The sequence below is a fragment of the Anopheles moucheti genome, chromosome 3 (genome assembly GCF_943734755.1).
Source record: "Anopheles moucheti chromosome 3, idAnoMoucSN_F20_07, whole genome shotgun sequence".
In the NCBI taxonomy this organism is placed as follows: domain Eukaryota; kingdom Metazoa; phylum Arthropoda; class Insecta; order Diptera; family Culicidae; genus Anopheles; species Anopheles moucheti.
Genome location: NC_069141.1, coordinates 85,147,081 through 85,291,259, shown reverse-complemented (window position 1 = coordinate 85,291,259; position 144,179 = coordinate 85,147,081). Strand labels below are relative to the sequence as shown.

At 44.4% G+C, this 144,179-nt stretch overlaps 7 protein-coding genes and 1 non-coding gene across 8 annotated transcripts; 4 read left to right on the top strand and 4 right to left on the bottom strand.

Annotated features, from left to right (window-relative positions):
• Positions 1-41,055: 41,055 nt before the first annotated feature.
• Positions 41,056-42,889, bottom strand: LOC128303419 (ubiquitin-related modifier 1 homolog). The gene is made up of 4 exons (XM_053040362.1): positions 42,446-42,889; positions 42,195-42,262; positions 41,957-42,087; positions 41,056-41,855 (listed from the first exon to the last, which is right to left on the bottom strand). The coding sequence occupies exons 1-4, from the start codon at positions 42,505-42,507 to the stop codon at positions 41,787-41,789; spliced, it is 330 nt and encodes a 109-aa protein (XP_052896322.1). The 5' UTR covers positions 42,508-42,889; the 3' UTR covers positions 41,056-41,786.
• Positions 42,890-43,379: 490 nt separating this feature from the next.
• On the top strand, positions 43,380-44,391 carry LOC128301509 (polyisoprenoid diphosphate/phosphate phosphohydrolase PLPP6). The gene is made up of 2 exons (XM_053038036.1): positions 43,380-43,636; positions 43,708-44,391. Exons 1-2 carry the CDS (start codon positions 43,625-43,627, stop codon positions 44,356-44,358), a joined length of 663 nt encoding a protein of 220 aa, XP_052893996.1. The 5' UTR covers positions 43,380-43,624; the 3' UTR covers positions 44,359-44,391.
• Positions 44,204-46,039, bottom strand: LOC128301508 (acylglycerol kinase, mitochondrial). The gene is made up of 3 exons (XM_053038035.1): positions 45,834-46,039; positions 45,640-45,775; positions 44,204-45,561 (listed from the first exon to the last, which is right to left on the bottom strand). The coding sequence occupies exons 1-3, from the start codon at positions 45,941-45,943 to the stop codon at positions 44,467-44,469; spliced, it is 1,341 nt and encodes a 446-aa protein (XP_052893995.1). The 5' UTR covers positions 45,944-46,039; the 3' UTR covers positions 44,204-44,466.
• A 1,323-nt stretch (positions 46,040-47,362) lies between these two features.
• On the top strand, positions 47,363-57,222 carry LOC128300849 (protein daughter of sevenless). Its single transcript, XM_053037068.1, has 8 exons — positions 47,363-48,277; positions 52,921-53,227; positions 53,295-54,543; positions 54,632-54,701; positions 54,770-55,027; positions 55,097-55,327; positions 55,407-55,517; positions 55,594-57,222. Exons 1-8 carry the CDS (start codon positions 48,200-48,202, stop codon positions 55,993-55,995), a joined length of 2,706 nt encoding a protein of 901 aa, XP_052893028.1. The 5' UTR covers positions 47,363-48,199; the 3' UTR covers positions 55,996-57,222.
• On the top strand, positions 52,127-52,219 carry Trnay-gua (transfer RNA tyrosine (anticodon GUA)). Its single transcript has 2 exons — positions 52,127-52,163; positions 52,184-52,219. It is a non-coding gene; the product is annotated as a tRNA-Tyr (tRNA).
• A 132-nt stretch (positions 57,223-57,354) lies between the features above and the next one.
• Positions 57,355-66,137, bottom strand: LOC128300850 (alpha-tubulin N-acetyltransferase). The gene is made up of 7 exons (XM_053037069.1): positions 65,919-66,137; positions 63,972-64,121; positions 63,649-63,893; positions 63,018-63,132; positions 62,588-62,744; positions 60,272-60,315; positions 57,355-59,137 (listed from the first exon to the last, which is right to left on the bottom strand). The coding sequence occupies exons 1-7, from the start codon at positions 66,023-66,025 to the stop codon at positions 58,387-58,389; spliced, it is 1,569 nt and encodes a 522-aa protein (XP_052893029.1). The 5' UTR covers positions 66,026-66,137; the 3' UTR covers positions 57,355-58,386.
• A 9,963-nt stretch (positions 66,138-76,100) lies between these two features.
• Positions 76,101-77,308, top strand: LOC128304396 (microtubule-associated protein RP/EB family member 1-like). Its single transcript, XM_053041582.1, has 3 exons — positions 76,101-76,831; positions 76,895-77,036; positions 77,107-77,308. The coding sequence occupies exons 1-3, from the start codon at positions 76,261-76,263 to the stop codon at positions 77,177-77,179; spliced, it is 786 nt and encodes a 261-aa protein (XP_052897542.1). The 5' UTR covers positions 76,101-76,260; the 3' UTR covers positions 77,180-77,308.
• A 364-nt stretch (positions 77,309-77,672) lies between these two features.
• On the bottom strand, positions 77,673-129,134 carry LOC128301325 (midnolin homolog). Its single transcript, XM_053037740.1, has 3 exons — positions 129,046-129,134; positions 79,801-82,196; positions 77,673-79,727 (listed from the first exon to the last, which is right to left on the bottom strand). Exons 2-3 carry the CDS (start codon positions 81,648-81,650, stop codon positions 79,361-79,363), a joined length of 2,217 nt encoding a protein of 738 aa, XP_052893700.1. The 5' UTR covers positions 81,651-82,196; positions 129,046-129,134; the 3' UTR covers positions 77,673-79,360.
• Between the last annotated feature and the right edge of the window lie 15,045 nt (positions 129,135-144,179).

Here is a 144,179-nt window from a genome sequence, read left to right as displayed (position 1 = left end):
CCCTCTGAAAGCAGCAGGAACGGAGCGAAACGTGCAAGGGTGGTTTCGGCTAGGGAACAACAGAGATTGACAAGTGAACAAATAATACAGTAGAGCAAATAGTGTCACCCTTACCTACCGGAACAAAAGCAATTTCTTCGACACTCGCGGAATCAACAACACATGTATATTCACACAAACATGAGATACACGATCACACATACACTACACGCACACTCTCAATACGTATACACAATCGCACACGCATACACACCGGATGTGATGTGATTGACAAATTAATCACACTCATCCCAGCGACTACTTTGTTTACTATGCAACCGTATGTGACAGTCGCTGTGCAAACTGTCAATTTTCGTTTGACGGCGTGTCAAACGAGCGTAACAGAAACGGCAACAAAACAGTTTCCCGTTTCCCTGTTCCAGGCAAACCCGAATTCAAAATGGAGCTCTGCCAGCACTTTCCCCACCTTGCAGCAGATGTTTTGCACCAGTGTGGGTAGTGCAAAATGCAACAGAGATCAAACGCCGCCATTAGTGAACAGTGCAGTTGTGTACCGTTCCATGGCATAATCTCAATTGCCATCAATGGCGAATTGTACCCAACTTAAATGGATTGTTCCGTAATTGAAGCTATCCGTTCTATTGATTTTTGTCTTTAATCACACCAATGCGGCAATGGTTCGTTTATTTTTCTCGTCTTTGTTTAAGCACACTTCTCATCGAAAAAAGGTTCAGCTAAAAATCAAAACAAGGATGCGTAAACATTGTTCAATTTCGAATCGAGGGTTCCATGCTGCTTTTTATCCTTCTCTTCAGATGTAAATCAAAACCGAACAATTAATTCTTTGCGGTTTTTCCCGGCCGCTTCACATCCCTTTTCCACCTTAAATGTCCTGTTGTTAAATGTTGTATCACTTTCAATTACTGCCACGCGTTTTTGTGACCCGCTGACCACGCTTCACTCGGTTTGCGTTGCGCTATCCTGTCTGTTTACAATGTTCCCCCAATGCATGGGTTAGATATGTGTGCTAACACCAATGAATTGTCCTTTCCGAAGCCTCTGATTTTATGATTGCATAAAGCCTGGTGCGTTTGTACGTGTGCGTACACGTAGAATAAAGTTTGTTTAGCAATAACAAAGTCATTTACATTTTAATTTCAATGTTTACGAAAACCTCCCATGCTTCAACGAACCGGATACCTAAATATGGATGCGGAGCAAGATTTGAGGCATCCTGCTTTTTGCCAATGTGAGTGGAACATTTTTCCGTTTGCATAACCCTTTTTATATCCCCCTCCAGCAGAAACGCACACCCTTAACATCCTTATTCGCTTCCAACTAACCGAACGTTCATCACGACTCTGGGCAGAGTGGTTCCGGGGTTATACGCGATGATAAATGTCACGGCACGTGAGTTAATGCATTTAAAACAATTGTGCCAATTGAGGGTGTTGGGCTTTATGCCCTGCACCCCGACCAGCAGAGATAAACCATCTCCTAAACAAACGATTGCACATGTGTGCTAATTAAATTATCCTAACTTTGTCGTATAGATGTAGGTACGATAGCAGGGAACGTTATACTATCTGTTAAAGGCGAACCATTGTGTTCGGAGTTACAAATGTGGCCGCATTTTCGCTCAGTAAAGGTTTTAGTTTGTGGACAGATTATAGATAACCGTATTGAGGTGTCAAATCGTGATGTATTCATTGGTTTGTGGATTTGTTCATTATGTACTTTGAATGGACGCTAAAGATCAAACAAGGTTTGTAGAGGTCTCTGATGTTAAGAAAAACGTTCAAGTGTTCCTGAAATATAGAGGAATCTTTCGAACCTTAAATCATTTGCTTAGAACGTGGAAGATACCTCAGAAGGAACACAAAGCAGAAGAAAATAGGAAGAATTCTGCTACCAAAATACGAATAGAATATATTGCCTACCCTCAGGCGTATATCCTTGTCTCTATTGTCTGACCTTTATAAAATATTTTCTAAATGCCTTCTTTCCCTCAAAACCCTTATTTTGCCCCTTAAATATTTTTAACCATAATATATATACGTTTGGTTTATAAGCACAAGAAAAAAAAACACCGTCGAGTGACGAGTGACAAGAAGATTTGTTTGTCGACTTGCTGGCTAGTTATCCCCTTTCGGGGTATCATGGACAAGCAAAACTTGCCAGTCTTACATTCAACCTTCCACCCGGTTGCTGATGAACGAGACACCACGGATAGTGTGGAGCTATCATTACCATCATCATCTATGACGAGCTAACCAACGGTAAAGTCGCTTCGTTTTGAAGAAATGTAGCAGACTTCTACTACCGCTTCCTGCTGAACCGGCAAAAGCGGCTACAAATTGAATGAATGAATTTGAATATGATAAAAATCAGTATGCAAATTGAGGTTTCTTCCATTTTGTGTGGTGCAGTAGTGTTCCCATCCGGAGATAGTGACACCAACGTCCCATTTTTTTTACCTTTGCAGATCGGTTAAGTTTATGGCATCTCGTCTCCTCGCTCCGAAGAACGATCGTCGCCAGTCGCTGGGAAGGTAAATTGATGGGCCAACGAAAATCCTACAAGATGGATAACGATATTTATCACACTCACTTTGCTCTGCCTGTCCACGTCAATGGCATGGTTAGTTTGTGGGTTGTCTTGAAAACTACCAAAACACCTACCTGAAATTGGATGCCTTTCTTCTTCAACCGGAGTGTTTGTAGAAGTGTCTTCCTTTCATAGTTTCAGCGCTACACACAGTAAGAAGCCAAGGAAGAGTGTCACAATGATTTAATTTTTTTTGCTTAACCACAACACTATACCTAACTCAGCTGAACTCAGCTTCCTTGTATTGTACATTCAATAGGATAATGTCTAGATGTCCGAAAGTTTGCACATAAACACTCACAACTATAGGCCGAAGCCTACAGCACCTAACACACAACAAACTCCAAAAATAAACAAACAAAACAAAAATCCTTCACAAAGCTGCAGCCTTCGTTAAGCAGGCCATCGAATAAAATTCCTAACCACCGCATGTGGCCATCGAAAAATTGGACAACCGAACAATCGCAGGAATGTGTTTGGATGGAAAACCTACCCGCTCCGATCCTACGCTCGGCTGGGCTATTTTCTAACGAACGGCCAGGTCATGGTCCGTTTTTTATGCAAGGTGATTTGGGTGGTCTTTCAAGCAAAAAAAAACACACGAACCTCCACCCCAAAAGCACACCCCACAAAGGAGGCTTTCGATATGGACGGAATACGCTTTTTGGGTGGAAAATTATCATTAGAATAATCATCCTTATCCTTATCACATATTGTTGTGATATTCATGAGCGCTTCACGGGACGCCCTGAGACCGTGCTGACCGAAAGCTCAACCACCACCGTACATGGTATCTTTTCTACCCAGCAAACACCATGGCAACCATAGTAACCTTCGCCGTGCTTTGAGAAAATGGTTGAACTTTTTCACCACCTACATACACCGCTGTACAAAGGAGCATTCGCCAGGGGTGAGTTTGTGTATGTGTCTGTGTGTGCGTTTTGGTGAGATGGGAAACGAGACGGCAAACTTAAAGATAACTATAAAGTTATAAAGTTTCGAAATTGATATGTGAAATTTACATACACAATCTATGCACACACACACACATCGAAATAACCAAACACAACAGACAAAGATGATCCTTTCCTGTCAGCCGACTCTGGTTGGGAATCGTCAGGATGAAAGTAATACCGTCTCTGTTCGGCCATGCATGTAAATAAGTGTTATTTGAAGACTCACCGTCCCATCTGAACACCATACTCCTGTTGCCTGTTCCTGCTAGCGCACTCATCACGCTGCTTGTTGATTAGTAAACCACTCTCCAGGAACTGGTTCCCTGGCAACTTCAATTGCAGGAAGGCATAGCGCCCTCGTACGTTCTCCCTGCCAAAGTCCTGTCAAAATGACATTACGATGAGATTATTCCACGCCTTCTGTTCCGAGCCAAGTTGTTCGGTCGTACAGATAAGAACGGGAAAAAACTATAGTTTCCGCCCGTGATACGTTGTACAGGTGTTAACCGTTGACTTCTAAAGCGGTTGGTTACGGTTGTCATACCACTGACACTGCCGGTGAAAATAAGCGCGAGCTTCATTAAGCGAGTTTTACGCCAACTCTGTAAGCCTCCATCCGCACTGTGATGCTAATCTTGGGTTTGTCTATTTTACCTACGAAGGCGCACCGATTAGCGTTGCTACCTTATTCGCTGGTGGGCTAATTTCTTCCCATTAAGCAAGTATGTCATATTAAATTTTACCGTTTGGGAACTCATAAAGCACACTTAGAAATCGGTTCGTTTTCTACACGCTTGCATCATTTGTAAAATTGGAACAGTGAAGGATATCTTGGACCGTCATGAAACTATGTACAATTTTTGAGCACAGGCTAAAAAACATCCTATTTGAAGCTTTTTTGTCCTCTTTTATCCCATCGTTACTGACAGAGTTGTCACAGATGGAAGAGCCGAACACACAGGAACGTACCAACAGTCCATGAAGAGCGAGAGAGCGAGAGAGCAGGTCTTGTGACAGTGAAATGGCCACATTCACCCGTAAGCAACACTGGGCCAAACCCCAACGGATCCTAAATTCGTTATCGAATCCGTTCCGGGGAGGACTTTCTGTGTTATTTTTCATGGACGGGAAAATTTTTACTACTAAGGCACCTGGATGTTTGGAAAATGGTTGACGTTCGTTTTTTGGGCCCCTCCGTGCAGGGTGCTATCATTACTCGATGCAAGCGCGGAGGGTGATGGGATAGGTGATGGGAGTGACAGCTTGCCTGATTTTTTTCTCCCATGAAACTCTTCTGATAGGCTGGCCTGTGGTACGCTCTGGTTCTGGTTCTGTAGAATGGTTTGATACTGCAAACGGAATGTCGATGGGGACAGGATCACGAGCCGTTAGATAGCGGAAGAAGAATCAAAGCTCGCACACGGCTAGTGCACCTGGAACCCTTCCATCGGCCATGCATGATGGCTTATGAATTGAACGAATGTAGAAAAGGGCTGCAGAGCGAAAAAAGCAGAAACCCACCAACCCCCAAAGCAGGTTGAAGTAAGGCAAAAGTTTAACCAGGCACAAAAACAGGATCTCCGTCAGAGCCCATTTGGTACTGATGGTATCTGTGGGATGCATTTTACACCTTTTATACGTATGGCCTTTAGCGACAACGAGGGAAGCCAATTTTCACCACCAAAATGTAACTAAAGGTGTGAAAGTAATATGCTTTGACACGAAAAAAAAATAGTTGCGCTTTTTTATTAAAGAATCGATTAAAATAAATTCTGTGAAAACTTTCTTCCTTCGCAAGTCTAGGCATTCGAATGTAAACAGTTCAAAAATTGTGTACAATTTTGATAGCTTGCAATAAGCTTATCGTTTCTTCGTTTAAATATAAGTTATGTAGTGCTAGTGTAGTCTCTTTATCGGTACGTTAGTTTATTTAGAACTGTTATTTTTTAAAATTTTCTTTCATGTAAAATTTTTAAAGAGTTTTTCACGTAAACATTGCCTAGAAACTCTTCTCCCGCTATGCTGATCGATTGATACGGCTATCTGTTGTGCTGCACTATCACCTACATCAGCGCCAGTGCCTTTGACAGGGCTAAGTGGTACGGAAAACTAGCACCATCCACTCGTAGCAACGAACTTTGTACTTTTGCCCGAATCCGGTTTCATCCCCGAGCACAGCATGTAAGCTGTCGGATCCTTCCCGTAAACTTCTATCCGGGACACTATTCTCGCTCTACCCCAGAACTCTGGCAGTAGCATTTACATAAGCGCTTGTGAAATGGCAGTGGCCGTTTACTTTAACCTAACTAGAATTGAAGAGAAGAGTACACATCGAGGATGTGCGAACACAACAACAGCAAAAAACATCTCCTACAACATATCCCAACGCATGCACCGAGGTACCGAAATTCTTTAACCGGATAAGCATCGGAGCTTGCCGAGTGGAAAGTTAGCTACTCAATTCTGAGTCGTGTGTTAACCGTGGGATACGGTTGAACAGCGTCAGGGAAAAGAGAGAGAGCGAGCAGACAAGCGGGATGGTTTACTCGGTAGGTTTGCTAAATAAAAATCCTATAAAACGACACGAGCTTACTGACAGTCCCGTGCCGAGTATCCGATGTTCTGGTGCAGCGGGAGGAAAAATAAATATTAAATAGCTTCAAGCTGTTACGTTTTTAATACGACTCAACGTATGACGCTTGTTTTTGGTTGACGAAGATCTTCACCCTTGTCGTGCTGTGATCTACCCGGGATCGATCCAATCGCAAGATCGGTCCAGTGGTGAAATGGGATAGAGCCGCCGGATGGGAAATTGGAATTTCTACCAAAAACCTCACCATATCGTGGGACATTCCTAAATCAGGATTAAAAGCTGACAGGAATGGCTGCAAGGACAGGCAACTATTCAGCATTTAGCACAACAAGGGAAAACACCTACGAAAGGGACAGCCAGCACACGTTAAACGTAAACTTCAAATCAAAGTAAAAACAACAGCCAATGCATGCCAAACCTGCTTCACTACAACAGAGAGTTTATGGAAGAAATTGGAAGCCGAGCAAAACTGGGGAATGTGTAGTTTTCCTCTTCGCTGCACCTTTACTGTGGGCTATCTTTTGTTACAAGTAACAACAAACTTCAAATGAAATACGAAAAAATTACAACGAAACAGAAACGTATCTTTGTAATTGGAGCCAAAGCCATTGCGCTTCGTTGGATCTTCCCGTGGATATTGTGCTTCTAGTCTTTGTGTTACTTTGTGTCAGCAATTTTCCTTCTATACATCTAACCGAATGCATTCCATTTCAACTTTCTTTTGAACCAAAAGCCAGGCTCACGGTGCGGGATGCTTCACTAACGGAAGGTAAGTCCAAAGCAACCATAGCCACTTTAAATACTCGGACAGCGAACTGGATAGAGGTTTGTTTTGGGTAATTGATATGCGGGGTCAATTCTGTAAGCCGAGCTTTTCGCAGGGATAGCAACGTTCCAATTATCTTGCAAAGTCGTGATTTTCAGATGTTCTTTGCGTCGCACTCCAGATAAAAAATAGACCGTTGTTGTAATTCGGTTCTTTGCATGTTATATTAAAATTTAACAATTGCGTAACTTTTCACAATTCGACGACACTCTGCTGCGGTAGTTGGCATAGTCAAATCAATTTTGCTTGAAGTCTAATATAATCTATTATTTTATAATCAACAATATTAAAGGGACGTAGGATAAGCAAATAAACACAAAAAAAATAACTTGATTTGAAAGGTCATTTGTACAACGCCCAAGTATACAATTTATTCGTTGCAATCTATTCATGACGATAATGCTCATGAAATATGTACCTACATAAAATATATTCCCTATTTCTCTATCCGAGTTTAATAGATCAACAAAAGTAGTATGGCATCCGAAGTATGGCCTCCAGTTCTATTAATTCTACTGTGCCCCAAGTGTCCTTCAGAGATCGAGCAGCAATCAATACACTCGCCATAAAACCGATAGGTAAACCATGTTACTATGCGTCATGTGTTTGTGGCTCTGTGTAGGTGTGTTAGATTAAACGCAAACGAGAGAATTTAAATTGAATTTTTCACTCGACAGGCGGCGTTGGGCAGTATCGGGCTTTCGCCATTTGGCAAACATACCACGGATGGGCAGCTGTCTACGGTGCTTGTGAACGATCGTTTTCCATTTTCACTGTACAAATGCACATTGTACAGATTTTTTTTCACTCCCACACACATCTGTGCGCTAGTTTTTTCCCACGATTGTGTCCTCGTACTAGGCTAATGGTGAATCTGGCGAGATGAGAAACTGTACAGCAAGCAAACGTTACACAAGCCTGTTAAAGCCTGCCAAGAGCTTAGTTTGTTGGGTGTTTGTTCCACTTTAAAGGGGATGCATCTTTTACGAAAATAAATGTCCACACACGAACCATTGCTATCTGTTTGATTTCCTACTTAAAAGCCGGAGTTTTAAACGGAATAGATCTGTCTGTGTTTAAATTATTCATAGAATCGAATCTGCGCATAACAAATTCAAGAAATAGGAGCAAATAATTTCCGATACCCGCAAAGCAAACCGATTGCTTATGAAAATGAAGACAAACATACCGCAAACGAAAAAAAAACAACAACCCACCCCGTAAAAGGATTGCCTTTTCTCTAGCCAATGGGTTGGTACCATTTCAAAACGTGCCTTTGCTGCTGAAGATGTATGATCGGTAGTTTATCACCAAACCAAATCAGAACGTGTATCCGCCTAGCAAAACAACTTATACAAGCCCCAACACTACGGTCCGCCGGTAAACAATGTTTGTCTTTGCCAAAAGTGTCTCGTTTTCTTCTTTTTGCATCTCGTTCCCAGCAATACCCTCGCCCCTATCCCTGTCTCGTCAGGTCCTTCCCGTTGAAAACCAAAACAAAACACCACGTTCCGAAGAAAAACTTTCATCGATTCCTCGCTCGGAAATCCATGCTTCCTGCACTTCAGTAACACACGGCCGGCTTCCCCTTGCCGGGTGGAGCAATGTACCGCAAGCATCATTCCGAGCGTCGTTGCGACATGCCACATGCCGATTTTCCCAAAACCTTTCACTCAAAAAAGTCCCCCCGTTTTGCATCATTAAGCAAACCACCGAGCAGCAGGCGACGGTTCTGCTGGTCTGACAGCAAACCATCGGTACCGTCAGAAATGCTGTCATGGTTCGCTCCCTTCATCACCCATCATTCGGTGCAGGGTTTAAGCGTGTGTCTGGGAAAAAAAGGTTTTTTATTTCCTCCCCTCGACAGCATCATATTAAGGAATGCAGATGTTGCTGCTACGTTGCCACTGGTCGCAGCAGCCAGGGTTGTGATACACTTCATCCATTAGAAGGAATCTTCTATCCACTTTATCAGTGAACCATGCAGTTGCAGGAAAAGGGGTTTTCCCGTTCCTTTCTCCTTAATCTTCTTCACTGTTGTTGATCCCTTGAATGAGAAGTTTGGTTATTAATGTCGGTAGCTATTAGTTGTTATGTGGCTTGCTGTAACGTATAATGCAGGTTACTATTTTCGAACGTTATGTCGTTTCTGTTACAATGGCGTCTATATTTATCTAAAACATATCTTGTCAATCGTGTTTATGAAATTCCGTATGCTCTATTGTTGATGAACAGTAGTAAGCTTTGCCTTTTCAGTGGTGCTGGGAAGGTAAACGGGTAGTGATTCTGTCAAAAATGTCCATCGTCCGTGCTAAATTAGTTCATGTACAGCCAATTGCAACCCTTGCACTGTGGACGCAAACTACTTAGACCGATTAACTTACGTACTAATGTAATTTATTATTGAGAATATTGATGTGGAATATCTGATTCACTGTAATCAAGCACTGGGCGTCTCCATCATTAATGTGGGATCCTCTTACATCCATCATTAATGATGGAGACGCCCAGTACTTGACTACAGTAAAACAAATATTCCAAATCAATATTCTCAATAATGAATGAATATCAATAAATATAAACTACTTGAAAACACTCTAAAAATCTTAAACTGTTTGAAAAAGTAGACCTTCATTTTTTTTAGAATAGCTCCCAAATTTCAGAGTTAATTTAATTTCAAAACCATGTTTCCAAAAAAACTTTGCTCAAAATACTCCAGGTATATGCGCGACACTTTAGTGAGAAACGTGTTTTCTATTTTATACCAGCCTCGTCCTACAGTGCCTTATGCAAAACTGCTTTCTACACAGATCAGTCGTCTAGTGTTGTGTTCTTACGTCTGCTGTACCTTTCGAACATTGTAACCGCCTCCAGTCCGGTAGCGAGCGCTGGGTAAAGGCAGCCAACCATAAACATGACTGTTAGCATGGCTGCTGCTAACGACGAACCACCACCGGTCCAGAATCCATCAGAGTGCATCCATTGGCAAATTTCACTCACCAAATGAAGAGCAATGTGCCACGTCGGTACGGTGCGATGGCATAAAGCCCAATTCCTTGTCCTATTAGCTTGGTGAGTGATTTTAAAGGATAAGCATAAGAGCGCACGCGACAGATCAAGGGAATGCTGATTATGATCGTATCGGGAGGACATTATCATAATTAAACTAATTAAATTTGATGGTCGCTTACACGCTGCAGCAGCGGCGAGCGATGGTGTGACGTGGATGCCATTTAAAGCACGTCGTATATGTACGAGTGTGCTTCCACTGCAAGGTATTTATCGTTGGCGAAGATGTATCACAATTTCTTGCCTGGGTACTGTCTTTGGATGGTGGGAGTTTGTGTGTCCAAAAATGGAATTTCTCTATGAGTGAAGATAAATGTAATTCAAAACGTGCATTTTAATACACTCAATTGTATACACACCAAAAGAGCAAAAGTTTGCCACTAGCAAACGTGCTTTCTTATTATTTTTTATTTCAACTATTTATTCTCATGGTGTCATGGTGTTTCAAAGCACATGGCCAGTGGTTAAGATTGACATTAGCTGCATCAGGAATTATGCACGCTATATTCTTCTACAGTGCTCTGTCACGCTGATGAACGAATGACGCTTTGTCCGCTAGCTGGTCAGTGTGTAGTGCAGAAACCACCCGGGAAGTCCACGCCGGTATTGACAAATCGAATGTAGGCAAATGGCTTCATTAGTACCGACACAGCAACTCATCGCCTCAGGAGAGAAGTCACCATGGCTAGCAAAGGATCACCCATGAAAGAACAACCCTCGATAGCTGATACTCACCTACCAAGAACAGACTGCTTGTCCATACTTCTGTTTGTCTGATGTAGATGATAGATGAGTTAAATGTTAGCAAAAGAAAGAAGAAAAAAATACTTTAGCTCCAATCAAAAGAAACTGTGTGTTTGGATGTTGAACGCTTCGCACCGTGAATGACACACGATGCAAGAGCAACGTGAGTTGGATTCGTCGCGTGTCCTTTACGGTTGACAAGCAGCAATTAATTACTGTTTTTCTACCACATCTTTAAACGTTTCCTCCAGCATTGAGCGCTCGTTAAAAGATGTAATAAACGGTATGATGGAATAGAACATGTATTCTTCTTCCAATCAACGCGCCTTCGTTTATCAACACGTTTAACTCAAGCCATTCAGATATGCGTGTTTGTGAGAAGTAATACTTTAGTATTTTTTGTCACAGAAACTTATTTTTTCCATTTTAATCTACCGTTTGCCGTCCTTCTTCAGAAGCTTTCTTGCTAGCTGTTTGTCAACAACATCATGCACGTGATGCAAAATGGAGAATGGAAAAGGGGGAAAACAACATCACAGGCACGAGTATGAATAGCAATCTCACAGAGCTTTTCAAAGCGGGTGCTTTGAAATGGTGCAACATGTTCACAAGGGCAACAAACCTGCTTACAATAACGCGAAATGCGGGAGTTATTATTTTCTCGCAAAACGGTTCACCACCATCAACAGGCAACAGGTGTGTTTGAGATTGGGAAGCTTTAAAGGGTAAGGTATTGCTGAATAAAATGAAGTTATGCCATCATCGTTGAAGGTGACATTATTTTAAAGCTTATGATCGTGCTGATCGTTGACGCTTCAAAATTTACGTTTTAGCGCACGGTATCAAAAAAGGCACATTATTTACACATTGATTTATTTTTTATTACAACACATTTTTTACACATTTTTTACACATTTTTTAAATAAATAAAAATATCGTCTTTAAAATCAATCTATTCACACTGGCATGAGTCAAACCTATTATAATCTATCCAGCAAAATCCTGACATCAACCGCGTCACGTTTTCGGTGACGTGATCGTAAAGGTGCAAATTGTCCTTTATTCTCACGTGTTCGTAGCCTTTCGCTTGGCAGCATGGGATTACTGCTGCCGCACCTTTCCGATCGGTACGACTAATGAACATGGTAAGGTGTAATGTTTATGCACATTGCCCACAAACACGTCCCCTTGTGCAATCCATTCTCGCCAGTGGGGTTGGTTGTTGCAGATCACCGAAAAAAAGTCACCCCCGAATCGCTAAAGTTCCGCGAGTACAAAATCGAAAAAGCAGTTCAATGTGTGTGCGTCACAGTGAAGGATGAAAAAATCTCCCTCTTCGCGATAGATTGCATCACGAACCGGATACAGGGAGCTCGTGGTTGGCATTGATCGTGTGCGTGTGTGAGTTTGTGTAAATTGTGAATGTGTGAGTGCGACCGCGTGGGGTAAATGGTGGCCGTTTGGTTGGTGTAATGAGAGGGAAAAGTGATTTGAATGAAAGTTAATTGGAAAAGTTTCCAGCTTTTTCACTGCGCTAGTGTTTCTTACGCTTCTTGCACTGCTACGATACGAATCAATAAAAATGATTTTTTTAAAGTATAGCATATCTTTGATGGGAAATTTTATACTAGTTACCAATAGTACGGCTGCAGGAAAAATACGTTTTGTTTTTTGTCTTGGTAGAAGCTGTTTATTTTTATTTTTACATTTCTTTTCCACCGACTTCGGAAACACTGCACCAACACCCTTCAATCGGCATTGCACATGCAACCGCGCACTCACGCTACCTGATCCACTGCACCTGATTAACGATCGAGCAGGAGAGGCAACGAGCGGTTTTTACTGCATGTCCCACTCAAAGTTCGACGTTGTATCCGTTGACAGGGTGGATAGACCGTATAATGGGATCTTGAAAATTGAGTTCAGTTTTCTGCGTGTGTCAACCACAGTATCGGGATGCAGTGGGTAACGGTAGAACGCGGTGCGCGACAACCGCCGGTGGTTTGCAGCGTTAAGATTAGCGTAATGATGCGATGAGAATGGCGAACCATTTTGCTCTTTATGTGCCGGATTCGTGCGAAACCAAAAACGACCCATCGATATCGACGGACAGAAAATGGTCCCATTGGCACGTTTATTCCTCTTAGCCGGAAACTGTGCAAAGCGACCCATTTTACTAGCTAAAGATAGACGTAAAAGTCTCATTCGTTGCATTGAATAACTTTGGGCAATTAGTAAACAGAACTTTTGTAAAAAAAGACGCATAAATGTGAGACCTTACGATGTATAAGAGCACCGATAAGGTCAGGATCATGTGCATCATTTGAACTTTCAAATGCGTAGAACGTATGAATGGTCACCTTTTTTAACAAAACGAACAAATCCTCAATGCCAAACGCGATGCTAAAACCTTCCAGCCTTCCTTATCGTCCCTGTACGCTGCTACCGTGTTCCGGGGTCTGGCAGGAAAACGCTCATTGGCTGAATTTAAATGTTATCTTCCGAAGTTCTACGACGGGCAAGTTCAAACAGCCTCTGCTGTCAGTGGCCAGCAGCGTGTAAAATCTTGAGGCAAACTTTTCCACCCCTTTCCCGGCGCACCTAAAGAAAATCGTCCGATAGGAATGAACCCATCCAGCATCGCACCAAGGCGTCGGTAATTGTTTGAAGGAGCTAATTAAAGTCGAGCGGTAAGTGTTCGTAAGCATAAAGTAGTGTAATTAATTTAAAGTTACCGTACCGTACCGAACGTGCTGCCGTGGAAAGCAACAATGGCCAACAGTTTGAAGAACGCGAAAGTTACAGCGGAACTGTCCCTGAGTGTTCGGGCTTACGAATGACTTCACCCCCTGGACCGATCGACCTCGCCGAGTAAATGGCAGGACACAAATTACCTTTTTCCGCTTGCTGTTTGATCTTGCTCGCGAGGTAATTTGACTACCCACGGCCGGTGCACGGTGGTTCTGATTCGACCTTCACTCGAAACGGTACCGAGTGCACTCGCATTTGTTCACGCCCGCCCGGTGGCGATAAGAAGCGGTCGGTGCGAAAGTTTTCCAAAAATTGCACTTAAATTAACTGCCACGAGAGTGGTAGTGGAGCACGCGATGCAATTGGAGAACTTTAGTAAATACTTTCACAAATCGATTCTCGTGTAGCACATAATCAACCTGTTGACGGGCTATAGTGAGCAATAGAGAGTGTTTTTTAAACACTATCAAACTATAATTAGAGGGAAATTAAACACATGTTTACTAAGCTGTGAAATGGAAATTAGTCTTCCATTTGAGGATGCTCAGTGAGCAACTAATCATTCATCTGTAGAAAATTTGTTAGAAATAATGAGCTCATTGAAACATAAGCATTTGACGATCCTTTACTACGCCTAAATGTATGCTATCTTATAGCGTTGTACTGCGAATATATAGTTTGATCCACAGATTGCATACGGCACATTCATCAAAGCGTGCAAAGGTTTTTCGCTAGAAAATTTTCACTGTCACAGGAATGTATTGGAAAATCGAATGAACCATGGAATGGAAAACCTTTTTCCTCGAAGTTCGTTCTTCGTTGAATATTGTCACAAATCCATTTGCTCAAAATTGGCCACAATTTAACTACTGATATTCTCAGCATGGAAAAATTCCTTCCATTGGAATAGCTAACTTCAAGCAGGCTTCTTATACGCCAATTTGAGGTTAAGGTTTTTCACAGAAAGGAAACAAAGATTCTCTGGAAACCTCCATCATCCAGCCGGATCAATCCGGACGTTCGACGTTGAAAATTCGTCTAATTTTTCCGGCCAGTCGCCTGATATGGGTTGAGCACAGATTTCTACACCAATCACCGCTGATCCTTTCATCGGCCATGCGACAAATCGATGGTTCGGTGTTTTTAGTGTGAGATTTTGCTGAGGAAACCCCTTTTTTATGTCCTCTATTATCCCTTTTTTCTGCTGGGCATTTCCACATCGATTCTAATCATTTCGTGGCTTTGTCGGACTATTTCAACGAAAATCGAATGGTGATTCGGGATAACTTTAAAGGTTCACTACAGACAGTGGTTACTATTTTTAGGAAGTAAAATTGCGTCAACAGCTCCGTGAAACGATTTCTCGATTTGTTACATAATTGGGCATTCTTGTTGGCTTAGTTCCCTAATCGCGATAATGATGAACCGCAGGATATAATAGTGAGACCAGATTGGGGAAAAGAACTACCGCATGCCTAACCCTAATCGAACTGAACCCTAATTGACCCAGAAGGGAAAGTGCTACAAAGCAAGACGCTTCACTGTCCGCATGCCTAACCCTACCGCATGCCTAACCCTAATCGAACTGAACCCTAATTGACCCAGAAGGGAAAGTGCTACAAAGCAAGACGCTTCACTGTGCACACCCACCCACCCACCCACAAGTCGGTCTGTCCTGTGAGTGACCCCATACAAATCACCGAATGATCGAAGCATTTCACCACAACTGGCAGTTAGAGCTCTGGAGAAGATAAATGCACGGCACGAATGACTGACCACAAGATGACAGGACCATTTCCCGATCGATGTAACAGTAATAGAGATGGTGGAACATTCGGTGGAAAATGTGAAAAATGTGATATCCAAATTAATCAATCAATCATTTGGTGCCTTATCGTGTGGGGTGCCGCCCTCATGTGTGGGCCGGGTAGTGAGCCGTTAGGCATCCATTTTATGTCTGTTTTCGGTTGTTCTGCTTCGCGCGAACTCTGAATTCCGCCCGATTCCTATCGATAGTAGCACATTTTTATGCGGGCTTACCGGCTCGCTTTTAGAACATGTTACCGAAAGGTCTTCCGACCCATCCCTACGCAGATGGAAAATGCGGAAAAATCTCGTTCAATGTTCAAAAGTGATTGATACGTTGTAATACTTTTTACTCCACTGTGAATACCATGCACACACTGCTGTCAGGGAAGCGTATGTGGTAAAACCGGGAAAAAATGCCATTGGATAAGCTTTAAGAGCTTACGTCGGTGTGATATCAGCGGCGGAAAACGTTTAAGATATTTTGAGTTTTTATCTGTGGACGAGTAAAAATATACCGCTGCATTTCGTCGTTCGCCATTCTTTAAGCGCCAAAATGGCGCCTCTCTAGCACATAGGCCATGTGGCTGCTCGTGACTGTCAGTAAGTATCTGATTTAAATTCTTCTGAGCCTATTAACAAAAGTTGCCCATAAATCGTGAAAAACCAGTACCGAGCGCATCTCAGCTCCACTGTGGTAGTAAAGTTGGAACCGTGCATGAGGATTTTCCGTTCGAATCTGCAAATGCATACATGAGAAGCAGGACATACACACACATACAGAAACATCCTGGCAGGGGTTTTAGGGAGGAGAATTAGATGAAATCGTGATGCTAAATTTTACTGTCCTCTAGCATCACCAGCAAAGAATGGAAAGGATGAAGGAGAAAAAAGGGATAACAAAGGTGTGAGGGTGACAGGGCAAGGAATCAGAAACTTAATTTGCACAAAAGCGCCAGCAGGGACACACCGTTGGTTCCGCTGCTGTTTCGTCCCAGTCTCACCAACAGAAGCCCGTCGGTGAGATCATAAATTATCTATCCCAGGATTAATTTTTCACACTTTTCATTCAACTTTTGCCCTTTTGCGCCGTGTTCCCCTTTGTGCCGGGTGTGTGATCGGGCGTTCGAATAAATTTCCTCTCGCTTCTTATTTTAACTAGCGAAGCTTTTCCGTGTGTGTATGTGTGTGAAACTGGACGTGTACGTGTGTAGGTTTGTAGTATTTTTCTTTCGCACACTAATTCATAACCACACCCGCGTCTCTTAGCGGCTCTTTCACAAGAAAAAACGAATGCAAAAAATGTCCATCCCCGTGACGACTTCCGCAAAAGGGATAACATACGTTGATTCCATAAAAGGATAATGTAAAACAGGAAGCTGAAGCCACCGCCAGCTAGACTATTTGCCTATTAAAGTAATGTTGCATCCTCGCCGTGCAACCGGAGGGCAGCAATTAAAGTCACAGCAGCAGTATTGTAATATTTTGTCGTTCCCGCCGGCACGTTTGTCTGGCTGTAAGCGTTTTGGAGAACCAATTGTCAGAGCACGGTGGGAAAATGCGATGCCATACAGACACTAAAAGCCAAGCGAATGGAATGGCTAGTACCTTTTGTGCCTACATTATCCTCCCAGCAGGCTGCCGTTACACATGCTCCAAAGAATACGTTCTTGGATAATGCCTTTCCATTTTTTGTTTGGTGAAGATTTTTGGGTCAAAAAAGAAGAAAATAAACGAATTCCTAACCTTTCTGTTCTTTCAGCAGAGTTTTTTGCATTTTAGGTCGACATTTCGGTGCAGAACGGTTCTATCGAGCGCTATCTTCTTCTATTGCATGTACCCATTACCACCTTTTTTTTTTTGGCGGTCCCGTTTCTGCAATCGGCCTTACATGGTCATGGGCGTCCGTGCCCTTTATCGCATTTACACAATTTGAAAACTTTAACCTTCCCCTGCGTCACCTGCCTTGGCTGTCCGTTTCGGGGGAGATCGGGATCCTTTTAACCAACTTTCTCTTTCCTCCTCACGCTCGCATGTTTCGCAGGGACCGAGTCCAACATTTTGTGGTTTCAAGTGTCTGCACACTGTCACAGACCTACTGATGCACGGTGGTCTGCATGGTTACGGTGCCGCCTCGAAGTGTTTTTCCTCCGCTTCAAGCTGTCGAAACGAAACCCATGAAAGTGTGGCTTTTTTTCGGGTTGACGTATTCCCGGGGTTGGAAAAAGAGCATTCACAGAAACGTGTAAGTGTAAAGGGTCATTTCTGGGTATTTAATTAAAGTTTTAAAATGTAATACGAGCAGCTAACCTTGTCGCTTTTTTTTCAAATTTATGTAAATGGTAAATATTTTATTTATGTAAATTGGTCCAATTGAGTTCCTTTCGTTTTCGTTTCGTTTATCTATGAATTGCTTGAAGAACAAGATTGAAAACATAAATAACTATAAATACCAATCAAAGTAAGTCAGTTTTAACTGTTGACGCCTGTCAGTAGACAATTCGCGGAACATGTAACTGATTAATTGGCAAAATATGATCGATGGCACGTCAGGAGAAACTTCTCACAAAGTAAAGAATGGACGCTCTTTTATCGAATGTCGTAATCAAATGAATTCAAATGAAAAACTGATACATATTCAAGCGATTTTTTTCCTTTACACATTTTTACTAACAACACCAAATGGTTCTAACATGAGTCCTGCCATATATCCCTGCCCCGCATACATACTTGAATAAGTATTTCATTGTTTGGGTGTGTTAAAGATAAATTCCATTAGCATGGGAGTTCTTGAGGTCCGTCCAGACCGATTCTCTATGATACGAAAGCATTGCGAGATCTTGGGTAAAATTCAAAAACTCCCCACACACGGTTCACACACAGACACAAGATCCTCAGCATCCTGGGTGAGTTCAGCATTTAATTTCTCCCGCTCATGTTCCTGCTCTGCTTTAAACCTCTCGCCAAACAATCGACCATGAGAGGGTGAAGGATGTGCCTGGGCACATATTTAGTGCCGGGTTTTGTTGGGTACCTTCGCCACCATTGCCACTGCGCTAAATGCGGTCGAATGTAATCTACTAAAATTAATTAGCACGGCATCGCGTGGGAAAGCCACACTTGGGTTCGGTGTGGCTGGCAAGGTGTGGGCCAGGACGCGGCATCCGTTTTAGAGAAATGCAAACTAAGTGCAAAATATGCCATCGCGCTCGGTACGCGCTCTCCTGGCAGACCGGGCAGACATACATAGTACGTTCCTATCTTCATCACACGGTCCGTTCTTTGTCGAGTTTGTTTCGAGTCCTATTTCTTACTGCCCACCCTCCCACTGGGCCTGGAGCGGTAAGGATGGTACTGTGGTTTGCCGTCATGGAATGCAGTGCGAGATGGACGCAGCTGAATCGAAATGCTGCTGGAAGGATGCAGATCGTGTGCCTGTGTGTGTTCCGTTCGGTTAGAACTACACGCCCGAATCCTGGTCACGGCACCACAATCCAATTGAAATGGCAACCCTTCCCGCACCCGCCTAACCACTGACGCCCGACCACTGGCGTAGTCGCAAAGAAAACCCTCGTGAGAAATCAAGACGAACGTACACAGGCGAACCGCAAGCCTCGACCCACCACAAACTCGCAACCCGGCAGTGAAAACTCCAAGTGAGGTCGACTAAAAACGTGGCTAATGTTTTAATTTGACAAACAAATTGAGGTTATGGTGGTGTCAATTAAAGTGGCAATGCGTGCGAGTGCGATGGGCGATCCGAACCCAACGTGGCGGCGCACACTGTTAACAGCGAATAATAAGCTTCACAGCGCTCCATAAACGCGACTAACGTTGGGCGGCGGATAAACATCACATCGATATGATGCAACTAAAATAATGTCATTTCATCGTCTCATTTTCATACGGCGAGCTACCTCGAACCGGTCAACCTTAATCAACCAACCGACATGGGTCGCATATCAAAAACCCACCACTCGGGGTTTTACCTTCACTGAGCACCCTTCAATTGCATTGATGATTATGATCAATTTAGGTGACCATTCTGGAAATGCGACAGTTTCGCCGCGTCCGTGCTGGCAATTCCAGCAAAATCAACCCGATTTGTCGCGCTGCAACTGGCCAGAGCCCGGGGCCAAAGACCTCGCGCCCGGTGCAGCAACAATAGTGTTAATCAAGCGGATGAGTTTAACCCGGTTGCGAAGCAAAACGGACGCAGTGTGGTGAGCACGATCGCTTGATTGCGGACTGGCTGTGATGTGTTGCTTTAATGAACCTGCAAACCATCCGCAAAACGTTCTAAATTTTGCACAGAAAATCATGGCGTAGAAATTAGTTTTGTTTTTTTTTTCTTGCGTAAGTCAATTATTAATCTGGTGAAAGATTTCAACTTTTACATGATAGCTTTTATTACCTCGCATAAAGTCCTTCAACGTTATTGATATTGCAGCATTAAGCGCAATAGCTGCATGTGCATCATTCCCACTCAAAAAGGACCACTTTAAACATTGCACATTGCATATTAAATTAAGTACTCCAAACATTGTACGCGAGCAGAAGCACCTACACAAACCTATGAGCAATGGCCTCCAGTCACCTCGTGTGTGTTGTGGCTTGATTGCGCCAGTTTTTCCCGACCAGCTCACGATTGGTGGAAAATATTATCCTAGATATACACCCGGACGCACCCCTTCATCCGTCGGTACCGGTTCCGGGAAGGTTTATGAAACGCTGCACATCAGCTCCATAATTCATCGCCAATTGTGTGCAAAAGGGTGGCAAGAAGCTTGTTTGTTTATTGGAAGCTGACAACGGACCCACCCCGAACATTAATTGCACATGAGTCATGGGGGTGGCAAGGGGTGGAGTGGGGTGGTTCGTTCACACAAAATGTCTAACCGACACAAGCCCCCCTTCCGCCGTTCCCACGCACAGCCCCCGCTCACACATATATTGAAAAACACATCAAGCCAGATTTTTATGCTCTTTTTTTAAAGGTGTGCGCAAGAACAAACCCCCATAGCCCACCCCAAAACCCTGGCAAAGTGATGCCCTCGATTCCCATTGCCTCATTTCGAATGCTTTGGACATCAATGACGGGTTTCGGCAATGGTAAAACGGATGTGTTACGCTCGTTCGTTTACCGATTGGCGTCGATTCAGCGACCAGACGGAGTACGGCGTGTGCAAAGAGCACTGCTATTGGATCGAATTTTTCCTAGACATTCAGTGCTTCAGTGCCCACAGAAAAGAAGAACGCCAAGAACAAAATCCAACCAACCAAACAAAACCATCACGCAGCACCCTTCAGCCCGGTGTCTCCGGGTCGTGGAACTGGTGCCACTGATGGGTCCAGGTCACGTCGAAATTTCGGTAAAACAATGCTGGAAGGTGGCTGGCCTTTTTTCGACAGTGGTAGTGTGATATTTCACGTGAATATTGAATAATTTCACAAATTTAAGGTACATAACACTCATCCAACTGTTATTACTATTAATGTGTTCGTTAATAAAAATATGAAAAAATATGCATTAGATTGAAAGTTGTAAAACAATCAAAAACTAATAACCACAGCAAAATGGAATGGCCAAAAAACTATGAAAAACATGTCCGAAAACAAAAACTGAAATAATACAGTAAGTAAAACAATACGAAAAACCCCCATACTCAAGTACAATAATAACAAAAGACATGCCATTAAAAAAATTAAAGTAAAAAAAAGAATAAATAATACAACTTTGCGTACATAAATAGAAAACAATTAACACACATGAATAAAAATAAATAAATTAGAACTTATTGCCAGCAAAAATATAAATAGTGAAAAATAAATAGCACAAAACGTCCAGCAAATAATACCACACACGTACAACTTCAGACAGTCAGTAGAGCGCTCTATTGACGTGATAAATAATCGCTACAGTGAAAAACACATATAGGGACACACGTGTTTGACATGTCCATTGTAGTCACAGTCAGTTTGCTATTATCATTTTCCATTTTCCATATTATTTTACCCTCTTGCGCTTTGGCATGCGCTTTGTTCGGTGTACGGTGGTGCTGCTGCTAATGGCATTATTCCTATTGTTCTTCAATCAAATCACTTAATAAATTTTATATTTTATTCCACTCGATTTAACCCCCGCTTTACGTGGTAGGTTCGGGAAAAGGGGTTTGGATCAACCCGGTCTACCGTCACCAGAACAAAGTGCATCCAGGCCAGCAGAGTGAATGACCTCATGGGGAAGGGAACAATGAATTGTTTTTGTACTACCGTTTCGAACGGGGGAAAAGGAGAAGGATGGCTTTTGCGTGGGTATCCAGTTGCTCTGTCTACCATTTGGCAGCCAAAAAAGCATTTCCAATGCCACGATTGTGGTACTTCTTTCTTAGGTGATGTGTTCTTTCTTTTCGATCGACCCTAACCACCCCCAAACGCAATCGAATGTTTGGAGACTTTGGGTTTTTTTTTGTTTTCTTTCGTTTGGCCATGGACAGTATCGTATGCAGCTCGGTACAGCATGGCTTTCTTGTACCGCAAAACATGGCAAACACGCTTCTTCTACGCGTGCAACATTTCCATCATCCGGGAGATACTGCTGGTGGAAGCTTTTCCCTCCAGAACGAGCACTGGTGTGATAGTGGAGTGTAGTTTGGAATAAAATGAAATAAAATCATCCAATCATCCCTTCTGCTGCATCAAACCATGCGGCCCCGTCTGCCGATGCACACTGATAAGGGGAGTCGTACGACATGCAAACAACAGGGCAGGACAGACAACCGGTTTGTTATTGTTAGATTTCAGCAATTTATTTTCCAATTCGATGATAGCCACCACCCGTTCGGCTCGTTGCTTTCAGCTCGTCGGTGTCAGCGTACAGCAATGGGCTCCCAAAATTAACCTTCTATCGTTTTGATAACCTTCCCCCGATGTGAAAAGGCGTGATAGAGACACCACGAAAGCACATCAAGAAATGGTTCAAAATATATTTTCCATTCGAGCTAATGCTTGCACCATGGCATAAGGATTGTTTTTTCATCATGACACACGTTTCAATTTTCCTCTACCATTTTTTTTTTGTTTGGCGTTCCCGTCCTTTAAACCTCCGTTCCAACGAAGCAACGAAGGTGCTGTCATATTATTCATTGAGTGTCAATTTTTCCAAACCTAACAACACTACGCTAGTGCAATGAGTAGGGTTTTTTCTATTCCGCATGATGTTTGAAATATTTGTCTGATACTAACATGAGCCCCATCGCAGCACAACCGATGATGAGTAGTATTGTTTCGGAAAGCTGATTTCTTGTTTTTGTTTGCCACACATTTTCCTTTCCGCAATGCGATAGAATTTAGCTGGGAGGTTTTTGGGAGCCTTTTTTTGTTTTTATTTTAGTGCTACTGATTTCGTATTATTAACAATGATACTTAGGAGCAGTAAATTGTGTAAATATGAAGAATGTGTGTTGAAATTTGAGGAGGTGGAACCGTTATTTAAGGTTAATAAAAGTTTTGGAATTAAATACCAACATTTGCATACATTTATTCGTTCAAAATTCAGCGTGTAATCGGTTGGAGATTTTAGGAGCGATAATTAAAGATAACTTGAAATGCTATCCGTCTGAACCGTCTGAAAAATATAATTAAAATAAAGTTTTAAGGGTGTAATACACGTCAATGTGAAAAAAGGTTTAATAAACCATTCTCGACACGAAAAAATGTGACTAAAGAAAACATGATAACAGCTTGTGATGTGATGATACGGTAAGTGATGACTTCACCGCCACCACCACCATCTAAAACCCATACTGACTGTCGATCAAACGTGTTTGGAGGCCTCTGAAGCACTGCAATGTGCCACATTTGCCACTGTTGAAGGAAATCGGCCCAAACATTCCCTTCAAACCCGGTGTACCCTAGCCGCATGTACGCAGGAACATTTAACAGGGTGTTTGGCAAGCATAAAAAAACGCACCATCAAACGGTACACCTGAGGACAGTGCGGGGTCGATCAGTGCGGCCCAACCACAGTACCAACTTTTCGCCCGATAGCCCAAAACAATCAAAACAATAAATCGAAACTTTTGACTTTTGCGCTGCAACCGAAGACGCATATAAATAAACCGCTCAGGCAAAAACTTTGCCCGCTGCGGCGTTGTTTTTTTTCTTCTTCCCCGATCATCTGTGCTCCACAGGGACGAATGCGGCCATTTTTACTCCGCACGGTTATTGTGTTGTGCATACGTACCGCTGGCCGTACTTTGGCGGAAGTTGACCCTTAACTTGCCGGGGTGTGTGAGTGTGTTTGCGAAACGGTGAAACATTCCGGGCACGTAGCGGCATAACAATCGAAAAATCTCGCCAACGTCGTCATTTCGAACGAACAGTAAACGGCCCGACGTTTTTCCGTGGATATGCAACCCGCAGTATTCCGAGCTTGGATTAATAATATGCTGGGGAGAGGAGAGGGAGCAAGGGAGGGAGAAAAAGAAGGATACTGGGTGAGAAACAGTTCACACAAGTCAGCAGTATTTAAGAGGCGTGTGCCGGCGGCCTCCTGGCTTGAAAGAAGCGGTCTCACGTTCGATGCAATCGTCGAAAGATCAACTGAAGGCATAGGACCCTTACTGTTAATCGCACTAGGAAATATTACCTTAATATTACCTTAATATTACAGATATGCAAAGATTTAGTTCAAAATCAATGAAGCATAATATTTTGTACGATTCTTACCACCACATCGATTTTGCCCTAATCTATGCAATCCCTGAACAAACTGAAATAAATAGAAAAATAAAATCAATATCAAACAAGATCACACAAAAAACTGAAAAACAGGATCAAATTGTTTACTTTACATCTTTTATCGCACTAGCATAATGTTTAAACCAGCGTTTCAAAGTAATCTCCCCCATCAATTTAAAAAAAAAAACTCATCGAAAACAGCAATAACCTTCCGTTTCAATCATCGACAATTTACCACTTACACAGCCCAATTACAAACCTTCCCTCCCGAGGGCAAATCAACCCTGTTCACTACCCCGCTTGTGGTTCCGAAAGTTTTGTTGAAAACACTGCAGCAACAAACAGCCAGTGGGTTGTGGATGTCGATCGAACATTACTTAACAACAAACAAGTTCAAAAATTCCTCACCTCATCATGCCTGCTCCAGCGCTGGTGAGAAATGTGTTCACTCAGACTCCTCTCACACAACCCTTCGCCCATCACGTCTTCCTTTCGCAGCATCGTCGCCTACTGCACCTGAACGTATCTCACCGTCTTCGGGGTGGTTTTTATTGTTGCCGGAAATGTTTCGCTCGCCTGGCTTCCAAAGGCTGGAGACGGGCAAACGACGACAGCAAACGGCAACCTTGCGGATGAAATAAGCTAACAGTCACGTGACGTGTACGTTGAAAATAACGTGAGGCACCTGGCCTCGTTTCGTACCTGGGCCACTTCGCTTTGCCTGCCTGGTCTCGACACGGTTTCAACCACCGCAGAAACACCGGTACGCCCACGTGTGAACCCGGTGTTGCTAGTGCTGCTCCCTACTCGAGCACAGCCACCGAAGCTTGCACGGTCCGTTTTCGGCAAACCGGTAACCAAGGAAGTGGTGAGATTGCAATCGTATCACGTTTCACGGCTTCATTAATTGGTTATGTTTGCTTTCATAACCTCAAACCGGCGTCACCTCAAGAATAGGGACCGGCCTCTCTTCCCGCAAAGGTGGCAAAGTGAAACGAGCTTTTCGTCCTGTTTTTTTTTTTTATTTTGCTTTCCTCGTAAAACTAAAGTAGACACGGAAGCAAATACACTAACGTTGCCTCACGCGTTCCTGAACCTGCGTGATGGCCCCATCTCCAACCAGACTAGTCGCCGCCATCGTCGACAGCACATCTCCTAAGCGTCGCGTAAGTCAAAGTTTAACTCACAGCTTGTTTATGGCGTATCGCTGTGGTACCTCGACAAGTAAGGGCAAGTTTAAAATAAAGCACCGGTGTCGCACAGAAAAAATAACCGAAACACAGGGGTGCAAAAATGGCCGTACAAAATGGTGAAGAATGCATACAGAAAAAGAACAGGCACACCCGAGACGCGAGTGAAAAGTTGTGCTTTCTTCAGCTGTATCTTACGGATCCGGGCTGTGGACACGTTCGGTTCTTAAGTCACACCAGTAGCGCCAGGTGACGGCTGCTAAGGATAGGATTCTCACCCGGAAGCCGGAAAACAAATCAGCAGGATGATCCAGTGGATAATGGAATGGAAGGATTCGCTGGAATGTGAACTTTAAAGGGTATAAAATTTAAAATTAGAAGCCACAGTGAGTAACAATATAATTCATAATTATTTAAGCTATATAAATAAAATAGAAAAATATAAATAAAATAAATAAATCTAATATATAAATTGCTCAACAATAAATAGCACAATAAAATTATTTTTACTTTCGGAAATAAATTTCAAGTTAAAAAATCAACATCAGCAATCAATCATTCTTCTTGTTGTCCAAACAATCGCATCTAAAAATGATGGTATACAAATGCATAGGTGACACTGTTTAGTATGAGTTTTCAAGAATTTCTCAGCACGTTTTCGGCACCATATTCTTCTTACGACACCTCGTGCAGCAATAACTACGCCGTCGTGGCAACAAAACTCATTCCGACAGGTGAAAATAACAGAATTTTCTCTAGGATTCCTTTCAACGCGTTGCGCCCAATCCTACCAGCCTACACAGCATGGCCACAGCTGCAAATGGCTGCTGCCCTACACCGCTTATGCTTTGAACCGAGTGTGGCAGCTTGAGACTCGTAGGGAACACAGGAGAGCAAACAAACAAACAGAAAAAAACAACCATCCCAAAAGGCACAGTGACAGACCCGAGCAGACGAACTTGTTGATAAATGACATTTTCCAGCATGGCTTCTGCTGTGTGCCGCCGCCTGCTACGTTTCCAATCCATCCATTTCGGCAAAAAGGATGCACTACCGATCACCCCAACGAAACTCATATTTCTCCATTTTGAACAAACTAACGCAACGGAGCTGCAGCGAAAGTTTGACTGTTCCCGAACAGAGATGGTGAATAAAATTCGATTAAATCTGCATACCGGGTGAGATTGTGCTCGCACTTCGGCGATGGCAAACAGAACGGAAAGGGAGGGAGGGAGGGGTTCACGTGAAGACAGGATGTGGAGGGGAGGAATCGTTTTAATCCTGATAAAGCTTAGCACACTTTATGCCGGGTGGTTCGAGTCGAACTGCCAAGGTACTAATTATCTAAATCGCAATCCTCGGGGAAATCTGACTTCATTCCATTTAATTTTGAGCAAATCTTGCTTGGCTGCACTGGCGTGCTGTCTCGCCACCCTTCGAAACCAACCACGTGGTCATGCGAGGGTGAGATTCTGATTTCCCAGCGCCCAGCGGTGGAAATTGGAAACGAAATGAAATGAAATCTGAACCGGGTGGAGGAACTGTGCGGGAACCGTAACACGATGAGGAAGTGTGCTTATCTGTAAATCTGTTTTTGCAGTACTCATCCCTTACCTGTAGCTGGTAGATGGGGCAAACTGCACTACATACGCGCCCGTTGCATGCAATTTTTCATCGGAAAAAATATTAATCTTTCGATTGGATAGCCAATAACTGGTCCCGCACCGGGTTCAATGGAGAATATTCCGGGGTCCGACGGTTGGAAAAGTTACTGACAGCTGATTAAAATTAATACGAAAGGGCTAATCAGCATGATGCGGGCGGCTAGGTGAGAAGGTGACGAAGGTGGGATGTAATAAATCGAGTCCAATGCATCATCCGTAGGGGTTCAGTTCAATTTCAGGGATGCAATTCCATTCAGTTAAGGCTACTCTAGAATCGTTTTAATTATCCCATTGACAGTTTCGTGAACTTGCATGGTCATGATCAACAAATTGTCACATACTTTGGCTTGAGATTTGTGAAAGCTTCCTCAACACACTTTATGCTTTGCCAAAAAATTGAAAAAAAACTTTGAGTAGAATTGATAAAATTAAATTGAATAGTATCGCGTTTGCAAAAAATATTGAACAAAAAAATGCAAAAATGCCTGAAATGCTTCCACCCAACTTTGTCACTGACAGTAGGAATCTCCTTATTAGAGCAAAAAAAAACATTAGTATTTTGCGAGAATTTAGTGATTTTTGCAGCGTTTCGGTATTTTGTAAATACCTCTTTTTATACACATGCATTTTATCCATCCAACACTTCAATCATCATGAAACTCTCATCACTATTTGTCAGGTCCGCGACCACCAACACATTAGCCCGTCGTTAGGCATAGTCGATTTTTTTTAAATCGGACGGTGTTAAATCCACAAACCATCGACCATGCCGCACATCGTTAGCCGGGCAAATTTTCACCTGCAAAAGGGTGGCCATTTGTTTGGAAGCGACTCAAAAAAAAATGTCCCGAAAAATACACGGACGCACGAGACGCACGCCTAATGACCGTTCGGTGCATCGTGGAGCAGATTCCGCGTGCTTGTTTACCTTGTCTAGTTTGTCGAAAATAACTTCTAGTTCAATGACTCTCTGGTATGGGGAAGAGGCAAAAATGGGATGCAAGTGTATAAATAAATCATCTAAATTGTTATTTAATTACCGGCAGTATGTTTGGAGGGTATTTTTCAAGAAAATTGAATCAATGTATCTTCTAGTGGAACTACCATGGTTTTCTAAACCGTGAAGTAGCTAAAAAAATGAAAGATTTTTTTCTTATAAAAGTCCCAATTGCAAACAAAAACGAATTTGTCCCTCCTTAGGAGCAAACAGCGCCGGATCAAACGGTAGGCGGAGTAGGCGGTCGTCTAGGGCCTCGTCGTGTTGGGGGCCCCAAATAACTTGTGCCAATTGTGCGATTTTTGGAAATTTAGCAGCAGAGTTAATTAATAGCACAAAATCTAATTAAAAAGGTAAACAATTGATCGAAAATATCCTTGGTTACATAAAACATTTGTTTCTATTTAATTAGCTATATCGGCCCGGTTACACGGCTACGCAAGAGAAGTATGCAATTTACTCAAACTCCTTCTTCTTTATCGACACGACATCTTTAGGATGCTTAAGCCTACCATTTCTAGTTTTTTTACTTTATTTATCCGTAGGATAGTCAGTGCTGCGTACGGAGGTTTGGTGGTCCAAATGAAATTTTTCCGTGGTTGTAATCTCGGTAACATTTGCATCGATGTTAGACTGAAATTGTTCTAAAATTTCAAATTCTAAATCCATACGGTTGAAGATCATCACCGCGAAATCGTTAATATAAATAAAAAATAAACACGAAAAAAGATACTTGAATAAATCAAGTATGCGTTGATATAAAAACGATGTGTTCAGTGAAGAACCTATCATAATAGTCTTGCTAAAACATTGTCGTGCATGCTGAATGCGGTCTCGTTTTTTTGCATTGAAAACTCAGTTTGTTTGAGACAAATTAGTAAGAGCTTTGTGGTGTTGTAAACCTATAATTTGCTACTGACAATCAAATTGTGCATGAGGAGCACATAGTGTGTTTCATACTGATGTAAATGTGACGAAATGATCCCAAGTGTCTTCACAATGACCGAAGAGATCGGCCCAGCAATTCTTGGATTTCTTGACGCACGGACAACCGACCTAAACTTGGAGCATCAAACTTAATACGCGAAAATCAATCGAACGATCGAAATTCACATTAATATGTGCAGGGCCACGAGAGTTGATAAAATGCTGACAAATTTGTCCAATGGCCAAATCAACTGGTCAACTGTGAAAACCACTATACCGTTGCCGTGCACACAATTGTTTTCAGATTTCCGATACCAGAAGAGCATGGTTTTCCAGAGGTGACATCTGCAGCATGGGACAAATTTGCCCATCACTATTGCTATTGCATACTATCAAACACGTGAGAACGATCGCTAATAAGTAATATCAATAAAACGGAAAGGATCCTTCATCTCGCTCAAACTTTCCGTCGGCTGGTACGAAATTCCATACAAAACCAGCTGTTTTCCGATTTCCGATACCAGGAAAGCATCCACTAAAGAGGTAGAACCTTGTATAGCAATTTTGGTCGAAAACCGCCGAAAGGTATGCAATATTTAAACACTAACTTTCCCGTTGGTCGAGTAAAATTTTGCAGCAATTTTGGTCGAAAACCGCCGAAAAGTATGCAATATTTAAACACTAACCTTCCCGTTGGTGGAGCAAAATTTCTTGGAAAACTACCAGTTTTTGAATGTATAGTACCAGAAGAGCATGCACGGAAGAGGTAGCTCCTGGTACTACGCCGTAAGGTATGCAATGTGTATACACTTACTTTGCAACCAATTTTCCGCCGTAAGGTATGCAATGTGTATACACTAACTTTGCAACCAATTTTCCGCCGTAAGGTATGCAATGTTTATACACTAACTTTTCATACAAACCAGCTGTTTTCAGATTTCCGATACCAGGAGAGCATGTTGCTGAAGAGGTAACATCTTCCATCCCCCTCCCCCCTTCCCCTCAAAAATGGCGGACACAAGATGGCAGCCAAGATGGCGGAGAAGATGGCGGCCAAGATGACGGACAAGATGGCGGACAAGATGGTGGACAAGATGGCGGACAAGATGACGGCCAAGATGGCGGACAAGATGGCGGCAAAGATGGCGGACAAGATGGCGGACAAGATGGCGGACAAGATGGCGGACAAGATGGCGGACAAAATGGCGGACAAGATGGCGGACAAGATGGCGGACACAAGATGGCGGACAAGATGACGGACAAGATGGCGGACAAGATGGCGGACAAGATGGCGGCCAAGATGGCGGACAAGATGGCGGACAAGATGACGGACACAAGATAGCGGCCAAGATGGTGGACAAGGTGGGAGGTGGGTGGTGACCCGTGGGAGGTGGGTGGTGACCCGTGGGAGGTGGGTTGTGATAGTATGCAATAGCAATAGTGATGGGCAAATTTGTCCCAAGCTGCAGATGTCACCTCTTGAAAAAATGCTCTTCTGGTATCGGAAATCTGAAAACAATTGTGTGCTCGGCTATGGTATAGTGGTTTTCACAAATGACCAGCTGATTTGAACATTGGACAAATTTGTCAGCATTTTGTCAACTCTCGTGGCCCTGCACCTAATGGATCAAAGAATGCTATAAAACATAATCAATTGTTGAAATAGTTCAGTAAGTAGAAGCTCACCACAGAAATCAATCGTTAATTTTTGTTCATCGCCTAAAACATCGACGTGAGCGAATGATCATGGAGGTAGTTTTTCAACACAAAAACTTGACCTAGCATTTTAGTTTTCAAATGCTAAAAGCTATGCAAATCTAACCGACTGTGCATAACACAATTATTATTATTATATAAAATTTGCGTTGTTTGTTTAATGGGATACACAATGGTAAACATTCCACTAAATAATAAAAAAAACAAAAAATCAAAAGTCACAACTTAGTAACTCGCTCATTCTGTATTGCAAAATGTATGACAGCCTTACTACCCCTCACAATGCATCAGAGAATGAGCGATCTCCCGCCAGGATATGCAATATATACGCGGCATATTTACGTGGAGTAATTTGATTGGATGAATTTTCCTCTGCATTCGGCTCCATCTGGGGATCATTCTCATTGATGACGTCACCACTATCTGTGTTTGTCCCCGTGCTCGATGGTCTCGGCTGTCTTCCTCGTCGGTGTATCTTAAACATACCTTGAGGCCAACCGATTTCACCCCGTGGAACCAGGATCGGGTACTGTAGTGGACGCATCATCTGGATGGTCTCATACACTGGCCTTAAGGATCCTGTAGCACAATGTTGCAGCACAATCTTCCGTATATATTCCGTGCTACCACCAACTACTGGTGCTTGAGTGTTTTTGTAAAGTTACGTTAAAATCGAAAAAGTATAACTGAGTGTTGCATGGCGAATATCCCGGAAGCACAGCGAGCAAACCAATTCGATGGCAAAGTGCTCCTTGGGTGCTGCTTGAATTTAGTCCCCTCAATGTCCCCCTTCTCTCCTGCATCGTTTTTAAAATTAGAGGCCCCAACTATAATTCCGCCCTGGGCCTCCTCCACTGGGAGCAAAAGTAATCAAGGTAAATTACAGCTTAAAAACAATCCTTTATCCTTTTTGTTTTGATTGGAGCAACCGTTAGCCTCATTATGTCGTAAATCTATTCATTCCCAACAAACCCATCAACGTGTTCGTGGTGTTATGGTCCGGAATCGAAACGACCCCAACGAAATATATGGAGTTTCACCTTCCACTTTTTCTCCCAAAATCATCACAAACCAAAAAAAACTGAGATAGAGTACATTATACAGCAAAAAAATATGCATCCCCAAAAAAATCAACAACCTGCATCATTCGTCCATTGACACGAGATTCTGACGCATTTCAGAAACCAAACCGTGCGCCAAATCAAACATTCGATCTGCAGCATAAGGTTTTTTGTTTTGTTTCTGCCACCTCGGTTTTCCAATACCACTTCACTTCTCATGTTCATCCCAAGCGACCACTTTTCCATCGCACTGGTTTTGTATCGGTTTGCCAGCCGCGTCAAGTGGCGCGTTTCTGGGCCGTATTATCATTATTAGTTTTGCGCCTTGTCCCGATCGTACACTTGCCGGGCGTTGCCTCGTGCACATCCATGCCGGTCTGCGCGTACGTATGGCAAGCACGTGTACAGTGTGCTCCAGGCACAAGGATGATTTTTGCCTCACTCGTGTCTGCGGCCCTCTCCCTTCTTCCTTCCTCTCCTCAACATTCCACATACACGTGGTACGAGGCTGTCTCGGTATCAAAACCCCTGAGCACCATCGGATCCGGGCAGACACAGAATGGATGTTTAATTTCCATCCACCCAACCACCCATCCGAGACAATCGGGTCCAATTTTCCAACCAAAGGCCGTTGCCATTCTAAATGGGCTGGAAAAACGGTAAACAGCAGCAGAAAAAAAATAGAAAGAATCATATAAACCTTTTAGAAATGAGTTCAATTAAATTGTTTATTAAATAGGATCCAATTGAATCAAGTGACAGACAGGCCAGTGATAAACAGCACGACCGGGCATGATGGAACCATAAAGCGGACCTGTGGACGTTGTGTGTGTTTACGCCGAGTATAACATGCTGTGCAGTTGAATGTTTGCAACTGTTCTTTAAGGTTTTGGTAGGCAAAATGAAATTTAAAACAAAAACACCTTACCAAGAAGATTCTTTCAGCCTAATTTACATAAAATAATGGTATTAATTCCATTTCCGCTTCCTATTACGTAGCTCTAACGCCTTCTTAACGAAGCAGATTACAGCATTTGACCGGTCAACCGTTACAACAACTATGCTCCTCATACATACATACATACATACACACACACACACACACGCGTGCATACACAATGTACTCGAAAATGTTTCCGAAATTGAACTTCGGCTTTTGAGAAGGAGATGATCTGTTCAAAACGGAACCGTTTCGGGGACCGGGGTCTTGTCTAAAAATAAAACTTACTGACAAGGGTCACCCCATATCGTACGGGGGGGAATGTAGTTAGACGATTTCGAATGTTGGGAACGATTTTCGGTACTATGAAATGTATTTAATTTGTTGCCTTTTCGTTTACCGCGCCAGGTGGCTTACGAAAAGGTGCGGAAAAGCTACACTGCCTCCTTTTTGCCAGCAGGGTAAATAGCATCACAGGTTTATCAGTGCAGATGAAGTAGAACAGCTTGTCGGAGCAGTGTTTTGCATGCGTACAGGAAGGAATGCTTTAAATTTGTTGATACAAACACTTGAACATCTTCGTGAGCTATGGAATTGTTGGGTATACACCATTGTTAGAATAGCTGAGGCTTTATGGAATCGTTATTATCTTACAATACTACTTTCTATAAATGTTGTTACCGAGTTAAAGAAATAGAAACATAATTACTTGAAGAATTCTACATCACTTTCTCCATTTTACATTACTATTTTGAGGTTATATGTTCTAATACCAACGTCTATCCAGATGGTTCACCAGTCAGTTCAGGTTCAGGTTTACTGAAACTGGATTTTGAAATCTCACACTCATGATCGAACAAGTGATACCTTGGCCAAAGAAAACACTCTTCTTAAGATTTTTTAAAAAGTTTCCAAAGGCCAAAGGTATCTTGTGTGTGAGACTTACTGACACTTCTTCAACAGCCGTTCAGGCAAATGACAATCTCGCAATCCTCTTTCTGCAAATACTCAGCAAAAGAATCTACAACGGCTTCAATCCATACATACACTTCATTAATTTCCGTTAAACTTTATTTCAATTTCTGTGACAAACGAATAAAAAACTGCTATCACTGGTTCTTTGATTGAACTCATACTTCCTTCAACTTTGTCATTCCTTCTTCTTTGCTAAACCACTTAACCGAACGGAAAAGCCCAATGTGAAATTTTTGTTGGACGCGTTGAACACAACAACCGTTCGAAAAAAAACGGGCTACAATTCAAAGTGCCTTAAATGTTGTGTTACCATGACAACCGTTTCGGGTTTTGGAATTTGAAATTTTAGCAATTGCAGCTACCGGACGCTCCGAAGAAAGGGAAACGGCAGCATCTCGAATGAAGTGGAGGGAATTAATTAATTTCCCAACATTGTCGCATGACCAGTTCCGATACTTGTCCACGACGCCAGTACAGCAACAGACAAACCAACCATCACAGGCAATTGCATTCACAACCCGAAAATGAAGTTCGTCTTTTTCGTTACACAAAACGGCGCGATGTTTCGCAGCCCTTGGCTCCTGTTTTCTCTCATTGATGGTGTAATGCAAAGGAACCGGTCCCATTGCTATTTGCAAGGCTGTGTGTGTGTGTCTGGATGTATTTGTGTGTGTGTGGTCCAAACCATTTAGCGAAAAGTGGAACAATTTTCGGACGGCGTTGTAAAATTTAAACTAAAAACTTTTAATTACCACCAGCAACAATCGGTCCGGACGGGAAACTACCACTACTGCGGGACAATGACAGCGACAGCGACAAGGACGACGGTTTAATAGAGACACGAAGTTTGTCGTTTACAGTTTTACGGTGCCGACCGGGGCTTGACGTGGCTGGCCAGGACAGAGATCTCGCACGGCCGACATAGAAACGTGGCTATACCGTACAACAGAAATCTCCGACTCCGTCGAGCATCAATCATTGTACTTTGGGTGTCGATTTTCTTCAATTTTCTGTGGCCAGTTCGGGCGATAGAAAATTCCAATAGGTACTGTTTGCCTCATTCCTAGTAAACTTTCTCCTTGGCGGATAAAGTGAATGTCTCATTATACGTTTACTAAGCCTGTTCGGCAACTAAAACCAAAAGAAAATTATTTTAATTTTTCCACCATTTTGTACGAATTAAAACTTGCAGGTGGCAAAATTTGCTCTTTTATTTTTAGCTTAACGCGATGCGGTAAGTTCATCTAAGTCAGCTAACCCCTAACGGAGCTAATGAAGTAATGAAACAGTTTGCTTACAGTTCAACACACGAGTTACAGATGGTTACGACACTTTCCCGCTTTCCAATTGTGGTTTTTTCCGTGAAAGGACACTGTGAACCCGAAAATCGACCTGATAATGCAGAAACTTTGACATTCAATTACAACTGTGAGAACTACTTTGGGTAGTGTGGAGAACAATTTTGTTGTGGCTGAAATAACTTGCTGCGCTTACCCGTGAGGCTATTGGAGGTCGACATTTAGTGGTACATTATATTAAAGTAATTTAAGAAATTCTAAGAATGTACCTTATTATTGTTAATTATTCATTACCTTATGTACTCTATTAATATGACAGTGTGCAAGGATTACGATAGAGAGAATCCCTAGCTGTTGAATATTATCTAAATATCGGAAACGAGGGAAATCACACCGCAGAATGGTTATTGATCCCTAATTGTACAGAATTATTAAATGGCAATTATAAATAATATGAAAACAAATGTATTGCTTAAATACACGTACTCTTTCCGAATACCATTGGATAAAAGAACAAACAAGTTAAGTTCAAACATAATTTACCGTCAATTTATTGTTCACGTTGCACCATTGTGAGCTTCCTGCATCAAAGCTTCATTGGTTTGTGTACAATATTGCATTAAAGAAAAAGCGAATCGATTACATGACCGGTGCACGGTGTTCAAAGCTTAGGACACATTTTCTGAGCATATTGAAATGAATTTCTATTACCATTTTTTGTGTTGAATAAAACATTACACAGTTTCAAATGGACGAGATTCATAAATTGAAACTACGTACTTACTTACGTAACAGCATTATTAAACGAACGATTAATAAGTATGACAACAAATATACAAATGACCAGGCACCTCCATCGTTCGGGGCCCTGGAATAAACTGAAAAATATATTAATCATATGAGATCAGTTCAACGAATCATAAAACGAATAAAATGTTTCACAGTTACATATACAAGAGATTCATAAATTGAAACTATGTACTTACTTACGTAACCTCATTATTTAGCGAACGATTAATAAGTATGTCAATAAATATACAAATGACCAGGCACCTCCCACGTTCGGGGCCCTGCAATCAACTGAAAAATTTATTAATCATATGAAATCAGTTCAACGAATTATTATTGATTTATTTTGTCCTTAACGTAAAGTAGTAATATTCAGCAAAAAATTGTTGTAAGAAGCGTTGTTTATTCACATTTTGAAACTGACCATGCCACACTTTTTCTTCTTTGTGTCACTACTAGCTCTCAGAAGCCTTGGGTTGCCATTCTACTTTTTCTTTAACTACTTAACAAGTTATATTTGACAGAGCTTTACAAAAATGAGTCACTATTAGTTTAAAATTGTTTATATGTTTACAAATATTACTAATAGTTTATACTATAATTGATATAGCCATGGAGTGATGAAGATCGATATCAGAATATGCACATAATATTGCCCCTTCACTCACAACCAACAACAAACAAAAATAAGCTATTTGTTAGTAAAACACCTCTTCCAAGTAAGCTTCGAAAAACAAACCCGGCCACAGCGACTGTCGTCTGTTAGTCTGGCTGATCTGATCCGACGGATTTACCATCATCAACTCTCGCTGCTCCTCTCGGCTCATCATTTTCTCACCATGCTCCGCGAGCAACTGTGTGACATCGGACAAACACATGTGTGCTGTCCTTTTACGATCGCCAAACACGATCACAACGGAACGTACGATGGAAAGCGAGATCATTGACCAACTGGTCGATGGTGACGTCCAACCATGCCTGGGCCGGCGCTTGCACGGCAATGCTCCCTTTAGAACACTTTGACCGAAGCGAATGCCGCCTTTTCACCTGATCACATCAAACACTTTCCGTGCACTTCCTCCGGCTAGACAAACCGACCGTATATCATGCCGCGAGACAGTTGCGACTTGCTTTCTCTCCCAGGACAATCACTGGCCAAGACGCACGTCAACGCTCCCGCACGGTCTTGGTCGATCGTGCTCGGTCTTCCGTAATTGTGACTTTGTACACTGTGTTCCACCCTACCGACCAAACGTCACCATTTAAAAATATCACCATCTGGTTGCTTTTCGAGTTGGTTTTGTTCTTTCTTCTGGGAACTTTCCACCCTCATCTCCACCCAGCTGGTTTGTCAATCTGAAACCGATCGTTCGTTACGAGTTGCTGTTAAACCGTTGCGGTCAGTTTCACTGTCAAAACACACGATGCGTGAAAAACAGTATCAAGTTCGCCCGCCGGACCCAGTTTTGAACGTTACGATCGCGATCTTAATGGAACAAACCATGAAACCGATGCGGGAAATTTAAAACGTTGTGGAAATCGTAAAAAGAAACAACCAATGCCAACGAAAGGAAGCAAAGTGTGCCACAGGTGAAGCAGAATCAAAGAAAAGCAAATAATTTTAAACGACTGATGATCGAAGAGTATTTTAGCGGAGTAGCAGTAGGAGTTTGAGCGACCGTCTGCTGTTTGAGCGATCGGAGATGATGCGCTTAAAGAAAAAAAATCGTGGTGGGAAACCACGAACATGTTCGACACTTTACGAAGTGAAATTCATTATATTTCAGAAACAACATGGAAATCGTTCCTTTTCCGATCATTAAGGAAATGGAAGACACAGTCGTGTTTTTAAGACGATTGTTAGCCACCCACAAACTTGTCACCGCATGGGTACCATAAATCACCTACTATAAATTGAGGAAATCCTGCTTGCTTTTCGCTTCAGTGACGTAAAGGGAAGGTTTTACGCGACGCAAAATGATACAACCATGTAAGTCTATGACGTTGTAAAATGATATGTTTTGCTCATTCAATTTAGTGATTTTTCATTCCTCGGCACTAGTTATTTGCTGTCTTAAGAAAATAAGAAATAACTTTCACCATAATTATATGCTAATGAACTAATATTGAAATTTGACATGGAGGCGCCCGGTACTTTGATGGTAGTGGTGTCCGACCAGGTGAAAACCTATCAAAAAAAGCATTGAGTAAAAGGTAACGAAAAGGCCATGGAAACTTCAGTTCAAATATCTTCAATTCTACAGTATAAATATCTGTTCAAGACCATGAGGTTATAGTGAAAAAAATATGACATGGTTTTATTGAAGTTTTTTTAAAATCATTTAACCATGTTCGAATATACCAATAAAAACTGTATTATTGTTAACAAAACCAAACATTTGCAGTACAACACACACAAAACGCGGTGCAACTCATCCGCATCGTCCCATTTGCAATGGAGCATGAATGACGGTCGCCGTCCTTCGGTCCCTCATCATTTCCACCGAAAAGGAAACAAACAATCGCTTCACCCCGGCGTTTGGCAGCTCAAGGGCATTAGCGCCGGCACTAATAGATGGTAATTTTCACACGCCCGCGATCCACGTTTGTTGATTTTCCACCCCCACCGACCACGCACTAACCTCAGGGTGCAAGAGGGTGAGAAAAACTAGAAAGTACCACTAGTCCCCATTCGTGGAATGAGTTCGCTGCGGTCAATCTGCATGCATGCGAACCTTGAGCAAGTTCGGGGGCGATGGTTTCATCATGTGCTTCCCGCACACGGTTGCCCTACTTACGGTTGGTGTGGACACGGTAGCTACACTCATCCGTCAGCTCCGATCATGGTCAGTGTACGACATTCACTCCCGTCCGCTACGACCGAGTCCAACCTGATGACCTGTCAATAGGGCCGCCGGCATTGCAACTTCCGGGAAGACACGCGTACAATTTGCCGGGGCTTGTATGCACGTCAGAACAAATACAAAAAGGAAGGAATTGTTGGCGTGTGCCACCACTGCACGCCATGGTTGAAGAATGTGTAGCAAGAAACTGTACCTTACGACACAAACATTTCAAACATCTTGACAATCCTCACTAAATAGCAAAGCTCAGTACGACTGTAATCAACGCTGGGAAGCGCCTTAACGCTTACAATTTGTTGCATTCCCGTACAGCACGATATTTAACGATCCGGAACGAAGATAAATGTTGTTTACCGTGCAAATTATGTCACCTGATGATATATTTATCAACATGCTCGGTTGATCGTACAGGAAAAGCTGGAAAATAAACTCAAAAAGCCCTTCCTTTATCTGTAGTTGACGAAAAGCAAGCATCTCTCACATCGCTCTCGCAATTGCATTGCGAAAAATCAACCACTCAATCGCCACTCGAATGGTTGGATGCACGGGAAAACCCACTCCCCGCAAGAAGCGGCGGTTTCTTTGGCATCCTGCTCTACCCCCACCATACACACACCCCAACTCAATGCCACACCGGCGCACTATGTACTATTTTTAGTGCCGAGTCTTTACGAATTTATCGTACTGCAATAAATCGCGCAACCGTCACCGTGTCCCTCAACGCCCAATCCATTGCCCCTTGGTCCGGCGGTGGTCACCAATGCGTTTTTCGGGTAGCTTGTGCAGCTTCCTAGCTAGTGAAATCGAGCGTAAGTCCGCCCCGTAAGGTTTGGAAGCGGAGCGTGAGGAAACTTTGGCCAACGGGGTAGAAAGGTGATTTGAAGTTTCTAAAAATATACCACCATGTACAGTGCGCGATGCTGGTGGAACCGAACCCACCACAACGCGGCCGCTCCTCACTTTCCAACACATGTGCCTACCGCTTGGCGAACGGTACATGTTTATCTTAAGCCGCATCTTAACGCATCGCGCGTTGTAAAACTGTTCCAACCGGATTGTAATTTCATTGAACTTGAAAAAAGGTAACACGGTGAAAGGGCATCCCACCGTTTGTTCGCTGCCGAGACGGTGTTGCGTACCGTGCTTGTTTGGGGTGCGGAATCTATCACCGGGGTGACGGAAGGGTCAATCCGATCGATGCGTAATGGTTGATCCTTGTTTGGCACCAGATCAAAGCTGATCTTGCGAACACGTCTGGCGGTGAAAAGTTCACGATCGAATCAGTTGTCGGCGATCGGTTGGCGGAAGTAGTCACACCGATAAAGGAAATCTCGCTCGCTCTATTCCTGACATTTTAATGTTCCGGAAAGTGTGAAATGTTCATGCTCTTCCTGAAATCGATCAAAGGTTTCATTTGTATACCGAATCAAAATTAAGATGTTCCCACATCATTTTACTCACCTATTTCTGTTGCACATTGCACCTTTTCTCTTAACGCCCAACGCCCAACGCTCAACTGCACCCAAAATGTGGGTAATCATCCGGGGCCAAAATAGATCATTCGTACACACCATAAACGACTTTGCTTCACATCTAATTAGACCGGGACAGCTGGCAGGAAAGATTCATGATCACGTTCCTGTTTTCTCCCATTTTTTAATTTTTGCGAATAATAAATTTAACGCCCGTCAAACCATCTAACCCGGCACGATCGTTTTGAGCATTTGCCCACTATAAACTATTTTCTACTACCCACACCGTCTGCCAGTCGCACGATCGTACGATCCCCGGCCCATGCGGGGGTTAACTAACCAAAACAAAAACATCAACATTCGTGTATCTTTTGTTTGGCAAATAAATCGTGCCCCAAAATTAACCATTCCCCCACGCAAGACCTTCCCTCAACTGAAGAGAAATCCCCCCGAATCTTCACCGCGTGTTGACAGGAGGGCGTCTCGAAACGACGTCTTGTTCCACAATACAACCCAGCTCCAAAAATTGTACTATACGATCGCTGTGTCTTTCGGGGAGGGTGGTTATTTTTAAAATTCCGTTCCGTTGCTCCGGATGATTTTGTCGATCCGGCACCTAATTTTTCCAATCGTTTACACACAGACGCGCGCGCGTTGAGTGTTAAGAGTGGCACGTAATAATAATGTTACACTTCCTCGAGAGACACTAAACCGACGGTGAATAGCTGTGACGTACGTACCTCCTAATTGCCGGTCCTCGTTTTTTGAGATCGCATCCGTTTCCTTTTCTTTTTGCAAACAGTCAACTCTTCAAGGACTTTCATGTTGTTCCACTCGTTTCGAACATTGACGGCAGCGGTATAACATTTCAACAATGTAACGCTAAACAACGTTCCTATCTTCCACATTATAAACGAGCTACACGGAAAATAATCTATGGAAAACAGATGCAACCGAACCGATTCTTCGAAACGACGTCGAAATATCTGCAAACCCACGCAGCTCCTCCCGTTCTTAGTAGACGAATTATACGGCCGCGTGAAGGAAATCACACAAACAAGGATGAAGTAATCAACTTATATTGGTATATATTTCTCCATTAACTCTTCCCGTATATGCCTAACGCTCTTCCTCTTTCGTCTTCAGTACGATCATCATAAACAAAATTAAAAACGATTTATAAAAACTCCCCGGCTTGATGTGAATTCGAGAAACCAACACACTAAGCACCGTGCAGAAGAAAGTACAGTGATCTGCTTAGCTTTAACCGACAAAAAAAATCAACGGGTTAATTTTGTATTCTGTTATTTGCCCCTTTTTTTCTTATGCTTACATCATTTCATCAATTAGCTCTAGCATACCCTCGTACACAAGCGCACATGCAGTTTCGCCGTTGGTTGAACAAATAAATCCAAACCACCCTTTCGATTCGCAAATCAAACATGGCACCACTCACGAAGCTTCTCGGTGCTTGATTTTGCTAGAAAAAAAACGAGCGTCTTTCTATTATCAGCACCGCCGTTTTACGCTACATCGTTTTCTATGGGGTGAATTAATTGTTTGTCCTTTGTTTTTCGTGTACGGGGTACCGTTTGCGCATGAATCGTAAGTGGGGAAAGGGGAAAAGAGCTGAAGGAAAGAGCCAGTTCACTCTTAACACTAGAACCATTCTTAACAGTATCGCTCTAATCTGTGCCTATAGCGAGCAATAGTAGTAGCAATTAGCAGCAGCAATATCTGCAGTATTAGTAGTAGAAGTAGAAGTAGTTTATCACAGGTATCTTTTCCGACCATGGTGTTTATCCGCCATGGAGGGTGGAAATGAAGAGAATATGATCGCCAGGCTGAAGGATGTAGTCGGTTTCACCCTGTGTGTGAGGAAAAGGAAGGAAATCAACACCGGAATAAGACACAGACAAATTTCAAAGACAATACAATCATGGTGAAATGGTCAATTCCCATTGCTTACCATCAGGTCCCAGTCGGTATCGTTGATCATGACCAAGATGCCGGGCCGAACGCTTTTATCCTGGAGGAACAGATTCGCATCACCGGTCAGCAGATTATCTCGCAACCATCGGAGCATCTCCTCGAGCAATACTGTCAGCACAGGATTAGAAACATTATGCGTTAACACAGAACACCTTCAAACAACCTCTTACGAAAGGTAGCAGAACACGCGCACACACTTTCCGGGACACACTTACCTATTTTTGATCCATCTAACGGTACGGTGTGTTCCTTCACACCACCGAAAAGTGTTTCCGCTCCACCACTGTTTTGCGGGAGGAAACAGAAAAAAAACACATAAAAATGAAACAAACTCGGTCATAGCGCGGAAACGAAGCGAAAAGAAAATGAATGGCCGTAGGAATAGGTTTGCTTTCGAAATGCTGCTGCTGGGTTGATGCTGGATGACGGCAGCAGAAGAAACATTTCATCTGTGACGCACGCTCACCTGAACTCGATGGTAACGGTAGAGCCACCCGAAATCACCTCATCATCAATGGAATCGTCCATTCTGCTTCTGGCACCAATGATGAACCGTTTATCTGGCAAAAGATTAAATCTAATCGCACTTATCGAGCCTTCAGTAAAGTGTTTCTATTCTGCAAATCGTCACTGCACTTTCTGTTATGTTCCTGTACGGAAACCGTTCGATACTGTGCCGGTAAACGATTAAGCAGCGTCGCAACCGCAGATACTATCGTTCCGGATGCGTATGAAAAACTGACTGTTTTCCCTGCGAGCAGCTGTTGCTTATACAGTTTGTGGTTGATCTTCGTCTGCGGGAGTAAATGTTCACACCACCTTAAACCCGTGTTCGTGCAATGCTCGCGTTATTTTGTCGATCTTGCGCGGTACGGAGATGCTTCTCCTCACGCAAACGATCTTGCGTGATCGGTCGGTAGCCTGGGATGAGTAAGTGGAAAAAGTATCAGTAAGTTTTTTGCTCAATGAATGATGAATTTGCCGCTACAGACGCTCACACTGAATGAAAAAAACGGCGCAAGGATGAGAAACAGGCTGAAAATAAACGTTTTCGTATAGTTTTCTGCTACGCACCCTCGTGGAAAACACGTAAATACGATGACGTTTTGTAACCGGTCACGTTTGTAAACATCAACAAGTTCAGCTTCATTCGCATGTTGCTTTGTAAATTACATTAGATTTTATATGTAAAGATTGGTTAAGTTAAGATTTTTGTTTTGTTGCCTAAATAAATTAATCATTTCTCACAAAACTACAATTTTTCTAAGTCGATAATAATTATAAATAATCATTTTCCATAGTCGTTTCTGAAGGGAGAGCGCCCTGTCACAACAAACACCGTGCACTGTCAGCTGTGTTTATTTTACTTTCCATTGCCCAGAACCAATCCAAAAGAGAATACGAAAACGGAAATTTTGTGCTGCTGATAAATGATTATAGTAACAGCAGATAAACGCAACTAATCAGCTACTGCAGTTAGTCATCACAAATCTTCAACGACAGTCTGCTCAGCATCGCTGCGCATCGGTATTGCAATCGTGCCAGTTGGTCCAAAACTACGTCATCGCATCACATCGTCATCATTGTCAGCCAGAACGATATTTATTTTTAAAGAATTTCAACTACACACCAAAGAACTGCCAAGATGGGTGAAAGTGTAAGTGAAGAAATTTGATTCGATGTGTTTTTGTCTCTACGATTCTTTTTTATTGGTTTCTTTTTTTGCAGGTCGATTCTAAAACGCGCCTCGAGGAAGGTAGAAATATACATCCGGCGTTGAAAAAGCTTCTCGAATGGGACGTCGTTGTAACGAAACAGTTTGTCAGCTTTATGCTGAACTTTGTGCCACTACGCTCACTTCGCACGCACTGCAAGGTTCTGGAGTATTCGTGCCATGGGATCGCTTGGCTGGCCGGATGGTTGGCATTCTGCTGGATGATCGATAAGCCGGAATGGTATCAGATGCAGGTGAACCTGTTCATCGGGTTGCTGACGGACATTATAATGGTGGCGGTGATAAAGGCAGCAACACGCCGCCGTCGGCCAGCTATAAACGATGACCCGCTTTGCTTTGGTCCGGATAAATTTAGCTTCCCATCGGGCCATGTTTCTCGCGGTGTGTTCATCACGACATTTCTAATCGTACTCGATCCGGTAATGATTGTGCTGTGGCCTCCGCTGCTAGCATGGACTGTGGCGCTGTGTATTTCTCGGCTGATTCTCTATCGTCATCACATTTTGGACGTGATCGGTGGCATTCTCCTGGGGCTGTTCAACGCGTTACTGATTTCGATTCTTTGGTTTGACCAGGAGGGTAGCGTTTGGTTGATCAACTGGATCACAGACGAACGTGTGGCGGGTGCAGAATATGCTGTGTGAAATGTTACTATCAATGTAAAATCTATTTATGAATAAACGACAAGCCACTTTGTCATTAAACACTTAAGCATCACCATCTCTCCATTTGTGATTCGCTGTTTATTGCTTCTAGAAGGTAAATATTTCGACTGCTTTCGGTACGAGAGTTATCCGCACGGGACGCACTTCGTAAGCCTCGTTGTCGATAGAGTAGTAAAGCTCCGGGTCGCTCTCTTCCACCTTGAGGCGTTCTGGCAAAAGTTCCACCGTACGCACGCTGATGTTTTCCTGGCTGGGACAGTCGAAGAACTTCCGATTGTTCACACGGCCCCAACTACCGCCAATGAAGCTAAAGCTGGAATCCACCTGCTCTCCAACGAGCACGTCCAGTTTCGTAGATGTTTCATTCTTCTCACTGTCCTTTTCTTCCACTGCTACGTTGCCCGTTTTAATTACAAGTTCCGATGGGTCCACCTCTAGTTCGTGCCGAATGGAGCATCTTTCGTTAATGATTTTGCTGTAATCCGTCTTGGGAGCAGTTTTAGCACGTGGCACAAATACCGACCACCATCTGCGTGGTTGTTGATCCTGTTTTTTTGCGGCCGTCCATTGATCATCCATGTCTTTGTAGCAATTACTGCATCCACTGCACGGTTCCGTGTAAGCAATCTTCGCCTTGCAATTCCACGTGTGTGCCCCATCGAATGCATTGAAAAGGAACGCGGTGTAGTCGCGCAACGAAGCCGTGTACCAATATTTATCCCTAAGGGCGAGAATGTCCCGGAAAGCACCCCATTGTAGTGCACCGACTGCATAAACTGGCTTCTCCGGAGGGCTTTCATCGGCCGCACTTGGTAATACCTCGATACGCATAACGTCTGTCTTTTCCTTCTTTCCGGCAATGACCGCATACGCCGCATTAGCCATGGTACGAACATTTTCCAGATCGGAATTTTTGGCACCCTCCGCCGAGAACAGTTTCACGGCGAGAGTATTAGTACGACCGAGCGGTAGTACGCCTATCGGACATTGAGCACCATCCTGGCGACGTTTCATTCCGGAAACCGCTTCCGAAAGGGTTCCATCACCGCCTCCGACGATCAAAGCATCGGGAAGGTTGGCTAGCTCCTCAACATAGCGACGGGCGTGTCCTTCGGAGTCGGTTTTAACAACGTCCACCTCGAAGCCAGCGAGATGCAGAATCGGTTCGCAGTAGTTGCGAAACTAAAAAGGAAAGGTTAATTATTTCTACCTACATTGTCTATGTCTGCTTGCTATGTCTGATTCATTTGTTATACTGACATCTTCTTCTGACGATTTACGATTCGCGGCCGGATTGAGAATCACCAACACTTTCGGTGATCTCTGATTTAGCCCTATCTTCACATCGCCATACCGTGTTGCTTCCGTGCAATAATAACGCATAAGTTGTTTGATTCTGAAATACAACACGCCATGTAAATAGGAGCTTGATGCAATACTTTACCCGAACTTACTCATATTTCTCGTTCGAATACGACACACCGTATGCCAGGGCACTAGCAAAGACTGTCGATTTCTTCCAGTTGTTTCTCACGGCTTTGGCAAACCGTATCACAAAAGCCATTTCGGGACTGCTTCTTTGCAAATCAGCGATAGAAAACGGTTTCTTTTTACCGGTAAAACATGTTATTTAACAAAGTGGCGCACCATCGTGGTTCAAAATGCGTTCATAGACGATCGTAGGGAGAAAAGTGACATTTTGGTTGTGTAAGATGTAAACAAAAACTTTCGATCCCTTCGGAAACGGGCCGACAATCAACCTCATCTTGTTCGCATTCGATTTCAACGTTTTTCTCCTATTCAAGTCAATCTGAAAATTAACAAATTGTATAATTCAAATACACCTTAAAATTATGTATTTTTAAAATTCGTTTCAACTATATTAGTTGTTTTACAACGGCTCCATTCAAATCGGTGATTTGGAAAGTACTGGGCCGCATGCTGTAAACCCACAATCCTGCAGCACCGAACCTGGTTGTTGTCAAACAGCAGGCAGCAAAGTGCATAAATATTCTGAAAAGTTCATCAAATGTTTGTTGTAAATTGTTCGGCGTATTTTAATTAGAAAACGTACTTTTGTAATCCGTTTTTCGTTGCTCATTAAGCAGTGTGGAAAGTGGTTTTAACTGTGTGTCGCGCAACAGCATCGCGCACAGGAAAAAACACGGACATCTTGGCTGCAGAGCATACACTGGGGTGGCATTACATCGGCCATCATCATCGTCATTGTTGGTTCTTCCACCGTACACGCTCGCTCGGAAGCTAATTCCGCTGCATCCGGGGAGGAGGAATCGATCGTTCTCGTCTCTGTGCCGTTGATTGCTGATCGAAATTGTTTGCTCAAACGTATGCACTGTGGCTGTGTGGAGTTATTGCGGTGCACTTACATCGATTTCAAGATGTCGACCGATCGTAAAGCAGTGTTGTAGAAATTAAAGTCCTGTTTAGTTCTGGAATGTTTTACGTACGAAAACAGTGCTGTAGAAAATGAAATCGAGCAAAGGTGTAGTTGGTGCTGTAAAATCACGGGCACATACTGCAACCAGTCGATCGAATCGAGCGGTGTAACAAGCGCCTTCATCTAAAGTGATCATATCCGTTCGTGTGTTTTTGGTTGAAATTTATTCCTTTCCCGTCCCGAAAAAGTGTTCGCTATCAAGTGTGTTGTGCTGTTCTGCGTGTAAGATAATTCCACATTTATCACGTTATCGAGTGTGTTTCACATTTCGGTTCGACACTCCTCAGGCCAGCTTCTACACTTCTGCCCGGCTCGCCCGCCTGTGGCCGTCACCGCTTATCAAGCGAAGCAAGCAAGTGTTTCCATCCGTTTCCATCGCCAAACCCCCGGAGGGATTTATTGCATCGATCGCAGCATAGACAGCGAAGAAACGCGAGGTATAAAAAAAATCATAAAAAGAAAATCACGCAGCATTCTGTTTGTGCCTTTGTGACGTGCATTGTGTCGCTGGGGCGTAAAGAGCGATTGATAAAAGAATTCATTGTAAGCGAACGCGATTCACCCGCACCGGGACCGACGGGTTTATTGCGAGGAAGTTTTGTCTGTGTATGCATATTTAGCGTATGAATCAACAACATCAGCTGCGAAGCAGTGGCAGCAGCGCTGGAATCGACAACCCATCGGTGTACTTTGTGTGAGCACTAGAAGGGACGCATTACTTGTGAAGCCAGTTGGAAAGAGGAGATTAATCGGCAGAACAAGATCATCGCAAACAAATCGACCTGCCTCGTCTTGCGGTGACGATGTTGGGCGTGGACGGTAGCACCCCGCACTAGAAGGGCAACTCCCTGCTGAATCCAACCACAAAAACACTCACACAAGTGCCTACACGAGAGTAAAAATCAACATCGACAGGGAACGGGACGGGCAATATAATTACAATAATGGTCGCAGCAATCCGATCGATCGTTGATGGTGGCCGATTAGTACGAAACCTATTCCCAACCTATTAACGCAGTACCCCCATAACGGAGGAGACCACTTTCTATCGAAGGTGCAAATTTGGGACAATCCAATTCGATCGCCCTTTCCCAATCACCGACAAGGCCTAACGGAAGAGAAGATTGTAAAAAAAACAGCTAAGCAATAACACGTCGACAAAGAAACGAATCAAGTTTCGTAGACCAAATGCAACCAGCAAGCAATAGAATTGACACCCGGACATCTCTCTGTTGAGCTGACGTATAAGAAGTATACCCGAGCACCGAGAAGAACCGTGTGCCCCAAAGCAGAGTATCGGCGGCACAGCAGCAAAACACAATTGTGAATTATTATCCTCGCAGCGCAGTGGCCCAACAGCAGATGGCTTCGACGAATAAAGAGGTCTACCATGAAGGCTGGCTCATCAAATCGCCACCGACGAAACGTATCTGGCGTGCGGTGAGTCACCAGCATATATTTATTATTCCCTTTCCCTCCGTTTCCACACACCTGCCCAAACCCATACTCCCTTCGGTCATCTTCTGGTTTTACGGGTTTTTTTTTTATTTGGTCGATTCGCGAGGATTCGCACGCCTCCGGAATATGGCAACTGGCTGCCGACCTTGACCGCACACGGTGCGCCGTGTCTGCGTGGTGTAAGACTCATCATGATCGGGGAAAAGGTGGTTACCACCACACCACAGCGCCGTATTTTTCGCCTTCTAGAGTAGGCGCTGCTAATTTTAACAACGCGTAAAAGCGTGGCAAACGTGATGGAGAACAAATGATCGGGCGCCCGCGATTATGTGTATGGGAAATGATCTTCGCGTGTTGCGGAGCTAGAACATTAATTTTGTGTTAAAATTGAAGTAGAACCGAATGGAACAATATGGGCCCCACATTTCATGGCCTACAAACAATGATGGTGTCTGAATGAATTGGAGGGATAGTTGTGACTTTAATTACTTCCATAATCCCCAGCGTGTATTCGACAGGAAAGAGGATCCACACCGGACATGTTAATGGGACGTCCATTATTGAAGATACCTTTGCAAAATATTTATAACTTCAAATAATTAGTATATTGAATGAAGTCTTTGTCACAGTGTTTAGCAGCTTTGGAATTCTATGTATTGATTAAAGGATAGAATGTTCCCACTTACAGCAGGATTGGGAGTTTAATTACATGCCCACACACTGGAGAATATCTTGGAACTTTGGCCAATAGTAGGATCAACTTAAAATAATAGATTACTACTGGAATTCAGCACGACAAACGACGGGGAAACCAGACCCGCATATTAGTACGAAAAATGTTGTCCCTCTTCGCTTTCTGTTGTGGGCGATCATCTTCATTTTCCCATCATCTTCAAACCTTCATTCTATCCCGTCTAATTAGATACCCATCATAATATCCGTGCGTTTAAGCGATAGAGAGAATAAAAAAGACGATGAGGAAACACACCGGGCATTGAAGATTGTGTCGAAATACGAGAAACGATCACGTTGTTGTGTGATGTTGTTCTCCCGTTGCTTCTTGTGCCGGTATCGTTGCCCTATGATCTTGAGTCTTGGGCCGCGTTCGGCGATGATCCTCTCCCTTGGCGGTGATCCGATTCGATACTCTTCCGCACTGGCGTTCGGTTCTGGTGGTCGATGGAGCCCACCCAGGTAGAAGTTGTGCGTTTGCGTGCGTACGAAACGGGAAAGAAAGTCTAGGGCTTGGAATAAGGTCTCTCAACATGTGCTCTTTTTTTCTCACACGAGACGTTAGTGTGTTTTTTTGCTTTGTCTCAAAATTATTATCATCAGATGTGATAAATTCCATGCATGTGCAAGGGAATGGGACATCGATACGAATAGGCACCCGCTAAAGTTAACCCCATTCGATGGACCTTGAAAGTTTGAACGAATAGGCTAACCGGAACCAGAAACTCCATTGAAATAGAACCCTCTGGATGCCGGATCAGATGTAACAATATACGACACGAAGAATAGATCCCGATGCAAAGTACACGGGGGTTCGTTTCCCAATGGTATTAGCCATTTCACTAGCAAGCCGTTTGAAGCTGAATCACTTCCAATTTATCGGCTTACACACAACTCCCCTTTGCACAAGTGGAGCAAATCTGTTTGCTTTTGTTCCTACGGTTTCTACGGTCGGTCGGGGACACGTTTTAGCACGACGACAAGTGACGACTCATCAGCATCTCAAATGCACCACACAGAACGTCGCCAATAAACGACAACGCCATGATGAGCAGTTCGCCTTTTATATGCCATAATCCGTATCAGCATCATCGCTGTCGCCGGTCTATTCGGTTCATTGATGAGATGAGGTTTCCCATTTGCTCTCTCCACCGTTGATGATGCTATCGCGACGATTGCCAACAATTGCATGCTCTTCCCAACCGCCCTCGAAACTCAGGCCTGAAGGTCTCCCCACTTCCTCACCGTTTCCACCACCCTTTCGCCTGATAACATACCCATTTCCAGTGAAAAATGAAGCGCATAATACCGAACGGCCGCCAGACGCTGGCCACAAAGGTTGGATGCGCAATGCAGGTCAGACGTTCAACGCAATTTGTGACCTCCGATGGAAGATGAACTCCCCGGCGGCAAGCAGTGGTAGGTGGGAACCCGAACCCGAATAAAAAAAACACGATCTTGTATAAACAAACGGCCCTCAGCGTTTGTTCGCATTAAACATTCTATTGAGCGCCGGAGCTATTTACCGCGCTACAGGCTGCTAAATAGTAAATCGTACCCAAGTTTCCGTGACCTTTGATCTTGCATCACATCACTTTTGCGCACTGTTCGGCAGTGTTTGTGCATTTATTTATTTTTTTAAACATTAAAATAGAGCTTACAACAGCTTGCGATGGGAAAATTGGAGCACACTTTATACTGCTGTTGGCAACACGATCAATATTGTATAATTATGATTTATGATACCGGGTACAATGAAAACTGGGTTGAATTCAAATGACATTAAATTTAAACAAAATTTCGCACTCAGCACTTATCCGCAGCTTGCTAAAGGTTTAGTTGCTTTAAGTGCTTTAAGTATGATCTTCATATGGGAAGAACATTTTATGTGCGTCGATCTCACAAAGAAGCTGTCACTATCGCCTTTATACGTGGCATTTAATTCTGAAGCTGCGGAAACCCTATGATAATTAGCGTTTCTTTTGAGTTCTACGATCGAATAGAGTAGAGCCCTGCATTAGTCTCCCTTTGTTGCTACACGAAATCATCGTTGACATGTATTATGTGTCATCCAAAACTCAAGTCATCGTTGTCCATTTTCCCAGCTCGCTTATAATGATGAAGCATGGTGGGATCTGTTCATTCTGGAATGGGACACATCAACCCTTTGGAACAGCGAGAAGTGTCCAACCAATCGACCAGCCGTGTGTTGTGTATGCGTGGCCAAGACACCCAATTTTGTAGCGGATCAGCTTAATTAGTTCCTTTCAGCGAGACGCTTCAGTGGACTTTATTTAACCAATTCGAGGCAGGGAGGACTGCTCTGCTGTCTGTGGCATCTGATGAGTATGGGCCGTTATCTCGCATTTCCAATCGTCTGCACAGTTTGATTCACTCAATTGCAGTTGGAATGTGCTGCGATGATGATCGTTGCTGTGCTGAGGAAGATCTCGACGCGTTTCATCTTCTCCATCCCTCTCAGCAGCTTGCAGTGTACGATGGAGATCGACCCCGCGTTCTTCGGGGATGTTTACCCAACCAGCACCCGGGCAATGCGTCGTCCCTTTGTAACGGAGAATATACGTTCTCCGTAGATCGATTTCCTCCTGCAATGGAGAACTGACCTCCCGCGAACTTCATGCTCACGGAAATTGTCCGATCTTACGTACTAAAAATAGCTCCGATTTTGTCTAAACTAAACGGTTCTTGCCCAGTCCCTCCCTTGGCGATGGTTTGCAGTGGAGCGCTTCGGAAGGGACAGACAGACCGCGGAGAGGGAAATAGCTCTCGGTTAGGGCGTTTGGGTGTCCATTCACTTTTTCGAATTTTCGCTTGTCGCGCTAATGAAAGACAGTTTTCGCGGTTCATTCAGGGTAAACGGTTCGTCGTCGGCGCGCGTTCATTACAACGCGCGCGCTCCGGTCAGTGTTGCGAGGTGAGGGAACTACAGCACACTCACACACGTGTGTACGCATGTGTTTCAATGTTGCGTATGGGGTAGGTTTATGCTGATGTAGCAGAAACGGTGGAAGGGGGAGATAAAGCGCCATTGCTGTGTGTGGTGAATCAGTTCGCGTTTCGAGCGGCGGTGATTGTGTGCCTTCGATAGCTCAGTTGGTAGAGCGGTGGACTGTAGAAAGTATGAAAAATATAGTAATCCATAGGTCACTGGTTCAAATCCGGTTCGAAGGAGAGTGAGAGAATATTTTTTATAGCGTGTGTTCTTTTTTTGTTACCTTTGTGAGCCATCTATGACGGTTGCTATGGATTTGATGCTTTCGTCAACAGCATAGCTTTCTATGATCAAAGGTGTGTGAATAGTGACGGGAATTTTATTCTCGCTAGCCGATCACTAAGCAAATCAGTCACCACCACCACCGGAAATTGAAACTATCGCGCCTGGTGTGTGTATTGTTTGTTTAGCCCGTACGCGGCCACGGTCTCCGTCTCCGAATGATTCATTTCGCATTCGACTCACATCTGTCTCCGGCAACAAAGTGAGTTTGTTTATCGATTCGGGTCGATGTAGGCAGCGTGTTGGGTTCTCACTATTTCCAAAACAAGCGCGCGCAACACTCGATTCCGTTGAACCGAACAAAGTCGCAGAAATTATGTCATCCTTTCGCGGTGAAGAAAACAATTCCCACTCCCCGTACGCGCCCGGATATACGATCGTGTATTAATTCATGCTCGATGCTGCTCTGCTCTTCTCTGTCTGTTGCCCTTTCCAATACTTTGACTATATTGTTTTTTGTCCAGTCCCGCACCAACCATAAATGCCATCGCTCGTGCTGCGACCCGTCCTACATATATGCCAATCGAATGCGTACTAGCCGATTCTAGTCATCTCTTTCTTATGCTGTGTTTCCTCGTGTTCTGTTTCATTATGGCAGCGATGGCGAAGGCGTTGGTTCACGCTCAAGCAGGGTGAGCTGCCCGGTCAGTTCTTTCTCGAGTACTACACCGACCGCAAATGCCGTAAGCTGAAAGGCATCATCGATCTCGACCAGTGCGAACAAGTGGACGCTGGGCTGCGGCTCGATCGGCAGAAGGAAAAGTACGCACACATGTTCGACGTGAAGACACCGACCCGTACCTACTATCTGGCCGCGGACACCGAGGAAGACATGCGCGGATGGGTGAACTGTATCTGCCAGGTGTGCAGCCTGCAGGAAACACAAACCGTCGACGATCGGCCATGTAAGTGTAACGTCACGGAATGAAAACGCCTTTCAGTGTCTTTAATCGTTTCGTTTACTGTTTTTAGATTACAATATCGGTGCAATCAATATGACGGATGCGGTTAACATGGCGGACACGGTAGTCGAGACGAGACCACCAGCAAGATCCACCAGTAACGGTGTCGCAATAACAGCAACGGAAACGGACGTGTCGAACGAAACAGAAACCACCATGCTGAATCATTCGGTGGCGGGTGAAGCAACAGCAGACCAGCAGTCGCAACCACAGCCTGCACAGTCGCAGCAAAAGCGCACCCCAGCAGCGTACAACCCATACGGCACGTACCAGAACGAGGAAATGATGGGTTTCCGTTCGATGGATTACACCAACCGGGAGACGATCATCTGCGAGGCGAAGTTGGGTCTACCCGCATCAAACGCGGCAGAAGCATACTCCAATTTGGACGTCATTATCGAACGCTCGCAGTCGCTGCGTGGTAAACCGAGCTCGAAAAGCGGTGAATCGTCCTCTTCTCCGGCTACGAATGGCATTGGCACTGGTAGCCCGATGGTACACCATATGCGCACACAATCGCTTAATATTGAGCAGCATCAACAGCAGCAACGCGGTGGAAAGAAAATCCCGGAGAATCTTAAGCTATCCGATCGATCCCCGTCGACGAGTGCGTTCGATAGTGGGCCGGAACAACCGTCCCCGGCGCTGAGCACCTCGTCCGGTCCGTACATACCGATCAGTGAGTGTTATTCGGGCAGTCCGGTTACACCGCTGAATTCGCTGGATCCGCGGTTCTACGAGACACCGCGCAGTCACACCAACATTGGCTTCAATCTCGTCAACAATGAGCAGCCGTACTCGCCAAAGAGAAACAACGTCGGCGGAGGACCGCTGGCAGCGACCGGTAATGGTGGACCATCGTCACTGGCGGTGACGATGAAAGGAGTTGGACTACCGATTAGTGGCAGCGGTAAATCTAGTCCGTCCGATTCGGAAAGTGTGTTTACGGATGACGAATGGACGGCAGCGGGATCGCCGAGCGATGGAACGCGGAGCGGAAAAGAGGGAGGTGGCCGTGGCGGTGGAGGTTCTAGTGGAAAAGGTGGAACGATCGATCGAAACACCCGTCCGTCGGATAGCTCGATCGAGAACGATGCCGTCGGTTGGACGTATGTGCAGCGCTTTTCCAAAGTGCCCAACACGGAGCAATCGCAGGCTGCAACCGCTTCCGGCAATGGAAGCGGCTTGGTGGCTACTGCGGCCGGTGCACCACCGAGACCACCCAAGCGAACGAGCATGAACTTGGAGGGCATCGAAAAGTGAGTTTTGTTCGAATGAAGATATTGTTGTGAAGAAGATGTTCACTCACACACGCTGGTGGGCCCTTTTCTTTGTTTTCGGTTACAGAACCAAGGATCTTATATCTTCCGACACGGAAAATGTTTCCCCTGCCATCGGACCGAGAGAAGCTAGTGCGGTAATTAATACTATTTTGAAAGCATACACACCAGCACCGATTTTCTTATGTATTATTGGTCTTTTCAGCATATCGAACAATTCTACGATATTCCACGATCTCATCAGCATCCGTATACCGGCAGCAGTATGCATCTGCCCGATGGGGATTTGCTCTCTCCGCTGAGTCAGTGTGATCTGGTCGCTTCCAGCACACCGAACCTGATCAGTGATTTCGGTACCGGCAGTCAGTGCGGCACGCTCGGACGTCCACGGCCCCATTGCTACACGAACGCAGCCCCAACAAAGGTGGAAGGCAATGTGTTTCGGTTTGATTTCAGCGAACAGGTATGTACGATGGAAGTGTACCATAAGCGGATATGGTAATGTAATGTATTCCATATGCTTATTTTGCAGGCTGATTCATCAGCGCCGGCCATAAATCGTCGCCTAAAACCACGCTCTTCGTTCGATATTACCAAATCGGTCGAGTCTGTAACGCAGGGTGTTAAGCAACAGATTTCTCTCGGTGGGAATGGTTCCGCCACACCGGCTTCCGTGCCCAACAATGCCTCCGGTAGTGGTGGACAACAATCGGCCAAAAGTCCTCCAACGGTCGATCGTACACGTAAACCGGCTACTCCAAAGGTAAACAAAAAAAGTGGATTTGTTTGGAGAGAGATTGTATGTACTAATTTCCCCTTTTTTTATTCTCTCCTCCTCGCAGATCGGTACTAATTCGATGCGCCGAAAGGGTGGACCAGTTTCGTTGAATCTTGCATCGAATCAAACGACCGAAAGCACGTATGGTAACACCCAGGATGCAAACATTTCTTTGGTACGTTTTGAAAATCGTGTTTGGTGGTAGTAGTGTTATTAATGTGTGTCCTTGGTTTCTCTTTATTCTCTCGTAGCTATCCGTCATATCACCGCGAGCGGCCGGTAAAAATGAGGATCGCCTGCAGTATCTTGATCTAGACCATTCGAACAGTCCGCAAAAAACGAACCAAAACACCATCTACTCTGGTCCAAGCAGTATCGGTGGTTATGCTGGTGCGGGTGGAAATAGTACCAACCATCACCACAATCATCCCGTGGTGACTGCCAGTTCCTTATCGCATGATAGCGGTGCAGGATCGTCACGGCATCATCATCATCATCGGGATGGTGATACGGGCACCGCAAAACCAACCGTTCAAACTAGCCGCACACCGTACACGACGGTTGATTTCGTTAAAACCGATGCCTTTAATCGGGTACGCGCGGATTCAGAACTAACGCGCGCTCAGTCACGTCTCAAGGATCAAACGTCCTAAATGTGGACGAGTCGCGCTACCAGAAATGCGCTTTCCCCAGAATGTAGTGTGTTCGTGACGGAGTGCGCGAGTGAATGCGCTTATTCATATCCACATTCAATCGTCTTCCGAAATTCATTAAGTGTCTATCGTTTACGTTCACACTTATTCGCATTGTGAACTGCTTTTGCTATTACCTTTCTGCAGAGAGAAAGCGAGAAAGATAAGATCCAACTAACTGTAGAGAAGAAGCAACAGGAAGAACATAAACCGAATGCGAACGAATCATAGCCAAGTGCAATTAATGCAAGCTCTGCCTTAACTTCTTCCTACTTCTTAAGCTTGTAGCGTTATACAACTATAAACTGGCATTTATCTTGAGAACAAAGAACGAAAAAAGGGGGAAATCTCTTAAGATGCTTTTAGCAACGGAAAAGAATGAATGTGAATCGAATATTCACACATGTCGCCTGTGATTACAAAGCAAACGTGAACGGTGGGAAACATGGAACTGGATTTTATTACATGATGGAGGCGAGCAATTGAAATAGATAGAAAACGAAAGTATTTACCAACAGGATACGAGAAAGAGAGAGCAAGACAGGCATTTAGACGATCGAATAGATTATTTCTTATATGAAATGCAGGAATGCTTTTATTGTTATGGGAAAATTGATTTAACTACAAGCAAAAGGAAAGCAATTAGATAAAATGTTGCGCAAAATGTAGGAATAGGACAAAATGCTAGCATAATTACGATCGTAAACGCTAATCGGAACGCACAAAACAACAAAGAAACATTGGATGATTAATAGCAGTAGCAAACAACAAAACTACATAGCAGCGTTTAGCTTAGATACGTTGTTTCCTATCAATAATGGAACAGGAAAAAAACAATTCCCATTAAGCTACTTCTAAAACGATAAGGCACACACCAGACTGTTTCTTTCGCATTTTTTTATACATCTTTTAACGTTTTAACTTTTTGTATCGCTTTTTGGCGATATTCTTCCAATCTTGTGTCTTCACATTTGTCTATCTTTATATTTCCTTATACTCCCGAGTGGTGTTTACGTTTTAAAATGTTTCCCACTTTTACATACTACTGATGTATTCCGTTTTCTCTACTATTATTAACTAAGCTTGTAAGCGTACACGATTTAGGTAGAACTTCTAAACTGTTTACGTTTAAAATGTTTCACGTAAATAAAACAATGCTATGAGCTCACAGCAAAGCAGCAAAAGAAATCGAGATGTCTACTTGAGTCACCTGAAACCTGAAAGTTGTCATCTTTATTTCACATTAAACGCTTATCCAACGCACTTGCTCTAAACATTTCTTTCCTTTTTGGTTTATTTTTTCAAAACGTCCATTCATAGATATAGAATAGAGAGAAATGTATAAGGGGGAATCAAGCGGCAGGGGCTGTGGAATGCGCGATAGTGTTTTCATCTATTCTGTGGCTTATTATTTTCTACATGAATCTGAGCAGTCTAACAACTATCGCGGCTGATCTACTCGGGATGGCTTCAGCCACAACCACGCATAAAGGGGATTTTGGATGAGACGATCTACCACTCACGCGAATACTAATGCATTTCATCCTTTGTTGTAAGTTTTGGAGACGCATATTACACTAAGACTGTTTTATGTTTGTATTGTATATTTAAGATTTGTTGTACGAACGCGAACTGTCCCGCAAATTGTGATCATGTTGTAGTTCCGATTAGTGGTGTGCGTTTGAAATCGGATAATCGGCAGGTAACGTTTTGTTCCTCTACACTCCAAGCACGAGTGATTCATCGTTCTCTTCTGTTTTTTTTTCATTTTAATTCTCTTACGAACTAACAGCGCTGTTCTGGGTTTCTCGTACTTATTAGCATCCCGGGAGGGACGCTGACCGATCAATGTATAATGTAATCCTTCAGAAAGTCCTGCTGCACATTGCTGCAACGAAAGCAAAATGGGCAACAAGTGGTTGAACGCAATGATGAGAAGAAACAAACCCACTAAAAAAATGCACACGCACGCGATCTAACGATACTGAACGCTAACGAGTAGTATGGATGGAAACCAAACTTGCTTACAGGAGTCGCAAACCGACAAACAAAAGTCAACAAACAACAAACTCAACAAATGTTACGCCATGTCAACACGCGCTGCAAAAGCGGGAAGCCCTACAGTAAAACAATCAATCGAGAAGCGGACAATGGTTTCAGCATTAACGTACATGGTCTGTTGTAACAAGCTTCCATCGTGCATCAGCAGCTCTAAATACTTCTTTTCCATCGTTTTAGGCTTTCCCTACATTCTGCTTCAAATTCAAACCTATCTGGTGCCACACTCTTCTGCATATTCTCTTTGGTAACTGCGCCACAGAGGAAGATTGACTTCCCTCGTCTCTGTCCTTCTTACCACAGCTTGTTGTGGTAGAACTTTAAATCAAAGTGACCACCAGCACCACCCTGCTGGCTGCCATTCGAGTAAACCGATTCGTTATCATCGTGCAGACTGCCACGCGTTCCCGATTTCCCGATCGGTCGGTTGATCTTCACCGACCCAAAGCCTTCGTTTTCCTCCTGATCGAACTCCATCTTGCCGCTCGGCATGACGGCCGCACCGACACCGAACGAGATGTTCTTCAAGCCCGTATGCTGCTTGGTGTAGCGGGCCGGCTTCCGCCCACTGCCGATGCCGCCCATCATCCCGTAGTCGCCGCCGCCCGACGGATGTTCCGGTGTGGCCTGCTGGCTGACAGATTGAGGCGATAAGGAATGCTCACGGTGGGAACCGCCACCGTCCGTGTCATCGTGCAGCTCGAGATGGTGCGGATGAAAGTCGTACGGATCCGGGTCTGGGCCGGGCTCGGGAATGTCCTCGTACGGTAACGTTTCCGGCTGCTGATCGGCAAACTTAACTTCCAGTGCGTGCGTGCGTGGTTCATCACCATCCTCACCACCACCGGTACCGCGGCCGGTTCCGACCGGGTGGTGCAGTTCGATGCGTTGCATCTCGTCGGCCAAACGCTGGTCCATCTCACCACCACCCTCCATCTCACCATCGATCGAATCCGTCTCGTACCGGTGCTGATGATCGTCATCCTCGTGACCGTTGCTACCATTAGCGTGCCCATTAGCGGCTGCATTCGTGTTAGTAGCGGTGCTGCAAACAGAAACAATCCCCACGTGGTGGCCAAAAGCAGAGGAGCGGGAAAGAGGAAGAAAAAGCGAACCATTTTCACCCGTGCTACTCCAAACCGATGCTACTACTACACACTACGCGTGTTGCACTACGTCTACGAGAAGGCAAGATGTGTGGAATGCGCGTCAAACAATGTTTGGGCAACAAATTACAACAACGATGGCGGTCTGTCTGGGTCTGCAGTCGATGCGAAACATATGTTTAATGCCGATTTTATTGAACACAACCTTAAAGGAAGAAAAAAACCAACCGAATATGATGAAACAAATGTACACGAACAAAACATCGGCAAACACATAAGAAAAATTAAACAACAACACACACTGGAGCTTAACAACAAGCGCGAACGATGTGCGATTTTATTGTTTCGTTGTCTTATTGGGTTTATGCAGTTGCCAGGATAACAGAAATAATTAATCACAAGCAGTGTAACGTCGGTGTACACGGAAAACAAACAACTTTACCGGAGCTCCGGAGAATTGCACTGAGCGAATAAGTTAATTAACAATGATCTCTTCACAAAAGCTCGCTCGGATGAACGCAAACAGTTGCAGAACAAGGAAATTTGCTTAATATTAAAAGGTGTTCGTTTATATCTTCTTCTTAAGGGGGTATTAATTAAACGAAAATTGAATTATCCTGATCGGTAGCTCGATTATCGCACGATTTAATAGCCTATACAGGTGCTTAATACATAAAGAGAGTAAGTAGAGAGTACCAGGTATCGCAGTGCGTCTTCTAGACGGTAGACGAATTTTAAATACACGAACATATCAGCCAAACCCAATCAAGGGGAGACATAATTTACAACTAGCCAATCATTATCGTTCCGGCTTTAGGTAAAATTGCTGTAACGAAACAAAAAGAAATGAAACACAAATAAATTAAAACAAACAGAAATACATAAATCGAACGAACGAGCAAACAATAAACGGGACGTGTTGGAAATGAAAGACACAAAGCGACAGAATGATAGAAGCGGTGATTTGGACTCCATTTCTAAGACTCAAACGATCAGTTTTCCGTGCTGTGAAAGGCTGTGTCTTGTTTGCCCTCTCGTGGAAGATTCAACCTTTTTCTCGGGACGAGTTTTACCTGTTCGGTTCCGTTGACACTGCTGTTGGGCTATTGTGAATTATCTGGAAGAAAAATGTTGTGAAAATACGAAATTAATACCAACTTATAAAGCATTACTGTAAATCTGCTGTAATTTTCTGTAAAGAAATTATGTTACTGTTGCAAAATATGGAGGCGCATGATGTTTTATTACTTCTTCCTTGTTTGTCAAGGCAAATGTGTCATGCGAATTGCATAAGTTACAGCGTTAAGAAGAAAATGCTTCATTGAATGTTGGTTAGTAACATTGGATGTCTTTGTTCAACAACACTATCACAATAAGCTAGCACATAAACGGTAGCTCTAGTACGGCCACTATAAAATATGCTAATAAAGCTGTTAAAAGCATCTGCTTGTTACATTATTAATTCACAACGATGTTCGACGCTAGGCGGTGGGTTGTAACATGACAATGAAAATTGACACTGAAAACGAGTGCAGGTAGCACAGCAGGATAAATCATTCCATTCATTCGCGTGACCTGATTAAGCGGTGCTTCTTGTGAAAGTGAAACGGTTGTTCCATATTTGTGACATGTTCTGTTTCTATTTTCTGTGTGTCTTCCAACAACAGAACACGGTGCAGCGGTTGTGCTGCTTTATTTAAACTTTGACCGTTGCGTGCAAAGCCATTGGCCAAAAACTAGGTTCTTCTGCATCATTAAGTGCAGTAGCTTCACGTGCAATGTGGTCACGTATCCATATTCAAATTTTAAACCAACCCGAAAAAAGGAGGTCAACTGCCTGAAAATGTCCATCATAAAGTGACCAACGGTTAGATTGCATGATAAGCGATACTACATAGCAGCTAAATTGGAAGTTGCTTTTAATGCTGGGAAAGACGCCAAGCGAATGCAACGTGGCAAGGACATCACAAATCAAAGAAAGTTCATACGTATTCAACCAATCTCGTTTCGCGTGCAACAACCGATCATCCTTATGAAGGGATTTTCGTTTTCGAAGAACTGCGCAATCAATCAGGCAATCTGTGGAAGCCGTACCATATAACGTACGAGTTCATTAGGGTTTCCAACCAGAATGCTGAAAATTACTGCTATTTTACATCCTCTAATTTAACCACCCAACATGGAAGGTGTGTTTGCTTGCTTTGCATGCATCCGATTTGATCCTATCGCAACCTTACGCTACGGTTCACACCTAAGTTTGCGCTGTTGGCCGTTTTTCTTTCTTCTTCTAACGGACTTTAAAGCAAACGTCCTTCGGGGCTGAGCGACTTCTTGCAACCGGGAAGCACTGGACGGAATGGTGATTTATTGCAAAGGAAACTATTCACCATGCATCAGCACAAGGTGTAGGAAGGTAATTGGATGCAAGCTACACTCTGGCAGCGGTTGTGTGGGCGTCTAATTGAAACGAAACGAGGCGGACATCCTACCGGATGGCCAAGTAAGTAATCGATTGTGTATGTGTGTATGTGTTTTTGCTGGTTGGGTTTAGAACATATTGCAAGGTTGCAATTACACAGATAATTTGTAAGTGTTGCTTTCGCCATCCTGCAATGAAGATATCAAACATCTCTCGCATAGAACCACCAGATCATACACTATTGTATTAATATGACAATAGGAAAATCATCCATTTTTACTATATGCTTGGTACTATCAGTCTAAAAACGCCTCATTGAATGGTAATATTATAGCAAAAACATAACATAAATTCCAACAGAGTCAATTTAACCCACGAACCATTTTAAACCAATACCAAAGGTCTTGGAAAGCATTCATAAACTATTTATTTAAATTGTTCTTTATCGCTCCTTCACGACGGTGCCATAAAGAAATTGTTCTGGAAACATTCTTGAATTTGTACCCGTGCTTAGCGTGATTGCAAACGGTTAACCTCCGAACATGCAACAATTTCACCCGAAAACTATGACAGTAACGACAGTAATGGCCATTAAAACAGTGACGTGAGAGGGGGAAGAATTTTCCCTTTGTCGGGCGAAACAAGAATTTTCCCTTTGTCGGGCAAAACAAGAATTTTCCCGGTTTCCTAAGGGAGCTAAATTTTGAAACTAGCAAACATTCCCATTCATTTCGAGCACGCAATCTAAAGCAAACAGTTTTTAAGGGCGATTTTTCTTTTTTGGTGGCTGATCATATCTCACTTCCTGCATTTTTCTGTTAGCGATTAATGTCACTCACACACTGGTGGTGGAAAAATAATTAGCCCAAGCGAATGCAGGGTTAAAATGCATATCTTTACACTTACGCACGCGACACAACTTCACTGGAACTCTCGCTTCGGATGTACGGATGTTCGCGGGATTATTTACCTGTGCCATGCTGCAGGTTGGCCGTTTGGCCGCATATCGGCCGACGGGGGGCTGGGCAATGATCGGCATCGGTGCCACGTTGGTTCGGGTCTGCGAGGTGGATCGACGTCTCTCCTCCGTCGTTGTAAAGGTTGGCCCGAACAGGTTCGTGTTAGGACTGCGTCACCATGTGCATATCCCGTTGCAATGGTTGAGTGCGAGTTGAGGAACGTATGTGTTATTGTATCGATAGGATCGTAAGGGTTCGTTATGGGGTTAAGCGTTTGAACAGGTGTGGCGTGTGAAGAAAGAGAGATGATATTGTAGTGGAGGATTAGTAACGCAGGATTTGTCCGGATGTTAGCTAGCTTCCGCTACCGCACCCATTTTTTTATCGCGTTCTGATTAATTCAACCGCTTCATTATTTTCCTTATTTGGAATTATACGTACCTAGCGGTGATGTGCATGCGACGTCCATCGATATCGGAAGAGTTATGGGACTTGCTCGCAAAGAAGCCTTCGTACACGACAAAGTTATTCATCTGTGGAATTTTCTTCGACAGCCCTGTGTGTGTGATAGAGAGAGAAAGAGATCAAGTTAGAACAAATTAAAGTAAAGACTTTTGATGAAGGAAATTTGACTATTGAATGTACCAAGTTACCATGAAAAATAATTTGACTGAAAAAGACTTCAAATCAGTCAATAAAAACTAAATAAATAAATAAACTGTCTTTAGTTCATGACAACGCTAATTAATTAATTTCTCTCTAAACTAGTAGCTATCTATCTTCATGAAAGAAATTCCATTCTCCTAGCTCAATTTGTCATCCTCCACATCGGCCACAATCTACTACCGCAGCCATGTATTTATTCCATTACGCGGTGCTCTTTTCGCGTGCCATCGGTAGCGCAGTGCAGCGAAGTCGCGTGATTTAAATGCTCCATCGTTCAGGATCCACCCCACTCTTTCGACCCAATCCAATCGGAGCTATAATAAATCGGAAGCGTGCGAGCAAACATTGGACGTCACGCCGCCACGCTCGATAAGCTGGTTGGTTTATCGCGATCCGGGCCTCTTACCGTAATGCTTCTGCAGGAAACCGAGCAGCTTCTCCGACGGCCGATCGATGGCCAGCTCATCCGGCTGTATGTTTTCCTCGCGTAACATATGCTCGAACAGTTCACGGCCGAGACCGCCGCGTTGGCGCGATTCGTGCACGTAAAAGTCCAGCACACAGGGTGCCGTCACGTTCACCGTCTCACCGGTCGGATCGAACACGTACAGTGATTTGCGGCCGACCTTCAGTATGCCCACGACGAGACCACTGCAAAAAAAAAATGGAATGATAAAAAGGACGACTGAGTAAAGAAAGGAAGCAGTTGGAATTGAAACCGAAACTTACTTTTGGTCGTTTGACTCAAACATCAGGTAGATGTGATGGTCCGAGTTGCGCAGCTTCTGAGCGGTCGTGACCGGCACGGATAGTCCCTGTGCCTGGGCCGACATTGAACCGACACTGTTAATGATCTCCGATATCTGTGCCGTAGCATCACTAGAAAGAAAGAAAGGAATAAAAGAGAAAGCATTGAAACACTTAGTCGATAAATATCAATCGAAAAGAAGTACTACAGCATTTGCCTCCATTTCATAATCACACACTATCCGCCCCGGAAAAAAGTAATAATCGAATTTTGATCGCCTTTCGCCGGCAGCAGGCGAGCCGATGTTCGACGAAAAACAAACACCTTCCCGTGCTGGTGGTGCTTCCGGTGGTCATAAATCATTCGCCACATTGCAAACCATCGTTCGTCTGGGCGGTGGTACGTAGGGGCTACATTTTCAATCGAAACAACAGAAAAAGCGATCGCGATCTAATACGTGATGGACTTGCATGGTGCCTGGAGTCGGAAACAGCCGTCGCATGCTAATGCTCATCAGCATGAGAAGCAGTGCGGTGGTCATTTCCGAACGCGCCGGGACGTTGTGCGTACCAGGAACCAGAAGGTGTTGACGCGATGGTACACGCCAAACTGAGTGGGGCGATTTGATTAATGGAGCCGCTAATTTTGGAAGTCGGTAAAAATGGTCACAAACACGTGTTTAAACTGTACGTGGAGCATAATGGGCCGTACCAATAAAGGCGGCATGAGATACGGCCACTCGGAGAGTCGTTTGAAAACTCAAACGATTGTTTTATTTTTATGGAGAAAATAATGCTGAATGTGCAGTAATTATGGCAATAAATATGGAAATAAGTGGAACATTCGTGGGTAATATTTGTATAATGAATTATGTTCATAACAGCAACAAATGTTAAATTACTGTGATTATATGAGCTTTAATGTTTGTGCCAGTTACACATTGTGTTCGATTTTTACTTTACACATCTTTGAAGCAATAGTTTAATAATGGATGTATTGAAGCCTCAAATACTTATTAAATTAGCTCATGATTATAGCAATAACTATCGTTAAATACACAGTCAAGGTCTCACAAATTGGGATCGTTTTCCACACAATTAATACTCAAGACCACAGGAAGACCCGAACAGCAACAATAGATGGGTTTATACTATTGACTCATTGATATGATTTTTCAGCGAAGAGTCTCGTATCTTTAAGGTTTAGAGATTCTTCAGGAATTCGTGAGTCAAAGAGGATTCTTAGAGAGGTGCTGTTAGCGCTCGGAGTAAAACTACAAATTAAGCTTAAATTTAAAGGCAAACTCAATAAGGTTTGCCGAAATGCCTACAAAATTGCAGGAATTAACTTTTGTCGTAAGCATTTTATTATCGATTTCGGATTTCGACACGAAACCAGAAACGAAATTCACAATTCGCAAACAAAAAGAGAAAAGCGCTTTGTGACTCTGACAAAACAGTAAATTTGCCCAGCAATTATTAGTCCAGTTTCATTGTGACAGGAAATATAATCACCTAAACCCCATTCACAAATGGTGATCGCAACAATCGAGCAATAAATCTCAGCCATTTTCGGAAAAAAGGGGTACGGAAAGAAACGTATTTCGCTAATGGCTTATAATTTGTCCATTTGCACTATGTGTGTCACCGCACAAAAAGGAAACAATAGCCGCTAACTATTGACAGTGGAAGGTAATTCATGAGATCAAACAGCAGAATGAAATACGCGAATAAAACATCCAAATGGTCCTCTCAAATTTCCTCCCACAGCTGACATAATTATGGTTGCGATTTTCGGCGCTTTAAAAAAAAGGAAAGCTCTTTGTCTGCAAAATTTGCTATCGTGCAAATAACATCCCTTAAAAAAGAAAAAAATAAATTAACGAAAGCCTAGCATTGGCAATGGAACCTTGATAAACAAATACTTACAGTGCAACACGGCGGGACTGTGCGGTGAAGCCGGTTGGTAACAGCGAATTATTTATCCGTACAATCCGCGACCGGAACAGGGGATGCATGTTGAAGCGAAACTCCATGATGGCGGAATGGCTTGTCGCGGTCCGCTTGTGTACAGTGAGATGTCACTCAAAAACGGATAAAATTAAGCACTTAAATTGCACGATCGTTCGATTTAAAAAGCACTTTTCCAGTGGAAAGCAATATTCTACCCCGCAGTTTGTTTTATCACACACCAGCACTGTATTAGCCAAAGATCGTCGGCTATAACTTCACTGGAATATTGCAACACGGAGGGAAGGTTTGGTAGTAATAAATAAGTAACTAATAATATCACAAACGATTGCACTCGGGTTTAGCTGCACGTTCACTTCCGCCTGCAAACCGTCGTAAAAGCTTTCGTATCAAATGGAATCCTTTTCTCACTTCGCGACAAACTGGAGCTGAAATGAAAAACGAAACAGAAAAGCATATTAGGAAATGAAAACAGCTTTCTATTCTATGCTGGTCTCCCCACAGGTGGAAACAGGAAAGAAAATGGGAAAAAATCGTTAAAGTTATTAAAGCTTAGAAAAATGAGTTTTTCCTTCCACTTTCTCCATCACCCTAACTAACTACTACCCCTATGGAAAGAGCCCCCAACCAACCAGTGGCAGTGGCTGGCTGGGGGTTTTTTTATCGAACGCCTTTACGACCAATACGCAACAAACCAACGGAAAACGGGAGACGTATGAGACGAATTGCTGTATTTTGCTGTCGGTTCGATGGTTTTTCATGCGAGCAGTAGGAAAGAAAATTCACCACACGAATGGTGGTGTGGTTTGTCCACTACAGGGACCACCGCAATCGTGCCGTCCATTGACCCGAAATTTCCTACACCCGCACACATACACTCAGCGCAACAAAATACGGTCCAGTGGTGACATTCATGAATATGTAAGGGCTCGATTCAAGCGATACCCCGATACGACGAAGGGACTACCGCGAGCCTTTTAATGCTCTCTAGAATGTGCAGCCTTTTCTTTGCGGGTGGATCTTCGCGGTGGAAATGTTATTTAATCCCCAAATAATGTTTCCAAGGGGAGGAGAACTTCCTAAACAAGCATAATTTTCCCTAATAATTTGTATTGACTCTTTTCATTAAGCTCCGCTAATGACATGATAGATTATATCATCAGTTGATCATTTCTGCATTGTATACAGTGAATCGAAAGAGAGAGATGGAGAGAAAAATGCTACAAATCTGCTTTAAAATTCGATGAATTTTTCATTACACACATCGCGACCGGCAGGCATCGTGCGTCCACTCACAGCTGGTGGAAATTGAACAGCAAAAAAAAAAAACAATCCAAAAGGGAAAGTTTGTGAAGCGCGGGCAGACAGAACTGCACATGACCGATCGGGGTGCCGGTCATCTGCCGGCGGTAAATGATGCAATGATTTCCACACGAGTAAATATGCAACCGTGTAAACGAACGGCGTAGCGAACTTGAACCCGTTTGCTGAGACATCAGACGGTGAACGGGGCGGGGGTATCGAAAGGAAATTAATTCAACTTTCATCAGCCTTGTGGCTTCTTTCCTATAGATATAAAAGGAAATTAAAGATTAGAAACTTTAAATTTTAACAGTTAACGAACACTAACGTTGCTTCATGCAATGCAAATCAATAAATAGTAGCTTCGAACAAAGCACAATCCAAGTTGAACAAACTTTGATCTCTCCAAGTACACGCGAGTGCAGAGTCAAGTTGAAGGAGTTTACTACCACGTTGGGGTAAGAGCACTTTCAAACACCAGTGCAGCTTGGGGGTAGTTGACCTAAAGACAAAATCCGACCGGTCTCCTACCGGTTCTGAGTGAAGGTATTTTACTGTTTTTCATTAATCGATCCCACACTTTTTGGCACCCTTCACAGGATACAGAAGATTTGGTAGATTTCCCCAAGCATAAACCAAGCCCTCGCGATCGATAGACGGCCTGCCGAGCGATGGGTGTGGAACAGCGTCAAACTGTACGCCGCAGGGCAATGTTCAGCACGTAAGCAACACTCCAAGAACCCTCCAGCGCGACGTCACCACGCCTGGACGAAACGGATCGATGGTGATGGATATGTTAATTAGTATTGCCCGCTAGCTGGAAATAAAATCACGTTCAAATAAGTGCGCATACCGAGGGTTCCAAATGCGAACACAAAAGGGGGTAGGTACTTTGGTAGGGACACTGTAGTTCCACTATTGAGCCATATTTGGATGCCCTACTGACAAGAATCATTCCAATTTCAATACGAACGAATGGTTCGTGCTTTACGCAAACTTCTAAATGCATCGCTGCCGTCAGAGTGGTGCCTCCGTTTTTTGTGTTGGTTTTAATCTAGTTCGCTCCATTCGCAACTCATCCGTTTTCTTTTCTGTTTTCCAATCCATGCCAGTTGAAGGGAGCATTCAAAAACACAAAATGAGGTCATATTTCGCTACCAGAACAAGTTCAACCCAAACGGAAACGAAAGGGTCACTGTTGTATGCCGGAAAACTGGAGAATAAATCCAGAACACGGAACACTCAATTGAGGTTGATGTGTAGTGCATCGCCGAAATCCCTTATCGGAAAAATGATATCATTTTCCACTTCAAATCTATTGTGCGGAGTGTATCTGTTCCACCAAGCACATAACAGCAACCTTCCCAACTGATTGAATCCATTCATCACGCCCGTTCGGGTTTCTGCTCGATCGAACGCTTCAGATCAATCGAGTTCAGACTACTTGTCTTTGCTCAGCGATCCGTAGCGTCTTGAGAGCGTTCGGCATGGTAGCGTAACAACCGCAACTTGTCGTCTTGTGTTGGTAGTGCTGCACCTGACGGCTTCCTTATAAGGCCACAGCGTTCCACGCGGCTGCACAGCTTCCGGATGGATGTAACGGAGCTACCGTACGTACTTGTGGATGCATCACGGTTTATTAGAATGCATCAAGCATGTTGCCTTATGCGGTACCATACCGGTGTCGGGTAACACGGACCGATCGTCGTGGTTAATGTGCACTTGCTGTGAGGTAAATTTGATAGAGTCGAGGAATAGGAAAGGTACCAACCGAAGACTTCACTTCAGCTACTCTGAACTGCTGCACAGACAGGGTGCGATGAAACTTGGCTCAGTCCACTACAGCTCAGTGTTATCTGAAGTGACGTATCGGCGCCTTCCACTTGAATATCATTCAGAGCAGATGTACATACTTAAGATGCTTTCATTTTAATTTGCATACATTTGCTCGTTGAAGTGTTAAAATGAAACGTGAATATCTTGAAGGAAATGTATAACTCAGTCGCACAAAGTGGGAGAGAGTCTTTCATATGAAGTCATAAAGGGGTAATTTGATTGAAGACTTCGTTTGCAAATGACAGTAATACTTTAACACAAATTAGGAAAAAGTTTAAAGTAGATTTTTTGAACTATTTTCACACTTCTTTATTGAGATGAGTAGCTCGGTGTTTACTCGATTATATAAACAGCGTGATATTTGTCATATCAACCGACTCAGGAGCAATATCGTAAGTTTACATTACTGATACTGGATATGATAAGAGCTGTTTTCATATCATATCATTCATGCGATACATGAACAGTAGTAGCTATTCTCACCGACAATACCCTTAGGCCAGTGAAAAAGGAAAGTTTCGATGTAAATTTTTGCTCCGAAAGAAAATTGCGCCACACTCTGCTACAAATTTTCCACCACCCTTCCAATTGGTGGTGTATTAATCGTAAACCTATGCTGATCCTATCACTAAAAAGAAGCTGCAGCTCCATCATCCATCACGTTTGGGTTGTTTCTCACTTTGTATAAAACCCTCCGCCCCCGTAATGTACAATCTTAATTACATCCAACGGGGTCTGTTATAATCTTTACCGTACCGAATACCGGTAGGGATGGTATCTTCGCATGCTCGGTAGCTGATTGTCTGCTGGCACGAACGCCACGGGTATGGGAAGAGATTTCCCTCCGATCTTGGGAAACTTGGTCCGATCTGGTGCTGGGAGAAGAAGAATCGTTCCAGAAAGCGCATATCGGCCACTTTTTCTGCGTCTTCCTCGTAACTTTGGACCGTTGTTTGCCACTCGCAACGGCATTGGGCAGCACGATAATAATACAACACCGCACCGGTTGATGGAATGATAGGCATGGAATTTCAGCAGATAACGGCGTGGTTGGGTTTTGTTTGTTTTGGGTTTCCTTTTCTACGCTGCCATATCTGTCACCTTCCTTCCCACCAGCATTGGGTGGTACGGTGGATGACGTGGAACTTGGCAAAAACGGAGCCAGAAAAAAAAAATGCAGCAATGGGTAAAATATTGGCGAACATTTTGTCCATCGGCACAGTTCCAACCAACTCAATCAGTTGGCTAAAGTAAATGATTTATAGTTACGCGAGCGTATTGCATGACCGGGTGTCGCAGTAGTACGTAGCTCGTTACATGTGCCTTGTGCCAGGGACAAACCGACCAACGGCTGTCTAGGGTGGCCGTGGGTCTAGGGCGATGACTCACGGCAACCATTTGTTTGATCCAACAGTCAGGACTTATTCGTGCATGAGTCACGGGGTCGGGGGTCCATATACTGAGGTTTTTCGTTGCCACTCGTAGGGTGGAAGCAGCTAGCGCTCGAGTTTGTGATTGAAACTCAATACCCGGAGACCTCAAAGAACTCCCACCCGGTCAAAATAACAACAACGTCCCATTCCAACGCTAAACACCCCACACCGGCATATGGCACCAAACGGAACATTGCGCTGGAGACAAACAGCCACACACCGCCGAGGAAGGGGACCACAAATTCAAACACATAAAAATTCCAACTTTGTTTTTTCCCGGCTCGGCTTTCCAAGACGTTCGAGACGGCGGCAACTAATGTAGGGCGTCGGGCAACGGAAAAGAAATGCGTCAATTTTCCTCCAGGCACCACGCATCACGTCTTTCCACGGCTTTTCCGAACCGGGGTGGGTCGTTGTTGCTTGTTGTGGCAACAAGAAAGGCGATACCTCAACCGCGTCACCAACACAACCAACACGAAAACCGAATCACATTAGCCGCGTGTTCACACACAGTCACAGGCACACGAGGTAATTGTGTGGTTTGGCTGCAGTGGCGAGTGGAAGGTTTGTTCTTTAATTAAGCTTCTCCCTGCCATCGTTCACAGCATCACAGCAAAGCAATAGAGCAGCACTGGGCCCACAATCGTTAAAAACCCACAAGCACAAAGCACTTCGCAGCAACAATCGCGATGGTGACACTGCACTGTTGAAGGCGCTTTCTAATACACGGAACAATTTGCGCGAAACACTACTAACCTTTCCGTTTGAAGCTTCCAACACATTTGAGCGAAAAAATAGTGCGCGGATTCCCTACGTTCACTGCGTGCTATGGGATGGTGGGGCAAAAAGAAACTCTTAAATATTCTCTCTTAATTTGCACACCGAACGGCACAGAAATCACAAAATTGTTGACATGCTCGTCGAGGTTCATCGTTGAAATTGTTTTCATAATTTTGATAATAAATTAAAAAGTTAAATAACAACACTATACACTTTACAACTTCAATAATAAAAATGTAAAGAAATGCAATATATTTGCAATAATGTATTTGCCAATAATTCAATTAAATGCTTCACTGAAATCTGTTACTTTTCCCATTTTTAAGTAGAGTTATAATCAAAAAATAATAAATAATCAAAGGTAGACCTTTGATGCCCTTCACTCCCCTAAACATGCTGCTGGTCGCGAGAGTTGCTCGAGAGAGTCGCGAGATTGCCTTTATTCGTGGAGCTCTTGCTCGCTCTTCTAATCATTTTATAATGCCCTCGGCATCTCTCGCTCGCTCACCCTTCGCCCTTGCTTTGTGTGTGCAATCATTTCTACGTGGAGCAATGTGGCGGTCTCCAAAAAATCCGCGTAAATTCTATGCTCCAACCGAGAGCATACACTCTTCTGTGCGCCCTTTTATTTGTCTCTTTCCAGTTTGGTTGCGGTATACTCTCGTTCACAGCTTCCGCTGGCTGATCTTTGGGAGCAGGTAACTGTTATAAGCCCCAGCCCCGTGTCATCTGATGGTTTCAGCTGATTTTTCAAAGACTCACCCCCTCCTCCCAGCAGCTGATCAAATTTGCTGCACTAATACAAACGCGACTGCTGGGTTGTGTGAGAAGTGGGCTGCTGTAGGGGTTGATTCAAAAATGTAATCAAAATCAAACATTTAAACGATCTGTGAATGTTCTACATTTGGGCAGATGAAATACATGAATTATAAACTAATAACATGAATTCCGAAATGTTTGTGATACATTTTCATATAACATTGTCAAATTATAATGAAGAACCACAAAAATCATACAACTCAAGTAAGAAACGTTAAAAGTCACTAGTACAACAATTTAACTTTAAGTGACTGTATAAAATGTTAATACAGAAGAGTTACAAACTACAGAATTAAATAATAAAATTCAAATATAAACAATAAAATAAAGCATTTTTTGAAGATTAACCACTTATTTTATGAGTAACAACACACAACCCAAAAATAAATGAAAGTAAGCAGCAAGATCATACAGCCATTTGGCAAATTTACCAACCACAAAAATAAGTGGGCCGATGCCTCGGAACCAAGCGGAACCTGCCCCATTGAAGCATAAACCGGTATTGTTAAACGTTCGCTGATTGAGCTCGAAGGTTACACTTACGTCATTGTTGTTTCGTTTATGTGGTGCAAAAAAAAGCATGAGCAGCACCCACTGTACCCACATTAACCGTTTGTACGGCTGGTTTACCTTTTTCGCCGGGATGAACAATGTGAAACCTGTACAGCAGTAAACGAGTTTATTCGAACGGATCTTTCACGATCAGGTCACGATTTATGCGTGTCCTGATGAGCAGACCGGAAGGTTAAGATAGTGAATTCGCATCCAAAAGCTACTTGATGTCCACAAAACAGGCCAAGGCCAACCGCAAACTACACGTGGTGAAGCTTCACTTGTCTTCTGTCAGTATCCCTGAATTTTAAAGGGCTTAGAAGAGCAAGGTATATGAGTATAGGAGGTAAACTTATCCAGAGCAAATTTGCAAATGACAAAACAGTTCCGGGGGCATTGTGAGTGAAAGTGAAGGAGAGTGGAAGTAATTTTGATGGTAGTCCAGTGTTTCTTTCACTCTTTCTAAGTGCTAAACTAATGTCTCCATACTTCAAACAATCCACGTACAAACTATGATAGTCCGATAGTCCGAACAAAGTGTGACAGATGTCCACCAAAATGGTTCACGAGCTAAAGTGATAGAGGTTCATTTTCTAAATTTCGTGTAGAAGAGGCAGAATTGCTCCAAATATGGAGTTGATTCGGAAATCAATAGCAGCTCATCTGGAACGGTCGGTTTCTGGTGGGTGGTTTTGGTCTAGACTTATCGATCGCCCATATGGGGTTTAATCTACACTTTAGAGGGAGAGCACAAAGATGGAAGCGGCTAGAAACGCCTACGGTGTTAAAAAGTATTAAAAAAGGCATATCAAGACACCGTGGATATGCAAATAGCAAAAACGTGACAAGATGCATAACGAAAGACAAACATGTTGTCATGAGGTGGGATAGTTTTTGCAACGCAAAACTCACATCAGATTACTTCTAAGAAGGCATTATTGATAAGAATTTTTTGGAATACTGGATGTTTAGGATTCATTAAGGCAGTTCGACTTAAACAAACGCAAATTTATATTTATCAATCAGGAAATATTTTAACTAAAGGCATTTTAAATATGACTGTTTGAAGTCTCTCCTCAAAATTGTTTGGGTTGATGCTTCAAAGATTTGTTGATACTAAGAAACTAATGACTTGCTGATCTCCCACACGACTTATCTCGTTTGAGACGCGATCTTCCAGACAAGGTAAACAGGCAGCGACGAGCTTTTATTGCATGAAAGCAATGAATGTAAATACGTCCGACAGGGCACCTCAGATACCGACCATTGCAAACGCTACGACTTGTTCGTGACGTAGAGTACAAGGGACCATCCATCCCGTCCTTCACGATTCGATCCATCTGATGCTTGCTCTAAATGGGTTACTGGAGAGAACAAACAAAAATGACTAAATAAACACCCCAAGGCATGGTTTGCCTCGGGTGGAGGGACCGGTAGCAGTCGTAGAACGCCGAAGGGACGGACAGTTTCAAGAGCAACCGCATCACCATATTTGGCAAGCCATGAAGGTTCGCGGAAGAAGCCGTCAGTGCACATGGCGTAGATTGCGTTGGCGCGGAACTGGCCCAACATGGCCATTTCCAGGCGTGATTGTTTCGAGAAAAATACAACGAAACGAACCCACCGTCGGGGAGTCGGCAGATATGGCTAGTGCGTGTAATTAGATGCGATGTGGCGTGAAATGGGCAACAAAAAAAACATAGGTGCTCTATCGCACACTACACGGAGTGACATTTTTATTCATTTGTCAAAGTGGAATTTGTTTCCAGCACGCACAGTACTGGTGTTCCGCAGTTCTGTTAACGTTGGGTGGAAAAATCGATACGCACCACAAGGAGACGGCCCCAGTCGCCTGTATTACCGGCTGAAGAAGGCTTCGAGAAGATCCGGCACGTAGTAGGCTTTTGCTGTGTGTTTTTTTTTCCTTTTTGGAAGCTTTTTCCCACCGTACAGCATCCAAGTGTGCTGCGGAAAATCTAACATGGCTGCCGGGCTTTGTTGGAGCCAATAGGAAAAAATGCCAGACCGTCTAGACTGCTGTTCAGATGGTATTTTTTTACGATTATTCTCATCAAGAAAATGATTCTCTTCGACATATCGCGATTTTGGTCGTTTGCTCTTTGTTCGATAAAAATATCCACAGTGCGTGAGGAACATTCGATGACGAAAAGTGCATTCCGGATGACTGTACGGGAATTACTCACATGATGATTCGTGTGTTTCGGCGCCTGGTTTTTGTGGTGCAAATATTTTCCGTTCCAAGTTAATTGATGATTTAATGTGCGCTATGAAATATAACCACTTCACAAAACCTTTCTAGTAGAATTTTAACAACACTACTGGTCACTCGGTGTGTATTCGGCACAGCTTACTATAATGCAAACGTTGTCAGATGATGATGATGATGATGCTGATGACGATAATGAAGATGTCACTGAGCACACACAGAAACACGCGAGAGGATTTGAGCCCACTTTCACACTGTGATGGAATGATTTTTAACGCCTCACGCATCGAACGATTTTCCTGTGCACCACACCGAACCGGGGAGGGTTGGGAGAAAACCGCGTCTACAAGACCACACAGACACGATTTGGGCAGTACCGGGAGTTCAGCTATAAGTGCTGGGTAAAATGCATCACTTGTACACGGTACACGGATGGAGCGAAATAGTTTGCGTCCGCACGATTCACGCTGCTGAGAAAAACTGAAGACAGCATGGGAAGGGCTCAACACATGGCCGTCCCGTGTGTCTCTCCCTGAGAAATCTCAAGAAAGGTGCGAAGGATGGTTGGGTGGATGAATAAAAATGAGTACAATTACAATATTTCTATCCAGTCAAACAAAGTGTTCAAATCATGGAGAGTTCAGTATTTTAAGCAATGCTGTACATTTTATTGGAATAATTTTTGTATAACCTTTTGAAACCTTTGCTTCAAACTGTAAACATAATTTGTCTCTTTCGGAGCCCATTGTGCGAGAGAAAATTTTCGCTCTGCGTAGGGCCGCTCTCGTCTCATTTTGCATCTCTCTTTTTCATTCAAGTGAGCATTTTGTACAACTTGCAGATGAACAGTTGCATACAAGAGCACAAGAGAAAACCGAGCTTTTGCTACTGTCCGCTAGATGTCAAAATATCCGTTAAAATAGCTTAAATTAGATAGCGTTATGGATCTCGAACTTAAGGTAAAATCTATAGTATGTTACGAAAGTAAATAATTATCCCTTTGTCCTACGATCGTGTCGTAACAGATGGATGGTCCCTTGTTTTCTATCAAACCATCTCCTGCTGCTTCAATACTACTACTGTATTACTTCTATAATTGTGAAGGAATGCCATCTTTCTAGTAGTCTTAGTTCGGTGTTTGAGAGAGCAATTCACACATACTTTGATTAAAAATACAAGATTGAACCTGATGGTTGCTAGCAGCATCTCTTTATTGCAGCAGATGAGTCTCAGTAGTCACGTCAACGCCCGTGTTTCATATTGAGCGATTCATATTCCTTGTGGAATTTGTTAAAAACACCAGCACTATTTTCCCTTCGTATCGTGTCTGTATACCTGTGAACCGTTTGAAATGGCCGTCAACGTTCATTTCACTGGCCAAACGACCGAAAATCTCTCGCGCATTGAACTGCTCGCCTGGGTTAACCGTATGCTGTTGGCCGAATTCAAGAAGGTGGAAGAGCTGTGTACCGGTGCCGCTTACTGCCAGCTAATGGACGTCCTGTTCCCGGGTTGCTTGCAGCTGCGGCGCGTCAAGTTCTGCACCAATGTTGAGCACGATTTCCTCAACAATCTGCGCATGTTTCAGAACGCGCTGGTACAGCTGAAGGTGTCCAAAGCCGTACCGATCGAACGGTTGGCGAAGGGCCGGTTTCAGGATAACTTTGAGTTTTTGCAGTGGTTCAAGAAGTTTTTCGACGCCAACTACGATGGGAAGGAGTACGATCCGAAGGGGGCAAGAAACAATGCGCCGATGGGCTACGGTACACCGAGTACACTGAGACCCAGCCAGCGGATGAACACCGGATCTGGCGCGTCGGCCCCATCCGGTCGTCCGATGAAGCGTACCGGTGGCACAAACGGATCCACACCGCGTCTACACTCAGAGGACAAACCAGCAGTCGGAGGTGGAAGCGATGGAGGTAAGCGTGTGTGAGTGTGTAGTTAGATGAGGATTATTAATTAGAGAACCGATCTCTTTGCAGAATTGCGTGCTGGAAAAGGAGAGAATCAGAACGATCGCATAGCCACGTTGAGTGAGCAGATTGATGATCTCAATATCAAAATACAAGATGTTGAAATATCTCGCGAATATTACTACCAAAAGCTGGTGCTGATCGAGAATTTGTGAGTACTGTTTGGGGTTTATTTTTTAAACAAGCCTTCAGGTTAAACCATTCGTTTCCCATTTTTTTAGTATCAACGAACATCCGGAGGATAGTCACGACGCGTTCTGTGAGAAGGTGAAGGAAATAATGTATGCTACCTAGTGAAAACACATGTCAATTCATCTTACGTATGTGTTTGTATGCTTTTTATGTGTGCATTAATGTAAGTTTACATCTTCGGTGTGTGATTTTTAATCTGTTAAATTATTTAAAATGTTGCCTATGAAGTTTGTTTACTGTATTCTTATAAGATGTAGGAAAGGTGAAAAATAAACGTAGATTGTTAGTAACATCAGTTGTATTATTGTTGTTAGTTTTTATTTCCCGTCAGTTAAGGTACTAGCTGCATTGCTTCTAGTTATATAATGAAATTGCTATTTAATTCAGTAAAGATCTACAGCTCGTATAAAATTAGAGTCAATCATTAACATATTTTTAATAACTCAAACTCTCTCTCTTTCTCTTGATAAAACGAAAGGACGACGGGCGAATGTTGGACGACGTTTGGGAGTAAGTTGCTTGTCTAAAGCATTTGTCTTTCGGGATGTCTTTTACATACACAAAAGGAAGATTATCACATTTGTTGATAGAGCATTTTTTGTTTATTAAAAAGAACGAGGGGATTAATTGATAGTGACTTAAATTAAGAACTAAAATGACTGTTCCTTAGCGCGCATACTAACACGGCACGGCTTACAGCAGTAGCGTGCGGGTGCTCTTCTCAACCCCGATCGAGGATCCAATTCTTAGTAGTTAGCAAAACGTAGTAGTGAGGCAGTAAACCGGATGCTAAATCTTAAGCACAAAAAAAAACTAAACCGAACATAAAACAACCACCCTACAAGCGTGGACAGCGATTGTCACCGCGTGATTGTGCATCTGGGCAGGGGGGTATTTTGGTTCCCTTCTGTTGGTGGAGGAGCGTTGAAAAATAAAAATTTCATCTGCTCGCAAACATGGCGGGTATTGGTGGGCTGCAGATGGAGATATCCAGATATCCCATCAGCCCAAGACGCACACTTTTGCTCGATAGCAAGCGAACTTGGATTTTTCAACAGAAAATCTTGCACCGTTCCCACGCACGATACTACGCCGTATAAGACGTAAGAGGAGAAGTTTTTTGGATAATTAATAGAATATAAAAAAAACACGCACACTGCATACACACATGCTTGTCACGGAGCTCTCCAATGACAACTCGTTCGTTCGTTCGTTCGTTCGTTCGATCACACGCGATGTGCGTGATCCTGTACTCGATCCTTTCCGCCACTGTCACACTGGAACGCGCGAGCCACGGCTCGCGGTTGTGTGCATTGGAATTGGTCCGTTTACCGGACACGGGACACATAACTAAACCGTCCCCCGCGAAGCGAATCACTACTGAAAGTATGTAATGGGATTGCGGTTTACTCTACAGCCCTATCACTAACACGTTAAATCTAGTTAAACTTGTAAACTGAAACGTTTCTCAACACCACACAGCCTTTTAGCGACGACGATGGCAAATAAAAAAAAAGAGAGAAAAGGACGTGAAGAAAACTAAAACGACAACAGCCGGAAAACGAGCAAACAAACGCAATCTAACACTAATTCCAGCCTTCCAGTCCGGATGCCTTTCTTCGTCCGGACGAGCCACTCGGCTTACTGGGTCTGGGTCTACTACTGGATCATGATCGCGCACCCGAGGAACCGTTTGCGGTAGAAAGATGCTGGCCATTCTTGTTTCGGTTCTGCTGCTGCCGCTGCATTTATGTGAAGGGACCGTAATATTCATTTGCCATACCGAAGTGCCGTTTTCTACCAACCCTGCACGGTTGTCTAAACATCGAGCAAATGAGCTGAGTCTTCCCGTAAGCCTGGACACAGTTACTGATGCTGCTACTACTGCTGCTACGGCTACTACTCCTACGCGGGAGGCTGTCTCTCTCTCTATATATATATAATCTGCTACTATTACACAACACACACACACACACAACATGGATCACATGGTTAGTGAGAAAGAGATAAAGAGAAGGTGAAGTGGAGTCTTTTAAAAGAAGGGACTTTTGAGTCCCCCGTCCTTCGTCTTCCGTACAGTAAACGACACACTGCATGTGGTACAATACACAATCCACTCTGCTTCATTCTACTATCGCCCTTCCTTTCTCAGTACATCCCCCAGTTTGTGAATCGCCCGTGCTCGCGCCAAAAAACCGTCTCAACAACATATCAAATTCGGCCACCCCATTCTCCCCCATTCGGTTGACTAAATTTCTACTGACGAAATCTGGATGACGGCCTTTACAGATAGAGCGTTCCCTGTTGCCGATCGAACTGGTGCAGGTAAAGCTTCTTCTTGGACTTCTCCGCCGATGACTTGTGCGGGCGCAGATCCCACACCAGGTTCGAGAGGCTGCGCGGTCTACTAAGCCGGCGGGACTTTTTCTCCGGCAGCTTCCCCGAGTCGCCGGACGTTCGGCCACCGCTGCGCGATGAGTCGAGCGTCCCTTCGCGGGCACCCGGACCGGCAGCGGCGCTCGCTGACTTGGAAAGCAGATGGTTTTTGTCCTGCCCCGCACCTTTCGGGGAGGGTGAGATCGGCGTGACTGGATGCGAGTCCTGCTGTGGCGTCGTCGCGGCTAGCTGCAAGCTGCTTAAGCTTTTATACCTACAAACAAACAAGCAAACGAAGAAGTGTATGAGAAATTGGGACCTCCGGAAGGATAGAGTCCGCAACGTACCGGATGTGAAACAGCGGACTCTGCGGCTCAACAGCGATCTCTTTCGGTGTGATGGCGATCGGTGGATGGTGGACTACGCCACCGCCTCCATTGGTGCCTCCATTGCTCAGCGGACTAACGGCGGTAGTGCCCGGCGTGGGGCTCTTCTGATGCAGCCCAATACTGCTCTTGAAGTACAGCTTCGGAAGCGTAGGCCGTTGGCGCTTTTCGGGCAGCTTCTTGCCCGGGATCGTCTCGATCGGGGGCGGGATCGGTTTGTGGTCCACCGTGCCCACCGCACTGTGGTGATTGTTGTTGATGGCATTGAGGGCCGCACTGGCATGCTTGGACGACGATTCGAGGCTGTTCGAAGCGGTATGCTGATGGTGATGCCCACCCTGATGGCTGTGGTGATGATGACCGTGATGGTGGTGATGGTGCGTGCTGCCGACTGGCTGCTGTTGCTGGAGCTGCTGCTGCTGCGTGTGGTTCGAGTACTTGATGATGTTGCAGTAATTGTTGTTGCTAGTGTCGTAGTGGTTGTTGTTGTTATTGTTGTTGTTGTTGTTGAGGGCGTTCGATTGGGCCGTCTTCATGTTTTCCACCGTCTTGAGGCTGTGCTGATGTGTGGCCGGACCGATCATCGCGTTCGAGAGCGGCGTGGTGGCACCCGTCGTCGGTGAAGAGCCACCCGGCGGTGGTTCGATCGCTTCGAACTTGTACAGATTTTTCGGTAGCGGTGCCAACCCGCGCACATAATCATAGATCTGATCGATCTCGTCGTACTCGTCCGCGATCGAACCGTTCTGGCTGCCACCGCCACTACCGGCAGCGATCTCCGGTGAGTAGCGGTTCGAATCACAGCTGTTGCTCTTCTTCAGCACGTACCCGTTTGCCGTCAACCCGGACAGCGTGGAGGCCATCGTTTTGTGTGCGGCCGCCACCGCCTTCGCCGAGTCCTTCTTCTCCTTGTCCGTCAGCTTCAGATCGATGATCTGCAGACGATCGCGCGCATCCACCAGCAACCGTTGCGCCTTATCCAGAAACCGCGAATACTCGATGAAGTGATCGAGCTGCTCCATGTTCTTCGCCCGCTGGATCTTAATCTTTGCGTTGAGCGGTACCGACACCAGGTCCATGTCTTTCTGCAACGGCAGCGCAAATATCCGGTCCACCTCAACGCACCCAAGCAACCGCAGCTCCGGCACGAACGGTTGCTTCAGTCCCTTGGGGGCGGCGCCGTGCACCAACCGCACCGTCACCGGCATACGCTTCTGCAGCAAATTCCGCACCGTGTGGACACCGCTGATGCTGTCCTCCTTAGCGATCGGGGAGAACTTCGCTTTGGCTTCTAATGGCAAACTGACGAGCTCGTCCTTGGACGTCCGGCACTGCAGGTACTTGCCATTGTCTGAGATCGTGGTGAGAATTTCGCCCGCATGCAGCGACTTGCTGTTGTGGTTGCAGCGCACCGTTTCGCGCACCAGCACGCGAAAGTTACGCCGCCGGGACAGCTCCAGCACGCTCTCGATGCAGCGCGTCGAGCGGCCATCCTCACTGAGCAGCTCAAAGTAGCCGGGGTACGTCTCGGGGATGAGCACCTTCGGGCCAACGTTTGTGTTCTTCCGGCCCTCCTTTATCTTGATCGGTTGCGCCAGGATCTGGTACTTGCGGCCCGCGTTCAGAAACAGTGCCGTGCTCTGTAGCGATGGGTTGGACAGCGTCGGTACGCCCAAACTGTAGTACTGGCCCTTCACGATCTTCCCGACCGCCGGCAGTTCGCTCTTGGCAAAGTCCCGCAGGTACACCGGCGGTGTGTCCGGTGCGAACCGGGACGCGGCCAGAATGATCTGCCCATCGGTGGCGGCCATATTGGCGGACGAGTTGCCGACGCTTACCGTCACGGAGCTGGCCGACTGGTGCAGCAGCCGTTCGTCGTGGCTTTCGGCGCCAAAGCTGCAGCTGGCCGAGCTTGCTAGCGGACCGTACGCTGTCGGTCGGTGTGCGGTGCTGCTGCTGTTCGTCCGGTTGCGGCTACCGGCGGTGTCCGTGTTCGGCTGGCCGTGTGTGGTGACCGCGTGTGACGATCGGCTGCGCCGGATGCGAAGAAAGTAGTTCGCTATCTGCTGCCCGATCGAGGTCCGTCCGTCCACGGATGGGTCTATCACATTTTCGACCGATTTCGTTGACGGCGAGGGCCCTCGTCGGTGCCGCCGTTGCAGGATGATGTTGCTGCCGCTGAGCGCCGTTTTCGTCGGTACGGATACACCGTAGCTGCCGGTGGTTCGGGGCGATCGTTCCCCGCTACTATCGCCTACGGTTGCTGTCGTCGTCGTCGTCGTCGTCGTAGCGGCCGTCACTGTAACACTCACTGTGCGTGTAGTTCCTCCTCCAGAGACCACGGCTCAACACATGACCTGTGAATTAAATAGAAGCAAACCGGTACATGAATACAAGTGCACAACACTCCGGCTAAGATGGACGGGGAAAGAAATCCGATAAGAAGGTTGGGTTTTATTTTTTTTTTGTTATTTACCCCTCGGTGTAGCTTCTCCGTTTAACGACATAAAATTCACACATTCACCCTCAAAACACGCTTGTGGCCGAATGTGTGAAAGCTTCAGCACCCACTCCCACGAACCAAAAAAAAAAAGACTTCTTCCCCACCATAAGCAAACATGTGCCACCAGACATTTACCTAATTATCAACAAATAGCGACCCAAAGCGTCTTTCTATCTTGACGCTGATGACTTCCTTTTGCCCACACGCTCTTGTGCGCTTTCGGTGCGGAAGATCATGTGACCTACATTCCGGACCATAAAAAAGGTGAAATTAATCCTCCGGTTCCGACTGCACGTGCGGTGCTTTTGAAGCGACTGGAGGACGGTTGTGTTTTAATACGTTAATTTCTATGCCCCGTACATTTGCCTGCTTCGGCATAGTAACGGATGAAGTGAACGGGTTCGTCGTTTATTAGAATGCAGGAAGCATCATATAATGAGTGAAGCAGCAAGTGATACCGAATACATTACTACCGGGGAAAAGATTTATTGCATATCGTTCGGCAGTGGTATGCAGAAAGAAAATTAAACCGTTTGCATCAAGTAGGTTGCTATTTTCCACTGCGACGACTTTGGACGTTTAAAGGTGCGGGTTTACTACTTAGCCAGCGAGTGCATTTGAATGCACCCCATGGGAGGGGATGAAGAAATTTTATATCGTTTCAATTACACAAACATCCCCGAAGGAATAATTTCGTGCGCAATTTAAGAACAATCTGTTTTTTTTTTGCTTGCTTCAGTACACTCTAACACAACCTCAATTTGCTGACCAGGAGGCAAGAAGGAGCAGTCGAAAAATTACAAACTGCTTTGTGCAAGTTTTAGGCGTGTTTTATGTCCGCTCCAAAGGTTTTTCTCTCTTCTATTTCCCATTCCTTTTTTCTCGAAAAGCCGGAAATTGGAAAGAGCCAGCTTAAGAAGCTGTTCATTAAAACCATAAAGTCAGTCGGTTGAATCCTTCTTCGTGCCACAGTAGCACTAACACCGGGTGCAGTGGAAATGTGCAGGTACGCTCTTGGCATCGGGGAAAATGTCGGGAGAATTGCGAACGAAGAGGCATTATTTGTGCGGTTTTTCATGAATAAAAATTAACGACACTGATAAAGCCCTTCCCGTGGTGGTACGTCAGGATGTCCGGTGCAAAAAAAAAAAACTCAAAATGGACGCCTGGTGGTGGATTTTTCCATTTCTTTAGTGCCTTTTCCAAGAAGGCAGAAAGCGACACAGAATGTCTTACCAAGTTCTTTCGCTCTCGCTTTTTGCTGGATATTCACGCTGCCACAGGTGCTTGGAAGGTGTCATAAAAAAGGGACAGGTTCGCCTGTAGGTGCCGTGTGTTTTATGATGGTCCTTTGCTGGTCGGAACCGGAACCGGAGTGTACCGGCCGGGGAAGTCTTTCTCCGGCGCGGACGGGTAGACACAAGCAAGCGTTGGGCGAGGGAATGCATTAAACTTCACCGGTGAGCTTCGACCATTCCACCCTAGACGTCGATGGATCTGGTTTTACGAGCCCCGGATAGTGTCCGGTCGATGACGGTTGCAGAGGACACAGCGCACAGCCAGCACCCGGCAAATAATGCAAAAGAAGGTGTGATAAAAACGAAGGTAACCCACGGTGAAAATTCCATTGCCCGTTCAGGGCAAAGAAAAATGACTAGAATACTCGCACCGATTCGTCCATCCTGCTCCGGTCGAACCGGTCCCTGGTCCCCGGTGCCGGGTAGCCTTCCCTTCGAATGGTAAGGGTTGAAAGCGGACATCAAAGCGGACACCAGCGTGAAAGAATTCGTGTCTCAAGCGTTTTCTCAAGAGCGAAAGCAAATGGCGACGGTTGTAACGCTTCTGGTGACGGTGATGATAATTATTAATTATCGTCGTACCCGTACGGTGGAGATGCGTATGGTCGCGGGAATGCAAGATCCGACCACCTGACGGAGATATCCCGTTGCCAAGGAGACACGGGAGTGTTCTACGCACCCAGACAAACTTTGTTATCCTTTATCAGTGCGGTGGATCGGATGCGGTGAGTGGAATAGGTTTACCATCTCATCCACAAATGAAGGACCCTCGGTCCAAGTGAGAATACAATCCCGAACCAGTATCCTCCCGGTTGCTTTAGGAAAGGCAAAAAAAAATCACAACGACGACCACAGCTCGGTGGCGTTGAGCTGGGTGCGACCAAAACCCCAGGAACCTGGACGAACCGGATTCTAATTAAAGAAAACGATGGACAGAACCAACAGAAACGACATGCCGTGCGTGCTCCCCGTTTGTTGCGCAAGAAGGGCGCGTACTAGTTCTCCGTTTGTACACACGGTCCACGGTTTGTTGCTCGCACCTGTGAAAAGCTTCTACACAATAACAACAAGCTAGGTGGAAAGAAGCGGCGAAGCAACGTCCCAGAAATGGTCTGTAATTAAAAGTTCTTCAACAAGACCTCAAGCCTCGCTCTCGCGCGTCCGGCCATCGCACCGAAGCGGGAAAGGAAGGTGGTTTCTGTGATAAGGGAGTTTAAGTGACAGCATACAGGGACGTCCAAATTTATGAAAAGCAGCTAAAAAGGGCTTGCTTATAGAAGACTTACATTCTTATCGGTCTGGGTTGTTTAACTTTACATTTTTTTTCAACAAAACAACTTTTGGGTGGAATATTTACACTTCATTTATTTGATTTGTATAATAAATTTTGATGAAAATTAGTTTTAATCCCATGCTTTAGTTTGTTGTTCATATCAAATCTTATGAATACGAAATAATGTTTAAAAACGAAGGTAAATGAATTGCTTAACATCAATTAAAGAGAGTTCTGAGTCGTCCTATATAATAACGCGACGTTCAGGTTACAAAAATGCCGACTTAAACCGAGGGCGAGGTTAAGTCTAGCTTTGATTTATTGGATCTCTTTATATGACCAACGGAACAAACTCACCCTAGAACGGTGAACCGTCAGCAAACTTTACTGTCTGGTTTTGGGATGTTTTGGTGGATGCCTACCGGGCACCGTTCTTTCATCCCCGAGCGTTTTGTCAATGTTTCTGCTTGTCTTCGCCACAGTTTGCCCATTTAGCCAATTCGACGTTTGAACGGTTTAATGTACAACGTTCTCGTTAAGCTTAATGAGTAACGATGAAGGTAGGTGCAAACACGGGAAGAAAAAAGAGAGTCTGAAGGGACACCCAGTCTAGTTAGAATTCATTACCGGGTAGCAGCAAAAAAATTGGCAGGACACCAGCAAAAAGAGATTTGGAAGTAATCAACGGTACCGAGGGGTGTGTTGTGATGTTTCTTATAGCGAACCGATGTAAATGAGGGCTCTCCCGAACCTCGTTTTCATACGAACGAGTTGAGAAACTAATTTGATTCACTTCTTTCTTCATAGGCGAACGATTCGCGTTACAGGATAACGATGGCAGGACAATCCCACTGGAAGTGGTATGTAAGTTTACGGTTATGTCTTACTGTCGCGCCATTCCGATCGCGTTCGTCGTTGTCATTATTTCCATGTATTTAGGCACGTAAAATTAACACCTCATCCCACAAGATCTAGCCGCTAGTAACGGGAGCGCATCCCACCGGACTCCTAGAACCATTCGGTTGTAATGAATGGGACGGAACCGCTTTACCCATCTTGAACCCACAACCGGGAAAAAGAAAATGGGTATGTCAGAAAGGTGAAAATGAAACACCAAATCAAGTTATCTTTTGGTAGCATGAAGCAGAAAGGAAGCCCCCCCTTGGAACGATACAATAAAGCACATAAAATTTTATCACAGCTCCCAATCAAAAACCGTCAGCTCGCACGAAACTTTGTTTGACCTGGGGGGGAGGTTTGTGCCGTTCCTACCGTAAGCCGGACCGAGAGGTTGTTGTAAGCTTATCTGTCAAAAATGGCCATGGAGTTGGGCATGGCTGAACGGGAAAGCGGGAAAACCCCAACCGCTAAACCATCTTCGTGTCACACTAAATGAAGCGTAAAGTAACGGTGGGTGAAAGAAACATTTTGGCGAAGGAATTTTCATAGGAACGTCATAAAGGATAATGATATTGCTATTTATGGGTTAGGTTTGGTGCGAGCATCCGTTTTAGTTAATGGGAAATAACATTGATCAATAAAGTAAAGGCTTATGGATAATAAGCATCTGTCCTTGGAATAAATATTTTATTGCAGTAAAAGCTACAAATTATTCCAATGTTTAATAAGAGGAAACTGGGACGATTTCAAGTGAAATCATTAATTTTTGGTGTGTGGGTACCTTATCCTAAAGATCTTCTTTATAAACTATTGAAATAGATGCGTTCTTTGGTGAAGGTGAACGGAAAAGTTTAGGTGCTGTATTTCAAGGAAGGACCTCGTAAAGTGGAATTAAACCTATAACCTCTCTCCATCCTTGCGTGTAATCGTAACTCATAGCACTCCGATATATATGTGGGAGATCCTTTTAACCTAGACCTTCCTAAAATTGTCAGCTCGGAGCAACAAAGAAATTGAGATAATATTTTGAGATTTTTAAAAATCTTAAATATACAAATTCACTGGTAGGGAAAGACCATATTTTCCACCCAATGAGGATATAATTCTTTGAACGGCCGTGCTGCCTTAATAATAAAAAACACATCAAAAAGCTTTAAAGTGTAAAGTAGCTTGATCATCCCTTCAGCTAAAGATTAAAGAGCAAGGGACAATCCATTTTTTATCGTAAGTAGCCAGAACAACGCTGATAGCCCGAATATGGACCGAAAATAGCGTTCGTTGAAAGCGGAGTTTATTTAATGGACCTTTTTTACTGCCCCATTTAAATCAATTAAAATGGCATCTATTCATGTTTTAATGGTTCTCGACCTCCACGATCCGGGTGATAACAAAGGCGAGTATTAAATTCAGTGCATTAAAGTTGATTACAATCGATACTATGAGCGTATATGGTGTACCATTTTTATTCCCTGCTGCTGCTAGAAACCCTGCACTCAAAAAGTCAGTATTTTTGGGGTAATGGCAATTTTCTTAAAAAAATATTTCCTTCATAGTCCATTATACCTTGCTGCCGTGCAAATTTCGAACGATCGTAGTAGGTTGACCGTACCGCAAACCGTGTCTTTGAAAGTGCAAATAATCCCATTCCATACGAGCTGGGCTTGATGATAGAACTCCCCAATAACTGGCCAATACTGGTTGTCCAAGGGCTTGTGTCTCAATTACCGCTTCCGTCGATGGTTGACACCGGTACACAACTTAAAAGCAACCCGTATGCAGATGAGCTCCACGTATGCTTAAATAATAAAACTCGTGACCTGGCCTGGGCGAAAAAGCACTGAACCGCACCGAAAGAATGTACGGAAAGGAGGCGAAAAAAAGGACCCGACCAATGTTTTGGCTTTCATCAAAGTGAGTTCGATGTTCGATTTTAGCCTTAGAACACACCGTACCCAATACTGTGTAGTGTAGCCCACCGACTCGAGCACGGATGCAGCAATTTTTTGTTGTCTCTGTCAGCATCAGAGAGCATCATTTTCATTTTAAAAACCACTAAGTTCGATCGGTACGGAACCTCTCGAGTGAAAGGTAACTGAACCGAATAATCGTCAACTTCGCTCCCTTTGCCTGCCACGGCTTTCCATGCCATGGGAGATGTACAGCTTGCCATGCCATAATCGTAATCGCATGTCCTTTCTCTGCGCTTGGCTTAGTACGCAGCGTGTAAAGCAACGTGCAACCCACCAACCTGGCTGCTATTCATTCACGGGGTTGATTTTCCGTTTGATGAACACTTGATCGAACTTGACAGAAGAAATGCGTAAAGGTAGATCGGTGCGGGAGTGAACATGCGGTAGAACGGGGATACAGAACCAATAGAAAATGGTCAGCTCGAAACGTAACAAGGCTACCCGGAGTACACAAAAATAAAAAGCCATTGAAAACAAGAGGAAAAAAACGACAGGGACGAACGAGAAAACCCCAGCAGCAACAACAAACAGACAAGCTTACAAAAAAAAGGGAAGCAGCAAAAGAGTATGCGGCTGCATCACGATACTATAGATGGGCATTGCTAATGATGCAACTCGGGCAACTCTGCGAGGCTTTAGCGGGGATGCACTTCGGTGCCGGGGAATGTGTCGACGAACGAATCTGACGGTTCGGTCGGATCGTTCATCGAAACCGAGCGAAGCAAGATGCTTTTTAATGCATGCAAATTACGGCTTCAAGCCCGGAATGGTCGTCGTGGCCGTTTCGTTCTAATCTCAATACCAGGCGGGTTAGGCGCAGGACCGTGCGTGCGCGGTAGGGCAAGGCCGAGGACGCGCAAAAGGTACGTGGCCCATTGTGCTTATGCGCTATGCAAATTGTTTTGTACGTAAGAATATTTGCCTTTCGGGATGCAGGGCGCGCGTGGGACGCTTTTCACGTGGAACGAGTGGGAAGCGTTTCGCGCACCATGTTTCGGGAAATCGTTTCGTATTTTATAGGCTTTTGAGTTTTTGTGAAAACTGCTGTGCGGTGTGCGGAACCGGTTGGTGGTACGGAGGATGGAATGGAGAGGACTGAATTTTGATAAGAACATGCCGGGGGTTTCACCACTACGCGCACTGGAATGGATGATGGGAATTTATGCTGCCTATGCAAATGTACGTTTGTTTTGGAATACTTACGCCAGGGCACCTGTTCTAGCCGGGCGCACGAGCACTACCATTTTACTGATACAGTAAAACAGGAAAGGTCATTACCGATTATAATGTTGACGAACTTGATGATGATGATGACGATGATCATGGGGTTTGATGGGGATGATAATGCGTTTGGCGAGGAGCGAAACGGGAAGTTTGTAGTTGCGTAGGGTTGATAACACTATTAAACGGAGTGCCTTCGCACGGTATGCCTCTATTTAGCCAGCATTCTAGTTCCTGTGCGTAGCGGGAAGCCTTCGCGGTACGTAAGCCATTGACAGGAAGATTCAACGGGGGCCACCGGTGGAATTTGCACACAAATCGTTAGAAACTTTGTGCTGCAGCTCAGCAGTTGACGCGAACACTTGAAGCCGCCGTTTAGAATCACATTTGGCAAGATTGGCAAGCAGCAGACTGAAGCCTATCGGCGTCATGTCGAACATAAACACGTCCTCTAGCACTGTTGGAAGACAGCATCCGGCCGGGCATCTGAAACCCGTACCGTGGAGCATATTTAATATCGCCATAAAGAGTTATGATAGAAAACAGACGATAAAATCTGTTCACTTTTATATGCGGGAATCGTTTAATACCGGCTACACCAGGCAAAGCGCCCGTGATGGTTGTTGTTGTTGATAAACGAATAAATCCACGTGTATGTGCCGATTTTAATATGAAAACAATGCATTTTTTATCACCCGCACTGGCTTAGTGCCGCTGGTCGTGTGCAGCATCCGTTGGGGGATGATCCCGTACCGTATGTTAAGCCAGCATCGGTGGAAAAAACGGGAAAATATCGATATTCGGGTACAGGCAGCGAATACCGTCTCCCGGGCTTGGATCATACAATCGTAAACTTTGTGGACGTTTGTCGATGTTGGGATGTTGTTCAATTTTATGAAACGCTTTTGGCAAATGGAATGCCTTTTGGCCTTTCTGAGGGGAGTGTCTAAACGATCACAAATTATGGCTCTTGTGTCTTGGATCTTGAAGCGCGAAATTGCAGGGTTTGTTAAGATATTGTTTTTACATTGTTTTGTCAATTACAAAAGATAACAAATTATTTGAAATAAATTAGACAATTTTGATAGTTCCATCATCTTTATAATATATTAGCAAGTTATCAAACTTACTTTTAGTTGTTCTTGGTTAAATCTTCGCTAATAGTTTTGTTTTTATTTCCACCGTTTTCATGAATCATGTGTAATATTTATTTTTATTTTTATACAAATTGCACCTACAACTTATAAGAAAACTCCTTTTTCTGAGCATTTTTTTGTACTAAGATGAACGTTTTCTTGATACATACCCTACGCCCAATGGATGTGAACGGTAATCACTAGTTATTGAACACGCTCAAACGGTAGCAAAAATAATGGCAGCAAAAAAAAACCAACATCCTCCTCCCGGTTATTGACGCGTGGTCCTAAGCATGTCGCATAAAAAAGGCGCTTTCCCGGATTTATGAATGCAAATATGGCCACGCTGGCGTTCCTCCGTGAGCGTTAAAGCATTGGGGCGCGTGTTATGTGTTTATCAATTTATGCTCCCCGGGCGAGCATAAAGAGGAAATTGATGGGCTTGGTTCGGCGTCTTGGCATATTAGCGCAAGTCGTGAGTATCGCGTTAGGAGTCAGGGACGAGGGACACGGGAGGACAAATTGGACAAAGGCCATCCGTATGGTATGGGTGGGGAGAGCGATTGAATGGTAATCAATCTAAATGAAAATCTGTACATAATAAGCTGTAAAAGCGGTTACTCCAGTCCGGCAAAAAGTAAAACGTTTTGCAGGGTTTGTTTTTCTTTCTGCGCTGTTCACGACGATCGATCGTCAAGCGTTTGGTCATGTGTAGTTGTAGTAACGCAGCAAATAACCGATGCGGATAATGATGACGTTAGTTGATGATGATTGGACGATTGTGTTTTGATAGCCGATACTGAAGAGGTCACCGTTTCATGTCCTTAATCCGGTGTTGTTGACTTTTCCTTCAAGTCCATAACGTATCCATGTACCGTATCCCCCTGAACAGAACATGTTCTAATGCTTAGCACAGCCAAACAAACATCTCATCCTTTGGGAGAGCTTTTCTCGAGACATGGCTTGATGAATGTTGCATGAATGAATCTTTACCTTCATCTCGCTCGCTAATCCATTCGAAACACACGCCCTAAGGACACTATTTTCCCAGATCCGGGCATTGCGAAGACATCCGGCCAAGGGGTACGAAAGCCGGACGCTAATACCAGCGCCCGGGCACGTACAGGCCACCTTCGTTCGTGTGGCGCAGAGGCAATTAATTTTTAATTATAGTCATTTAGTTCGGATAAAATGATTAGTTCATAATTTATCACTCTGCACAAGCCGAGATTACCGGGCGGGCGTTTCGGTTTGCTGTTGTGCCTGTCTGTGCGGTAGAAACGGGGGGGTCGAGTGAGTGCCCCGGAAGGAGCATTAGAGACCCGCTTTAAAGTTGTACACGATGTTTTTGGTGAATTGCTTTAATCACCGCCAAGGGTCATGACTCGAATGGGTTGTGAAGAGATTCGTAACGTGATTTGCTCTAGATGGGATAACCGGGCGTACCGTTGGAATGAATGGAGAACCATCCATCATAGCGGAGTTTGGGCTATAATGTTTTAAAATGATTTAAGATTCTTTTTTTATTTTTATCGTAGAAAACGAGAAGCATCAGGTTTGGTATATGTTTAGGGAGAAATTGTCTAGCAAACGGGGAACGAGTAAAGCAACGAGAAAGGCAGCCGTTTTGAGACATCAATTAGGGACGGGAGAAAATAAAAGGGAAAGTTGTGAATTGTTGCCACATTTTAAGCTGCCTACCGTTCAAGCTACCTGAAGGAGTAGACACTTGTGAGCCACTTCGCTCTTGCGTCTGATCTTACAGCGAAAGATCATCTTCAAGAGATGTTCCCGTCCCACCTATTCGGATGGAAGCTTTAAGATTGACAGCACAAACTGGTGCTTATGTAAGACTCGTGTATCAAAGAAGCGCAAGCTTCCCGTCAGCAGTACTATCCGTGCGCATTTTCTCACACTGTGCGGCAAAACGTCAGCGTCAAAAGCCGAACAGCGGACGGAGCTTTGTCAACGAGTCGTTCGAAGTGGATTACGGAAAGCGTGGCAGCATAACATTTAGTCAAAAAGCTGGAAGCATAAAACCGTTTACACAAACAAAACCCCAAAGCCGGTTCGAACAAAGGGATGGAGCGCATCCGTGTGAATGCACCCGCGATCATGTTTACTTTTCGAGCTTCGAAGCACAAAGCAGCGCAGCGCGAAGGAAGCGTTAAATTGTCTTTGCCCCTTTATTCGCGTGTCACACACAAACACGGTTTCTCATCGGGTGTGTTTCTTTTCTTCTGCTTCACCTTTTGGGGGGGAATACACCTATAAAATTGAACACATGTTATGAGAACGCGATACATGCTGCTTAGCGAGTTAATGAAGCACCCCGCCCCGAAAGTGGACGGTGGTAAAAAGTTAAATTGATCCGTTTTTATTGTGCATGGAAAGTGATGTTGTACGCGCTTGATATGGAAATATAAACCACCGGGTGCGTGTTTAATTACTGCACTGCAGGACATTGAATGAATGCGGCAGAGTTGTCAAGCGAGTTATAGAGAAAGTGCTTCAAGTATGTATGCACCATCCCTTGATGTTGTTGAAGTTGATTTGTGTATCATTTTGAATAAATGATGATAAATTCATAAGCAAAGCATTACTATTTTTCAAGACAATTCTGGGCAGTGAATTGGGTGCGAGCGCCTTTAGGTATGCAACATTACTTAAAATGATAAAATAAAGAATCGTGTTAGTATACTTTTCGGTTTTGCAATTTTAATAGACAAACCATATAGAATTATCGCAAACCTAGAGAAATAGTGCTCAATATTACTCAAATATAAATAAAACTCTCACACACCAAACACGCGTCCCAGCCGTTCTTCCATAAATACACAAAAATGTATGTTCATACATTTGCGTACATGCATATGACACATATCAAAGAAATGAAAAGCGGGGAAAGCAAGTAAAAACTGTAATTCCAACGCAAACATAGAACACGAATGAAATTAATTATGTAAGTAATTAAAATCTGAAAAAAAGATACACCATGCGTCATGCCACACTAATGGCGCAACATAGCTAGTAACGAGCTAAAAATTGCAAATATTGACACAATTTACACACATCACAATCTTTGCTTTCTTTTGATGTTTGTCCTCCATCTAGTTGTTTGTTTAGCATAATCATTTTGAGCCAGTGAAGGTTGCAACGTGTGCCGTTCGTAAAGGTTACAGATGGTCGCCAACTTAAACAGCAACTATATTTAATGTTTGTCCATTCTTTACCTCACTCGGCAGTCATCTTTTATGGCGAGAAGTACGTTGAGCACCTTTTCATCCACTTCAAATGTAAACGATTTATGTCGTTTGTCGATGCCGAAGTTATTACGATTCACTAACGTCGCGTTAGAAGTTCAGCAGTTAGCCTGACTGTTGGCCGCACCGATGACATTTCAACCTTTACCACAACGCATTTCCAAAATAATGAAGGTCACCAACGGTGCCCGGCAATAATAATTGAGCTCGAATCGTTTCCCTTGCGATCATCAGCGTGGGTGTCACGATTCATTTGGTTGCTACGTCCGACCATCAGACGCTGGCGGCAAATGTCCAAACTGTCATCAGCGTCAATGTCATCGATTTGTGGGAGAGTACATTTCGAATGGTTCGGAATGCTTCTCTACGCGGTGTGTGTCACTTGGGCTTGGGTGATATACATTTTTTTCGGCTCGGTTCGGTTTGGTTTTTCGTACGATCAAACATCGAACCATCCATGATCGGATGAGCTTTGGATGGTGCTGTCGCAATGGTCAAAACTGGTACCAACCACCCCAAAAAAAATGCAAACAGATCCAAGAGCATGAAGGGCAATAGATGGCTAGTGTTCCCATTTCGATGTCTTTTTTTTTTCGTTAGCAGCTTGGTCACTTTAGTATCGCCTAAATTGGCCCTAAATTCGAGCAGTTGTACGTGTATACGCGTACGCACTCAACACAGGTAGCCTTCAAACCCAATTTCCTCACAATTACGATTCGTCGCAGTGAGAAGCAGGGCGATTTTTCGCTTCGCTCATGGAACACGGGCTCCGACCGCTAGCGGCCACTGAAGGCCGCCTCCATTGCATGAACGTTACGCCGGTTCGCGAAAAGATGAACTAGACTGTGGGCCTACAGCCGAATTAATCACCTCAAGGGCGCTGGATGGATGGGTTGAGAAATTGGGAATTCGGAATTGGAGGTTTTCGATTGCGACGACCGATACCCGGTACCGAAATTGATCCGATTGGAAATGGGGTGGAACAATAGGGTCTTTTTTTCGACCAGCTTTTCCGACACTTGCAAGGAAGGAGGCGTTTTCCGTAACAGATCTCGGTCGCACATTAGCACAGCTACGATTGCGCGCGTAGACGATCGACTTCCATGCGAGGTCTGTTGGTGCATGTTAAGGCATTGGCAGCTTGGTTTTTTTAATTCGTTGCGAAGAAACTAACCAGCAGTTTGGGGGACAAAAACGAACCGAGAAAGGTGACAAAAAGAGTGCCTTTAATTAAGCTAAACAAGCCGATTGCACATGATAAAATTGTGTCACTTAGAAGAAAATGGAATGAGAACGTTCCATTGCGCTGAAATTAGGCAACTGAATTGTATGTACTTACCATCCTATATTGAAATGCTGTTAACAAATAGCTCAGATCTTTTGATCGATAAAAACGTGACTCTAAGACGTTACTTATTAGCGTTGTAACTTATTCGGACTTCTATATTTGAGACATTTTGTTTTAAACAGTTTTTTTACTTATTTCATAATTTTAACAACACATAAAATGAAAAAAACCCTTCAAATTATATTCCAAAGCTATTATACAAATTCAAATTATTCCCCGTACGATGTGGAACGCTCGTGAATGCTTGTGCATGGTCACATTGCACCTAGACTTTCCAGTTTAATTTGCACATTCATCATAAACTATAATTAAGTAATTAACGCGGGCGTATGCTTGGGCCCAGTTAAGCTCGGTTGTCATCTTGTTGATGCACCCGAACGGACTGAAGACCAGCAGCTAGGAGAATAACTTAAGCGTGGCGAGATTTCCATTGGCCCCTGTCAAACCGGTGCAGAATTCAAATAAACCACTGGAGACAGGAGAAAGAGACACGTAAAACATGTTTGATGGCACCAATGAATGGCGAGCAGCCATGGTTTACGAGGGCGATCAGAAGTGAGGATTTGATGCTTGATTTTTATGTGAGATTAGAAAACTATTTCAGGGCATGGTTTGCAAAAGTAACGTTGTACGATGCTCGGGAAGAAAAAAAAATCAGAAGCCACTCTCGGAGAAAATAAAATAAAATGCCAAGTGCATTACTCGAATGACTTTTTGACGTGTCATATCATTTCACCCAGGAGTCAACTTTCCCAAAAATGGGAAGTTCATTTTCAAAGCGGCTCGCATGGTTTTGGGGGACGGATGTACAGCCTTACATCCAACCGTTTTACTGGATAGATAGTTTGGCCAAGTTGTTACCCATCGACATGATGGCCTTTTTCGTTTGACGAGACGAACTGAAAGTTGGCAAAGTTTTCGGTGTCTTTTTGGCTGAAATTTGAACATTTTTGGCCTTTCGAATGGCAAGCGGTGCTAAAGCCAAAAGGGACAAACTTGAGCGTTACACTGAGCCCTCTGATATAGGGTTACGAGTGTTATGGAGTGATATTACGGATAAAGTTTCTCACTTACCCATCAGGCACCATCTCCCCCTCTCCCGCTCGGAGCTCCATCGACGCAGAAGTTCAAAAGTCATGCGTGCATCGATAAACATTGGGTTCGATAGGAGGGAGGAGAGCTAATCGCAGCATTATGGTTTACTGGATTTTGGGTTTTTAAGGGTTTCTCCGGGGGATCCATTTGTAGTAGCCCCGTATCGTGTACCAGCGTTATCTTCATCACTTTCATCTGGTTCACGATGGTCTGGTTCGATGAACGTTGCTTTCATGCTGGTGACTTGCGGTTTTCTTTCTCCCTTTTTTTGTTGGTGGGCAAAGGCGAATCGTTTGAAAAACCCTTTCCAAACTCGATTAACCGTTTTCTGTGCCTCCATTCCCGCTCGTGCAGCGTTGGACGACGTGTCCCTACAACTAATGCTCCGTTTAAAAAAGAGGCAAAAATACAGCCCGATACATCGCATGATGATGTTATTAATTGTGTTGAGCTACCCTTCCCGTTGGATGACTTACAGTAAAAAGTAACAAATAAAAAACAAAGCAAAACCAGATTTTCTTTTCATTTCCACCCAGGAAACGGTACGATCCGCTTTTGCGCGATCGGAATGGGCAGGAGGCGATTGAGTAACTTTCCTTCGTGGGCCGCGAGAACCGGTGAAAGAGGAAACCGCTATTTGACGATAGTGTGAAGGTGGTTTCCATCATCCCGAAACCGGGTGCCACGGCGGGTGGTCAACGGAAATCAAGCGTTTGATTAATTTCAAGCGATTCGCGGACTGCATCCAATCCGCTGGTCTAGAAAGAGGCTCCGCTAGCTGGTACGAGAACTTCGGGCGGATATTGAATAGGCGGCAATGTGGCGAAATGGGAAAAGGAAAAACGAGAACGAGATAAGACAAATGGTTGCAAGATTTATGGCGGTCTCACCCGGCTCCGTACTGATCCACTGACTGACTGACTAACTGACTGACTGACTGACTGACAGACGGACGGGCGGATGGACGAACGAACGGATGGACTAGATATAGCCGGGGTGGTCAGGGTGATGGACCACTTTGGCGGAAGTCAATCGATCAAAGTGCATACAAGTTGTTCTAGCGAGGCTTAACGTGTCTGCGCCCAATTCTCCTAATAGCCCACTTTCACGTTTGATGAAACTTGTTGATAAAAGTAATCTTACTGAAGATCGTTCTTGAACAGCGAGCGTTGGACGGTGGTTTGGGGGAATGCAAATATTTGGCAAATGAAGATTTATGCGACAGAGCGAAAGGTCCATTCATTTGGTGATGGATGTGCGAGTTCGAGCTTAGAGCGATAAATTTAGTTCATGTGAGCGGGTTTACAATGCATTGAATAAATTAAGGTGATCTTTTTTCTGGGTTTGGTCCGACCCACCTATATGGACTGTCAAAAATTCTATTTTACGTTTCATGAATAATTTATTTACTGAGAGGTATGGTTAGCAAAAAACCACAATAACCATCATTAATTGCTGTTTCTTTTGTTCGTGAACATGACACTGCAAGCGCTATATGAATAATTGGATATCAACAATCGAGCGATGACAGTTTTGGATGCAAAAAGCCTCCAAAACGGTAGCACGATCGGTGGACGGAAATGAAGATTTTTCTACGGTTCTGTGTCGGCATCGCGAATCGTGGTCACGAAAAAAATGACACAAAAAAAACATGTATGGCAATAAAATAAAAACTTTAAACTCTGAAGTGGTTAAGCTGGAGGAAAACAACTGTTTGATTGCTTGAATAAACGATGTATTGCAGGCCATAAATGGCCTGCGAACCGGAATCGTGCACTACCAAATTGTATCTCGCCGGTAATTGATCGCATGGTTTAGAGTAGCTAATAGCAATTATTTGGTTTGGGAAAGGCTGCAAAAAATGTATATAGTATATCGATGCTCAAATATTCCACTTAGCGTGATGTGGAAGCCGCTGAAATTTACATTGCATAACGTAACACCCGATAAGTGGATTGCGGTAATGAGCAGCAAATAAATAATAATTTCTTACTTGACAGTTACTAGCTTTCAAGAATATTCTTAAGCACTTTTTGTGCCTTGTAGTAGTAAGTTAATAGAGGCACTCGTTCGCCAAAGCGCGTAGGTTTACGCAGGTATGCCAATGTCAGTCTGAGCGTGTTCTAATCTATTTCAACTTGCCAGCTCCCAGCCAAGCAGGGTGCGTTTCAGCACGGTGAATTATTCTTGCTTCCTTCCTCAAACAAGCACCATCGCTCAAGGCAAACCTTTGGGCTGCGTAGGATGTCTACACAACACCCCTTCAGCCCGAAAATGTAAGTCCGCGTGTGTGTAGGAGGCAGTACAGGGATCCTGCCGGGCAAATGTAGATCGGTTACATTTTTGCGTCACTGTAAAACAGTCACTCGGTGCGGTAGTTTACTCGCTCGTTTGCACCTCACGCCAAAGGGAATTTAGAATGTATAGCTGACCACCCATTACCTGCTACCAACACCGTACACGCTCGCACTGCATCGTCAGGAGGTTTTGCCTTTTCCGAGCAGGTTGTAATTAAATTGTAAAATTAGCACGACAAAATAATCGTTTCTGGGTGAGTTTTGTTCTGAACCGTCGGCGCAGAAGGTAAGAATTAATCGCTCGACCAGAAGTAAAGTGAAACGACACTGAATGTGGTGATCGGGTGAAAGGTTTGGTCATGGGACCGAAAGGGAAAGATGCTAGACCTGTGATATCCGGAAACATGGATCTTATTCGAATGGGATTGTTCGTTTCGCTCGGTCCAAACGTGGCCATTCAGTGCAGCTCCAAGCGTTGTGGCATTAGGAAGCAAAATTAGAAGGTACTCTGCTGATTATCGGTTCCTGTTTTTCTGCCCCTAGGGTATGTGCGGTCACCGCACGGTCAACGATATTTCGGACCGCAGATGTAACTGATTTGTTTCGAAATGAATCATAACATGGAAACGGAAAGGGTGCCACAGCTTTTTTTCGTTGCTATATCGATGGCCGTGTAGAAACCGTCCCAATCCCTGCCGTGCGCTCAACACATTGTAGATCGCTGCCAGATTGACAAACCTGGATGAATATTTGCATTTTCTGTGCCACTAGTTTCGAGCTGTGCCATTGATGTCAAGGCGAATCGAGAATGAGGTGTTCAAATAAAAGCGCCACACAAAACGAAACGCTTCAACTCATGCCGATCCGAGGGGTCAAAAAGTGTTCATTCTGCACTGGGAATTAGACGTCGCAGTCAGCCATTATGACGCATGCACAGCTGCTACACATGCATCTGTCTCTGATGTTGGCCCCCAAAGCCTGCAGCAGTCGATCGATTCGATAATAATCGGCAATCGTTGTGGGCGGTCCGTGTAGCTCCACGATTTGCTGCACAGCATAATGTATGACTGTGCGCTCAGGAATGTGTGTCTTAATTGAGCTGTTCAGTGGGTCCATATTTTAGAAATCCTGCATCTGTAAATATCCTATCCATGTAATACAGATCCGGGCTACACGCTAAAGTGTTGCAACAGCGGATGTAGAAATGTTGGTACACCGTCTAGACGCTGGTATGTCGCGCAGCTTGTGTTGTTTTGCCGTCAGGTGATCACGTTCGCATGCGTCACATGAAGGAACCGGTCCTGTGGGGCGAGGGACCTCGCAACGAAAGTGAACTGCTTTCTCGGTGTATTTTCGACGGTTAAACACATTTCTCGCAACGACCTCGTTCGGTCTCGAGGGCACTCGTGCGCCAAACATGCAAGAGCACTTGAAGGCAACATTGACATTGAGTGAGCAGGTTTGTGAAAGAGACAGGGAGCATGAGAGAGTGGCCGAGGGAGGAAGCTAGGTCCTGGAAAAGGGTAAGGTTAAACACAACCTGACGAGCCTGTGAGCGAAAGTGCAAAAAGGAAAGTACCCTTGAGCTATTATCATTATCACGGATCCTTCCTTTAGCGTACTACCTTGCCGTATGCCCGGAAGGTGGGCTTTGCAATCAGGCAAGTTCTCCATGCCTCCTGTGTCCAGGGCTTCGAAAAGGCAAAACGCTTGATTGTCTCATTATCATCCCCGAGGCTCGATCGCTGATCGTCCACGATCACTGTACGTGAACGCGGAAGGGTTCGTGTCTTGTTGAGCGTTGAAGTCTTGCGTTCAGTTTCGTTGATTGAAAACAGAATCGGGTGGCCATGATGGATGAAATTTGGCTCGAACAGATCTTCAATCGTGGTTTTGAGAGAAAATGTGATTTTAAGTACACTTTTGTGTTGACAACACGCAGCATACCTTGAACTTGAACTGACGGACAAAGCGCACCCGTACTCGAAACGCACGCAGCCAAAAACCCCATTCGAAACGGTGACCTAATTCGAGATTTTCTTTTCGGTTTTACTGGCACTAATTTTCAACCCTCGCCCTAGCGCCCCAACGGTTGGGGCCCGATTCTGTGGTGTGTTGCGCGCGATTGTTCTAGTTTCACGCTTCTACGCTAACAAATTAATCATTTCGGTGTGCTTTCTTTCGTATGCGAGATGCCCGCTATCACGTTCGCTTTTTGGGCCAATTTCGCACGGGTTTTCTTCCTATCTAGCGGAGTTTCACCGTCTCATTTACCGCATTAATGGGATGGCCTTGGGATGACCACCCGCCGTAGTGGAACCGGAATCGAGCAAGGGTGACGAGTAGTGGACGAGTGTGTAATTGCATTGTATAGTGTCGAGTGCCCTAGGGGTGTTGGCCTTCTTTTATTTCGGATGGCCCCAAAATAGAGACGAGAAGAAAATGTTTAGGTCGGTACAGTAGGGCAAGACCCGCAATGCTAGTGGTCCAGATTGGGGTGTGATTTGTATCTGTTCAACCACCACCCAACGATCCGCCAAACGTTACCGATCAGTTCGCACCAGAAAATAGAAATGATTGAAATTATTACGGGAATGCTCCCGCGTGCTCTCGCTCTTGCCCACTCTTGCAATACGCAGTGAGATAGAATCGCGCCGGTGAGTGGCTGCGGTATTTAATTAAATTTGAACCGGTTGTTTCAGTAACCGACGGGAGCGGTATCTACGGAATTCGGCATTGCCGGCGTGCTGCACCGTTACAGCAACGAGCATTCGATTTGTACCAATCACTGTTACTGCTTCTGCTGCTGCTGCTATTATAATTGCATTCGGACGGGCTTTTGACGTGTTTTGATCAAGCGCGAGGAAAACATAACAAAACACTTGCAAATAATAGGAGAAATCTTCCGTAACACGCGGCAAGCGCTGGCGCTCCGGTTGCTTCTGGTGCATAAATGGAAAATTATATTATCGTTAACCAATTACAAAGCAATTTTTCCAACCCCCTGAGTGTGGTGGAAGGTGCGAACAAAATACCACCGGATTGTTACAGCTTCGTGTGCATTAAAGGAACGTTGAAAAAAAAACGCCCGCTGCAACACACATGTGGAATGAAAAACAATAGACAAAATCCGGTTAGTGCGTTGGTTTGATCGAGAGACCGTCGAGTTCAATGCCCGTTCTGGGATGGTGGATGGAAACAAAAGCTCGCCTACTGCGTGCTGGGTGCAAAAGGGGCCAAAAAAACGCTCTAGCTTTACTAAACTTTTTGCATGCTTTTAGCACCGACAGCATGACGGGGGGTTGTGTATTTCCCATACGAAGTGACAACGAGCTATAATTTGACTGTGCGTGCCTTCCTTTTATCTGCCTACCTTATACGAACGGTGAAGGGAGAATGCAATTGAGAATTCTCTACTATCAGCACATTGGAATTCGAACGTTACCTAAAGTAGAGAGAAAGAGAACGAGAAACGAGAATATATTATTAATTGATGAGCTTGAATGTTTCGCGATAAATGTTGCTTAAAAATCAATTTATTTAATCAATGTGCGCCGCGGCAGCTTAGCGGCAAACTCTTGAACGATGAAATATTATGATAAATATTAATTTTCCACCAACAAAACGGAAACCTGCTGCTGCCTGCTGGCCGAACTGTTCAGCTGCAGGTGAAATTTTAATCCACGTGGGAAAGCCGAACCAGAACGGAGATAACAGAACGAACGAAGGTCATTAATCTGGATGGGATATCTTGAACTGACAAATCAGTACAACCGCGACCCAAGCACGACTGTTTCCTTTTTCGTGTTGGTACGGTGCGTTAATATTCATGGACGGATTATGATCATCAACTTCGATCTACCTTTTTCCCGTTAGTAACGTTTGAGCTTTGTCTGCCTCACAATGAATGCGGTCGTTATCTATCATTCTGTGGCAGAAAGCTTAACGTGTGGGATGGGGAAATGGGCTGTGTTTTGAATATTAAAACACGCACGATGACAGATGTTATGATGGTGATTAGAAACAATTTCTTGCTGACTTTGGTCCCAGTGATAAAATTACATAGAATTCGAAAATGAGGTAGGGAATATGTTGTTAAAAAGATTTTTAATTAACACATTTTAATTATAATTTTATAAGACAAATGAAATTCGAAAATATGTAGTTAATTATTTTAATAATAATAATTTATATTAGCCTTTGAGGTTACGTCCCTCCGCCAAACGTGATTTCTAGCTTTTCCAATCGGAACCATGTCCATGTATTTTGATTTCTCCCCGAGACGGATTGTGCTTTATTGTGGGAGTGATCCGGGCAAGGCGTATCGAATCTTCATCACTTTATCACGGTCAAGTAAGCTGCCCCGCGCCATCCGTGGTGCCAAAAAGAGCCAAGGTCAGCAAACTTAAATCCAATGACTCAACCGAAACAAACCGAGTTTAGCATTATCTCCGGAAAGGTAGCTGAGGAAGATGAAAGGAATGAAGGACCCTGGCGCGATGCTTCCGGTATCAACAAATCCAGACAATGCTCAATCTTAAGAGTATCCCCCAAAGAAGAAAAGCAACAAAAAAAAAAACACCATTAACGAAGCCACTCGCCAAAAGGCACACAAGCGTAACTTTACACCTTTATTGGGGGGAAAAGATTGCAACCCCTAGCAGAAAAAAAGGAACAAAATCAAATAGAAATAGAATCGTTTTCGGGCCGAACCACTGTCAGGGGTCCCATTCTTCTGCCGGAATGCTAATGGCCGGAAGGATGATTTTAATGTAGTTCCAATTGAGTTATCTTCCCTGGCCGGTTTCCATTCCGTCCATCTATCCAACGTACATTTCACATTTCGCACTCAGCTAAATTTGAATTGCAACGCTCCGGTGACTCTGAAGCACGAGGATCGATGGCGAGACTGTCGGGCGTGTGTGTATGTTTGTTTCGCTTTGGGTCCACATGTCCACAGCCCCTGTGTAAGGGTCAGCGTTTGAGCGTGTAATCAGATGTAGAGGGGTGTTGAACTGGCGAATCTCGGCGAAAAAAGGCGACTCCTTTACGCGGCCTGGTACCTACCCACTTGGCATCAGACGCGGGAAGCAGCAGCGTGTGTGAGGGTATGAGTGTTAAAAAAAACCTCACCGAACGGAAGGCGAAGGTCATTAATCTCATCGCGGGTAGTTAAGGGTTTTATTTATTGCAGTCATTGCGAATAAAGTGTTTAAACGGTTGGGACGTACGGATATGCTGAGCAACCGTTCGTTGTGTTGCTTCCGTTTTTTTTCCGGCGTATCGATACTTTGACTCGCTTTGGCTCCCTGGAATGTGTGGTAAGAGCAAAAACTTACCCTTCCGTTCAGCTGGGAAAGCGACCGAGATCGATTTGTCACTAGCGATCGATACCGGCAAAAGGGTAGTTGTTGACTTTTTGTTGTGTCCAACCGCCTTGGAAACGAATCGGACGGGAAGATGCAAAATTTTTGCAACTGCAACACTCATCTTTCACTCGAATTGAATGCAATCAAATAGCGTTGAACGTTGGGCGGGGTGAACATAGTCACGCAGCAGTTGGATTGGACTTTCCGCCGTTGGCCCTTGGTTGATTTACCGCGCGGTGGTTTTAGTGAAGCTGTTTGTATTTTCATAAATTGTATGACTGTGCAGCATCGGAAATGCAACTGCATCATAACAACTTCCTGGTAAGGCTGCGCCCTCTTGCGCTTCGAGTGTTCAAGAACAAGGACACCGCAAAGCCCTCCCTTTCCAAAAATAAAAAAAAATCAACCCCATACACGCACAAACACACAATCTATCAAAACTACACGCCCCAAGGATCAACCTCACTCACGCCATAGCAACATAGTGTCGGTTGGATCGGACAACGCATGTTGATACTATTTCCGGATTTCTGTATGACTGTTTGCTTTTTAATCTTTCACCAGCTTGTCGGCATACCGTTCGCTAGTGTCGGTGGCAGAAAAACATGGCGTGAAATCAATGGCGGAGCAAAAATGACCACAAAAAACGCCTCCGGGCCGGTAAGTCGCTGTTATTGATCGTTAAAAACTGTTCCCGTTCCTGTTCTTCGTCCTGCGTTCGGTCTTGTGCTTGTGGAAACATGGAGGACATAAACCGATCCACACCGTGCTGCAGCAAGTATTGCAGGCGAGATGTTTGCACTTTTGTTTACCCAGGATGAAAAACGGCCCGCCAGTGATTCTTTTAAATCAAACAAATACCTGGATGCAAATGTCTAGAGTGACACATTTCAATGTATTGGGAAAGCATACAGAAAGGTGATGTATTCCTTTTTTTTTGTCAAAAGTAAAGGTATTTGTAGTGTTAAACCAAGCATCTCGTTTTTTAATAGAAAATTTTGAAATGATAAGAATATATATTATTTAAAAATATAAAAATAACAACATATAAAGCTTCAAATTTAAAATATTGTATAGCTCCATGGGAAATGTTTTAGATATTTCTAGATTCTGATCAAAATAAAGTAGAATGCATCAAATTGAATATGGTTATTTCGTAGCTCCAGTTGCAATTCACTCCCAGGAAAATAATAGGCAGACTTCCAGATCTACCTTGACGCATTATGCCATGTAGATTTTATATTTATTCAATAAATTATTAATTTGTCCCTTGAAGTATTATCTCTTTTTTATATGATCTTGACGTGGCAATTGAACCCACACAGCAACGAAGAGATAAACGTACCCATTTCATCATTCCCTTATTTTTACAAGTTTGCTCTGCGTGCCGACAATTAAATGCAAGCAAATTGGTCACCGATCTGCGCTCTGCCTTATAAAATTTAATTTCATATCCCGGCCGGTTTAATTTGATTCTCTTTATTCGTCGCTGCTGACACTTTACGAGTCTCCAACGAGCCGGCAATGAGCAAATAGGGTGGAATGATAAAAAGGAAACCATTATTAATCTTGCAAACGCCAACACATGCACGGACGGAGCATCGTTTGCCATTGCAGTTTTATTGCACTTCTGTGGCTGCGCTGGCACGAAATTGTTGGAGCGCGTTGTTTTCCCCCTTCCCGTCACGGAATCGTCACGAGAGCCCGGAGAGCCCGGAGAGGACCCTTTGGGCTATTTACCACCTGTGAGAGTTTAGCGGTAGTCTTACAATTGACTTTTACGGTAAATCTTTGTTTTTATGTTTCCTGCGCTCGGGGTAGTTACCCGTTTATTTTTTTTCTTTTTTGCGCGCAACTGCTTCGGGTCCGAGCAATAAAGTAGCAGGAATTAAAAATTAATAAAAACCCTCCCGTGCTCGTGCTCGGGGGTTTTCGCGAGGTGTGATGATAGGTCTGCCGGCGTCTCGTCCAGGGCCAGTGTTTCGATCGCCATCATTATCTGCTCTGATGCTCATTAAATTCTATTATCGCTCGCACCTCGCACCCGGGGAAGAAACTAAGGCAAGCGCTCTCAACGAACGCACTGTGCCACAGGTCTAGCAGCGAGCTGGACCAGCACAGGGAAAATGGTTTGGTTCTTTTCAGCAATGCACAGGAAATGTAGGTTCAGGTGGCGGGGCGCAGGGCGGTAAGTGGGTAAGAGAATTTTCAAACAACCACCACCATAACAATCGCCAATTGTTGCACGTCTGCTGGCGCAGGGTAGTATGGCGGGAGGGCTGACGGAAAATGGCTGGCGGGACCGTCTTGGCCACAAGTTGATCATGCGTGCCTGCGAGCATGTTTATGTTCTTGACGCCAACGGTGTGCAATCATCTATCATTATCCAGCGCCTGCACCGTGCCTTGATGCGCCCGGCCTACCGACTCCCGAAACACAAATTCAATTCCCGGGGAAAAGTGTTTTCCCACGTGGGGCGAGTGGATCGACGAGGCGTTCGTTTCCTTTCCAGGACTGGCATCCAGCGGGAAACGCCACGAATCAGCACGAAAATTGTGTGTGACCATAGTGCGGGCGAGAGTTCATTGATTCGTACGTGTTTTTTTTTTTGCTGTTTTGCAGTTCAATTCCTCTTAAATTACTTCTCGGGGGATTCTCGCCCACCCGAAGGATCGTTCTCTATCGATTACCCTTTAAATGGGGGTCCCATTCGGGGTGCCCATTCTTCACCCGTTGCTACACCGGCTGGCTCGTAGGCTAATGAAGAAAATAAGGGTTGCTTTGATTGAAGAATCAACGCTCCCGGGCGCGTATCGATACAGAAAGAAAAAGGGGGGCTGTCACTTAACCACCGCGTCACATTCATCTAGCGCTTGCACGCGGGAAACGCCACGGGTGAATGTGAATGGCGGCCGGGCTCCACCATCACGCCCGAGTGCTTCATCCGGTGGTATCGATATTGCAAATTAATGGTGCGTAACGAACGAGAAAATGTCTTTTTAAGATGAACGCGCTTCGGAACGGCACGTATCGGTCGGCAATTTGCTGCCTCCGATAGGTGATACCATGGCGAATGGATCATGGTTGGGGCTTATGGCTTATAGGCACTGCCGCTTGAAAAGGATATTAATTTCTACAAGCAAGTTCAATTACCAGAGTTTTGTTTTTCAATCTTCAACACAAATGGGATATTCTTTTCTCATCTAGTAACTGCATCCCTTTGCTGCATGAACGTTCTTTTTTATGTTGCTATTTGCAAGGAAAAATCCTTTTAATGGATACATTTTTCATTTGTATGTACTTATTGAATGTTTAATCCATGATATATTTTGCACTTCATTTGTTTTCCTTCAAACGTCGTCTTTCAATATCAAGTTCCAAGTAAAGTATCCTTTTCATTCCTTAAAAATACTCATTCGGATTAGCAGGTAGTCACTATCTTATGCAAATAAACGATCATACTGTCAATTAAGGTAGGTAAACAACTACACCATCGATTAGCGGGTTAAGTGAGCAATAAAATACGAACCTAATGGTGCTCACACGACCGCCCCGAACGGTTCCGAAAAGGACACCGTCAAGAACATTGCAAGCCAATAACATCCGTCACCTACGTGGCGCTAGCTGGTCGAAAAGGAAGTAGACTCCTCGTCACTCCGTTAGGCAACCTTGAGCGGTGCGGTATTGTCGACCCTTTCAAGCAGTCATAATTTAAGCGTCATCTATTAGCGTTGTATATTATTCGCATCTGAATGGGGCACCCGTTTTACGCACCAAACAGCTGCCTAATGTAGTGCCGTGCCGTTCTTCACTGTCCATCGCAAAACGGCATCATGCACGGTTAATCACGGCATTGGCACCGGATAAATCTTCATTAAATTAACGCGTATGCGACCACTGCTTCCGATCCGTATTAGAGGCCAGAATGGAATTACTACTATTTTTTTTTAGCTTGGAGGCGACTTGTTTTGGGTGGTGAATGTGTTGAGGCGTATTTAATGAGACCTCGAGGTTTGGTGGAGCGCCACAAAGGTTCGGATTAACATTCGTCTCGTTTTAGTGTATCGCCACAATCAATCGGACGGGCGAAGTGGTACAACGCACTTCTGCGGTTTTGGCATTGGTTTTAAGCATGGTCAAGGTACCGTTTGACCGGACCTTGCTGTGGTAACCTTCTATCGGATCACCACCGTACTGGGCAGGCCAACACCGCTCGGATGAGTTAAGCTGTTCGCGGTAGCATAAAAATAACTCATCGAAAAAAAAGTTCAACGATTACACAACCACTAAACCGTAACCATGCTCATGGACGCATTGGTAAAAATTGGCATCCACACCGCAGACCAATGAAACGGACACAGAAAACAAACCGTCAAATCAAACCCAACATAATACCCGCCGGCGTAACCGGTTCGCGAGTCAGTTCAATCGGAATCGAAAGAGGTTTAGGTGTTATCGGATGAAATTAGCATATTATGATCGAGGTGTTTTTTGTTCGATCCAGTACACACTTCCAGCTGCTTCCATTAGATCACCTCCAATCTGTGCCGTGCCGGTGAAAATATCGGAACGTGCGTGGACAGTGGATTCCCGAAAGGCTTCGGCGGTGGTTTCTGCGGTGTCCCACGGTACTCATTTAACCGCAGCACCTAAGGTTTATCGTTCGTGCACGGCCACAAACGTGACTGTGGTGGGTAAGAATTAATTATGAAACAGTGCTCTGAGCTGCGGTCACTTTCGGACACTACTCCGCACAATCTTGCCCGTCTTTCGTGCTCTCCCTGGCACTAGAACTTTCTAAAATGATCTGAACCCCCCGTGCGCTTTGCATGATAAGGATGGTTTCATTAATATCGACCCGCTATCTTGAGCCTCTGTTGCATGGCTGGGAATGCACATTATACTCGTAGGCGAATGGCGAATGCATCGGACGTGTGCAGCTAATATTATCACACTCCCAAACACAATATGCATACTCACACACACCGTTAAATCTCGCACGAAGACTGGGGTTATAAATCTTCCCACCGTCAGAGCTTCATATTTGAGCGATACGACATATGGCGGGGCTTAAGTTGGGAAATGCACCAGCGTACAGCGCATCATTTCTACTGCATGATTGATGCACCAACGCGCCCATGACGAGAAATGCAATCCTGCAACCCGGAACGGAGCACACTTCCTGCGGGGCATCTTCCCTGCGGCGGGAAGGATCGGTAAACAATAAAATTTAATTACATCTTGTCTGTTATGGCGTTTGCTTGGTGAGACGTGAGAAACTGCCCGACATCATCGTCCTGCCAGGTCGTCTTCATCCGCCGCTGCTCGGTCCTGTCGGTCTTGTCGCATCGTGCGGCGTGGGGCGACCGTTCTATATGCATTAATCCACCCACCGGTCTGTCACAAAGCGTCACTCCCTCTATCTAAGCCATTACACCGCACGTACACCGCAAAGGCCCAGGTTGAAGCAACGGCAAACACGGCCTGCTTGTGGCTTATTTTAAAAACGAAACGCCCTTACTTAACCTTTGCCCACCATTCTCGGTGTGTCCCGCGGTTGGAATCATCCCGCTTTTTTTTTCTCCGCAAACCACCAAGAAAGATGGATGATGCTGGAAGTATATGTTTCCTGCACGGTTGTATTTCTCTCCGTGCGTCTTCGTCGCCACGCTTTTCGGTGGCTTCTCCTTTGGCGGAGTTTTATAAATGTGCATCCTTACGACGATGGTTGGCCATGTTGGGCAGGCGACAAACAAACCATTGAATGGCGATGCATCATGAAAAGAATGCCATTAGTGCACGTTGCAGCGCGCGACATGCCGCTCCGAATGCACGATGGGTGCCTGAATTGGAGCACCGAGCCGCACCGAGGCCACTTCAAAAGAATGCTGTTCGCTCTGCGTTCGGTGCTGGAACGTTGTAACTCATCACGGTGCGCGGAATCCTTTCTATCTGCAGTTGTCCAAAGCGGTGGTACGCCCCAGTACACGCCCCATCACGGTACGGTTTCCCACTCTTTTGGAGAGTTCGCACAGTTTAAGAAGCGAAGCAGTTGACAAGGATGATACCGGATCAAGAAGGATTAACGCTCATCATTACCGGCTGATTGACTGCCTTCCCGAAAGGCATTTAAAATTATTGTTATAAAACTTTTCCATTTTCATTATGTATTCGAATTTTGAAGTATTAACTTTGCTATATTTCATAGTTTGTTTGTTAAGTTTTAGTAAGATAATCTACACATTAAAGCTCCAAAGATGTACAGGATCTCATAATTGCCTTAAGCCAACATTCCTGATCGTATTCGCAATAGAAAATACCGAATGCTGTTCAGATATTTTCAGATCATGGTTGGTATTTCATGGTTGTGTAAACTTTCACTGACGAACGAACTAGACCGCACAGCCGGCATCAAATAGATTGAAAAAGGTTATAATGGCATAAATAATACTGTTCACTTTACCGTGATGGGCATGTTTTTGCTCCCCAACGCACCACTGGTCGCCACCCATTTGATTATCCTCCGCAGAAGGGCGGATTATCCTTTTAAACAAAATTAGATGATCTATTTATAATGGTTTCGCTAGCAGATCAACCCCAACGACGGGAGTACATGGAAAAGCGTTCATTCGAGCAGGCAAATAATAAAAAAAATCATGGAAGGTGCGAGAAAACATGGCTACGGCTCATTACATTCCGGATTTTACTGGAAACAAACTTTAAAAAAAAACTTCCACGGGACCACGTTCCACTAACAGACTGACGGGTCAAAAATGTGTTTTTCCTTTCTTTGTTAAGGATTTGTTTGACTTGAACTGGACTAATACTCCGTCGTACTGGAAGAAGAAACTCCCCTGATTCCAACATCCTTATTTCCCTTCGATAATAAATCTTAACACCCGCAAAGAGCGAATAAAGAAGCGCTTGGGTTCGAACCAATCTACCAATTCGGCCGGGTTTTTTTTTTTGGTTGCTGTTATTGGATTGATCGGTTGATCCGGTTCATTGCAAGCTTTTGCCAAACAGCCGGACCGGAATGAATAGGGCCGAGGATGGATCGAGGCGTTTAAATGTTCATAAATCATAATCGTTCCCATACGCTTTCCATCGGCCCACGGAACACGGCCTCCTAAGGCCTGTCCGACTACACAACTTCAACCTTGGTTGGGGTTGGGTTTGATTTGGGGCGGACACCGACACATCAAACCGACCGGGAGCGTTCTGGACGACCATGCTCCCCCCTCCGAGCTCCCGTTACGACCCCGGGGAGTCTTCTCGGATCTGTTATCAACTTAATTAATCATGCGTTCGTTTCAACATCCGACCATCATCGTTTCCCGTTCTCGCCATAGAGTGTTTGCGAAAATGGATTCCATTAGTTAAAACACATCCGCCGGGCTGGCCGGTCTCGGGTTGTCTCGGAACTGTCCGTCTGCTGGTGGTGCCTCCAATCCTGCAAACTCACACATCAACTTAACCTCTCGCCAGCAAAGAGAACTCGTGTACGGTGGCGTTCATTTTTTATTGAAATCTGAGAACTCTCAGCGTGCCGTGGAAGGGATTATCGTGATACGTTTGCAGCAGCAGTAGGAAATTGTGGTGCAGTGGGGTGAATTCTTCGGAAGGTGATTGGGGATGCGATCCTGGGAAGTCTTCAAAACTTCACAAACTCGCATCGCAGGGAAAGCTCAACACGCAACACGAATGCTTCGAAGGTAGCACCGTCTGGTCTGGCCAATAAAAGTGGGTACCAATTTCCCTCCCAAACGATTGCCAGTCAATAAAGCGAAATTAGTGAATATGCTCCCTTACCTTCGCTCGTTTGTCGTCGCATTACGAACTACGAGCTCGTCCGTAGTCATCAGTTTTCAGCAAGTTGGACCGCTCGAAAGCACGGTAGATGAACGATTGGAGCGACTGTAATAACCGGCGAGGAGGTTTGGTTTGGTGGTGGTTGATTGATTTTATGGCTCGCCTGTTGTGAAGGCACACTCCACACCCTGGCCCCGCGGGTGTGATATAGCTTCCTTTTATCGCAAAGCACTTCCCTATCGCTACCTTCTGTTACACGGCAATGATGGATGCCTTCCGTCTGGCACTTTAGGGATGATTCTTGGACTCGGTGTGCACGCGCGCGAATGTGTTCCTGCCGGGACGCTTTTTTGCTGCCGATGATCGATGATGTAAACAACGGCCACAGCGCAAACCCTTGTGATGGTTGGAGAAAGAGTTGGGCAGAACCCGAGTTGCATCACTCACTGGAAGGCATATGTGAATGATGGGCATGGAGTAAGCAGCAGCACACGATAAAAGCTGCTGCTTGCACAAGAAAACATTAAAACATTCTCACCGGGAGGACGAAACCGAACCGTTAGAAAGTCGTCTACGGATGCAGCTTTACGAGCGTCGGTAGGATATAATGGCAATTTCAGAAATAGAAAGACTAGCTCGGAATGGCGTCAATGAGCGCCCCTAGAATGGGGGCCCCATTAAAACTGTCATAAACGGTGATTTCGTCGTCCGGTGAACGTCCCTGCCGTTTTATGGATGGCCCCCCTTTAACAGAGGGACGCTTTAAAACGTCCTCGATGACTCATTAATGGGCCCATTAAATGAAATTAAAACATTCAAAATGACAACCGTATCATTCTACCTAAGCCATTTTTCTTGAGTGGCTTGTTCTAGTTCGGCCATATCTGCATAATAACGCTATGTCTAATCTTGGGGACTTTAAGGTCTTCGCAGCTGGAGGTCGGCTAAGCTAGGGTGAACTCTTTAACGTGGGGCTCCACTGCCAAATCCATGAAACGAACCAACAAATCAAAACCAATTTCTCTGACTTTAATCTCATTTCAAGCCCAACCTCGCCGTTGGTAACGCCTCTTGTCTCTAACATCCGTCCTCACTCGCAGCCAAAGTTCGGAAGGCTGTTTGTTGTTGATCGATTGATTTGATTAACCAGCGAACTCGAACTGTGCGTCACGACGCGGGCTCGAATTTCGTCTCCTTGAGCCGAACCGATTATCGTCTTACGGGTGCCCCCCGGGGGCGAAGTTAACGAAAAACAACACCCATGGCCCTGGTAAACTGCGTCAGTTACGCACCAAGTATGAATACTGCCACAAAGAAACTGGCCCCTTCCTTGCCATGCCTTTATGCAAAAACTCCCATGACATGTAGAACAAATTGCACTATGAAATTCGTTTACCTGCGTTCCCCGATGTTATTGTGCCCGATTTCAGCGCCATTTTGCACCACCCGAATGTTAGGGGGTGTACTGTTTTGTAGTAACAGAATCGATGGGGATACGTTTGTTACATCAGCCACATCAGTGTGATGTTAGATGGATCGCAGTTAGATCACTCGCGTAAAAAAACATCAACGAGTCGCACCGAGCAGAATTAAAGCCAATAACAAATGAAGCTTAAATCAGCCCTTCCTTTAGTACCTTCAGTGCTTCGCTGTGTGCGCTTGTTCCGATCGAAACCGTGGATCGCACAATCGGATCAATGACATGGGTGCCACAGAATTTGGAGCAGCTCCGTCTCGGTTGTTTTGTTTGCGATTGTTTCGGTTGACCAATTGGGGTGCTTATGGTCGCGAGTTACAACCGAGTGGTTAGATTGATCGACACGAAGCCCGGTATGAGGGCGTGAGCACCTTACTGCACGGTATCCCCAGCACACGAGGGCCAAAATTACACCGAAACAGTGTGCTTTTGTGTGGGAAAACTTCGCTTCGATAGCGGCGCGTGAAATGCAACCCACAGGCTAGCGAGTTGAATTTACGATGCGGACGCATCACTGAATGAACGCATTGCGACAAAGAATCGAAACAAGCACCCCCTGCGCCACTCCACTTTTGTCTGGTTGTCCGGTCTCCGGATCGGTGTGCAGTGCTCTTGGTGCTTTGTGGTGTGGTAAAAGCGACCGGAGTGCATCGTTGGAGGGATAACAGAAAAAAAAACCACACACAACACAGAGAATTAATTGTTCGGGACAGGAAGATGTGGAAAACGATTTCATTTGGGTTGCAGTTGGGCGAACGGAAATGCAAGTTGGATGAGCGTAGGAATTGGCCGGTGGTGGTGGTGGTGGTGGTTGGCAAATGAATAAATAGTGAGCGCAATTATGTTGAACAACTGACTCGGGTCGTTTGTTTGCCTGGAGAGTGAATTAGTTTGACGTGCTGTGTCTTTCTGTGGGTTTCGGTTGGCGTTAAAAGTGGTCCCAACGATAACCACTGTTAGATTCAGTCGCAATCGTTTGGCAAGTTAATGGCACTTAAGCGTTCTTCTTTGAAAGTACCGGTTCGGTTATATTACTTATAGCAAGTGGTATATGGATGCTCGTTTTCAGCATTTACTTTGATTAATGATTTGTAGAACAATTTACAATAATTTGTGGGAACATTTATTCTCTCTGTGAATTTTCCAAATATCAGTGATATTTTTCAAGTGAAATAATTATTTTTTTCTCTCAAGGTGTTATGTTTTTAATGGAAAGAATTATTATAGTAGATAATGCATTATCTACTGTGGTGTTAACATAAGGTGTTATGTTTTTATTGGAAAGAATTATTATTGTAGATAAGGCATTCTTACTATTCGGAAATTAAAAACGAAAACTAAAAATGTTTTCAGACAGCTAAACGGTAGTTTTTTTTTATTTCAAAGTTACTACTACAAGCATACCTCTTTGATTATTGGATAGTTCTTGAGTTACACTGCGTAACGCCAGAAAGTATGCAAGATCTACTTAAAGGATATAAAGGGAGCTATGACACCTACGTATTGATTCAGATAGTGGAGGATCAATCCCCTTGGAGGCCCGGGGTGGAAGGCCAGAAGGTGTATTGGTAGCGCAGTCGGTCTGCACAAGACAGGACCACGGCAAAATTTCATTTGGGCCACCAAACCTCCGTACGCAGCACTGACTATCCTACGGATAAATAAAGTAAAAATAAAAATAGAAATGGTAGGCTTAAACATCCTGAAGATGTCGTGCCGATAACGAAGAAGGAGTTTGAATGCACTGCATACTTCTCTTGCGTAGCGGTGTAACCGGGCCGATATAGCTAATCAAATAGAAACAAATGTTTTATATAACCAAGGATATTTTCGATCAATTTTCTACCTTTTTAATTAGATTTTGTGCTATAAATTAACTCTGCTGCTAAATTTCCAAAAATCGCACAATCGGCGCAAGTTGTTTGGGGTTTGGCGCAGCAAATTACATCAAAAGAATTGAAATTGATCATTCCACAAAAGTCTTTTCCCCTTTGAAAACATAAAAGCCCAATATTCGTTAACCATTTAATGCTATCACCATAGAACCACACGGTGAAAACAAACGCTTAACACAGAAGCTGTAATCGTTCATTCAGCTGCCGACCACGGTTACGTCGTGTCAAAGCCGCGCTCGCGCTCCCGTGTGAGAAAAATCACTACACAAAGGTCCCAAATGGCACCGGCAGATGTGGACAAAAGGCACAAAACACAAAAGCAAAAGGTAGCGTTTTACACCTTACACTGGGGAAAGACATGACATGGTTGACATGTGGAAGACTCATGGTCCACCCTCCCCCCCCTTGACACTGTAAGGTGTTGGGGGTGTGTATGCATGTACGGTCTCGCAATGGCTACCGCGTTTCTCACCCGAGTGTGGTTTTGCTGTGGACATTGCCAAAGAAGTGATCCGTTAATGAAACCCATTTACAAATGGTTTCGGGCGCTGAAGGTAGCAGCAAACGGAAGAAAACCCACCACCACGATGCGATGGTGCGCGGTTGGTAAAGTTTACGCGACAAAACAACTTGACAACTTGTTTGGCTATTGTTTCTGTGCATACAAGTGCATACGGATTAGATTGTTTGTGCGCTTTTGTCTTGTGTGAGAAGTCGTCAACGAACGATTGTCGCTACCGCCAGAGTGCTGACATGTTCGTTCTCATCGCGCGCTTTCCGCCGGTGAAGGTAACAAAGTTTACGCATGTGCATGGGACAGGTTCCCACACGCAAGAGACCGCAGGAATTGTATTCAGATGCGTCCAACCGGTAGGAATTGAATTCCAAAATGTCATCAAACGGTTACTCTGTTGGTCAAACAGAACAGTCTCAAGTTGCTGGACGGGTGGACATGAGCCGTTTCGTTTGTAAAAAATATTTTATTCAATGAAAGTACTCTTTCCTGTCCTAGTTGAAAACACTGACGGAATGAAGCGTTCTGTCTGTTCTGTTATAAGTGTTCCCAAAACGAGGATGCACCATGCAACATCCTGGGGCACACTCATCGGACACCTAACACGTGTGTCTTTTCATTTCATCCCAACCTGCAGTTTTCGGGCGCTGGACCGATGATAGTTCCAACATTCGTATGCTGATTAGTTCGTTTGTCGACGAGTAGGGTTTTTTTTTGTTTCTTCTGTTGGCCACCCTATCTCTAGCGTTCGGGTCATATGCTCTGTGCAACTAGCAGCTCAGGTGCAACGGCTTCCCGTGGCCACAAAAATCAGAGAAAGCCTAGTGGCCCAGTCCAACCCCAGCGTGAACAGTGACCCGAAATGGCTTCGAAGTAATGCACCGGCAGTGGGGCAGTGAGTTTGTTGGGGTGGCCAACAAGCGTCTCAGCGAATGGATGAACTCAAGAGCACTACGCCCTTAGTCAGGGTTGGCGGACAGGGAAGCACAAAAGAAATGGGTGCAGGGTTTCGGTGTGCACAGCAGTGCACGATACTTTTAGCATAATGAACACCATTGTTCCGTAACGAACCTTGCGGTAGATTGTGGTGAGTTTTTTTTTTGTTAAGGAAGACATGGAGGATTACCACTTTTCAGTATAAAGCTATGCCCTCACGTTAAAACTCTCCACCTACGCCTTAAAACACGTCATACAGAACCGAACAGTTCCAGTATATTTTTGCATTCTTTTTGTTCTTCTGAGTGCAGCCACGAATGATAAGGGGATGATGTGAGGTTTTTTTTTCCTATTTGAGTGCTTTGGCAAAAGCAAACCATTGTAGAGAGAATGCTAAATTTTCATTGAGCGAGCTTGAACATCAGCAAAAACCACGTTTTTATAGTAAAATCGAAAGGCTTTTGTGAGATGGTAACCCGTGAGCCTTTTAAGTTTGAAAGCAGTAGAGTTTGAATAGAATCCGAATCCGCGAAACGGAAAATAAGGACTAATCGGAAAAGCTTCAAGTACTGCTTTGATCAAACATTGATTTTGAGAATTCGAAGCACTGGTTCATTTCATGTAAAAAGGATGATAATCGGTAAATCACCACAGATAAACTGCATTAGTAAACTTATACAAGACATCGTTTATCCGGACTCTGATTAATCAGTTGTTCGTGTATCCGTGTTTCTTTTTCTTTCTTAAATGTTTTTCAGAAATCATTTCAAATCTCGAATTAGAGATTGTAATTTGAATTATTGCGAGAGATATTGAAACCATTGCGAGTTGGAAAATTAATTATGATATAAAACAATATATATGTTGTAACGAAAATTAACTTACAATTTCTGTCTTTTGCTCTTAAACAACAATGTTATTACCTGAAAATAAAAACAAATGGAAAAATATGAATTGTAGACTTGTTACGAAATGCATTTTGGTCATTATATTTAATAGTTCTTTATTGCATTTTCCTAAACGAAGTGAATTTTCCAGACACCGCTTGAGATAAAAAAAAACAATTCTGAAAACTTAATCACATCGTAACACAGGTTCGCCGATCATGGCAATAGCAATTTAATTTAATGACGTTATTTCTTAAGTGGTCGGCTTTCTTCACTCATTCTCTCCTTCGGTGTGGCATACCGTAGCTTTCAGCAACTGCGAGTGAGAGAAAGTTTTTCCCGTTTTACGATTACATCATGCATTTATCCTTATGGAAGCGATTTACCGATCCCGAACACAGGTAATGTGTTTATTTGTTCGGATTCTTTTCTTTAGCACGTTCAGCAAATGTGGTTTGTTACTCGTGAGGTCGCTGATAGGGGTGCAATGATCCTTCTACAAAACAAAACACACAACGGTTCACCCCTGCCAGCACGATAAGCACATACATTTTGTTTTATCTCATTGTGATCAATTGTTTGTTCAAGTGTAGCGTCAATTGCGGTTTCAAACGCTCATGCGAGGCCTAGGATGAACGTTGGGCAGACACAGCACGCGATTTCCACGCGCGAACTTTTCCCATTAACCTTTTCTCAACCCTGGCCATTTGATTTTGTTTTGTCGAGCTGTTCCGCGCCACAAATCGCTGTAAGGTGGTAACAGTTTTGGGTAGCTTTTGATCGCGCCGGTTCAGCCGTTTTTTCCCCGTTTCCCCTTCCCGTGTTTTGGTAAAGTTTTCCCATTGGCATGTTTTATTTTCTCGATTTGTGGCACCTGTGGCAGTTCCACTGACTGTGTGGCTGCAGTTTTCCATCAATCCACACAACACATTCCCGATAGTGCCCTTCCTTGCGAAAGGGTAAACCGAGTGCATTTGAATTCCGATTCGCTAAAACGTTCTGGGAAGGGAATTCCCATTCTTTTTCCTCCCCGGAGTGGAACAAATAGGAATAAAAACCTCAACGTTGAAGTAAAAGTAATCGTACCACCGAAAACAACCACTCGCTGTATTTTTCCCGCCGTCTGTCGTGCCGTAGCTCGTAGCTCTTCGCTTGCGGTCAGAGTTTGCACGGCAGCTGCGGTACTGCACGGACACTTGCACCTTGTTTGTCGATGGAGGCCAACTTAAATTGATTAAAACTCACCACGTGCTACGGGCACGGCCGAGCCCTTCCCAACAGATGCTCCCAACGCCGGTTAGTTATGATGTGAAAATGTGGAAAACTTTTCGCGGATAAAAGTTCCACGCCGGTGTATTGCAACAAACAACCATGGCCAGTCAGCGCCAAGCACGTTGAACGAGCAAAGCTGAGCAGCACACATCAAAAAGCGAAACGAGACGCGGGTGTGTGACGTGCTGCTGGATGTAACACCGTACACCCAGGTGAAGGATCTTTCGGTTGTTAGTGGTAGAAAAGGAAGTGAAGTGAAATAAAAAAAGGGAACATTTACGTGAAAATTCTCGCGAGAATTATACCGCTTTCTGCAGGATGTTTGTTTCGTCCGCACGTTGCTTTCGCTGGTAGGATGCGGATGGGATTAGCATTCCGTTGCTGATGAGTTCTGCTCGTTTGGTCGGGTTGGAATCGGTGGAATGTTTTCCACTATCGGGGGAAAATCACACCGCGTAAAAAAGGAGTGAAAAATAAATCACTGTAAAGTTTTGATTTCATAAATAAATAAATAAATTTGTGTGAGTATCGGGTGCTGTTTTTGAACTGGTGAATTGGTTTGAAGAACCGTCATATGGGATGTATGGAATGAAAATAGAATACTGTATTGATTGTATGATTCTCTTGTTTACTTTAATTATTTTTATTTGCCAAGATACTGTCGGAGTTTCATTCTCACTAACCTTGCTTTTGTTTTTAAACAAATTTTTGCATCAAAATTATTACTTTCCACTTTCTACCCGTGATGGTGGAACATGCCTATGATTGTTACTTCAATCGAGAACTATCAAATTAGGAGCATCTGTATAGCCGCCAGATATAGGGCAAGAAACATTTTTTTAGCGCAATATTGAAAATATAATTTAAATAAAAACCCACCTACCGGCAACACACGCTTTCACTGCCCATAGTGCTCGATGGATGGAAAGGAAAGTGTGTGGAATAGCTTTATTTCAGTTGCTCATTTTATCCAGCTTTTCATTTCCTTTTCTTTGCAGCATTGTCCGCTTTCTCGAGTGTGTTGGTTCATCATCCCGGATAGATGGTGTAGCAGTGGCTAGACACTACTTCCAAGTGCCGTCCACACCTGGAACATCGAACCACACCGGATGAACCACAACATTCGACTGAGCTGTTTAATTGAACTGTAGCACGCGAATCGCACGTTTCGGTACGCCCCTAAGGCTCGGTTTGGCTCGAAAGCCGCACCAGACGCATCGACTAGTGTAGTAATGCTAAACGTGGACGATGAATTAGAATAGGAATGGTAGGAACGGTTACCGAGTTACCTCCTAAGGTCGAGGCACATTACTGGTGGGAAATCTTCAACAGCGTCTTCGATTTATTCATTCGTTCAAGGTTTCCGAACACCTCAAGGTCCGTGGCCATCTTCGATCGTCCCTCTTTGCCAAACAGAGAGTCCTCCTTTGGCAGGCAGCGAACATCTAACAACTATCCTCAACACCATCATCATCACCGGTCGCAGCGGTCATCCTCCCCGGGTCGGGTCCATTCCCCAAAAACACCGCCGAGCACTTTGAACGAAATGCGCGACCCGGTCCAACATCGCGATCGGAAGAACGTGACCGATCGAAAACGCAGGAAATGAGCCGGTCCAGCCTGCCCGCTGCCTTTGTGCGCCGTGTGTTCACTCTTTGCACACCATAAACGGGCAGTTCAAAATCGTGATCGGAAGATGTGTGACCGTGACTGTGCCGCCGGCAAACCAGACCGGAATGGAAAATCTAATCAACACCCAGCACGCTGAAAGGCATAGAGCACCTAGTTTCTGGCGATTGGCCGAACCTCGCTGTGCGGGATGCAGTTGCGTTGGGGTAGTCGGGCTTTTGCTAGAAGATTTAACCCTAGCTGCGGTTTCCTTCCCATTCCTTGCGTGCCCATCACACGGCACGATCCGTTTTCGGTGCAGATTGATGGGAAAATTGGATCGTTTGCGTAAACGCAATGTCTTTCCGAATGAATCTGTTTGGCTGGGTTTCGCGGTGCTGGGGCCGCCCTGAAGGTTGTCCCACGCGAGCAGAAGAAAAAAAGCGATGCAATGTCGTCGTGCTGAAGTAAGGGTGATTCTCTTTGCATAGAGGTCTTTTTATTTTCTCTGCTAAGTCTCTTCTTCTGTTCCTTCCCACGGCCAGACTTCACACTCTTCACGAGGGGGAGTCACTTCATCCGCTCCGATAGCACAGGCAGGGACACGTGAACCAGTAACGATGGGGCCAAATGGAGGAAAAAAAAACAAGGTGAATTGAAGGTGTCGAAGGGCATCCAATGTTATGCAAATGCTATTGACGTGCGCCGGTATAACAGTATCGGTTCTCGCCGATATCTCGCCCAAAATGGAAACCTCCCAAAAAGGGGCTCAGCGTGTCTTCAAGTGCTTAGGTGTTGGGGCGTTCCACTTCAAGCGAAGTGATGCCCTTCCCATGCGCGAAGCCATTGACGGGCTCGGCAGGAAGATAATAGCTTTCTTCAATTCATACGAAAGCCGATCCTGAAAGAACGCGTGTCTCACGTTCAACCATTCCGACGAAATATGCGATATCAAATGGGTCTATTGGTACGGGTTAACGCGGATCGCGACAATCGAGAGATCCAGTTTCGGAAGTTGTTAATAAAAATTTGCGTCGAGTGTGGAGTACGATAACGATAACATAATCCGTACCTTCCCATACGGATGTGACGTAATCACACCGCATCCACAATTAACGACCTCCGTCAACGGTCGCTGACGTTTATGTGATGTCTGTGGTCAAGCGTGGTGGTTCCGTGCGCATAGCAGCGTGTAGGTTGATTGTTGTAATATATTAATATCACCCCATCCCTGCATCCCTGGCTGCTTTTGTGGAGCTTGGATGCGCGGTACGTTGCACCCGAGAAGCCGTTGCAGAGAAAAGAATAAAATGAAGCAAGCGCATGGTCACTACAGGTAATAGTCTTCGGCGGAGACTCACAGCGTCCTCACTCACAGAAAACCAACTACGGCTGATCGTCGGTGATCCACTATTATCTGGCCGTGATAAAGCTTTTGCAAAATGACAGGGCTTTGAAAAATAGAATAGTGTCTGCTTTGCAGCAACGGTCATTGGACCCGCTGGGACGATAGACCTGCAAACCGTGCAGACCCGTGGAGACATTCGAGCCGCAACATCGGATCAGGTTGTGCGGACCTTTGTGCAATGGTCCCGTAATCAACGCCGGCCCCTCGAGTGTACATTGGGGCGGATCGAGCCGTGTAAATGATGATCGTTCGCCATCATAGAAGCGTGCTTTAATATGCAAATCACAGACATTCGCTCGTTGGCGATGAGTGATTGCTGTCATTAGTCTTTGGCTGATCGGAATGAAGATCACCTGCAGAACTGCTGCAGACGAATGGTCCTGTAGGGAGGGAAGCGATAAAGGGTACGTGCAGCCTACCACCACCGTATCGTCTTACTGTCTGGAGTGGTTGGAAGGTCGTTGACATGGTTAGACGTTAGAACAAGTTCTACGAACGAAGAAAAGTATACCCCCGATTGCTCCCAGACCATGAAGGGTGGATGCATTCTATGTTTATGTTTAGTTTTGCAATTTAAAAAATTCGAGCAGACTGAAAATGTTTACAGAACGTCACAAAAGGAACTCTTCACAGTAAAATTATAATTCCTACACGCTTCGTAGTTAACTTTATCCCACAGACCGTTTAATGTTAGCATGTCCTGCGTGATACCAATTTAATAATAAATCAAATTTATGACGAAAAATATCCTTTAAAGGAGCATATATTACCACCGCGAGCAGATGAATCCTTGTGGAATCGTCTGTCTGCTGGGTTGCCCTATGTTCCAGCACCACACAGACACACACGCCTTCCCGCCAGATGAATTAATTAGATAGACCAGCATCGTGCTGGCAACCAACTCTTCAGTGCATAAACATCACGATATAGCCGGTTTGCTGCATGAAATTCTCTTATGGTTGCTCGTGGTTCGGTCGTTGTTCGCCGCTCCTACTTCTGGGTGGCTGTGGTAATGATAATGCGCCAGCACTATCACCGCGTCGTCTGGGTGCTTCATGACCAGTTCCGACCGTCGTCCCGCGGGACAAACTGCACAACCGTTTTATTTGCGTTTACATTGTAATGAAATCTCACCTGACGCGCTTGGTGCCCGGTGTTTTGTGGCGTACTCGCTTGGGAGTGTGTTGTGAGGCTGACGAGACGCACAGGACTCGTACCAGCTCGTAGCGATGCGGTAAAACCACACGACGCTCGCCTGTGGGACAGCGTTCCACGAACCATAATGGAGTGATGGTGGAACAGTTTTATTGCCCTTGATTTTTTTATTACACCCATTTGTGATGCCAGGGCACCTAGTTAGTCATTTTGGGGCCACCATCTTCACCACATCGTGTGCGCAAGTTTGTCCTGAATGGAAAGCATTAGCCGAGAGTGTTTTGGGAAGCATCTTGATTGGCAAGGATCATGCGCCAGGTACAGGAAAGCGCTGTTGTAAGTGGTTGTTTTGCATCATATGGTTGGATGGTGTTGCTTGACAGTTCGATTAAAGTCACACGCCGAGGTCCGGGATGTGGCCCGTTTGACGCAATCGTGGTCCGTTGGATGGAAAATTTTAATTATAGCAAACCATGCAAACCCTAAGCGGGCATCGTTGGTGAAACCTTTCGTTATTCATACCACCGTGCGCTGGAGCAGTACACAACGTGGTGATGAAGCTTTGTCAGAAGAACTCCGAAAAAAGTGCATGGAAATGGGGAAAACTTTTCAAATCTACACGCGAAATATCTTTCGCCCCTTTGCGCGCCACTATCCCGGTTCCGGATATTCCGTTAGGGTACGGTTCCGGATGTGTCTCAATTTATTATTCCTGCTTTTGCATCAACTCTGCCCCATGATGCCACCGTGAAGGACGGGAATTGGTTTCCGGTGACCGGGACACATACCATGAGCCGGACCATGTTATCCAAAATTGGTAGAAAAAGTTAAATTGGAATAACTTCGAGAGTGAGCTTTAGGAATGAAAAACCCGCTGTGGTACCGAAAGGAGTGCGAGCTGATCTTACAAAACATCCTGTAACGGCCTACAGCGGGAACCCGTTGGCTGAGATATGCCAACCGTAATTGAGGTTAGGAAGCGTAAAGTACCTCCTCCGAACATGGAATCGAATTTTCCCCATACACACACACACACATACAGATCCAATCAGCCGTTCTTCCCGGGGGGGAAAAGGTCGCGGTTGACATTTGCAAACCAATAATCCATCGGTTTGGCAAAAGGCAAATGGAAATTGTTCCCCGGGTTTTGCCGATTATTCAATTTAATTTACGACACTTTTACACTTTCCCGGTTTGTCGTTACGGTTTCCGGCCGGAAAAGGTGCGGATTGGCGGCAATTTGAATGGGCCGCCGAGCACGGTTTTGTATAAAACATATCCTTGTGCGGTAAGAAAGCGAGCTTCAGCCTTTGCACTGCCATACGAACAATTTTCCACCGAGAGTTGTAGCAAAAAAAAAACTGCTGGAGCTGGCTTCATGATTTCTGTGAGCTTTTTGCGTTTGTTCCAGTCCTTCTCGGTACGCAAAACGGGGTACCCATTTCGTCGTGTTGGAGTTAACATTTTCCCATTTCCTTCAAAACCGGAACCGAAGGTAGAGAGCTTGCGGTGAAGGAGTTTGAGAATGAACGTCCCGAGGAGGCAAAGATCGGTTCGGTAAGTTTATGTTGACGTGTTTTTGTCTCACTCTCTCTATTTTGCTCCCTGTCCACCCTGTCGTGTTGTCCCTACATCCTTGGTTTTGGTTGCGGAGGTCTAAGTGGTTGCGGAGAAAAGGATTTCCGCTGCCGTTTTGCTTCTTCCTGTCGACACCCGGTACCGGAAAGAAGGACGGAAAGAAGTTCTGCTGAAAGTTGGTTTGCTCTTTTCGCATTTTTTTTGTATTCGCCAAACACCAAGACGGCAATAGAAAATAGCCAAATAGGAAGAGGTTTTCCGGGTGGTGGGTACGCCGACGGGTGGAAAAACTGGAAGATGTGAAATAAAATAATAACGAGGAAAACACAGCTCCCTGAGCTTAAAAAGGGGGACCCATAAATCCTTAATGTGGTAACCTGGTAATGCGGACACTGCGTTAACCTTCGTTCGTGTGCCGACCTGACCCCTGTCGGCTGGCGCGATACATGCAGTACTTCAAAGAAGCGTTTGGGAGCGTTCCCCGACCGAACAACCCCTTGACGATGATGATGTTGTTCCCGGTTGATGATGATGATGATGTGAAAAATCCTGCCCGTCCGGTTTGGTGTGTCGGCTTTTTGTCGTACCCGTAGTTATATTACAATTGTGTCCGGTACACGTGCAAAAGCCCAAAAAAAAAATCACCATTACCACCAGGGTGAGGCGTAGAACAAAAAAACAAGCTGACCTACTATTCGAAATCGCTTTGTTGTTTGTGCTTTTGAACTTCAGCAAATCATAAGCAGGGATTTTAAAAGCAGAAAAAATTCTCCTAACTAAATCTCCAACTTTATCCATTTCGAAGTTACCACCGAAATCTACACTTCCAGGCAGTTCTGGGGGTCGTCTAGCAATCCCTCGGCAAAGATAGAGTGAGATAGAGAAAAAAGCGTAAAGCTAGTTAGTTACCGGTTTTGTTTTCCATTTATAGTGTAATTTTAGCTCACAGTTCATTATGATGTATGTCTGCATGTGTCTGGTCTTAGGCAAAACGAGCAAAAAACACATCCACATTGTAACACATAGCACCGGTAAAGTGTGTCAAAAGGATAAATTTATCCCCGGCACGAAAAGAAAAGGGTCCGGCCGGTAGGGAAACTTTTACCAAAAAGCTAACTGCTAATCGTATTTTTCTTTACGATACAGATTACTAACCCATGCAACAGTGGCTGTGGAATCCCTTTCCTGCAGGGGAAGTTTGAATAAAAAGCTAGATAAACCCCTTTACCCTTCAACGACGCCCTGACTCTCTCACTCGAAGCACGCTCGAAATCATGATACAGGGCCGGAAATTGAGTTTGCTTATATGTGATAAAGCATGTGTAAGAAAATAGCAACTAATCCAACGGATACGGTTGCATTTCATACTACAAAAGGAACATTTATGCTCGACCGGTGTAGATGTGATAGTTTTGGCTTTTCTTTGTTTTTCGTTGGGTTGGGTCGATGCCTGCATAGCATCGGGTGGGGTTGAACAGTAACGGAATTAGGATCACTATCGTACCGTAAAGTCAAGGGACCACAGAGAGAGAAAAAAAGCAGGGAAACAAAAACTATCCTTTTTCCCGGCACTTTTTTTCCCATGCTATCAGATCCGTAGCACATATATCCCCTATGGGGTTGGATAGATTCATCGCCTTAATTGAACCTTTTGCTCCATTTGTTGACTGGAAGTGTGCTACTAGATACGATAAACTACTACAGACAAAACGCATAACCAAACAAATCATACGGCACATTCAACAGGGCGGAAACAAATCGTCGAAGTCGGCCGTGGACACCATTTTCACAAACGGAATTCCCATAGGACGACTGATCTGCAATCAGTTTTTCTACAACTTCCACCCTCACGCTGTCCTCGCTGTGCGAACCCTCCATTGTTTGTATCTCTACAAATCGAGTTATTTTGATCAAATTTTCCAAAGCAAAAACAGACACCTTGCGTGCGGTTGGGCCTTGTTGTGTGTTTCGTTTGTTCGGCAGCGCCAGAGGGCGCTAAAACCATTGCTCCGAAACTAAACTCAATTAATGTTGATTGAAGTTTTTCCGAGAAAAAGGCATCATTTTGGCGCGCCGACCGTCGGCTAGCCACCCCGGTGAGCTTAGGGAAATGGAAAATTCCTTAAGAAAGATCACTAAAGGCCAACCGCACGAGACGGTTCTGAGCATAATGACGCACCCACGAGCCCACACAGGGTGTCTTATCGTTCGTGAGCGAGTGTAATATCCTGTTGAATGTGGTACATTAGTTTTTCTTGCCCGCAAGGAAAGCGCAAAAGGAGGAAGAAGAAGCAAAAAAAGGACAGGTAGATAGGCACCGCGGGACATAATTTCCTTAATCGATCTGTCTTCTTATTTTAAGGACTGTGGGTTTTGTGGGCGCTCGGGAAAAATAAACATTCCACCACGGAGGATCGTTTGTAGCGGTCGTCTTGATGTTTGTGTCGTGCTGGTGGGGCACTTTTTGAGGGCACTCTGGGATACGAAAAGCTGCTTGACGTCGTAGGTGTGCCCTTAAGAAAAATCGTCCTCCGAAGGGTAGAACCATTACAGGAACACCTTAAAATGGGACTTGAGCATGTGGTTTGTAGATGAAAGCTTCTAGGAAAGCGGCTCATTTTTCTACGAGTGAAAAGAAATGTAAGTTTCGCTCGCTTTTGTGTGTCACGCACGCGAGCATACCCGAGCGTGTGCCCACACCTTGCGCCGTCCCTGGACGGAGTGAGGCTAAATTTCCCGGCCTGGAAAAAGAAGGTATTTCACTCACCCGAAGCGTAAGGCATGGCAGACCCGCAGCGCGAAGAAGCGCAACACGGAACACGAGATTAATGACCGCGATATGTTCATTATGCACTGTGGGCCGACAGGAGCGCGTCGGCCAGGACGTGTCCCCGTCAGCCACCATTACTCTAAGTCAGAGCAGTCAAATGAGACTGGCTCGCAGAAAGCTGGCAGCGAAGAAAACTCCACCAGGAAACCCCATCAGCACTGACAGCGATGGGGTGTAGCGATGAGCTGCAGCTTTCTGACAGGGTTTAATGTTTCGCACCGAGCATCCAGCACCGTCCGTACGGGGACGCGCTTTCCTTCGGTACGTTGACACATTGCCGCAGCGTTTGACGGTTGAGGATGAGAAAATTAATCATAATAGCAAAGCGACACTCCCGCTTTGTCAAAAACGCGCGGCTGGGTAAGCAGTTGCTTGTGCGATGCGTGGTATTTCATGCCTTTGGAAGGATAATCCGTGGGAGCTTATCGTGCGGCTGATTTTTATTTGCATGTCTTTTGCTTTACGCCAGCTTCCGTCACTGTTTGCCGTCATTTGTGGTTGGAATAGGAGCACTACAACAATGTTTACTGAATCACTATCGTTTTAGTAGCCGTTGTAGAATGCAAGATAACGATCGTAGGGAAAGTGTCTTCTCTACCGGAATTTCGGTACTTTTTTTACTTAACGAAATACGAAAACTTATAATAATTGTTTTTTAATTAATGCTAAATATAACAATTAAATTACAATACATTAAACTGTGGCATTACTGGGACTTAACAGACGCTATATTTTATTTGAGGTATTGGCCTCCCGAAGGATTCCTCTAAACCAAAACCGATCGAGCCATACCCAATGTGCCATTCTGATAATCCTCAACCATACTTGATCCTTATTGTACTAGCAATTGTACATTGTTCGCTAACTTCACCTCCACCAATCGTCACGTAATGAGTTACTCCTACAGGTGCATTACCATGCCACAACCTTTAGCGGCTTAATTGTCACGCAGTGATTCCCTGAACCGCACGTTCGAAACAACAATTCTTCACACCTTCACCACAGCTGGATGGGAAAGTAAGAAAAACGCCAACCATTTTCCTCCCATTAAGAATTGCTGTGATTTTCCTTTTTTATACTCTTCACACCGTTCCTGCACCGTTGCCTTTTGCTTGCTGGGGATGTTTTGCCCACATTTTCACACCCATGACATTCTGCTGTCACCACGCGAGAATCGTAGCAGGCGGGTGAGAAAATACAACCCCCGACCGGCATCCGCGCGTCAAGCGGGCAACACCTTCAAGGAACTGTCACTCGCTTATGCTCCCCAATCTGGAAGGAAAGTCCTTATTTTCCCGTCGTCATCCTCCTGTCGTGAAAGATGGTGATGGTTGTCATATTTCGTCAGTGTCGGACTTTTTTGCCGCATGACAAAAATGGTTGAGCTAGCGCTTTTATATATATATATATATTACCGCTAACATTGGTACGATTTTAGCCATCATTCATCTAGCGAAAGCATTTTGGTGGTGTGCTTTAGCACCATTTTACCGCGAATGGGTGCGGAAATTTCGACTGATGAAAAAGGTGGAGAGCGAGTTTTATGTCACGTTCCCGCTCGGGGTCGTTCTGCCCCGTGCTCAGGCTGTGTTTCACATGAGTGGCTGGTGCCGGTTCGCATGCCAACATTATGCTACGGTCGGTTTTATTTACCGCCTTCGATTCGATTTAATGATATTCCATTTGCCATTAGTTGTTTACGCATACGAGTGAGTTCAGTCGTAAAGCTCACCAAGGCAACGTTTACGTAGGACTGGGAAAGCATTAGATATTGACGCAATATTATTCACAATGGTAGTACGTAAATGTTGGCCCCAGAAAATACTTTAAACTATTACTTTCCTCAAAAGTGGTGCTCTGTCTCTCGTTTTGTTTTTCTATCTTTTCTTATCGTTTTTATAAAAAAAAAAAACAATTTAATCATTCACAACCGCATAATTGACCCTTCAAAAAGTTCCTTCCGCATTGTAAACACACTTCTTCAGCAATTATGTTCCATTTTCCGGCGCGTTTGCTTTTTTTTGTGTGTGTGTGTGTGTGTGTGTGAGTCTGTCTCTCTCTTATTAGCATAAGCACATCCAAAAACAAACTCATCCCAAAGGGAAAGCGCGTGAACTCGTGGGGCACCGCGCGAAAAAGTAAAAGTATGACACTTGCTTACCTTTCGTCAAGTCACCGCGTGGAGAGAGTGGACTGCTCACGCCAACACGCAGCTGGAACGGGTCGCTGGAAAATGTCGCGCAGTCGAGCGGGAAAAGCGAGGAAATCTGTAACGAAAGATGGGAAGAAAGTTAAACTTTTGTCGTAGCAAGAAATTCGTGGTTGATGAGGAAAAGTGCATTACGTAAAACGAAAGTCGCCAACGGTGGTTGGGTCGCCACGTGACAATTCAGAGTAAGGGGAAAAACGCAAAGTTTGCCATACTAGGGATGTTAAATTCGTGGCGAAGATAAACAAGATCCAAACAAACCAAAAAAAAGCTTGCGACTAAGTTTGGAAAGCGTTGACGAGCTAATTTAGTTTGTTGTGTTTCCTTAATGTCACCGCTCCAGCCCCGCATGCACGAGCGAAGGAATAGACTTGTCACATGTAAGTCGGTAACAAAGTCCTTAGACCGCCAACAAGAAAGGGAGGAAATTTAGTAGAAAAAATAACCTGTGGAAGAACGAGAAGGGATGCTTTATTTGCGTTCTGGCAAATCGTAATCACTTGTAAAGCCGTCTTTGCATGATTTGATTTTTATCTCAAACATTTAAGCACCTCTGAAGGTGGTCATACACGATTAAAAACTCGACTGTGTGTAATGGGCAATTTTATGTTGTAATTTTGAAGCGCATTAAATTTGAAATGAGATTATTGTCGTGTTTTCTTCATTTTAACAATTTCAAAAACAATTGTTTTTTTTTTATGAATTATTACCCAAATTTTTATTAAGAGAAATTAAAGGAATTCTCTCAATTTATCCAATGAAAATGAAATCGTTTGTACACTCCTTCACAATCCGTAATGAAGTGTGTATTCTTTCCCTGAGAACCCATTTTCCTGTCACTCATTTTCACCGCAATCTTTGCATCAGCAAAGAAAAACACCACTCAAACGCCATCAAACCACAGCACTCTTGAAAAGGTGCTTAGCGGAGGAAAAATGTCTGCAGTCGAGACAATTGGCAATAATGGAAATGATTCCTTAAGCGTTTTCATTCCTCTTGTGCCGGGGAAGGAAGATGGAACAAAAACCAACCAATCCGTGGTACACGTGGCAATACGATGCGCCATTACGACCGTGAAAAACAGAATCAGTCACGGCAGGAAGAGGAACCTAAGCTTATTTCAGCTGGGCTAAGCTTTGCGCCATACGTACACACACACACACGCTCTGCAAACAATCACTCCGATAAAGCTTTAATTGAGGGAAAAGTTAAATCGACGATGTGTTTTTCTTTCCTTCCCTTTGCGCCATTGCGATTAACGTTCTGATTGCGGCTTGCTAGCACTTGTTTGCTTCTGCTAGCATCCCTGCTGCCTGTGGACAATTTGTGTGAAATCGAGAGTAAAATGGAAGGAAAGTGAAAGCATTGGCTTAGTTTTTTTGCCACAAACAGGGAAACCCATACTCGTTACAGTTCATCGGAACATATTAGATAGAAGGCTGAATATGAACCTTCTTTCCGGTACCTAACGTCGGGATTGCTACCGTACGTGCACGATGTGTGTTCATATGTTTGACTTTGTCTAGAAGGCAATTTTTGCTGTGGAAAAGAAAACACCCGGCAAAGTTCGTTCTGACATAGAACCACTTAAAAAATTCTCTCATCCAACCAACTCGTTCATCCTTTTATGTGGTTGTTGTGTTTTTTGTAAATTCTTCCTACCACCATGTTCCAGCCACAGGATAGATTCGGTTTGTTTTCCAACAACCCACCCTACCCAGACGGAACGCATCGCAGTGATGAGGAAAACATGGCCTGCGCAGGGCAGCAAATGATTTTCCAAGTATTGGATGATAGAAATTGGATCGTGGGAAGGCGTACCAGCTGGCCAGCTTTGGTGCAAAGTTCTTTAAAGAACCGAAGACTTCCCCCTTCCCGGTATCGGATCTCGGGGAAAACTTTGCCTACTTTTTGCGTTTCCACTGGAGAGGGGGCAGAAATTACATTCGACACCAATCATCTTGCCGTTTGCGTGATTGAAGAAAGTTGATCAGAATGATCAACCCGCCACAACACCACGTTGTACCATGCTGGCTTTTGGGCTCGATTGTGGTGAAGTTATGCGGGCATAAATGATAGTGATGGTCGGGACATTCGACGTGGCTTCTTGTGTTACATGGGCAGAGGAAAGTTGCGTTCTCGTCCAGCTAAGACTAAGGGCAGTTCCGTACAGTTCCGTTTCGTTCTCATGTGTACGATCGACGTTAGAAAGAAGACCAGCCGCACGGCACGAATGTATATTGGATTGAATTTCTAAATTTCATTACGGAAAGCTTTTTTCCCCAACGGTGCTTTTCCTGGTGTGGCATATGAATAGGAAGTGGAAACTTTGAAGTGCGCTACGTGTGATGAAAGTTTGATCTTTTTACAGTAAACTGATGGCACGTTTTCTGAAGTTTGGGTTGAAGTGGATTTGGTTAGCTGCTAGAGTTCTACTCGCAGAGTTCCGTGTTATGATATAAGTCAGGAATGTTGAATCTTGCTAGTATGTAAATATAGACGCAACTCAACAGCTAGCTGAATGAACTTTTCGTGGTCTAAGAATAACGTATCTTAAATGATCAAAACCACTGGGAGTTGTTAAAACAACAAGATCAGGCATTTCTCCGAGAGTATCACAAAATTTACGTCATCAATATGGCCCGACCAGATCACCATCGAGTATTTTTACTGCATAAACAATCCATCCCCCCAAAGTTGAGTACAATCCGTTAGCTGCTTTTGCTATTCATCAATCTTCATCGTCTGACAGCACTCGCGAGCGTTATGCAGACTGTAAAGCATCCAATCGCCCGATGCCCTATCCATAATAAATCCTGTTGGTGATGTCATCTCGACAACATTGCTCCAACGCACAAAAATCCAAAGATGCAGATCGGACTACCCCCCCCCCCCCTCCCTCCCCTCCCGCTTCTCATTCCTTTCCCGGAATGGTCATGTACCTAACCGGTGAAGCATCCGCGAAGGTCGTTCGTTTGAAGTCATCTGCTGATGCCATCCGCTCGTGCATCCCGTTAAGGATGTTTGCGGTACACGAGTGCATCGACAAGAATGCAACGGTACTTCAGGTTCGGATCTTCTAGCTGGGCATAGCTAAATTTGGACCACTCTAACGGAGCGTCAATAACCGGTATCGGGAGGGAAATCAACATAACTCACCTTTTAGCCTTAAACACAATGCTGCACCGTTGTGTATATCCAAATACGATAATTGGTTAGTGGCGCGGTGTTAGTGTCGTCACACCGGTATATGGTTAATTGAGAATTAATACTCAAATTTGTCTTTACTCCACATAGGACACAGCATTGCACACCTCGCGACAAGGACATTACAGGCAGTGCCCTCGAATATCTCTCTAGAATAGGACTAGCTATCTTGGAGCGTCCAATTACGGTACCACACCAGATCCACTGCGGACGATAACTCCCTGCTTCCGAGTGCAGCTTCACCTGGCGCTTGAACCAGCACGCGACTGGTTGCGGTGTACGTGACAGTTATTTATGGGCCACAATACGAAACCACGCTATAGAACAGATCAAGCCGCGCGTGCCACGACCGCGAGCCTACGCATTTACTCCCTGTTTTAAGCAAAACATTCGCGGCATAGTTTGCGGAGCAGCTGAATTATTTTTTAATTTCTTCCCGTGCTGTACTTCACATGCTACCGAGGAACCTGACGAAACGCATACAGCGTAATTATCTGCTCCGAAAGAAAAAGTAACTTTCCCCGTACGACAATAAATCGTCAACCGGTGTGCACAGTGAGACAAAATGGAACTCGCTCAACTCTACATGTATCTACATATATCCGTATGAATTTCACGTACGAAGGTTCCCACTGGCATACTTCTTTTCCTAGTTTCATACTGCCCGAGAAATGGTACTTTTTCGAGACGGTGGACATACCTTTCCTCCAACGTGGCGTTATTGTTTTGCATCCATGACTCCATTTGAAAGTGCCGTGATAAATTATGCTTCGCCCGGTGACTAGCGCTACAACCGAGTCACATACGCAGTTTGTGCTTAGGGACACGGAAAAAAAAAATGGCTAGGCATTAGGCTCACATATGGAGACCTCGGTTCACCATCCCGATTCAGTCGCTGCGAGCGAGAGGGTTCATAAATTTATTTAAGTTATAAAGAAAATTCCAACCAAGATATTCGATCGGTACGGTGAATAATTATGACTTCTTTGTTAGGCGCAGAAGTTTTTGCGTTTGGTTCTTTGGTTCAATAAATTAATAAAAACATACCGAGCGCACATTCCCCGTGCCGAGGAACGCTGGTGGAGTCAGTGAATGTAATGGCGACAGGAGGGATAAAACAACTCACATGGTATAAATTAAATGACTACCCTGCTCCCACAAGGCACGTGCATGTCGTGCTAATAGAAGCACACAGTGGACAGGGTGTTTTCCTGTGGGTGTTTTGCTGGAGTTGGAGCCACGGGCCAGAAGTTCTTATCCACCATTATCCCACCTAAACATGTGTTCTCTTGTTAGCCTTTTTTAGCAAAAAAATCGCAAGCATGTAACATTATTTCCACTTCATTCTGTACCGGAGTTTTCCTGTGCCGCCATAACCGATGACTAATCGTGCTGGTCAGTTTGCGGACCAGCCCATTCTGGGCCACAATGGTAAAACAAACACAACGGCCAATCTCTTGTGAGCCAATAAAGCCACCCGTTGACAACGTCCCATAAATGTGTCCCCGTTCAAACTTCGGCACAAACGCCACAAAACGACAAACCGTGACGAAAGGCGACGAAAATCTCGAACCCAAAGTGAGTCGCGTGCCAGTCCGGCTGTGGTGGCGCGGCAAGCGTACGAGTACGAGCGAGCTTGCTATATCTAGGGCCTGGGCACCCCATTTTCAATCTGGCATCTGGTGCAGGGTATTACAAAAAGGTAATGCGCACTTAGAGTGCGTTCCAAGTTCTGGCCAATGTATCGCGTTCTAGCGCTTTGAAACGGCAACGCACAGCCGCACGGAGCGTCAATGCAATTAACGATAATAAGGCGTACACGGGCCGTTTGGCAAAGTGCGAATGAGTGTTCGTGTTGCGGTGTGTGTTTATGACGGCGCTACGCTGCATTATATGTGCATTAAATGGGTTGTTTAATGGTGATTTTATTCGGTTGTTTATGGGTATTTAAACAGGCAGCAGCGTGCAATAATAATAAACTGGTGGGGAAACAGCAAATACGTCATGTATTGTGTATGAAAATGCTGGAAGTATGCAGTCACAATTTTAAACCTTACATTTGTCATAGTTTTGCAGTAGAGGATCAATCCCCTTGGAGGCCCAGGGCGGAATTTTTAAAGGGGGGCCCATAATTTTGTTACGGCATTATCGGTGTAAGGGAGGTGTACTTCAAACATGATTTAACAACACCAGCAAAGTCTCGGAAAGAAAGCTCCCTTGCGTACACCTCAGAGTTCTGTTGCGTAGCCCTGAAAACGGGCCTAGTAAGCTAGTCTATATATAATCGTTTGTATGCGCTAAGGAGAACCATAACGCCACTACTTGGATCACATTTTCTACGATTTACGTACATTAACGATTCCTGATTAGTCCAGCGCCTGCTACGATTTTTCGCCTAAGGTACAGTTTTCAATCGATTTACTTTACGGAAACAATCAGAGAAATTTCTTAGAAACCTGTTTCGCTCATGTTGATGTTTAAGACCATGAACAACACAATTGCTTTCAGATTTGCGATACCAGAAAATCATGTTTTTCAAGAGGTGACACCTGCAGTGTGGAAGAAATTTGCCCATCACTATTGCATTGCATATAAATTTGCCCATCGCCCCCAGACTGTCAAACAGGCGCGGAAACGCACCGTTGTTGAACATGGACAAGTCTGCGGAACCATTCACAACCGCGGAAATTGCGAAAACGCGGTCCATGTGGAGACGGCCTAAGGAAGATGGATGAAACGGAAAGCATCCTTCATCTCGCTCAAACTTCCCATCGACTGGTACGAAATTCCATACAAAACCAGCTATTTGCAGATTGCCGATACCAGAAAAGCATCCACGGAAGAGGTAGCACCTTGTACAGCAATTTTGGTCGAAAACCGCCGAAAGGTATGCAATGTTAAAACACTAACTTTCCCTTTGGTCGTGAAAAATTTCTTCGAAAACTACCAATTTCCGAATGTATAGTACCAGGAGAGCATCCACGAAAGAGGTAGCACCTCGTATAGCAATTTTGGTCGAAAACCGCCGAAAAGTATGCAATGTTTAAACACTAACTTTCCCGTTGGTGGAGAAAAATTTCTTCGAAAACTACCAGTTTCCGAATGTATAGTACCAGGAGAGCATCCACGGAAGAGGTAGCTCCTGGTATTTTTGCCCGCCTAAAGGTATGCAATGTTTAAACACTAACTTTGCAACCAACTTGCAATGCAAGTTCGGTGCATGCAAGAAACTTGCAAGATGGCGCCCAACTTCGTACTTGCATGCAACAAACTTGCATGCAAACTTGCATGCAATCTTGCATGCAAGTTTTCGCATGCAATTTCTTGCATGCAAACTTGCATGCAAGAACTTGCATACAAACTTGCATGCAAACTTGCATGCAAGTTTGCATGCAAGTACGAAGTTGGGCGCCATCTTGCAAGTTTCTTGCATGCACCGAACTTGCATTGCAAGTTGATTGCAAAGTTAGTGTTTAAACATTGCATACCTTTAGGCGGGCAAAAATACCAGGAGCTACCTCTTCCGTGGATGCTCTCCTGGTACTATACATTCGAAAACTGGTAGTTTTCAAAGAAATTTTTCACGACCATCGGGAAAGTTAGTGTTTAAACATTGCATACCTTTCGGCGGTTTTCGACCAAAATTGCTATACTAGGTGCTACCTCTTTCGTGGATGCTCTCCTGGTACTATACATTCGGAAATTGGTAGTTTTCGAAGAAATTTTTCTCCACCAACGGGAAAATTAATGCCCCGGTCCTGGTGTAATTTCGTTTATACTTTAAAGTCACAAAGTCGATTTTCTTCTTTGCATTTAATTAATTACATAGAAACAAATGTTTTGTATAACCAAGGAAGATATATTTTATCAATTTTTTACCTTTTCAATTAATTTTTGTTGCTATAAATTAACTCTGCTGTTAAATTCCCAAAAATCGCACAATCGACAGAAATTGTTTGGGGCCCCCAACACGACGAGGCCCTAGGCGACCGCCTACTCCGCCTACCGTTTGATCCGCCGCTGTAGTTTTGAATCCTTTCGGTGCTGTGGAGTGTATCAAGTGTGCGATGAAAAAAATATAACTAATTGCGGGACAGTGGAGGATCAATCCCTTTAATTTTACCAATTACTAATCAATTTTACCTTTTTAATTAGATTTTTTGCTATGAATTAACTCTGCTGTAAAATTTCCAAAAATCGCACAATCGGCTCAAATTTTTTGGGGCCCTAGGCGACCGCCCACTCCGCCTACCGTTTTATTCGCCGCTGTGCATACATCTAGGTGGTTGTAGAATAGAAAGTAGCGCATTACGTAAATTAAATTACAATAGTACATACTTTACATACTTTAAGAATTTTCCCAGACCATTTCCAGCAAATCATTTCCAAGTTTCGTGTAACATCCTAAAATTGCTACTCCACCCGGCTATCTGAAATTGTGAACTTTACCGTTGAACATCAGCACCCTGTCATCGACCGGCTCGGAAGCTGCCATTGTTGAATTATTCTGATCGTTGCCGAAGACCCACCAGTGCACCAATTTCGGCACGTCAATCAGAGGCATTGGCCTCTTGCATGATGACGCTACCGGCATGTCATCGAATTCCTTCGAAACATCGTCCGGATTGGTAAATTATTAAGCCATTTCAGCAAACCAACCCGTGCACACGTGTGTTTCTGCCTAAAACTGGGTGTGTGCTGTTGACAGGTTCACTTCACAATTCGAGAATACCGAGCGCCAACATACTCGGAGCGAGTCACGTTTAGCTTACAGTCGGGTTCCCACATCGCCACGAGTGTGCGACAAGACATAACGCGAAAAACACATGCTGTTTTTCCTCTAAATGTGACAACAAAAAAGATGGAAAGGAACAAATAATCGGCCACTTTATTCATTTGACATTGCGTCGTGACGTTACGTTTCGTTTCATCACATCCGGACGCGGGGAGTTTGCACCGGCACGTTTGAACGCTTCCTGCAGGGAGGGTTGCTGTCCCACGTACCTTTCCGGAAATGCTCAATCGATTTTTTATGTTTCGGGCACGTTTAAAGCGGCAGCTTCAGTGGTTCGGTCGAAATCGGTGTGAATAAATCTACCGAAAGTATCTCAACCGAGCACAACAATGCCTGTGGCTGCGAATTTCGAGTTTTCAGTGTTGCGGTTTTATTCGATTTTTCGTGCTGTTTTTCTCGCCAGTATTTGCCGTATCAATGCCCATTTGAGCGAGTTTAACGGGCTGCTGGGATCGGTCACGCAATTTTCTCATCACACTTTTTGGCAACGACGCACGCACCACCGCGAGAAAAAATGCTAACCCTATTGCGAAGACAAACGATGTGAAATAAAAACCGAAGAATCCGGTAATCAACAGGCGGCTTAGGGGGCCTATTATGAGATCTTTCGGGGCAGCATAAATACCCGCAACAAGCGGACTTATTTTTTCATATAAAAAAAAACTAAAAAAACTTCAATACAAACCGAAATGCTCCAAAATGTGCAAAATAACAAAAGAAACAGTGATGGCTTTCACTGTCAATGGCATGCACCTGACGGGCTGGAGTGCGGAAAATGAATCACCATTTTCCCTGTGATTTCATAACATGCTGCATAATTATGCATTAAACGATTGTGGTTCATTAATTAAACTCATCAGAATACAAAGAGGAAATTAGCGTTCTTTGCACTCACATTCCGCCTTTCATCCGCCTGCACACGCTTGCCGTCTCATTTCCTTTTACAACCAGTGGAGCTGGAATGATTTTCCCGCTTCCATCGCAACTGGGAATCGTCGCGTAATGAGCTTGTATTCGCCGAGTCACATTACAACGAGTGGCCAAACCCAACATTTGTCCCAACCCGAATGGGATTATCAGTCGTTCGATAGCTGAAAATGATACAAATATTATCAAACTGCCCTACCTCCAAGGTTTTCTACGGTACGAGCGAAGCAAACGTCGCACCACTCGGACGGAAAGCAAACTTCCGGAAGAAGAAACAATTTATCACAATCGTGGTACTTCGCCACCGGGGGAGCTGTGGGAAAATCGGCACGATACGGCACATGAAACGTGAGCGAAAATTGATATCCGCCCGAAAATCGCAACACTTTCGACGCGACGCTCGACCGAATCGACCGAACCAAAAACGGGCCGCGCCACAGGTTGGTAGCGTGAAGCGTGAATCGATAGTTCAATCGACACCGAAACCGTATACCGCACGCGGCACGCGACTTTTGGGTGAGAATTTGGTACAACACCACCGATTGAACGTCGTAGTCTGGTGGAAAGCGTTCAGAAAAAAAACGCAAACGATCGCTTTATCAATTATAAAGTTTTTGGCCTGCTATGTTCACTGCTTTCAGACCGTGAGCCGTGAGCCGTAAGGGGGAAAGTGTTTGGAATTTTCCTCTTTACGGGTCGATTCATTCTAAAGGGAGTTGAAACGGGAGCGGGGTGTGAAACGGAAAAGGATATTGAAGCGTCACTTTTTTTGACTCCCGTTTTGTATACGCTCAATGCCCCGGTGGGTAGAAGCTCGAAATTGAAAACTGTTCCAAGGGCAACCGCAGAACGGCACACAATGGCAATGGTAGAGTATCAAATGCAAATACTTTAGCCGCTCGCAGTTGACTAAATTCCGTGTACAAAGTGTGTTAGGGAATGTTATCGAGTGAACTTCTTTTGTTCCGCTCCAACCGCTCCGTGCCGTTGAAAAAACGCTCAAATGTTTATGGGAGCGTCCATTTTCCAGTTAGAGTTAGGGTGCGTATGAAACATTTGAATCGCATGAATTCGGTTGGTTTAGTAATATGAAGACCTGATAAGAGAACTTCAATAAACAACAGATTGTGCATTGAGTTCATTCCCTCTGAAGATGTCAATAAACAATACAACACTAGAAAATTGTATTTCATCTGTATTTCTTTTGATGTTGCTAGTTGACAAGTTATACAGTCTTGCAGATTCACATAAGGAATAAGAAACTAACTTTTCTAATTTTCATTTTCATTCTAAACTAATTTTTCATTTATTTTTAATTCAGTTGATTGATGCGACTCACTTAAAGAATGTTTTTAAACGCTTAGAATAATTTAAAAATTTACTAACAATTTTCAACAACAGACAATTTTGCAAAATTTACATAAATTTTCAGTTTTTTTAGTTAATTGTACTGTTGAAATTTTGGCGATTAATGGTTAGAGCTTTTTGCGTTCTTTTGCCATTACATTTTATGTGACAATATGCCGAAGCGCACCATCATCATCACTCACTGGAACAAAAATTACATTACATTTTTTAGCCTTTACAGACTGTACTTTAAATTTCCCACTTTGTTGTAAATATACATCCTTATTCTTTGTAAACATTACTAGCTGGAACCGTACCAACTGTGTGCAAACCAGGACCCTGCGTTCTGTGCAAAGGACTATACAACCTTCATCGTTCTACGATAACAAAAAAGCAGCAATAACAACCCTCTTTATTTCCATCCGTTGCAGCGCGGTGCTGCCATCAGCTCCATTCCAAGATCGAGCCACTGAAGGACACGAACAAACAGTCGCACGCTTGCCCAAGTTTGCATCCTTGCCCTACTGACAGAGAGCCGCTCGCTCGGTAACATGCAAAAACCGTTGGATACGTACCGTAGCCGCCTTGAATGAGGCATTGGCCGTGAACATCCGTACAATGTGTACAAAGCATCCCGTCACAATATTGTCACCGTTTTTCCCATTTCCCGAGCACGCATTGCAGAGCGTTGGGAAAGTGAGCGAGACGGGAAAAAGGGGCAGACTCGTTTCGATCCGTTTATGTTTACGACCGGGCCCCGGTGTACGCCTGCCAAATCTGTGAACAACTAATTTTACGCTAATTTCATCCATCGTTTCCGGTTGCCGTACAATTATATGGCTGCTACCCGTTGGTATGGCTAGTTAGCCTGAAGGGGGTTCCACTTTTTCCACCTCGTTGTGTACCGTAACCGTGAACGAGCTCGCGGATTGCAGCTCGCTCTTCCTCCCTCATTTTCTCTTCGTTCTACACTTTTGGGGAAAAGCTTTCCGGTTTTATCGTTTGCTCCAAATGGACGAAGAAAGGCGTTGGGTAAAAAAAAGCATAGCGCAATAGAAATAAATACGGCAATCACATCGCTCAGCCGTGGAACGGAAGGAACAAGTTCGGCCACTCAATTTTCCAGGCCAAACAACGAGAATGAAGTCAAACGACGGCGACTACTATGATGATGATGATGATGATGGTGATTGTGATGCACAATGTAATTTCCCCATTCTGGAAATTTGTGTGTGTCAGTAGATCGACAAGGCCAAAAATGCAGATCCTCACAAATTTAAACTTTTCTCACCCAGCAGCACCGAAAACAGGGGCGAACACTCTATTCGAAACCCATTTTCCGGATCGTTTACTTGTGCACTTTACCGACCCACACCCATCGTCCCGGTGTGGGTGGACGAGGCGCAATCAAAGGATAGCTCCGGACCAGCTAAACGATGTCCCGTTGGCGACCGTGCGGCAATTGGCCATCGGAGGACATAGCTCTTTCGGGTGCCAGGGATCCCAAATGTAAAGTAATTCGGGCAAAGATCTGCAATGCTTATGAAGATAAAATGGGGGTGAACCATAAAATCCATCCCCCGTGGCGCACAATGTTGCAATGAATATATTACCCTACTAATTATGTCAAATATGAATTTCAATTCCATTCTCCAGCAAGCGAGACACTTCATCCGTACACATGTGGATGAAAGCTCTGTCTGTGTGTGTGTGTTCGGAAGGCAATTTGCCAGTCAATCCGGGACCACCGGAAAGTGTATGAACCACCCCCAAGTAGTAGTAAGTAAAACAAACATCACGCAGGGTAGTTGCGGAAAATGGCACACGCATTGTGCAACGTGCGGGAAAATGCATTCGTGGTACTTAGGGAAAAGCGTGGGTGAAACTTGTCTCAAGGGAAGAAGCAAGATGCCCGGGGTTCGGGGTGGTGCATAATGAAGGGCGTGGGTTTTGTGGGTTGACAGAAATTTACTGCGCTTCCGCACCGTTCTCAACACGGTGGAGTTCGGGCACAAAACAACAGTGCCAGACAGTACAGTGCCACTGCAGCAAGGACTGGGTGGAACGATGAACGCATCGTAGAAGTAATTGGTATGCAGGGCCGGGTGCCACTGAAGGAGGGCACCAGCGAGTACGATAAAGTGTACGAGCCCTTTCAGTGTGGAGTGCATCTCAATTACATTCATCGAGCAGCCATCATCGCTTCAGCTCGTTGCAGCTCGCTGTTCCACGGAACCCTTTGGAAATTCTCCAAAGCGTTACACGACACGGCGCGGAGATCCGCTGCTCCGGAGGGGTTTGGAAAGTGTTTCAGTCAACATGTCACAAAACGAAACATCCAGTGCATCTGTTTGTCGTCCTCCCGAAAGAACCATCTCCACTTCGAAGCTCTTTTCACCACCATTTGGGAGAACTCTCCACGCAAGAAAAAAGGTCGTAACTTGGAAACCTGTCGGCTTTTTTCTTACTCGCTCCACCGAAACGTACGGCGCACGACAGTGCCTCACAGTTAGTTTATGAAATCAACTTCACCCCGAGAGTGGCAAGTTCCAGATTGCTTCACGATGGATGTTATTTAATTAAATTATTCTGCGCAACTTTCAGCACTGTGCGCTACCCGGCGCTTGCCAGCTTTCCCGACCGACAACATTCACTGGCGGGTGGTTGTTGTTCCGCTTGGCAGCTTCTGTCTGTCTGCCGGATGTAGCGTGACGTACCGTACTGCTACTGCTCACCGTGGCCTTGAAATATGAGCACGTTGAAGCATTTTCCGGACAGCGTTCCGGACGGCAGTGCGAATGACAAATGCAGCCGTATTGTTTACCGAGCAGGCCCCGAGATGCCTTTGGATTGGAATTAACTCAACAGTGTTTGTTTATTGTTGATTTCGGTTCGTTTCATCCGCGAGGGAAATTTTGAGTGTGTGCTTTACTTCAGCAGGGTTATGGTTAGTTTTGGTGGAAATGTGATTTGTAGGCAGTCCTGCCCGTAACTACACTTTTAGTTTGCAATTGATCCGCGGTGGTTTTTGGTAGTGTAACGATTGATGAATAGGGTGCTAACTTCTGAGCAACAAATTCAGTTAATTTTACAACAAAAATTTAACATCTTAACAGAAGTATATATATATTATGTTTTTTAAGATTAATATAATAGTAGAGATATTTTTTCGGGTTGTTTTAATATCTCTTTTCTCAGAACTACATGAAAAATTATCCCCATAAATCAAAGAAGTATATTTTTAAAAAAATTAAGTCTTTTAGATTAAATTATGTTCCGGCGTTCGAAATATAAACTTTTAGCACTTATATGTGTTGTAGTTCGAGACATGTGCATCAATTTATATTTCAAAAACTATATTTCCAAGAAGCTCCAATTTCCTGTTGGAGTATTCACTAAAAAAAACAACAATAACAACAACCACCCTTCTGTATATTGATTCTTTCTCATAGGGAATATTTACAATCAATGTTAAATATTCATACCCAACGAAACGACCCTTCAGTGCCCCCTCCCTGTGGGCGGCGAAAAACGTGCCCGTTGTCCAAATATAATTGAAATAATTGACAGCCCGTCTTGCTGATGGGGATTTATTTTTAATTTTATTTTCGGAACTGCTGTGGAGTCAACCTCTAACCATCAACCCGTATCCTTGGCCTCAACAGCTAAAGTTTACTTTGCTCGCCATTCGACAAATCAAAAAGGGGCGTCCGGGCGTTCAAGCGCGTGTTCAGCTAATGAGCGCTACTCGCAGAAGTTGAAAGAAATTAGATGCAACTTCACTGCACATACACACCGCCCGCCATTCATCATCGCAATCGTTTTTGAGCAATGAACGGTCCAAACCCGAAAGCGTAAACGTGAACCTTGGCCTACGCCGTCCGACCGACCCCAAAGCTGCCAATCTGTCGAAAACTACCGATCGACGCGTAGTTGCCTCGTCGATCGATCGATCAAACAAAATCGGCCGGCTCTTCGGTGTGGTTCACGTGGCCACGCGGTTAATTACACGTGCGTACTCTATGGAACGGCTATGAGGCAATGCGCACAAGACCTCTCTTTCTCTCCCTCTCTCCTCCGTTGACCTTTTGATGAACTGGCCGCTAAATGCAGGACCACCAAAACAGAGCAGCCTTCCGCGGTGGAGATTTTTAAGAGGGTAGTTTCTGAATCGACCTTTTCGGTCGGTGGTTTAGTTGGGGGTAGATAAAATTCGTCTAAACCAAATTAGAATCTAGCATGACCTCCGCGAGTGTCCCTGTTAAGTTTTCGGAAATTTTAAGCTACACCCGGCGGCCAGTTTCGTGCAGCGGATAATAACTATAATCGCGTGAGCACAGGATAGGTGCGCTGTTCGGGGCGTTGGAAAGCGCCACAATCGTGCAGGCTTTGTAGGTGCAATTAGACCACAGAGCATGATACTGCCACCGGGTGCGGATATTAAACGGAAGCAGCCCGGCACGAAGGGAAAGATGCTGGCATCGACGAACTTAACCTTGCGCTGCTGATGTCGAAGGGCTGGTCCAATCAGGCCCTGGTATATGGGTGGGATAGCTAACCGGACTGATTGTCGATTATCGATCAATCTTAGGCAGCACGTGATGCATCAACCGTGGAAGTTAAATTACAGCGCTACTAGGAAAAATCCCTGAGAACCATGCTGCGCACAACCAGTGTAAACTTTCCCGAACAACGTCCCAAACCACCCCCAAAAGCTCTTTCTCATCAAGTTCGGGTTGTTTTGGTGTGCGTCGTAGCAACATGCATAGGCAATGCATTTTCCACGCTCTGTTTACTGCAGCAGGATGCT

Bases quoted from the DNA above. Each gene is read 5' to 3' on its own strand.
- LOC128303419 (XM_053040362.1), bottom strand. From the start codon at position 42,507: ATGGACGATTCCATTGATGATGAGGTGATTTCGGGTGGCTCTACCGTT. The intron at 42,088-42,194 runs GTAAGTGTGTCC...CTGTGCTGACAG, and splicing joins GTTAGATGGATCAAAAATAG to TATTGCTCGAGGAGATGCTC. The intron at 41,856-41,956 runs GTAAGCAATGGG...CCTCACACACAG, and splicing joins ATACCGACTGGGACCTGATG to GGTGAAACCGACTACATCCT.
- LOC128301508 (XM_053038035.1), bottom strand. From the start codon at position 45,943: ATGGCTTTTGTGATACGGTTTGCCAAAGCCGTGAGAAACAACTGGAAG. The intron at 45,776-45,833 runs GTAAGTTCGGGT...GTTGTATTTCAG, and splicing joins TATTCGAACGAGAAATATGA to AATCAAACAACTTATGCGTT. The intron at 45,562-45,639 runs GTCAGTATAACA...TTTCCTTTTTAG, and splicing joins GTAAATCGTCAGAAGAAGAT to TTTCGCAACTACTGCGAACC.
- LOC128300849 (XM_053037068.1), top strand. From the start codon at position 48,200: ATGGCTTCGACGAATAAAGAGGTCTACCATGAAGGCTGGCTCATCAAA. The intron at 48,278-52,920 runs GTGAGTCACCAG...TCATTATGGCAG, and splicing joins CGAAACGTATCTGGCGTGCG to CGATGGCGAAGGCGTTGGTT. The intron at 54,702-54,769 runs GTAATTAATACT...TGGTCTTTTCAG, and splicing joins GACCGAGAGAAGCTAGTGCG to CATATCGAACAATTCTACGA.
- LOC128300850 (XM_053037069.1), bottom strand. From the start codon at position 66,025: ATGGAGTTTCGCTTCAACATGCATCCCCTGTTCCGGTCGCGGATTGTA. The intron at 64,122-65,918 runs GTAAGTATTTGT...CTTTCTTTCTAG, and splicing joins CAGTCCCGCCGTGTTGCACT to TGATGCTACGGCACAGATAT. The intron at 59,138-60,271 runs GTAAAACTCGTC...TTCTGTTTGCAG, and splicing joins GTGTCAACGGAACCGAACAG to CACCGCTACTAACACGAATG.
- LOC128304396 (XM_053041582.1), top strand. From the start codon at position 76,261: ATGGCCGTCAACGTTCATTTCACTGGCCAAACGACCGAAAATCTCTCG. The intron at 76,832-76,894 runs GTAAGCGTGTGT...ATCTCTTTGCAG, and splicing joins CGGAGGTGGAAGCGATGGAG to AATTGCGTGCTGGAAAAGGA. The intron at 77,037-77,106 runs GTGAGTACTGTT...CCATTTTTTTAG, and splicing joins CTGGTGCTGATCGAGAATTT to TATCAACGAACATCCGGAGG.
- LOC128301325 (XM_053037740.1), bottom strand. From the start codon at position 81,650: ATGGCCGCCACCGATGGGCAGATCATTCTGGCCGCGTCCCGGTTCGCA. The intron at 79,728-79,800 runs GTACGTTGCGGA...GTTTGTTTGTAG, and splicing joins AGTCCGCTGTTTCACATCCG to GTATAAAAGCTTAAGCAGCT.